A 144,179-nucleotide genomic window follows, 5' to 3' on the forward strand; every position below is an offset into this window, starting at 1 on the left:
TTCTTCTTTTAAAGCTGAACTCATGTTTTAAATTATTTGTCTTGAAACGAGCCAATTTTGCGAAAATCCATTTAAACCAATTATATAAGACTGCTGACAAAAAATCAGATCGTAGATTTTTAAATTTAAGTTCAAAAATTGATGTTTTATGCATTTTTCTTAAACCGTTAGAAACGGTTTAAGCCATTAAACATTAATTTTCGAGCGGAAATATGAAAATCTACGATCTGAATTTTTGTCAGCAATCTTTTATCATTGGTTTGCAGATATTTACGCAAAAAGTTGCTCTTTCCAAGACAAAAATTAAAAAAAAAAGTTGTTCAAATGGTCAATCTGTGAGAGTTGCAGCTTTTAAAGTATGCTAGATTTCATAGTGAAACATTGAGTAGTTAACGTCAAAGTTTATGAACAACTTGAAATCTATAGTGTTGAAATTACCACAGATCTAACCACCGCCTGTATTTTGCAACAATGTCTAGATAAACATTTTGAAATGCACTTTAATGATGATATTTATGATGATGAATTCAGAACATGTTAGGCTGTGAAGATTATATTTGAAAGTTATCTATCAAAGTAATCGACTTACCCTGTTTTTATCACAAAAGCGAATAGGTTATGAGGGTACGTGTTAAAACGAAGTGAGGGTCCGTTAAAACCTGATTGCGATTTGACACCTCTACCCCTTCCTTGCTAAAATGACTATCATAATTATCAGTTACTCTACATGGCGGTAAACTAATTAATTACAAGTGATACTGAAACAGCAACAGAAACTAGAAGGACACATTAAGTTGTCAAACATTTCAAGGGACTCGCTTGTTTTTTGTCCATTTTTTCCACGAATATGCACCTATAAAAACACTAATTTTGAAATTATTTTCCTCTTTGAAACCGAAATTGTCGTAAAAACAGTTGAAGCATCAATAAATATTTGGTTTAAAACTCACGCCGGTACAGTTAATGAAAAATTAGAAAGCTGTAGACCAAACCTCTCGCCAAAAAGGACTTATACACAAACATCAAACGGATCAATTAACCTTTCAACCTTTCGTTGAATCTTGTTACTCACGCTTTTCAAAGTCGTGGACTGCAAAGATAATATTTGAGCATATATATCGAAATTTGTAAATGGTCCCAGCTGTCAGTATCATAGTTTTAACACTTCTAATGATTTGCCACACTTGATTTCGTAATCCAAAAAGTGTATTTTACAAAAAAAGGTTTGCACCCTTTCCTCAGAACCGAAATGGATTTGGTTTAAAATCTTTCCAGGGGGTTAGGCTACTCATCTTAGAAAATTGTATCAATTTCCAGTCCGAAATGGTGCCTACTGGGTGTATTTTATTACTTCTTTCTTCTATATTTTAATAAAAAGTAAACTTGGACAATCTAAGGGGGCGATTCGCTAGTGCAGACAGACTTCACATGCATTAACACAGGTTTTTCAATAACCTTCGGGGCTACCACTTTAGAACGGTCTGACAACCAGGAGTTTTATTTTAGAATATAAATGCAATTAGAGAAGCCGGTCGGCTTCATTATAAGGAAAAAACCTTTTATAATATGTTAAAAGTGTTAAACTATTTTAAACCAAGATTTTTAACATGTTTGACTATAATAGATATCGCATTGTCCCTGTATTATCCCAATGTGATAACGTTAACATATCGTCACCTTAGTGCAATAACTCAATATCTGCTTCTATTTCTATATGCAGTTACTGAGTTATTACACTAAGGTGACGATATAGTACTTGCATTAATAGTACATACTCATGGCCTATATTTGAAATATTGGACGACCAGGTCAATACTCAATAGGTCAACGCTCGTTGACCCTTCGTTTTATCAAGTCAAGTCAAGTCAAGTCAAGTCAATATTTGTTTATTGTCGGATTCAATATATAATTCGCCAACAGACCCTATTTCGCCAATAAAACAAATAAAACTAACTTAAAATACATCTTTTCTTGCCCTTACCATTTTGTGCACTTTATTTAAACAAACACCAAACCACGTTTAAAGCAGAAATATGATAGGGTTTTTAGTACTGCGTTTAGATCCGGGAGGTTGTATTCGACTTGTGCCTCGTGAAATCCGAATCTGCAAAAATCAACGAGAGTCGAATACGACATTCTGAATCAAAACGCAGTACTAATAACCCTTTTATAATATACATTACTGGTTAGATCACTTAAAAGCCACATGTTTTCATTATAAATGTTATTTAAGGACGCACTATTTTGTTTTATGACGTCATTTTAACATTGCGCAATGATAAAGGTTATGACGTGACGTCACAAGAGTGGAATATGGCAGTATTGCACTGGAGTGGAATACGGACTACCGTATTTTGCGATATGTATTGCGTGTTGATTTATGATAGGCATATAATAAAGCTTATTATGCGTTACTTTCATTTGCTTGATTCATTTTATGTTCTTCGAAAGTTTTTATGCACTATGAAATCAACTAAATCTTAAATAACGATATATCTTACTGATACTGCCACCTCACTTGAAAAAAACCTCACACCATAAGGTAATAAGTTCTAAACAAAACTATGGAAATAATATCTTTAAATTAGAAGGTTTCTGTTGTTCAAACTTTCGATAATTCATTGTCAGTGTATAATGTTTAATTCAACATTTTAGACATTTTTTTTTATTTATATGAAGACTTTTGAATTATATGGCTCATGATATCATCGAAAATAAACCTTATGTTATCATGATATCATCGAAAATAAACCTTATGTTATGTGATATCTCCACTGTCTCAAAATGAATGTGTATAATGTATAGTGTATAATTACAACTTTGAGCAGGCGCGAGTAAATGCTTAAATCCTATTGGATAAGACAACCCATGTGATATTCATTCATTTCTCCATGAAGCATTCGTGTAAACAAATCAGCTTATTAATATTCATAACCGGGCTACTTTCTATTTACAACCCATGACGTCAAGTAATAGTAGGAAGTTGTTTACATGTGTATTTTCCTTCTTAAAAAATTGGGTTAAAAAAAGCAACAATTGAACAAAAACCTTTTAAAATTGTTGATCTTGTATTGTATTTTTTTATTATAAATGATAATAACTTGATTGCGGAGAACTGGAAGCTGAAAGTTCGTCTGCAGCAGAGAGTAAACATGGCGGATGATATGTCAGATTTCGACTTGTTTAAAGATCTTTTTGTTAGTTTCGAGTTGTTTTTGCCGAAATTGAGTGAGAAAACTGCTACTGTTTTGATTTCTCACGAAATTGAAGAACTGATGAACATTTTATTAGATGATTTGTCTGAAGTTACAAATAAAAATGAAAGAGAAGATGAAAGTTAAGATCTAGGTCATAATGAAACTAATGACATGCCGACAATTCATGAATATAAACAACAGGGCAGTAAAAGATATTGTCTTAGGCAAGGAAAAATGGAAGATACATTTCAGAGTTTAAACAAGTCACCTTTATGTAAATATCTTACGTGAAAAGAACTGTTAATGCAAATTTGGTGCAATTTCTCCGACACTTCATACAAAACGCACAAAAAAATGCTCAATTCTTAAATACATACTGTAACATGTTTTGTTTTGACTATACTTAGGTCATTTGATAATGCCTTTATTATGAATAAATCTTGAATCTCGATAGTGATCAAAGGGGACTAAATGTCGCAGAACATTTGAAAATAATTATCTACTGTAGTGCCTTCCCTTTAATATTTAAATAACAATGAAACGCAGAGGTATACATTTTGTAAAGGTTAAATCCTACCATTATAAGTGCCTATACATTTCTAAAAATGAAATAAAAAGTTGTTAAAATAAACATCTTTGACCAAAATTTAATATAATTCCGAGCGAAAGAAGACTATGACAGCCATACATATTCTTAAAATACAACATGTCATTTGAAGCCAATACAGGGGTTATTCCTAAGAAAAATATCTCCAGTTGAAAAATAAAACTTTAAAATCCACATTGTCCGACTTGAAAAGCTATCCGAATTAAAACAACTTGAGCAGCAGTCAATGTTTTCATCTCCACGGGTTCACAAAGGGATGTAGCAAGGATACAAAGTTCAGGAATACTTCTCACAATTTAAAAAAAAAAATGACATTATCTTATCCCCAGTGTAACAATATATCAATATTTGTTACCATCAGCATTTCATATAGAGATATGGTAATGATGACGTCATTACTTAAGGGCCTTCCACATTGCAAAAGTGGGTGGGGAAGGCCATAAATTTAATGAAAAGTTCATGTTTTACCAAGTTTTGAGGAAACATCTTTTTTCATGTGTTACAGTATAATAAACTTTTGCAAAATATTTCGGGGTAATATGGAATTGAGCAATTTTTACGAAAGAAGCTTTTATCAGTTTTTGGTTCAAAAAGCATTTGCATATTTTCGGAAAAGTCTGCCGGCAATATAAAAATATTATTGTGTGAAAATGCTCCAAACTACCAAATTAACCATGTCTTGCGGATTCTTGATGATAACGGTTCAATAAGAAAGATATTCAAGAAAATAATACAGAACCGTGGATTAAATTCATGTCCAGGTCACAAAAAGGCAACAATCTTACTCAAAACACTTACAATCACATCAAAGCCGCAATACATTCTTGATGTGGTAGTCCTGACGATTCTGAAACAGACATAATAATTTGGTGTAAAGACATTTCCGTAAAAATGTAAATGCAAATCCTAATGTAAATCTGATAAAATCTCATTCAATTAAAGTTGCCCAACTCCTTATTACACCTACCCATGTTGCACGGATGTTTGCAAAAGACTGAAATTCAAAACTTAATATATTTTATTTTATTTTTTAAATATTTCTGTTGTGGTCAGTCAACTCACTTTTACACTATTGAAGGCCTTTAAACTACTAATTTAGTAACCAAGTCATCTTAATTTGGATGTTTTTTGTATTAGAGGTATGAAAAATATGAATGTTAAATGCGGCTAATTATCAGTAAAAACTTTTTTCAGGACCACTTACAGGGTATATGCTGTAAAATTAAAAGTGTGTGTGTTTCAAATACTGTATAACCAAGCATGTTGTTGATAAAATGCTGCAATGTTTTGTTGTTGTTGTTTGTTTGTTTTTTCATCTTTTTTTATTTTGTTATAAAAATACGACCATAAAAAAGCACACACAAAAACAATAACAACATTTATACCTTGGATAGGTATTGCACTGTCAAAATTTCACTTAAAACTCTTTCATTGGAAATGTGATGAGTACCAAAAGTGAGATTCAAAAATACCAATATCCTCTATATTTGTATGCGAAGTCAAAGAAATATTCAAAAACCTTATTTTTGCTGTAGGCAAAACACACAATAAGTCGTTTTGTTGTTACAGGGTCATCACGGCCACCACCCTCCCCACCATGGACACCACCCGCCCCAGCATGGGTCGGGAAATATTGGGGCAGCTTTCGGAAAGTTTGTAGGAGGAGTTCTTAATGAAATGGCCCATGCTGGCCAGAACAATGTATGTTATAAGTGACCGCTGTCAACGAGTTGGCACATTTATCCCGACTATCGACACCTCACATGTCAATAACAATTTCTGCTAATACATTTGCATTACCAAGACTGTTGCACGTATAAAATATTTATGTAGCTATCCCTCCTGACATTTTCCAATCAACGTAGCCTTTCCATTGGGTCATCTCTGACGCTTCATGTCCTCCTACAAACTTTACTTTATATACACTCTTCGCACTATTTTTGTTCATTTAGCACAAATGATATGGAAACAAGCTAAAGGCTGTCAAACAGACCTTCTTGTAAACTATAGAAAGCATAGGCATTATTTTGGCTAATACAAGGATATAGAACGTAGGGTCATATTCAGAAAAAAAGAAGTCTTAAAACGCCTTTTCAGAAAGTGTTCAATGTTAAAAAATACAATGAAATATTAATGGTGTAGATGGTTGTATTTAATTTTTCCATTGGGCCTTTATATTTTTGTGTTGTTCTTCTGTCAACTAATAACAGCAATGCTAGATCGGTCATGCACAACTCAAACATATGAAATCTAATCAGTTTTGAGAATTTGACAATAATTCTTATTCTTACATTTCGCAAATATACTATTTTTTTAACAATATATTGGCTCAAAAAGTATAAACATATGAAAAGAAGTACGGATCTGAACAAAAAGTTTTAAACAATTAAAAACTAGGTAAGAGAAGTCCGCTTGACAGCCTAAAGCAACCATGTATGGAATTTGTATATAAACTATATTTAAAATGTTTCAGCTTCAGTTTTTACCATGTGTTAACCTTGTGTTAACAACGTGACATACTTGTTGCAAAGTTATAACAATATTTTCATTTAATTGTTCACATCAATATACGGTCTTTTTCAGACTCCCTCCTTCCCTGGGTCGGGACCAATTTACAACCCGGTATGTGAACTAATTTGTTATAATGCATATAAAACCATTACATAACGGTCAACTTTTCACTCTCTATCATCACCAGTGACCTACGATGTATGTAGTGCTTGACTCAAGGTCACAGACTGTCACATTGCACTCTCTACCACTGCCAGTGACCTACATTGTATGTAGTGCTTGACTCAAGGTCACGGATAGTCGCATTGCATTACTTTACGTGTTCACGATGACACAGAAAATAACTATGTGCAGCCTGAGTAAAGTCATGAAAATGTTATGTCACCTTTTTCACTCACATTTGTTGAGACACGTGATTTTCCTTGACTTATATTTACTGAAATACGTGAATTGACTTGACCTTCAGTTAATGCGACAACTAGTCATTGCACACGTACGTCTTTCATACATTTATCAATCATAAAAATGCATGATTTTAACACGAGTCACTGTATTTAAACTAAAGAATCCGATACAGATATTAAATTATTTGATACGAATTATATAGTTTAAATACAGTGACTCATATTAAAATCGTGCATTTTTATGATTGATAAAAAAATCTACATTGCATCGTCTTTAATATTTACCTCATTTTTTCCATCTTGTACATGACTATGAGAGAATAGGCGTGTAGATTTTCACGAGTAGTTATTACATTTTTGATTATTTATTTGTCTGTGACAGCCTGTTCCGTTTGTCCACCACCTTGGCGGCCTCTACCCGAACAAGATGATCGTCATCAGCGGCATTCCCCACCCCGGTGCAAGCAGGTATGCACATAGAGTTAATGGAGTTGATTTTGGTAACTTATTATTTTTTTATTTTGAAATGTGAACATATGTGAATGAAGCATTTAAAGTCGGATTTTTCTTGTGGCAATTAATGTTATTTTCTAATTGTTTTGAATGCTACACTAGTAATACAATATTAAAAACAAACTCGGAGGAGACTTATATTTTAAAGTTTGTCATAATAGATAAGTGCTGGGACAAGGGTGAAATTAGGCCCACACAAACATAGTTTGAGCCCCCAGTAGACTCATATTCAAGTGAGATATTTAGATGCGTGTGTTGCCTGGTGTTTGTATTTGTGTCTGTGGTGTTTATACGTTCATGTCTTTGGTTCATTTAGGATCTTGACGTGTGCATCTTAACAAGGCTTATTTTTTAGTTCTTGACTGCTGGGCTTGTCTTGTATTTTTATGGTAAATAACTTATTATCGATTCTGGAAGGATGTTAATGAAGCAATTGAAAGTAAGTTTGTTCTTGTGGTAATACATACAATATTATAATTTTCTGATTTTCTGTGAAATTCAAAAGGTAAATCGAATTATTCAAAAACTTAAGATGGAGAAAAAAGTGAATTTGATGCACTTCTTACATGCAATAATACAATTAAAAATACGGCGACAAGCCAAGTAGTCGAAAAATGAAAAATAAAATAGTTAAGGGACACAATGTAAGATCCATAATGTCAATGAACTAAAGACACAAACATACTTACATCATATTCACAAATCCAAACATCAAAAACAAACTAACACCACATACCCAAACACATTAAATCCTCTAATGTAAGTTCAAACGTATTAGCAGCGACATTCTTTCTCTTATGCCAGGAACAAAATAAACGACTCAAATGGTATTGACATAGAACAATGTTTACTGTTAGAAATCTGTTAGGAGTGAGTTTTGCATGAAGTCTCAAATATAAAAACAATACGTTTTAAACGGGTAAATAATGTTAATAGTGTTTATCTAGGTTCAGTGTTAACTTTCAAAATGGCTCCGACATCGCCTTTCACCTCGACGTCAGGTTTAATTTCGGCAATTCGCACAACGTTGTCGTACGGAACCATATGAGCCATCATTGTTGGGGCTCAGAAGAAAGGGACCTTGCATGGTTCCCGTTTAGCCCTGACGCGTGGTTTGAAATGATGATTATGGTCGAAATGTCATCGTACAAGGTACTCCACAGCACGGCCGTATTCTAGATTTGTGGTGTAAATAAAAGACCAGATAGAAGGCGAAAATGGCACGCCTTCTGATATTTATTGTCTTTGTGTAAATAATACCTTACGCTACCCTAACCCTAACCAACCCTAACCCAAGTGGCATGTATGATTAACTTCGCCTACGTCAGCTACTTGATATTATTTTGATTTTACGCCTCTAGCTTACTTAGTTAGACTAACAGTCTGCGCAACTCGCAAGCAATGTTAGCATGTAATGTGTGTTAGACTTGTAGAATATAACTAAAACCTTCGATATAATCAAACCTTCAATTATTTATTAAATATATTGTTATGAAATTTCGCATACATATTCCTTATCTGAATGCGAGCATCTTGCGCTTGTTTTTGTACCATTGTTCAATATGAACGAACAAAAACTAAACACTAGGATGTCCGTTTAATAAAAGTCCGAAGTATCCATCAAAGTCAAAGCTTTTACAAACGGCGCCTTGTAGCAAGTGGCATATAAAACTGGACTATATGGTTGCCACTGTCATCTTAACGTATTGATGTCGATACAATTAAGACGACCAGGGCACAAAAAGGTATGCTTTGTTTCAGGAAAAAGGGCACTTACTTTAAAGGTGTAATATAAACTTATGACTTTATTGCTCGCAAAGTGGAGCAACCGCAATAACCTTTGGTGTGACAGCATTTTATAGCTGCAATTTCCAAAACAGCAAACGTCAAATCCTTAAACGCCCTCCGCGTGCTCCGTGACATCTGATATTCAAACACAATATATTGTTAATCATCAATGTCATACGTCGTCCTAGGTTTACAGTGTATATCCAACAAGGGAGCCACCACGAGCCGCACGAGATTGCTATGTGCGTTGATGCTCGCTTCTGGTTTAACAACGAGAGCAATTCTGTCGTGCGTAACCATAAGCAGGGTGGATGGGGATCAGAGGAGAGGACTATTCCATTTTTCCCGTTTGCTCAGAATGCCCCATTTGAAATGATTATCTTGGTTGAGCACCATCAGTTTAAGGTACAGAGAAGGTTTGGTTCACCAAGACCCTAGAACCAGGCACTGCTAGATTAATAGCTTCTTGGTGTCTATAGCACACAATGTATCTCCTTGTACACACAATGTATCTCCTCTTACATATTCAAATAAAGAAAACGGTTAAAGTATGTAATAATAAGGTATTTAACTGCATTTTTTTTAAATGCAACTTCTATCCACTGCCCAGTCCCCAATCTCTATCAAAACCCAGCACACACACACACACAAGTGTTTTTGAACCTTAACCTGATTGAGCTATAAAGCACCTACAATTTTTGTAAAAACCAAGTATTTTGCAAATTACTTAGGATGGACACAGGTAAAATTTTAAAGAAATAGCGCCAAATTTTGGTAATAAATATTTAAGACGATAAAACAAGTATATTTAGGACAGAAAATATGGTTTAGTCACTGTTAAAAGATAGCTGAGATATTTGAGCATACGGGCATTTTAACTGTAGGTGAACCTGGCTGTTCAATGTAACACCATTTTGCAATGTCAACTGGAAACAGATTTTATGATTTTCTCCGCTGTGGCACATGGAAGAAACATGAACCTAAGTTGTAAAGCTTCAGTTCCAGGCAGGAATATTACTATTGTGTCGTAGCCAGTAACACTGGCCATTTAATTGGCAATGGAGAATGAGCAATTATGTTTCTATAAAAATGGTTTGAGCAGAGTATCTTGTTCGTAAATATGTGTGTCATGATGCATACAATTAAAATTGAAATCTGAGTGAAAAAATGTAAGATTTGTCTTAAGGAACCACTTTCCCGGGGAAATTTGAAAAGAGCTGATTTTATGGAAAAGAACACTTCGACATTGCAAAATATTCGAAGTATAATGTAAAATGGCATGGATGCTCTTCAATATCTGTTTGTTAGAATAGTATTTTATTTTGCATGCAAATCAAAAATGAATTATATACACTTTAGACAATTGGCTCAACATATCTCAATTGTGGACATCAATTTGAATATTGAAAAGTTTACGTCTAGAGAGGTTTTTTTTAAAAAACCCGCTGAGATATGATATAAGAGTTTATAGGCTATTCATATTTTTCTTTGAAGTTTAGATTTTTTTCATGGAAGGATAAAACGTTTATAGAAGTATTCATACTTATTCCGCTGTCATTTTGTACATTTAAGTAACATGAGATTATCTTTTCATGCTATGTGTTTTTGAAAAAGAATAATTTATACAAAAGGCCATTCTAATACCAAAATTTATAGGCAGTAGAAATAGTTATTAAGGCATGTCAAAACTGGTTACCCTGCACACTATATACAGTATCCATCACACCAAAACATGCTGACATTTGCTTTATATATCTGCATATGTAGACCATATATCCTGCAACTGCATGTCCAACAGTCTGCTTAACAAACTCAACGTAAATTAACCCAGGGGTCGTATTCAATATCGTTCTTATCCTTGTCCTTCGACACACCCCAATGATTCCATTGGTCAGTTATTTATACAGTCCAATCAAAACGCTCAGATTCTACTCTAAAGTTCAAGTCAACTCAAAGTAGGATATTGAATACGGACCCTATTGAACATATACAAGAAAAAAGAAACAGCATTCACAATAATAACGTTTCTGAAATATCAATAGAATTATATGTTTTAAAGGTAAAATCATTCTGAAAATTGTCTCGTTATTGTGAGGAAGTACCTCTTTGTATCACAGTATATAATTATTGTATGGCAGCATGTGTGACATTGATATTGTAAGCCCGAGAGCAGAATGTCATCCGAGGCGTTAGCATTCTCTTTCGAGGGTTGACAATATCAATGTCACACATGCTGCCATATGATATTTATTTTATTATACCGAACAAAATTAAGTTCATAAAAAGTTTTTAATTCATTTAACTTAACAAGGGAAACAAAATATAAAATAATAAAATGATTATATCTAGAACAAAATTCCACCGTTAATTATTCTAAAATTCCTTCAAAATCTGACAGTTCCTGTCGTCTGATGTTTTTGTGTATACTTTGAATAGTGACGTCACTGCTGTATGTGTATAAGGGAGGCAATCACGTCATGATTTAGCTAAAATATTATAGCAGTTATTTGCCCTTATATGACATTCAAAATGTCACTGCGGTCACATGACCTGACAGTGAATTTTCGCTTGGTCACGTGTCAAAAAGGTTGAAAATGTTTCTTATCGTCAAAATATCTCTTTTTAATTAATGAGATTTTACCATTGTAGACAAAAGTGGGGTATAATAATAACGTTTATGTATCAAACTACTGAGGTAAAGAGCACGAAATCATCGAAATACTTGACGTTGTTTTCGATGCATGGCGTGTTATGCGCAGTTTCTTTTTTCCGGTAGTACAGATTGCAAAATATCCTTTGTTGTACTCTTTTTAAAACAAACTTTGGTTATGCATCTAAACATTCGACACAATTATGGTCAATTATAATGACGACCACTTCTTAGCTTTGCATAACACGCAGAAAAGCATTTATTAATAGCTTCAACTTCGAAAATTCAGAGGTCCTCGGACATTTTTATCGAAAACAACCTCTGATGTATATGGACGGTCTACGATATCAGAAATCGGTACACTTTAAATACACTGCAAGTAGATCGCGTAGTAATTTCAATTTAGCAGTTAAACCTTATGACTTATCTCTTGGGAATCTTAATTATGTTTGCAATAATACACTTTATTGGCAATCAGTTTAAACTTAGATATTTATACAAATACAATCCAAAACACTACATTTGATTAATAATATAATAAATAAAACACAACCAACTACTTATACTGATATACCGGCATACATCCGAGATTGTTTTCAATAAGATGGCCGAGGTACTCCAAATGCCACTATCATAACTTTCTTGTTGTAGCGTTGTATTGTTCAAGCTCTTAGTACCTAAAGTCAATCAGTAACTTTATTTTAGCATTGTTTAATGAAACTTTAAGCTTAAACTTAATCAAATTTTCAAGGTTTTCAGACAGTATAAATATTATTATTTATATAATAATATCCAAGTTTTACATTTTAAAAGCTTTGATGTATAATTTTGTTTATAGATTATAAACTGTTATTTCAAGTCAAGAAAAACTGTGGTATTCTGTTATATTAAAGTATTCTCTAACTATAATATATACATTACATTGCATAGAATCTCCATGGAATGAGATCAGATGCTGTCGAAATCCGTTGGCTCGAATTCCTCGTTGGCTCGAACTAGATGTTAAGGACCGATTTCATATATATTAAAGGTGAACAATCCCGCTTGGGTTTAATTTACCGAGGCTCGAGGTATTTTCGCCGGTCCCTGGGAGTTCGAGCAAACGGGGTTCCACTGTACCTAAATGTTGTTGGTCGCATGTCCATTGACTCTGTACCTCGTTAACAACCATGGTATTTTTCGTTCATTGTCTTACTGCTTCACAAGGTTGCTGTGAACAACCAGCATTTGATGGAGTTCCGCCATCGTATCCAGCCATTGGGCCGCTTCGACACCCTCCGTATTGACGGAGACCTTCGCCTGACACAGGTCCGTTTCCAGGGATAAACAGTTCCTGTTGGTGTGACGTTAACATCGATATAAATGACTTCAATCAACGGGTGTGACGTCATTTTAAATACAAGATAAGAATTTATGTGAGGACACATACAAAGACATTGTTTTCATAATATATTTGATGTATTTTGTTTTCCATATAATCACATTGATTGTTTGCACACCTACTGATTTGACATAGTATGAAACCACCATTACAGAGCTTAGTATAAGTAAACAACTTGTTTGTTTTGTTTATGCCTCTTTTGAAAAGTAATTGGCACTTCGTGTTTAGTTTTAATTGGAGATAATTATAGTTGTTTGTGTTAATTTCATTCTTTAACTGACTTTATAATGTTTTGAATATGGCAAGAATTGTATAAACAACAAAAAAGAGTTTTCAAAACTGTAACTTGTAAGGTAATTTATTTGGCTGTATATAAACATAAGTCATTGCATGTATGTGAAATATGTCAAACACTGGTTTATTCCAAATAAAAGCGTTATCTATAGTGAACTCTTTCTTTTTTGTTGAATGCTGTATATGTGTAACATAACATATGTAGTACACACTGTAAGAAAAATCTTAATATGTTTATAAATATTACTTTAAAACAATCATACGATGCATTACGTGTTTGGCAATGAAATCAAACGATGCATTACGTGTTTGGCAATGAAATCAAACGATGCATTACGTGTTTGGCAATGAAATCAAACGATGCAATACGTGTTTTTTAATGAAACCACACGATACATTTCGTGTTTTGCAATGAAATCAAACGATGCAATACGTGTTTTTTAATGAAACCACACGATACATTTCGTGTTTTGCAATGAAATCAAACGACGCATTTCGTGTTCAGCAATGAAATCACACGATGTATTACGTTTTTCGCAATAAAATCACACGATGTATTACGTCATTCGCAATGAAATCGGACGAAGTATTACGTGTTTCGCAATGAAATCTCACGATGCATTACGTGTTAAGCAATAATATCCCACGATGTATTACGTGTTTCGCAATGAAATTTCACGATGTATAACGTGTTTCGCAATGAAATCACACGATGTATTACGTGTTTAGTAATGAAATCTCACGATGCATTACGTGTTAAGCAATAAAATCACACGATGCATTACGTGTTCAGCAATGAAATCTCACGATACATTACGTGTTAAGCAATAAAATCACACGATGCATTACGTGTTCAGCAATGAAATCACACGATGCATTACGTGTTAAGCAATAAAATCACACGATGTATTACGTGTTTAGTAATGAAATCTCACCATGCATTACGTGTTCAGCAATGAAATCTCACGATGCATTACGTGTTCAGTAATGAAATCACACGATGTATTACGTGTTAAGCAATAAAATCACACGATGTATTACGTGTTCAGCAATGAAATCACACGATGCATTACGTGTTAAGCAATAAAATCACACGATGCATTACGTGTTAAGCAATAAAATCACACGATGCATTACGTGTTTAGTAATAAAATCTCACGATGCATTACGTGTTCAGCAATTAAATCACACGATGTATTACGTGTTAAGCAATAAAATCTCACGATGCATTACGTGTTCAGCAATGAAATCTCACAATGCATTATGTGTTAAGCAATAAAATCTCACGATGCATTACGTGTTCAGCAATGAAATCACACGATGCATTACGTGTTTAGTAATGAAATCACACGATGCATTACGTGTTAAGTAATAAAATCTCACCATGAATTACGCGTTTTGCAATGAAATCACACGATGCATTACGTGTTTAGCAATAAAATCTCACGATGTATTACGTGCTTGGCAATGAAATCTCACGATGCATTACGTGTTTAGTAATGAAATCACACGATGAATTACGTGCTTGGCAATGAAGTCCAACGATGCATTACGTGTTTAGTAATGAAATCACACGATGAAATACGTGCTTGGCAATGAAATCCCACGATGTATTACGTGTTTCGCAATGAAATCCAACGATGTAATACGTGTTTCACAATGAAATCACATGATGCAATACGTGTTTCGCAATGAAATCCAACGATGCATTACGTGTTCTGCAATGAAATCTCACGATGTATGACGTGTTGAGGAAAGAAATCCCACGATGTATGACGTGTTGAGGAAAGAAATCCCACGATGTATGACGTGTTGAGCAAAGAAATCCCTCGATGTATTACGTGTTTAGCAATTAAATCTCACGATGTATGACGTGTTTAGCAATGAAATCACACGATGTATTACGTGTTTTGCAATGAAATCTCACGTTGCATTACGTGTTTCGCAATGAAATCTCACGATGTATTACGTGTTTGGCCATAAAATCACACGATGTATTACGTGTTTAGAAATAAAATCCCACGATGTATTACGTGTTTGGCCATAAAATCACACGATGTATAACGTGATTCGCAATGAAACCACACGATGCATTATGTATTAAATGCAATTAAACGATGTATTACGTGTTTTGCAATGAAATCCCACGATGTATTACGTGTTAGGCAATGATATCACAATATGTATTACGTGTTTGGCAAGGAAATCTCACGATGTATTACGTGTTTGGCAATGCAGGAATTTGGCTTGTCCACTGCATCGAACTCATCGTCACCTTAGTGCAAAAACTCAATATCTGCTTCTATATCTATATGCAGTTAATGAGTTATTTCACTTAGGTCACGATATTTAAAATACATTCTGGAATGCCCTCTACTCTAAAAAAATTGTCAAATATTAAACTCGAGTTTCAAGAAGAAGTGTGATTCGAGTATAGGTTTTAAAATGCCTATTAAATGCGTGTAAATGCGAAAGGAGCAGCAGAAAAACCACACTACTTAGACGTTCTGACTGAGCGAACGTAAATGTTCGTCTGTTTCTTGTGTGTTGTTGTTTTTCAGTAGAACATGTTGCATTCAAAATAATAATTAAAACAACGGTCTTGCGTGTTGCTAAACGTGTGCGTATTGTCTCTTGCAACATCGGTACCAAGTTTTAAAGTTTTGGACGACGCCGATACCACCGCCGACGACACCAAGTCTAACACAATAACCCGACCTTTTCAATTCAAATGACATACTTTTAATTATGGGATGATTAAAACAAGAACAGTTAAAGATGACTTGAAAGTAACTTTATTTTGCATCAAGTGAAAATTAAAGTTTACAAATTATGTGAGTTATGACAAAAAGTGTAGAAAAGAGAACACATTTCTCAAGCAATATGATTTTTGGATTGTTACTTACTTTCTTGCCTTCGTAAAGAAGAAACATTCGACATACAAAATGAAAGTGCAACAATCAACCATTTACAACCAGATAATAACAAAAGATCAAGTATTCCAATGGCGATGTATCGCCCTAAGTAAATTTTCATATGGGAACAAAATGTAAAAAAATTGACAGGATTGTTAGGTCCACAATATACATGTATCTCGGTACGAAATAACGTGATACGAACTGTCCATGTTTTGTGTAGTTATACATTCTACTTATATACTCAAAGTCTCGAAAACATTGTAGTTCTATTTAATTGTTAAGCTCAAAATCAAACTCAATGTAAAGTTTTTTTGTCCATTTTCATTACATTTCCATACATTTTAGTAATGTAAACAAACTCATGTGTAATATTCTTGTCCGTTGGATTGACCTCCTTTATCAGCGACGGAGAAAGGCGGCGTTCAAAAATGTAGTCTGCCTACATTACATTCACTGCAAGAATGGTAGAGATCCCTTTAAATTTTATACAGTATCACAATAAATATTTAAACTGCTACATAATTTCTGAAAATGTGTTGAAACACTGAGGACTACAGTCCGACAGAACGATGTGTATCCAAGAAGTCGCATAAATGAAAGGGGCTGTACTCCGTATGATAAAACAGCGGGAAAAAAGAAAATTGTCGGAAACTGACATAAACTTCGCATCGATGTGCACGATGCATTAAAACTTACTAAATGAAGAACCACATAGTTTACAATTAATTTTAGTTTAGCAGTTATTTCGTATTTTTCCATTAAAAAAAAGATTACTGGGTATGTCTACCAGGTAGAATTCATTCCTTATGCGTGATTGGCTAGTCGGTGTTATCACGTGATATTACCGAGGTAGGTGTATAGCTTAATTATGTCACCCGATTAGAGTTAGCCGTCGTAGCTCAATGGATACGACGCTGGACTGCAATTTTGCGACACGGGTTCGTACCCGGTCTCCGCCCAAATTTCTTTTTAAAATTTTGGTACTTTTTTACATTTATGATATCAAAGCGTAATACATTCTATTAGATAATTGTCCTGAGATTTGTTACAGAAAAAACTTTTTTTTTGCCAATCTGGTGTACAGTCCCTTTAAGCTTCAAAATTTACTTGCCGTTGAATTGTTCTCCTTTATCAATGACGGAGTCAGGAAGCCTTCAAAAATGTTTGCCTATTACGTGCACTGCAAGAATGGTACATATCCTTTTTATTGCATAAACATTTGAACTGATACATGATTTCTGAACATGTGTTTTAACACGTAGGCCTACCGTCCTACAAAACAATGTGTATCCAAGAAGTTAAATTTATAAACCTACACAACGTGTAGAATTTTATAAGAGACGATTTTCAGAATAGAAGTATTTCAAAAATGTCACTACACTTGACTCATTTTCGGCAATGGCGTCATATATATTTGAACGATTTCGATAAAAAAGAAGAGTGAAATTACAGCATAATTCCATATAATTTTATTCTGGTATAACCATTCTATACATTATAATGATAATATGAATTAAATAATGTGCTCTATAAAGTCAGTCATCATCAAACACATTAAAGGGGCTGTACTCCGTATGATGAAATAGCTAAAAAAAGAAAATTGTCGAAAACTGATATAAACTTGGTATCGATGTGTACAATGCATCGAAACTTACTAACTGAAGTACCACATAGTTTACAATTAATTTATTGTTCGCAGTTATTTCGTATTTTTCCATTAAAAAAGATTACTAGGTATGTCTACCTAGTAGAATTCATTATTTTTTTCATGGTCATACATGTATCGAATTTATATCTTATCATGAAAAAGAGGGAGACAGTTATTTTAAATATCTTTACAAAATATGAGGGATAAAAGGGATATTCAATATAGTGCCAGATTTCAAAGTCTGTGCCTTGGACAAGCATATCGTAAAAATAAATTACAAACGATTTTGGGGAACTCAGTATAATCAATTTAATTTAACAAAAAACCTAGAGAAATTCCACTGGCTGACATGCGTTGCGTATTAAATGTTTCACAAATAGTCGTACGTGAGAACATTCATGTCTTCATATTGAAGGTTATCAAAAAGTTTTCAAACAAGTGTTTTGAAATGATATAACAGAAATGTTTTGTTATGACATATGTACAGAAAATTGTACATTGTTACATTTAAAACTAAATGATATTGCAACTTCCAATTAAATGGTATTTGACTGTGTTGGAAATTTGTTAATTTCTGGTCCCCACTTAGTATTATCTACAAGTCCAGAGACAAGATCTCCGAACCTTTACGATTAAGTGTAACATTTTAGGGTCCACCGCTGCAGGTATCTTCAAGGTTATTGGGTCCACCCTTTAAATACAAAAAAATCATATGAACTGGTAAGGTAATATCAAATACTCAACGACCGGATCGGCCTTCAAATGAATTAATAAAGCCCAAACTCGCAACAAAATAAGAGATGATAAGATAAAAGTATTACCGAATGCCATTAGCTTCAGTTTGTTCAGGGTTACAAGGGTACGAAAACGAAACGAAATTTTTTTTACAGATAATCTTCATAAACCAAACGCCAGATTGGGCTCGCCGTTCCAGTTTTGTAATGCAATCTCCTCTTGTTGGAGGTCTTTATCCATGTGTCATTGACCCAGATTATAGCAATGTTTTGCGGTAAGGGCTGATAAGTCTGTGTCTGTTTCATTACATTTCATTAAAAAATCTTAGTGGTTGCTTCAGTAATCATAAATTTGTAAACACGGCACAATTGGCTACACGTTTTTTTTATTTTCCCAAATTCTGTAAATATCTAATAATGGCTTAAGATCAGTTTACACAAATATGTAGCAAGATAACGAAATTTTGACATTGCCATAAAGTAAATTGTAAAACGATAATCCGCTCCGGATTAAAAGAAGAAATTGCAAGAAGCGCGGATAATTCAATCTAAAGTAAAGCTAACAAGTTTTGCTTTCCCTTGATGATAATTCAATTTTATCAAAATTTGTTAAATTACCGATCTTTATAGAAACGGGCAGCATAAATTTAACTTAGGGGGCGCAACTTTTGACATGCGCACTTGCTTAAGATCCGAAATAAGTTTAGTTGAAATGTGGGTGGGGGCATTCAATAAAAAAAAACATTTTTACAATATTTATTCTGGAATGGTGTATCTTGGTAACTTTTATCTACTTATCTATTTATTTCTCCGATATTGACAGACCAAGTAAATTTGTCCCTGTACCCCTTTTATTCCGCTAGTCATATGCATATTATACTGCAATCTTTGACTGTTTGACATATATAGTATTACATGATAACATTTTCAGGCTACTCCGTACGTGGCCCCGATTCCAGGCGGTGTCCACGACGGATTGGTTATACATGTTAAAGGAATAGCCGAAAAGGACAAGAATAGGTTAGTATGAGTTTCCATCAGGCTTGTAGTAGGGTAATAATACTTGATCTGTATAATACAGAGGATGATTTCTCATATTTACAGTCATATGAACATACACGTATATAATTGATTTTTTAAAATTTGTAATGCGGATGGAATTTTTAATACTTAGATTTTTTTTGAATTACGTACAATTTTTAATATCTGGCTTTTGTGCATTGTCTTGCTTCTGGATTGTGCAACTCATTAACAATATGAGGTTGTTATAACTTTCTTTTATATGTTTGTCCAGGTTCTCGATAGCGCTTCAGTGCGGTGACAAAAGAGCTTCAGTTCCATTCTATTTCAACCCAAGGTTCAATGAAAATCAGGTGCGAATGTTTGTTTGTCCGTACATATTCGATTAAAATGAAAAGATGCTCATTAAAACATAGAGTAGAAAAAAATGTGTGCGTATATGTAATTAAGTTATTCATATTTTTCTCAAATATATATTTAACACAAAATTAATTTCACTTAAAAAACACACATGAAAATAGCAGTATGGGCAGTAATGTACCTGTTCATATAACTTAGCACTGATATTTTAATGGTTCCAAAGTTAGAAGTGTTTACGCATAAACTTAGTTCCGCACTTAAAATCAAAACGAATCATTATTAACAGATGAGTCCATGCAAACTTGTTATCGTCTTTTACCCTTTTCCCTGTGTTTACAAATGCAGGTGATTAGGAACACGCTGGAAAAAGACTCGTGGGGTACGGAGGAGCGGCAAGGTGGATTCCCCTTTACCGAGGGATCTTCCTTCGACATCGAAATCCACGTCAATCCCCAATACTACTCGGTTAGTAATGACGTTAAAATAATAAAAGACAAATACTGAATAAAGATATAAATTATGTATGTTGCTTTTACCAGGCTCCAATATCACAATCATTACGTCATTTTTTGTTTTCAGTCTCACCTCAATTCACATATAAGTAAGGTGTGATTCAAAATTATAAATGCTTAGATCTTTTTAAAAGAGCATTCTGGTATGTATTGTGTTGACAAGCTTTAATGCTCAATATATTTGAGGATAATAATTTTAAAGTATAATATGTACTTGCTTAATAACTCAAAATTAATAAAATGATCTTAAATACTTTTTTTGCTCTACGATGATTTTTTTCGTTGAATATTGGGCTATTTTTTATCAACATAATCTATAAAATATATTAGGGAATGCACTTGTAAAAAGTGTTTTATAATGTTATGTGGTAAAATGAGTTGAAATTAAGAATTAAGTATCTTTGGTATGTTGGGGCCTGGACTGTGCCTGAAAGTGCTTAGGGCTAAGCATTTTTTATGAATATTTCTTAAATAAGCAACACTTCACACCTTCCTTTAGCAACGTTATTGAACGTTTTACCATAGTCGTATAAATCAACTTTAAAAACAACTCTACTCATACAGACATAAACAGTTGACACATGGCCCAACTTCAGACGCGAAATGTCACCGGCTCAGAAAAAAATGCGGCCTGTCCGGAGATCGAACCCGGGATCCATGCTTGCAAGATAGAGGCTCTACAAAGTAACCGGTCCGAATAACACACATTTCTTCTGACCTGTTGAAGTCAATACCGTCACACGTATAATATTTACCAAACTATTACATCCCAGGTACACGTGAACGGCAACCATTTCTGTGACTACAGTCACCGGTTGCCGAAGGAATCCGTGACGCACATCTCGTGTGAGCAAGGCATCAGCATTAAGGAATTTCGGTTCGAGGGAGGATACCTACAGCCGGTGAGTTATGCATGATTTAAGAAAGCATACACATAGCCTATTGCATATACGTGTTTGCGACTTAAAGCTGCACTCTCACAGATATACCGTTTTTACAGCTTTTTTTTGTCTTGGAAAGAGCAAATTTTTGCGTTAATATCTGCAAACCTGATAAAAGATTGCTGACAAAAGATCAGATCGCAGATTTGCATATTTCCGTTCGAAAATTAATGTTTTATGGCTTAAACCGTTACTCACGGTTTAAGAAAAATGAATAAAACATTAAAATTTGAACTTAGATATATAAATATGCGATCTATTTTTTGTCAGCCGTCTCATATAATTAATTTACATGAATTTTCGCAAAAATTGGCTCGTTCCAAGACAAAACATAAAAAAGTTGTAAAAACGGTATATCTGTGAGAGTGCAGCTTTAAGGTTTGCTTTGATTATTTAAATGCATGGCTTTTCATGACCTAAGAAAATCACACAGAGACATAATTATAAACTCTGATGTAAGCAAAAGTTATTGAATTGGATTTCTTTATAAATTGAATGTGATTTAACAAAATTTTCCCAATTCTTCTGTTATCCCTTGGACCATGATTACGAACAAACTCATGTCTGAGTTCAGAGCCAAGTGGCAAAACTACAGACCTTCATTTCATTGTAATTTTCCTTCTTGGTGCATATCGATTAAGGAATTTAGTAAACAATATCACTTTTTTTAACTGACATTTATTTTTTGTGAAACGAATGGATTGAAGATGATTTCATTGTAATTTAAGTGCTTTTCTGTGTCTGAGTCTAGACTCGGACTTGAGACTGTTCGTTATCATGGCCCCAGCAGAAAACAAAAACCTTTTTCTTAACATGCGGTTACCTTTTTGAAAGGTTCGGTCACTGCTCAGTCTTTAAAGGGACTTGCAATACTTTTGCCCTTCAGATTAATTGAAATTCGTCCACTATTTAATTTTATTAGACGACTTTTTTCTCCTCCGACACAGCCATTTCCTTAGCAAAATTTATTTTTTAAACTATGTTTTTGTGCTTAATAAAACCACCAGGCCAGTAGCTTAGAATTAAAAAAGCTCGGTTTATTGGAATAAAGATCATGGCCTACAACCACCATACTAATTCTCCAGAATATGCATGGTTCATTATGCGTTACTTTCATTTGATAACGTTTGTTATGTTTTTTCGAAAGTTTTTATGTACTTCCGAATACCTTCAGATAAGATTTTATGCTGATCCGCTCTTTCGATACATTTGCTTTTTTGGGCAAAATCGGTGAAACAAAAAAAAGTAAAAAGATAGCGGCTGTACTTGAGATTGAAAAAAATAAATAAATATAACTCTGACATACGGTGTCTAGCAAGATAAACTAGACGTCTCGACCGAATGCAACACTTCCTCCATGTAGACATCTGTCGGTGAAATTGTTAGTGGCAGTATCGATCAGGGCTGGTTGGAAAGTAGTTGTATATACTTTATCTTTGTATATACTCACATACATAATTAGCGGTCATTAGTTGTATCTTATAACATTTCTCACCATTTACAACGGTCAAAGTTGAAGTAAAATTGAAGTATCCCGGTACACAGATCTAGTTGTATATTGATCTACATGACCAAGATTAGGAGCAAAACACGTAGGTGTCCGTATTAGTCCGAGCTGGTGAAATATTTATTTTATGTAATTATATATAACTATATAAAAGAATATTACAATCTCTGACTGATACTGCCAACTATGGCAAAAACTCACACCGTTAGGCAATTCAATTTTGAAAAACCTGTTAAATTCAATCTCATATATTGCAAAATATGGAATAGGACTGTTTATTGACTGTCATCAAAGGGAACATAATGTCGCAGAACTTCAGTAAATGCACATCTTCTGCAGGGCCTTTTATAGCAGCTTTTTTATTAACCAGGTTTTCAATGAAAACCAGGTTATTAGAATGGGAGGAGTGTAGGGGGGCTGATTTGAAGCTAGCTTGGAATTGATTTTCCGGGGGATGGAGTCAAGGTCAAGGTACCTGTTACTGGTTTCCTACCTATAACTTTAGTTGGAATTGATTTATAGTAATGGCAGTTGGTATGTAGGTAGCCTATCTGAAGAGCTAGCTTGGGATTGCTTTTGAGGGGGATGTGGTCAAGGTCATGGTCATTGTTACTTAACTACAAAATGGTTTCCGTCCAACATGTAAGGTTAGAATTGATGGATAATGATGAAAGTTGGTGTATAAGTAGCTTATGTGAAGAGCTAGTTTGGGATTGCTTTTGAGGGGGATGTGGTCAAGGTCATGGTCACTGTAAATAAAATACAAAATGGTTCCGTCCAACATGTGAGGTTAGAATTGATGGATAATGATGAAAGTTGGTGTGTAAGTAGTTCATGTAAAGAGCTAGCTTGGGATTGCTTTTGAAGGGGTGGGGTCAAGGTCACTGTAACTAAATATACTAGAAAAATGGTTTGCGACTAATTTCTTAAGGCTGCTACTTTTTCTCAAATCATACAAGAAATTATTTTGCTTTAATTTCTAAAACCTGTTTTCGTCGCATTGCGGCTTTTTTTAGTTAATAAAGTTTTACATCAGTTATAATAAAAAATCAGAAACACACAAAAACAATGGTGAAGGTAAAAAGCTTCCATTAACATTCTATGTTAAAATAAAAAAATCAGACCAAAATTAAATAATTTTTTGAGAGATTGAATGAACCATACTTAATATTTGAATACAATATCATACCTTTATTAGAAGCCAGCACAAGAAAACGAGTGGGGGAGGGGGGGGGGGTCATGTAACACCTCAGAAGAATCTCTCCATTTGATTTGAAAAATAAACTAAATCATTCACATTGCCCGACATGAATTTCGATCTGAAATGACCACCACTTTGGGAGCAGTAATTGTTTTAATATACAAAGGTTTACATAGATATGCAGCAAGAATATAATGTCTAGGGATACTTCTTTTAGAAATAAAGACATTCTTAAATTCACAGCGTATATATTTGACACCATAAATGTTTTATATGGTAATGGTCACGTCATTCCTTAAAATGTATAAATTTACAATTACTTTGAATTTGATTGATTTTGTTTCTGCAGCTCTGATCAATTTGAATTTTAAAAGATGGCTTATCAGCTGGCATGATCACTTAAAGGTGTTATGCTGTAAAATATACTACTGAGTGTTTCACAAACAGTAAAACAAAGTTTTTGGTAAGTATATTTTGTTGATTTAAATCAGACCTGGTCGACCAAATTTTTTAAATGTGCCGGCTATCTTGCCTAGGATATTACCAATAAGTTCATGCACTTTTATAAAAACAAAAATCAAATTTTCGAAAATTCAAATATTGCATAGGAATAGCACAGTCAAAATTAAGTTTAGTTGAATCTCTTAATTTCGAAATGTATTGAGTACTAATAGTGCGATTCAAAAGCACCAATTCTTTTATTTTTCATTGAGAAGTAATGATAAATAAAGGAAATTGTCCAAGGTACATTAATTATACAGTATGTAAAACACACAATTAATATTGTTTTTGATACAAGGCAAGCCCCACTCTGGCAACGGCCACGGCCACCAACCTCCCCAACATGGAAAAAAACTCGCCCAGGTTGGACAATATAGGGGCGGCCTTCAAGAGTTCGTAGGTGTAGTGCTTAATGAAAAGGCCCATGCTGGCCTACATTGTACTCGTGTAGGCGCATGTATCTCAACCTACGACACCTCCCATTTTCACAACGATCTTTGCTTATTCATTTGGTTTACCATGTCTGTTGTTAATATAAAATAATTTAGCTATCCCTCCTGATATGTACCAATAACCATAACCATTTTAACATTGGATCATCTCTTACATGCCATACCCCCCTGCAAACGTAACTTTATAAACACTCCTCACACTAAGTTATTTGTTCAGTACCATTCAATTCGACAAGAGCCACATCTTCTTATAACCTAAAAACACATAGGAATCATTTTGGGCAATAATATGGAAACAGTACGTAGGGTCATATTCAAAAAGAGTTGTTTTTTTTTCAGAATATTTTCATGTTCAAAACTACAAAAAAATACTGTACATGGCTGCATTCTATTCTACCGAGAGACCTTTATTTTGTTCTACTTCTGTAAAGTGAGAAAAGCAATCTTAGGTCGTTCATTCGCGTATCAAAAACTTGAACACTAATCAGTGTTACCATTTTTACATTCATTTTAATTATTATATTTCCCAAATATACTTAGAAATAGACTCAAAATATTGGCTAAAATGGTGAAAATGTATGAAAAGTACGAATTTGCACAAAAGAAATGGTAAACAATAATGAAACTAGGTAAACTCGATCCGATTGACAGGCTACAGCAACCATGTATGGACATTGTATATGAACTATAATAAAAATGTTTCAGTTTCAGTTTTCAATATTTACCATGTGTTAATAACATGACATATTTTGTGCAAGCTTATAAAAAGTAATTTTATTTAATTGCCGACATTTTATTATTTTTCAGACTTATACCTACCCTGGGTCGGGACCAATCTTTAACCCGGTACGTGAATTATTATGTTATCATGTTTTTAAGACCTTTACATAACTTCCCGATTGTATTAAAACAAAATAAATGAATATTACGATGAAACTGTGTTTGTCTGTGACAGCCTGTTCCATTTGTCCACAACCTTGGCGGCTTGTATCCCAACAAGATGGTCGTCATCAGTGGCATTCCCCTACCGAAAGCTAGCAGGTATTTACATAGTGTTAGAAAAGTTGTTTTGGATACTTAGTTTTAAATATTTTAATGTGTACAAAAACATAAAAGGATGTAACCGAAGAAATTGAAAGGTAGTTTTTTTTCTAGTGGCAATACATATAATTTAATAACTGTTTTGAATGTTATATATTATACGTTTGTGTATCTAGTACGTTTGGACACTTGAAAGGTGCCTCCAAACTGGGTTTATCTTATTTAATTTTCGACAACTGGGATTGTCCCTGAAGTTATCATTGTACTATTTGAATAATAAAATGGATACTATAGGGACAAGCCCAATAGCCAAGCATTTAACAAATAGCAATGGCTAATGCCTGACAGACACAAACACTGACCGAAATATACAACAACGCAGATAGAAAAGATACATTGGAAGACACATTGGTTTTTAATATACTTCGTATGCATTGAGTAGTTTAATGTTGAATATTGTAATCTGTAAATATCTTAATATTAATTAATATGAAAGGATTGAAATGAGGAAATTAAAAAAAAAAGATTGTTCTTGTGGTGATAAAATATATCAATAACTTTCTGGATTTCAGTGTGAATCATAATGTAAATACATATTTTCAAACATTGTCGTGGAGAAATAGTTGTTTTTAATATACTTTTTATAAGCAGCAGTTAAGGCCTCATATATAAGTCTAAAAGTTTTGGAAGCGACTGTCTTTCTCAAATGCCAGAAACAAAATAAACATCGACATAATGCCATTAGAATTCTAAGTTACCTTGAATATAGCTAGAGATCTTAATGATTCATTTTAAAACAAGACAATGCTTGCAATGTTGTTTGTCTAGGTTCACGATTAACTTTGAAAATGGTCCCGACATCGCGTTCCACTTGGACGTCAGGATTGATTACGGCGATTGTAAGAACGTTGTCGTACGGAACAGCAAAACAGCTCAAGGCTACCAACAAGAAGAAAGGGACCTTGCATGGTTTCCATTTAGCCCTGACGCTTGGTTTCAAATGATGATAATGGTCGAAATGTCAGCATTTAAGGTATTCCATAGCACAGCCGTGTTCTAGCTCAAGGTCTATGCAACTCTCAAGCAATGCCAGCATGTTATGTATTTTAACCATGTACACTATAACATAACCCGTCCTATATAACCAATTCCCTTCAATAATTTACTTAACAAACAGTTTGTTACGAAAGTTTGCTTTCGTATCCCTTATGGCATGCGGTCATCCTGCGCTTATTTATGTAGCATTGTTCAATTTTGACGGAAAACGATAATTAAATCCACTGATGGCCGGATGATAAAAGTCCGAAATACCCTTCGCGATTCAAACTGGTGTACATGGGACGCTTGATTCAAGTGGCAAAAAACACCATGGACTATATGCCTGTCACTATCCTATTAACATACTGATGTTTAAACAATAAATAAGATGATGGCCCAAACGTTTAAGTGTGGTATAGGACTATATGAACTATGGGAATAGGTGAAGGGCACATAAATAAAAGTTTAAAATGTGCCGAGAGCGCTTGTGCCCACACTGGGCGAGGAAACAAACATGTACCTATATCTTTATGGCGTCTTGTGTCATTTTGTTTTTGTAAATGTCACTTCGTAATCCCCTATCCCAATGCATTTAGTGGTACAATGCATGCCCCATTTCAAGCGTTTCTTAAGGTCTTTTGTTGCTTTGATTAGATACCATACGATAGGAAAATACATATATATATCATTTCCTTTTATTAACATACACGTTTTGTTTAGGGAAAATCGTTTTTTTCCAGACAATTTCAGCAATAATTCTATTCAAAATACACGGCTTATCACTTCAGTCGACGTATCCCCATGTATTTGAAGTTACAGTAAATGCTCTTTTTAATCGCGTCTAAAGGTTTTTCGGTGTTTTGATTAGATAGCATACGTTAGACAAGCTTTATGAACTTACACGTTTTAATTCTTTAAGGAAAATGATTCTATTTTTACGAGCAACTTTAGCAATAGATGGTCGTTTTCCCGCGGTGAGGACAAACATGTGGTCAGTTAATGTATGTAGAAACTATGTTTAGAATACCGGTCAGTTAATGTAGTTTAATCTATTTTTAGATTATCGGAACTTGTCTGTTTAATGAATGAGAATATGATTGTGCTTTTTAAAGTTTATTGAAAAATTTAATGTTATTAATGTTTTATGTAAGTACCTGTGTAGAAATAGTATAAGTGCTGTTAAGAATGCTTCGTACTCTTTGGATGTTAAACAGGTTTAAACCGAACTACTTTGCTTCACCAAACGTATGCATGACTCACTGTCGTATCAGGGCATACATGTGTGCTTATATAAATTGAAAGCCTAATGTCTAAAACTATGCCAAGAATACACTGGAACGAAGCTTTTATGCAAAAAAATGAAAACATCTCATTAGAAATATAAACGCCTAAAATCATAGAATGAATAGTATCTTGTTATTGTGTTGCAGGTAAATTACAATGTATAGTATTTGAAGCATTAGCAATGCGAAACCTGAAATACAACTATTTTAAACTTAGACAATTATTTTTGTTTCTTATCTCATAAAAGTCAAATAAAAAAGCACCATCATTTCTGAAACATCATGGGCTAAACTCAGAGTGAATATCAATATGTTATCTTCCTACCAGAGCCTCCTATCTTGACCCTCATTAATCTGATAAATATAACGGGATACATATTTACAGCGCGAAAATAGCCGAACAACAAAAAACTCATACTCGGACTGCAACACAACCAATCTATTTTTATGGTTTCTGCTAAACATAAAGCGCATTGAGACAAAAAAATGGGTTAAAACGACATGAATAGAAGTAGTTCTTTGGAGTTTGTGGTCTTAAGACTACCTGCGCGCATGCGCAGATAGTCTAAAAACTGCTTGCAAATAAAACAGTTAATAAATAAATCTAGAAAAGCAACTTTTAAAGATGAACTAATTTTTAAAATTGTCTCTTTTTTTGCGAAGAAGTACCTTTCTGTATTACATGTACGTTTATGTAAATTGAAAATTATCCCCTTTTTGTGAGGAAGTACAGCTACGTTCATGTTCGAATAACTGAGAACAACATGTAACCCTTTAACGACTTGACGTCCTATTCAACCCATGTCGTGTTATGCGTAGTTTCTTTTCCCGCTCGAATAGACTACAGTACAGGTGCAAATTTATGCACTTTATCATAGTGCCCTCTTAATGTACGGTTTTAATACAAACTTTCGGTATGCGTCCAAAGGCTCGTCACAGAGATGGTCAACAAATTATATTGACGACCGCTTCTTATCTATGCCTAATCAGCAATATTTACAGCTACCACTTCAGAGCTTTTGTTTTACTTCTTTTTTAAATCTTTGCTATATTAAAGCTGCATGCTCACAGATTTACCATTTTTACAACATTTTTTATTTTTTGTCTTGGAAAGAGCATTTTTTTGCGTAAATATCTGCAAACCATGATATAAGATTGCTGACAAAAAATCAGATCGTAGATTTTCATATCTCCGTTCGAAAATTAACGTTTTATGGCCTAAACCCTTACTAACGGTTTAAGAAAAATGCATAAAACATCAATTATTTAACTTAAGTACAAAAATCTGTGATCTAAGTTTTTGTCAGCAGTCTTATTTGACTGGTTTCCATGGATTTTCGCAAAAACTGGCTCGTTCCAAGACAAAAAATAAAAAAGTTGTCAAAACGTTCAATCTGTGAGATTGCAGCTTTAAGTCAAACAATGCTTAATCAAACTTCATTTGCAGGTGATAAAGGCATTCCTGTTTAATCATGTTGATGAATGATGAACAGTGTTTAAGTCCAAATAAACTTTTTATATTCTAGTATTTTCTTTTCATGATCTACACATAGCTTTCCATAGCAACGCCATTAAATGAGATGAGATACACACATGTTGTTGGTGAACATGTCCATTTTCTGTAATTGTACAACCATAGTAAATTTTGTGCATTGTCTTGACTTTATAAGGTTGCTGTGAACAACCAGCATTTGTTGGAGTACCGCCACCGTCTTCAGCCATTGGGTCGCTTCGACACCCTCGGAATCACTGGAGACCTTCGTCTGACAGAGTTCCGTTTCCAAGGCTAAACGCAAACCGTTCCTGCCATTGATGTGACGTCACAGTCGATTTGAATTACTTCAATCAATGAATGTGACGTCCGTTTGCCATTGCAGAGCTTTGTAAAAGTGAACAATATGGTGTGTTTTTTAATGTTTTTAATGAAAAGTAATTGGCATTTCGTCTTCAGTTTTATTTGTGATCATGTTTGTTCTTTGTGTTAATTTCATACTTAAACTTACTTTAAAATTGTTTGTAGAAGACAAGATTTGTATAAAAAACGACAAAATGGTGAAACATGCTTTAATATGTATTTTTTTTGTCAGAAGGACAATAATTGCATGTATGTGTGAAATATAACTATCACTGAATATTGTCAAAAAAACCTTAAAGGATATTGTGCTCTTACTTACATTGAATGTAAAAAGGTGGTGTGTTTCAAATGTATGACATAACACATGTTTCATACTTTGCTTAAAAGAAATCATACACGTGTGTACACAAAATAACAACACACGATGTATTACGTGTTTCGCAAAGCAGAAGTTCCTTCAGCTTGTTCACTGCATCGAACAAATACATATTTGAAATAAACTCAGAAATTCCCTCTGCTCACACCTTTCCTTATACTATCAAACTCTATTGTCAAGAAGTGTTGAGGATCTCTCTGGGAGTTTCCGAGGTTTAAAAATGCCTGTTAAATGCGAGGAAAAAGGAAAGAAAACGCCGCACAACCACACTAGTTCGACGTTCAGACTTAGCGAACGTAAAGGTTTGTCTGTTCTTGTGTAATTATTCAGTAGAACATGTTGCATTCAAAATTATTATTAAAGCAACGGTCATGCGTATTGCTGTACATGTGCGTACCGTCTCGGGCACAATGTGTGCCAAGTTCAAATTTGTTGACGAGGCCGATGCTGCCGCCAACGACACAAAGGCTAACATAATAACCCGACATTTTCAATTCGAAAGATATATTTTTAATTATGGGATAATTTAAATCAACAACAATAAAGATGACTTGAAAGTTACTATAGTTTGCGTCAGGTAAACATTATAGTTTACAAAATGCGTGAGCTATGACTAAAAGTGTACCAACGAGAACGCATTTCTTAAGCAATACGATTTTGAGATTGTTATTTACTTTCTTGCCTTTGTAAAGAAAAAAACATTCGACACACCAAATAAGAGTGCAACAACCAAGCATTTACAACCAGATAGTAAGGAAAACTTAAGGTGTTCTTATTGGTACAACATATAAAAACTTTATGTCAGTGATTGGTACGAAACTTCCACAATGTACATGTACGTATTACGGAACGAAATTACATTATACGAACTGTCCATGTATTGCGAAGCTATAGATTCTACTTTTATACTCCAAGTCTCGAAAACATCATATTTTATTTAATTTTAATGCTGAAAGCAAACTCAATGTAAAGCAACTGTTTTTGTCCATTTCCAAACTATTTCTAAATATCATCACAATGTAAACATTTCAATGTGAAATTTACTTGTCCGTGGAATTGAACTCCCTTATCAGCGACGGAGGCATGCGGCGGTTTTAAATTGTAGTTTGCATTCACTGCAAGATTGGTAAATATCCCTTAAGCTTCGTTTAATTGAACACTTTATCACGTTAAATATTTGAACTGCTTCACGATTTTCGAAATGTGTTATAACACTGAGGACCACCATCAGACAGATCGATGTGTATCCAAAAAGTCAAATTTATAAAGCTACAAAATGTGCAAAATTTGATAAGATTCTATTTTCCGAAAATCAGCGAATTGTATAAATAGATTCACCCAGGGTAATATATTACGGTGGTAACTGTTCTGGTAAACTGGCGGTAAGCAATTGTATAAAATAAAATCAAGATTTTACCGACCTTTTTACCGCGGCAATTTTTACCCTCCTCCATGAGGTGGGTTAATTGATAGACCTTCTCATTAACCGGAATCTAGAAGGCCGACCAGACATAAACTCTCGATTCCTCATTTCGTCGATTTTGAAGACAAATTGATACAACGTGAATAACAAACTGTTCCTATTTATTCATATCCTTACAAGTTAAAAAAAATCCTTACAGATGTATGAAAACACCGATAACCAGTGTGTCACCATGCATTAAAACTATTCAACGGAACTAATTCTATGTACAAAAACAGTGACGCAAAAGGAAACTGCAGTCTTAGAATGTATTTACCCTGTTTCGCGTTAAAATTATTCTAAAATCTTTAAAAATTCAATGCACTGGTTCGAGACCAACACTTAATTGTAGGTCTCGACCTTACTGTATACAAATATATCCCACTTCGGACATGTTTTGCGTATTTACAATCAAATTTAAACGCCTGTATATTTAACAATAAATGAGGGCAAAGACGTCATTTTCAATTCAAAATTCCTCAGTCTATAGTATATTTCCACTATTTTCTTTTTATATAGAGGCACCCATTAGGGTGATTGCTTACCAGATACTGAACAGTGCCTTGATAATATGAAAATATATATTTGATAAAACAACAACTTTTGTATGACCTCAGATCTCAAACAAAAAAATGCTATCCAGCAACTATTGTAATGAAGTTAAATTAAACACTACGAAAACATGTTTAAAAGATATGATCTAAGTATTGTACACTGCTAGTACAAGACCCGGGCACAGGGGACATTATGTTTTCCTAACCTATATATCCTCACTGTGATGTCAAGTATATATATATATTGGCTAGAAAACATAAAAACAGTTTTCTTCTGTCCTATGTGGTAAATACAATACTGCAGTTTCTGTTTAAACGTTCAGAGTAATTATTGGAAAACAACATACCAAGTATGATTTTTTGTGTTCTATATAATTCATTTACATAATATTTCATGTAAAGGTCATGTTTATATTTAATTGTACACAACCATTCCGTAATTGTGACAATGAATATAAATTATCAGTTTTAGGCTTTTCACCAGCAGAGCCATTGTGATGTTAGCACATATTCCTGGCACCAGATTAACGACACCAAAAGCAGTGAGGCCAACACGGTTTTCTTCTTCCGTACAAAGCAGTATAGTGTCATTTGAGCGAAAGCAAACTATTTATTATTGGTTTGTTTATCGTGAACTCCGTCTTCGCTCTTGTTTACTTACCATTATAATTTAAAGAAATATTGGCTCTTACGGTACACCGACATCCCCCCTCCTCAAAAATATTCAATTTGCTGATTTTAATATCCTCACCCAATGGCCATTAATTAGCAATTAAGATATGAAATAATGTGCTGAATTTCACATAAAACATATACTTGTAATAAATGTTAATTTTACCTTTCTTTTGATTGCTACCAGTGGAGGGCTAAGGTTATATGACAAACGTGTGGTCAAAGAAACATCACTAAATAAATTTCCTGGAGCCGCTTGCATGTTTCATGATGTTTAACATAGCTGGTTATTGGTGTCTATATATAATTGTTTTTGATTTTGATTTTAATTCCATTGATAGTTGAATGAAAATAGTGAATAAAAGTTAAACTCCATGTATATTGACTTTATGCTCCTGTTAAATGGAAATATAATGATTATATGAGTAAGTACTTCCAACACTTAAATTTGACATCGACAATGGGATAGCTGAGCTTTAACATAGTACAACATCATGTATTAAGTAGTAAGTGGGTGCTTACACTAAATGAAGAGATCATGTTTCTATTTTAAACAGAAACAATGATGACATAAATAAGCAGAAACTAAAATTAATGTCATTAAGTTAATTATGCATGATTGTATTTTCAGAAACTGCAAGCATAGGAGTAAGAACAGAATCGAACAAACAAATATGTTTCCAATAAGGCAAGGTAAAAGATTTTGAAAGATCATTTGGTCATTATTAATCACATTACTGATAAATTATACAAATGTTGCATGCAATTTAATAATCTTATGAATTAGCAAAATGGTTGGATGCTGCATCTAATAAATGACAAACTTTTTAAGGCATGACATTTCAAACAGGAGATAAAGAAAACATTAAGAACACTTATGATATGTATGTATTGATACTAAAAGAATAAGTGGTGTTTGCTTACATATATTTTCAATTCAGCAATAATTGAGTTAAAGGTTTAACAATGGACTTCCATCTTTAATTAGCAAATACATGGAATACTAAGACAATGGTACATATTTGATTAAAAACATAAATTATTGATCACTTTAATTAGTATAAATTCTATGAAACTCAGTGCATCATTTCTATGACATGATTGCCTCATAAACAAATATAACTCACAGTTCACAATAAAAAGTGTTATCATTTTTTGTAACACTTTAATTATTTACATAACAATAAAATCCTGAACGATTTCGAAAAGATAAAAAGTTAATTATAGCCAAACTCCATATGAATCTATGTTGGTGAAAACATACTATATCTCGCCTCCAACATGAATGACGCAACGCCATTGGTTCAGGAATGGTCACGTTGTGACCCCATATTATTCCATATTGGGTCACCAAATTTATATCGTACCCAAAATGGCGTCTATTTTCCAATTCCGATGAATAAATGAAACATTTAAACATTTAAACTGGTTGTCGACGTCATATATACGTTACGGTGTTAATAGGTGACGCTATATGGGATATACGGGGCGCAGGAAACAATATTCGAGTTCGAGCTTCGCTCTCACCCGATATGGTTTCCTTTGCCCCATATATCGGGTCACCCACTAACCCCGTAACTTATAATACATTTTAATGTTAATATGAATGTATTATTGTGCTCTACCAAGCCAGTCCTCTTACAAACACAGTAAATTCACATTAATCTCAAATTATTTTACAAATTGAAAATATGAATCATCCACAACGCAATAATCTTTCATTTCTAACACCCTTTCCGGTCTAGAATTGTCACTTACACATTTATCTTATAGTTTGTTTTAATTAAAAGCAATTGTATTAAATTTATTATATTGAAAACCTTTTTACAATAATACAAAAGAACACTACAGGGACAAACACATTAGTCAAATCAAATATAAACCTTGTTTAAAAAGGCAAAATAAAGAATACCGGATACAGTCTCTTTAACATAATAGGAACATAAAACAAACTACAAATGCATATAATACATATTAACATGTTACGACACTGGCATTATACATTTTAACAACATAAGTCTTTATAAAAAATATTTTTATACCAACGTTTTCTCAGTAATTTAAAAATGAATTTCACCCATGGTTTTCTACATGTATAGCTGTCTCGTGTCATTCGTTTGAAAACACGCAGCGATGTGTTTCTGTCTTTATACAGAGAAATAATTTCTGTTGAAATGTCCTTTTGGATATAGTTGCTGTAATAAACCAGTTTTTCCTGGTAAATCGTTGTTGAACGCAGTTCATTAAGAAAATTACTTGGCCTCGTCAGGAAATGCTTATAATAATCGAAATCATTGTCGTAGAACTTTTGAGTGTATTTCCACAAACGTGCATGCTGTTGCATGCATAACCTCTTTTCTTCCTCTGGTGAACCAGGACAGCTCCATGTGGTACCGCTTTTCATAAGTGAATAGCTTATGTACAACAGCGAGAAAATTTCTTCTAAAGACCGCAAAGCTAACACAGTAAAACGTTTCATAGCACTCTCAAAAACGTCAACAAGTAACTTCGAAGCGTGTGGATGATACGTCTTCAAAATGTTAGTCTTTGCTAGTCTGTTTTCAAATTTTCTAGTCATTAGTTTCAAGACAGAAGCTTTCAGTAAACGTACTTTAAAAGGCAATTCATATTTGTTCCAACTAAATAATTTCTTCAATGCTTGCTTTAAGGAATTGATTCTATCATTTGTCAGTGCTGTATAACGATACTTGTTTTCGACTTTTAAACTTGCTACTATAAACCTTTCATTAACATCCTGTAGTAATGTTCGATATTGGATGTAATATGACAACACATGAATGAATTGTAATTCTTTGACGAGTCGATAGTCAATGTTAAACACATTTTGTAGACATGCGAATCGGCGTCTCATGTACAAATTGTTGAACAAGTTTGGGTTTTTTCTGGTCAAAAGAAGACAAAAAAGTGGATGGGCAACGTCTATATGCGGAAATCCTTGTAATACACTGAACACCAACATGTCTTCTGTTTCTTTGTCTACATAAGGCATATCAATAAATGTCATCTCTGTATCTATAAGGCCGATAGCAGCTGCATTAGCAAAAGAAGAAGCAATGTACCGAGGTGTTATATTATGTTTTGTAGAACATTTAAAGATTCTCTTTCCCAGATGCTTAGAAAGCTTTTCAAGAGTTCGCACCATTCCATTCAATGCCAAATAGTGTACAAGAGACAACGTGTTTGAATCATTTTTACAGACGTCTTCCGGTTGTAAACAACCTAATTTACCGTCAAGAAAATTGGAAAGAAATGAATCTATGCACGAAGTAGAATGTTTTAATTCACAACTTGCCGTGAAAGCATTGCTGGGTTTGCGGAATTGTAAAAGTTTTATTATGCGCACGATCTGATCTGTTTTTAAAATGCGTGTTCTATAAACGGTACTCTCCTGTAAAATGTATCTTACAATATCTGGGTTTCCACTTAGTAAACTATAGTCGTACACCGTGAGACCATTTATGTCTTCACATTGAAGGTTGTTGAAATCTATTTCTTCAAATGTTGGAAGAAGAAAATCCTCAGCGCCTTGACGACATAGAAACGAAAACACGTTCAAAGGAGATGTATCATATGTCTTGTTGCATCCAAGAATAACATCGGGTCTTACTACAAAAGCACTTAACATTGATAATCCTAGGGCCTTTGAGGATGACCTAAATTTGGTTTTCATATACGCTTGGATGCTAGAAACAATTTGTTTCTCAGCCTGTTCGCGGGCATCACTGCAATAAGACGTTTTCAAGTACACAGTAAAAATAAAAGAAGACTTCGTAAACATATCTGACAATATATAATTTTCTTCGATCCTTTTCATGTCGCGGACAGCCAGATCTGTTGTGCTTAGCACTTCATATACACATATTTCCCAAGGTGCGTAGTGATAGAACACACGTTCATCGAAAAATCGTTTGTATTCAGGTGTACGTAAGAAAAGAAAGTCATATGGCTCTTTTCTGTTTCTATAAAACGTTTTCGTCTGCCCATGTTTTAATGCGTATTGAACTGGTGATAGTTGATCGACGTCTTGATTCCCAAATAAATCTAACAGAGAGGTCGTACTTTCAGTTTGCAATATATATTGAAGAGCTTCGGAATAACCGTTGAGCAGGATGTAATGTATGATATTTCTTTTATTTATGTCTGTTTTATGCAGCTCAGCAGAAAATTCTTTCAGCATTTGTGTTTCAAAATTGCTTATTTGAACTCGATGGTGATTGAAATGTGGATACTCCGAAGTATTGGGTGTCGAAAAGGTGTAATGCAATATCGTTTTACGATAATTATCAATTAACATTCTAGGTTTGGAAATGTTTAAAAGTGCTCTCATCGACCATTCGTTTTTATGAAGACCTGCCAAATGATACACCGTTGACCCATTCTCTGTTCTCGTAGTTAACAGACTTATCTGCAAAACTTCATGGCTATTTATGAATGATACAAATCCATTCTTAGCTGCATAATGTACTGGATATATTCCAGTGTTATCAGGATTGTTCCATGACAAGTTGTGGAAGTGATCGTACAAATATTGAAGCCTTTCCAATCTGGCATTGATAACTCCTACATGAGCAAAGTTTCCACCCGCAGGACATGAGTTACTGTCAACGAAATCTTGAAGTGCGCTTGGAAATGCCCGAAAGGGGGAAAATGATGTAAGCATATTATTTATGTAATCTGAGTTACAGCCACACACATCAGTTTTAACATTTTTAATAACTGTTTCAAAAACTTCCTTCCTATTTTGTCTTAAACTTAGCAATGCTGGAGTATATCCATAATAATCTGTGCATTTCAGCATTTCAGGCATATAGGCAATAATCAATTGAACACTTTCGACGTCGTTCCGCTTGACAGCCGTATGCAGTGGTGTCTCCATGAATATAAACCACAAACTATCTGATGCTTGGCATCCATTTGAATGATATGAACAATTGTTATGAGACCTGAATACATGTAAATGGTCTTTGGACATATTCACTGAAATGCACGTTTCCGATTGGGATGTTTTAAGTACTTTTCTACGATTTCCCTGTGTCCATTAGCGACAGAGTAGTGTAAGCAGGAGTACGTTGAATGTATTGTATGTAAAGGTAGAGAAGCAATATCAATAAAACCGTATTCACAAGCAATATCCAATGCGGTTTGACCGACAACTGTTTCTTGTTTTATTATTGTTTTCCCTTCCATAATGATAACAAGGTATTTAACAACGTTAGTTCTGTTGAAGTATGAAGCTACATGAAGCAGTCCATAAGATGAAAACGTTTCTTCCTTTATTCTTCGCAGTTCAGCCGGCAAATCACCAATGCGCACCTGGCAAACCGAATAATTTTTGGTAAAATTCCAGTTAGCTCCAAGTTTGATCAAATACTGTAGTTGGTCTAGGTGACCTACTTTCGCGGCAACAAATGCTGCGGTTTCGTATGCTTCATCTAGATGTTCTAGATTTTTAACGTAATGTAAAATGAGCTTCATAGCCTTCAATGATGGCGTTTCTCTAATTAGTTCATGAATAATTGAATTGTCAGTATAAATCTCCAATGACTGGTATATCTCATACAACTGATCATTGTGTGAATGGACAACATGAATTGCTAGCTTGATTAATTTACTTTTATCAATATGTGTTGTATTTATTTCACTGAAAAGGTACTTTGAAATGAGCGTATGACCTCTGGATTGAGAAATCGAATACTGTGTGTTTGCCGCATTCACCATCCAATCATGCATTGATTTGTGAATAAACGTAAGACCATCTTCATTTTCGACAACGTAGTGTTCTATCTTCTTAAGTTTACTGTTGAACTCATCTGTAGTTGTAATATTGTTGAAATAAAGGATTTTCAGTATGTTTTTACTTTTCATTGGAACAAGCGCCGCACAAATAATTTCAAATACTGGTTTTAGTTCTTCGAAATCGTCGTTTTCTGCGAATTGTCTGTCGAAGTAAATGTCGTATATTTCTTCTAGAGAAGACGGAATTTTTGATTCCATGTCCATGTTGCCGGTTTCTATCATATAATCAAGAGCATGAACCATGTACAGAAAGTTCCCTTCGCTTATGTCTGTCAGTCTATCAATATTTGGTCCCGCGTCTGGAAATTTACTTAAAATGAGCATTTTCATGTCTTCTATATTTCTTAAGTCGTCAGTTGAAAGGTGAAATAAATGCATGTATTGTCGTATGCGAGTTTCCACCGAAAAGTTTCTGGAAGTCAGAAGCAATTTGGTCCATTTTGGCATTTGTTTTATTCTTGAAAACAATATATCCTTTAGCGGGTTACGTCCTAATGAATTGTCATAACACTCATCTAGAGCATCGACGACTATAATCCAGTCATTTAAACCTGTTTTGTTTATTTCAATCTCTTTCAGAGGGTTAAGTATAGCTGCATCAAAACAAGCTTCTATCTCTCTTTCACAGGCATACATATCAAATATGATAGAAGATGTCGGTAGCATAGATATGATGCTGCCATATTCTGGACTTCTCGTTGCAAAGAAACCGATCATTCGTCTGATGAATCTGGCAGGGTTTCTTGTGCTTTTTACATCAAATTTGCATATATGAAATGCAACCATTTTGTCTCGAATGTGTCGCCCTTTTCATTCCGCTTTGCACACAGCAAATGAGAAATCAATGCTGATTTTCCATAGCCCATTTGAGCCAAGAGTAAAACTCCTCGAGGTTTAGTTTGTTCTAAGCTATCCTGTATTTTAGCAAACAGCCATTCTCGTCCAATCAGAGGTTTATGTGTTTTGAAATATCCAATCAAAGGAAGATCCTGTTGAAACGGGTACTCATAGTTTTCTTGAAAACACCCTGTAATGATAACAAACTCATGACTAATATGTACTTGATATACTGTGTCACATATCTTATTAAAAATATTTCTCATAAAAACAACAATGTCCCATTTGTATTTTAGAGGTTTGGTGAGTATGTGCTTATCATTTTTAATTGCTAGAATTATCATTGAGTTGCCAAACGCTTCCGCTGTATTGTTTTTACGAGAATACTCATGAAATCACCCTCACATTAAAGGAACGTTATCGAGCTGAGAGAGTTCATTGGTTCATATCTAGGAATATAAAACAAGTAAATAACTTGTTCAAAAATGATAGCCAAAACCTATCCACAAACAAAATTAAAGTATGTTTCAACCAATTACCCCTATTAAACATTGAAATGTTGACAATCTTTAATTTAATGACAAATTCTGCCATAATTGTAATTTTTATTCATATCTTCCATACAACTCATCCTGAGCATCTGTCTACCCTGGGGTAATGGATATGGTGACCGACTGCAGACCTAGATTACACTTTTCCGATTTCTTTTTTCTTCTTCTTTTTCCTTTTAATTGTTATATTTATAGAACTAATTACATATCTAGACTAACCACCTTGATAAGTTTTCCAAAATTTCAAAAAGAAAAATCATGTTCAATTACATTTAGATAAACATTTAATGGCGGCAATATATATGGCAACAAAAAACAGTTTGTATCAATGCAATAACCTTATCGTATTGATACTTGTGTACAGGAAACCACATATGAACGAAGTGAAAAAAGTTTGAAATAATTTGTGGCAATGCAGAGTAATGAATCGATTGTACTGAGAAACAAAATGAATTACACGGGTAAAGCGTATTCCAATTATACAATGGACACTCCTGGGACTAATGCAATAACCTAAACCTATCCAGGTTCCCGTTTAACGACCAAACAGACACTAAACGAGATACATTGAACGACGCAAGACAACAAACACAATTACATAAAAATTTCGATAAAAAGTTAATGTTGTGGTTCTCTTCGTAGTACGGTCAGTGAAAACAACTGGGGACACGTACAACACTTACACTTTAAAAATGCCTTACCTTTGTCATAATCTGAATGTTGGAGTGTTGGAAAAAGCCACCAAATAACAAGAGCTACTATTAAGCCCTGGATACATCGAGATACATGCCGCTCTGAATATTTCAAAATGCGCCTTTGTTTTGTTTGATTTTGTACTGGAATTTCATCTAAATCTTTTAATTTAGCTTTCGCTTCTTCCAACGTTTTAGAACACGTTTTTATAAAATGTGTCAATGCTGTAGGAGCTTGGTTCTTAATCAGAAGAAGATGTTGTGTAAGGTTCTTGGCATCGATATGAGGAATTACATCTCTGTCTTTGAAAACACTTTCGACTGCATCAAACACTCTGGCAGTTTCATCATCACTTAGTTTTCCATCCGAGCTGTGGGCAATAAGTTCATTTCTAACCGTCTGAAGCTCTTGTAGAACGTTTTCGTTTATCTTAAAAGCTGTGCAATTTTTCCAAATATTGGTGCAGTATGAGACGTCGGAAATGGTAGGAACACTTGACCATTTCTGTGGAACACATAAGCTTGCAATTTCTTTGTATGAGTTTTGCCACTTCCAAGATTCAGAATATGTCATATTCAATCGCAGTATATGTTGCTGAAGCTCGTTTCTCCATCTAACGCACGTGGGACACCACCTGAAATAAAACATGTTCACCTTGACAACAAGCAGAACATCAATGAAAACAACGAGCAGGAATGGGCCTATTATGTTGGTTTAAACAATATTTATTTCGATATATTATTTACAATTAGTTAAGTTAATCAAATTTGACCATAATCAAAATTAACAAAGACTAAATATATAATGCATTAAAACAAGGAGCATGTAAGTTATGCACAAAGCAATAGTGTAAACGTAATTGAGAAGAAAGCCTTGAGGCTAATACAATAGGCCGAATTCAGAACAATTACTCTCAATCACACTCAATGAGTTAATCCTCTGTAATCACATAACGGTCGAGATATTTTAGAGTGAAAGTTATATCATTATTCTCAGGTGTGATTGGTGTATTGTGTATTGTGCTAGGCCACATGAACCGCCCTTGAGGATTGGTTTTTAATACGAATTGAATGAGTGTGAGTGATAAAAGTACATGACAAGTAGAACATATGAAATACGTCAGATATTTGGAACGAATAAGGGACATCCTCGTTCCCAGAAAATATTTAAGAGACCGGGATAATCCACCGAAGTAAATATACTTCCATAACGTGGCCATCCATAAAAAATCAAATGTTTAAAAGGATGCGCCAATCATATATTTGTTTTGTTTCGTTATAATCTCGAAAGCCCAGCAAAGTTGGTGGTTGGAATTCATCGATGATTATTATTATTATTATTATTATTATTATTATTATTATGAACGTGAAGTTAGCGGACCAGCGGCGTGAAGTAAGCGGCCTAGCGGCCTAGCGGCCTAGCTTCCTAGCGGTTTAAAATTGTTTTCTATTTCAAAGCATTTTATATGCGTTCTTTTCTAAAACAGTGATAAATCAAATGTTTCTATTTACACAAAAGAACATTCTTAAGCGAATACCATCATTACCCACATTTTAAGGCTGCTGGATTGAGTTTTGGGGAATTTTAGGCCGCTAGGCCGACAGGCCACTAACTTCACACCGCCCGGCCGTCGGACTGCTTGATCGTCTTTTTTGAAAAAAAGTCCATTATCGCTCCAGATTGATAAATTTTGCATAAAAACAATTATTTAAGCATTTCTCTAGAAGAATACTGGTTTGAAATAGAAAACGATTTAACACCGCTATGTTAATGTGTGAATAAAACATTGATTTATCATTGTATTCCAATTAAAAGAGAAAAAACTTAGGCCGCTAGGCCGCTAATTCACGCCGCTAGGCCGCAATGCCGCTAGACGCTAACACAACGCCGCTAGGCTGCTAACTTCACACCACTAGGTCGCTAGGCCGCACTTTACGCCGCTAGATCGCTAACATCAGGTACATTTAGCTGCCAATTCTTGCAACCATCGATGAATTGCAACCATCAAGTTTGCTGGGCGGTAAAGATGGGCACGAAACAAAAATTATGTGATTGGCGCAACCTTTTAAAAAAAATTTTTTATGGAAGTCCACGATATTGAAGTACATGTATTTCAATGGATTATCGCGGTCTCTTTAATATTGTGTAAGAACAAGGATGTCCCTTATTTGTTTTAAATATCTGATTATTTCAATGTTTTTACATATCATGTACGTTTATCACTCAAACTCATTTAATTCGTATTCACAACCAATCCTCGAGGATGGTTCAAGTTGCCTAGCCGAGCACTCACAAACTTAATGGTAAATGCACGCAAAACACGTGAGTCCCATTTAAGTTATTTAAATCATTGAGTCATTTAAGTGAGTTACTATCTCGTTTTAACGGGAAAAGAACACATATGTCACCTCTAAGCAATCGTAATTTTACCCATGGAAAAACAGTTTAATCTATAATTTAGACAAAAAATCCAAGAATTTGTAGTGGCCAGGTCGTACAATATGTTTGTCCGACTTGTGTTTATCTACTTTTAGAGTATTGGCTGATAAGAAACAGCTCCCCCACAAAACAAAAAAAGTTGAATATACACCATTTGTTCGATACCGATTTCTTTTGACCGTTTTCACAAGTTAGGTTTCGATGTTTTCAATACACAATGTCAACAAGCTTTCTGTCGAAATACGTATAGGATAGACAACGAGTGCACGTATCTACGTATCTCGCTACGCTCGGGTATATATGTCATAGATACGTCCACGAGGTGTCTATCCGACTTAGACCACGTGAACTTAAGCGAATAGGTTTGGTTCTTGTTCTTCAATCTAAAGACTCATTAAATCCAATTTAACTTTGTATACCGCATACAATGCGTATATTGGTTTGGCCCAATCACGAATTTTCTATAGTTAGTGAATTAATGTTAACCGTACATTTTGAAGTCAATGATTTTTACCTATGTGTCATAACTGGAATTGCCATATCGGGAGTCCAAGGACGGAATGGTTTTGAAACGGGTGGTCGAAAAACTAAATTGAATATTATTTTCTGCATTAATATGATTGATATTGAGATCGACATGAAAAGCATCTGTACTTTTTCTTATACATCAAAAATGGTTCACGTTTTTATCTTACAAACGCTTTCAAAGATTTTCAAATGTTGGAATAAAGCTAACAGAAAAAGTAATTTGGTATGGCTTAACAAATAAATGCACTTTAAATTTGATTTGTTACTTGTAAGAAAAGATGTAATCATATTTCAGTATTATAACTGTTGTTTGGATGTACAATTATCACTTTTGAACTAGTTACCAACGCTAGTGTCTGCTAATAGAAATAATATAATATGACACAGTGGGCGGTGCAGTGGGAGGGGAGCCTTTTGTTGATAAAGTTGACTTAATATTTATATATCGGTGGATACACCACAGTCGGAGTTGAGAACGCCATCCTTTCTGTATGCCTAGACGTTGTACGCAATTATCAGATGTCTAAATATCCTATGAGTTCCAGCCAAACACACCATGGTCCGACCATACTTGAAGGGGCAAATTTCTTACTTAAATAGTAGTTTTGTCGTGAACGACTCGAATAAGGATTTTGATAACTTTATTTGTGTCATAATTCTTTTCATAATACACTTTTAGATGGAATTCACCACGATCATTTTAATAAATTTGCAACTGGCGTTGGATCGTTTCTCATTTTTTGACGGTATCATGCTACTTTTCGACAGGCAAGCATCATTTGGGCCCCGGCTTCATACCTCAAACAGAAGCGTCCAGGAACCAGTTTTGAACGGAAGTGCACGGCCAAATAAAATCGAGCTATTGTCCGCTATTCTTAAGTACGCGAGTCAAGTAGCGCCCCAAGGCGGCTGATTCATATTGTAAAATATATTCTTCGACTGTTACTCCACAATAATTAACTGTGCATCGATAAATAAAAACACAATGGTTACACATAATTTTAGAACTATCTTAGCAGGTGCGCGTTGTCTTGTGCTAAAAGGCTGACCAGAGAGCTGACCATATAAATGTAGAGGGAAAAGGCTGACCAGAAAAATGAAAATTGAATTATTTATGTTGAATTAATTTTAATGGGTTATTTTGATTTCCTTCTACTCGTTTATGTATTATAACTGATTTATTATAAATATTTGTATAATTAATAAGATCGTTTAGTTGAAGATGGATGGCTTTTTTATCATTTGTAGATATAGAAGTATCAATCTACATCCAGGCCACATCACGTACATTAAACATATTTTAAAACTCGGCAACCCATAACACTTAAAAAAAATATCAAAATATGTTCATTCATTTTTTTTCTTGGTCAGCCTTTTCCGGTCTAATCAGCCTTTCCATCTATATCTTTTGTTCAGCCCTTTGGTCAGCCTTTTAGTATCACTCCGTTCTCTTGCCATTCGATAATACTTAGCGCTGGGATCTGTCATTCTTGACTAGGAAAACAACAAGTGGGAAATGAACGCGGCTAGCGAGTCAAGATAATTTACTTTCATACATAATTCGCAAACAAGTTCCTAACTATGCGATTCAAGGAATTTGATTGATATGTTTTGAATGATGTATGAATACACATCGTTCCATGCTTTTTCCAATCATCGGCCGGTAAGTTTCGGTGAGTGACTACTTATAGTAGAATTTTCGAATGAATTTAGTTTGTTCTTTATTTTTTATTTCGCTGATTTTGGTATTTTGTTCTGATATTTTGAAAATGATATGTAGAAGCATATACAGTTGAAAAATTATTTCGGTCAGTTATCGAGCTATAAAAATCTTATTTTGTTGGGAAATAGAAATGTTTTTGCTGTTTTTTTTTCGTTCAGGTAAAATTATTCCTATTGATAGGAGTCCTACACGCTGTCAATGGTTCAATATAAATTCTTGCATGATACCTTTATAGATAACAAACGATGTTTGTTTGTTACAGTTCTTGCAAACTCATGTTTAAAACTGGCAATTTCTGTTGCCTTAATAATTGTACCCGTAATTATCGGCGGTATATCACAAAAGAAACAAACATTATACTGACAACCTTTAATTGGCAATCATAAAAGTGTGAAAACCCATTGTGCTGGCGCACTTTCACTGAACCTTTCAATTTAAACAGATGAAACGGAAAACAAACAAATATGACAATCCAAAGTCTATTTCAGAAAGCAATCGATCACCTATAAAAACATTAATACATATGTATTCACATTTACAAATATACATAAGTTGTATTATTGTGCATTAGCTTTGTATAGCCTGTCGGTCTGTATTTAACTGCACTGCAACAAGACTGTCGTGTTTTTTTTATTAACTTCCAAGTCTAAAAATAGACGTAGAAAGTAGGTTAAAACTAAGTACGGTTACTCAATTGACTACGTATTTACTACAGTTAATTTAGGCTCGATTTGTGTGTTTACTGTTTTTATTGCAAATGCTAAAAATTCATGGTGTTGTGTTGTTGTTGTTGTTGTTGTTATACTTAAAACTCACAGCTCTTTTTGTGAAAAAATATCGGGGGTTTCTAAATATTGGGTTAAGAACAGTCCAATTTTGAAGTTAAAATACATGGACTTATAAGCTGATCCATGTACACTTGTATAATTCGTTGATAACATAGGTAACATAATAGGTCTGGTGATTGGAACAAGATATTGTTAAATTGCTAAGTTTGCAACTAATAATTAGGATCAAAGCCGTGTCTATAAGAAAACTATCAATTTAATAAGAAGAAAGCCAAAATAAAAAGAAGGCCACAGTCCACATTTTCACATATCATTCTGGCGTACTTGGTTGACTGTTGATTTAATCAACCCTATTTTAAAGTCCATTTTTAATTAATCAAGCGCAAAAACAATTTGAATTTTCCATTTTGACAGTTGTTTTAATTGAGTACCTTGATAACGAAGACTAGTTATACATACTCTAAGTTGGATAAAACAGAGAAACGATCTCCACATCACAAGGTGTAGGTACAGAAATGTAGGGGCTTAGAAGCAGAAAGAATTTGTGCCTAATTTAGGTTCATGAGGTAGTGGATAAATTTGTATCTGCTTTTAAAACTGCAGATCGTTACACAAGCACATTGAAGATATAAAATTTAAACATAATTTGTTGCATGCAGATATGATAGGTTTTGTAGAAACGAGACTTCATAGTCTTTTGAGTGGCATATATGACTTGGAAGGTTTCCATATATATTGTTCCAGTGTTGATCAGTCATCTCACGGTATTGCCGTGTACCATAGGAACATTATCAGGCATTTTTCAGTCAATACATTTGCAGGTATTGAGTGTGCCATTACACAGCTCAGAAACAATTTATTCATTTGTTTTGTTTATTGCCTACCAAAGGTAGCAACAACTACAAATAATTCAGTTTTTTTCCAAGAACTAAAAAAAACAATCCTGGACAGATCAAGATCTCTGTATTGGGAGATTTCAATTATGATCAAAATGAAAGGGCTTCTATTGCACACTTATTTCATACCAGTTTCCATCTACGCCAATTAATAGATTCAGTTACAACTGATTATGGCTCATATTAATACCATATATACACAAACATGGATTCAACTTGTTTAAGATCTTGCGACACTATAGAATCATACTACTGACTCTGATCACAAACCATTGTACCTTGTCCTGAAAGTTGACTAATTTTAGTTAAATGCCATAATATGATTGACAGTTTTTTTTACAAACTATGCTTCTTTGAATGAAAATGTGCTCACAAAGGCAACAATGTGCCTGTCTGACTAATATAATAACCAGATGTTTTCAAAATACCATATTAAGAAGTCTGTATGAGTATTTTTCATCCCTGCCAGTATTCATATGCTCTTTGTTCTTCACAATGACATTGAAAGTTTCTCCTTTCAACATGACTAATGAATAGAGTAATATTTTCTTCTTATCAAAATGGATAAAAACAGAGTTAGAGGTTATTGAGTATCAATGACTAGGTAAAGCTCAGGGGCCGTATTCAATAAGCAACTTCGATTGAACTTTAAGATTAGAAACTAAGTGTTTTGATTTGACTGTACATTTCGCTGACGAATAGGCTTAATGGAATTACTGATGCATGACTTAGGATAAGGCTAAGATCAATATTGAATACTGGCCCTGGTCTCAACATTAATCAATGTTTAGCAACACTATCAATTCAACCGTTATTTTGAATTATCGATAGGAGTTGTTTTAAAGTTTTGCCAGCATCTGTAGCACAGTATTGACGCACTACAAATGAACCTCGGATTCTTCAATTTCCATATAAAAAACCATTAAGCTGATCAATTGATAAAATAGACTTCGTCATTTAAAATGAAACACATGTATTTGCAGATGAATTCCATCAATGAAGCCTTTGAAAAAAGCGGGCCATACCCCAGTCTTTGCCTGTAGGAATGTGTTGTACCACAGGAGCTCAGATGGCATTCCATGATGGCAATAACATCTCTTACCAAATTCAGCAAGTCAAAAGTGCTCTTTACCATCCACAGACAGTATTCGGCAGACTAGGGACAAGAAATTACACTTTATGTAACAGCGGTTTGGTTGTGCATGAACAGCAAATGCATCCAGTGCAGGTTTGTTAACATGCAGTGGCTGCCACTGTCTTCCTTCAGGATGCTCTACAGTCACTTTAAAAAACAAGGGTGTCAGTTACCAGCAAAATAATCCAGGTATGGAATCTTTTTATATATCATACATTTTTCAAAATGCATTTTACCTTCAAAATATAAATTTAACTACTGAACAAGAGCTGTCACAGTATGTGACGAATGCCCCCGAATGTGACATTGACCTACGAACAAGGTCAGTACATGAAAAGTTGATCTTGCCTTTACGTGTCAAATACATATAGCAAGTTATTTTAAATTGCCTCTGAACATAAAAAAATACCACCCATACTTGACAACCTACACTGTTATGTCCTTATATTCAGAATTCCCTTGTGAATAAACACTTAGTGTATCTTTCACCTAAGAGGTAGGGACATGGGTCTTGCACACGACACGTTGTCTTCGTATGTGGAACACATGTAGCAAGTGATGTCCTTATATGCAGCACTCCATTGTGAATAAACACTAAGTGTGACCTTGACCTTTGAGGTAGGGACACGGGTCTTGCACGCGACACGTCGTCTTGGTATGTGGAACACATGTGTCAAGTTTTGTTTTTTTTAAATCTGTCCATACAAGGGAAAGTTACAGCCCGGACACGACAACCTATACTCTATGTCCTTATATGCAGCACTCCATTGTGAATAAACACTATGTGTGACCTTGACCTTTGAGGCAGGGACACGGGTCTTGCACACGACACGTCGTCTTGGTATGTGGAACACATGTGGCAAGTTATTTTAAAATCTGTCCATACAAGAGAAAGTTACAGCCCGGACACGACAACCTATACTCTATGTCCTTATATGCAGCACTCCATTGTGAATAAACACTAAGTGTGACCTTGACCTTTGAGGTAGGGACACGGGTCTTGCACGCGACACATCGTCTTGGTATGTGGAACACATGTGGCAAGTTATTTTAAAATCTGTCCATACAAGGGAAAGTTACAGCCCGGACACGACAACCTATACTCTATGTCGTTATATGCAGCACTCCATTGTAAATAAACTCTAAGTGTGACCTTGACCTTTGAGGTAGGGACACGGGTTTTGCACGCGACACGTCGTCTTGGTATGTGGAACACATTTGGCAAGTTATTTTAAAATCTGTCCATACAAGGGAAAGTTACAGCCCGAACACGACAACCTATACTCTATGTCCTTATATGCAGCACTCCATTGTAAATAAACACTAAGTGTGACCTTGACCTTTGAGGTAGGGACACGGGTCTTGCACGCGACACGTCGTCTTGGTATGTGGAACACATGTGGCAAGTTATTTTAAAATATGTCCATACAAGAGAAAGTTACAGCCCGGACACGACAACCTATACTCTATGTCCTTATATGCAGCACTTTATTGTGAATAAACACTAAGTGTGACCTTGACCTTTGAGGTAGGGACACAGGTCTTGCACGCGACACGTCGTCTTGGTATGTGGAACACATGTGGCAAGTTATTTTAAAATCTGTCCATACAAGGGAAAGTTACAGCCCGGACACGACAACCTGTACTCTATGTCCTTATATGCAGCACTCCATTGTGAATAAACACTAAGTGTGACCTTGACCTTTGAGGTAGGGACACGGGCCTTGCATGCGACACGTCGTCTTGGTATGTGGAACACATTTGGCAAGTTATTTTAAAATCTGTCCATACAAGGGAAAGTTACAGAGCCGGACGGACGGACGGACGGTGCGATTTTAATATGCCCACCTTCGGGGGCATAAAAATATCTAACTATCAACTTGTTGATATCTAAATACTAAGGTTGCCCTTATCCCTTTCAAACAGCCACCAGTTACATGCATTTAACTTTTTCATAGTGCTAGTACATATTTTTTGTGTTTCTCTGTAAATGTAAATCACTGAGTTTATTTAGCATTTTCTTCTTGTCTTCTAATGCAGGAAGAAGCACAGGTCTTACTGTTAAGGTACGCAATGAGGTTGTGACAGTTAGGCTTAATGCTGTGTAGAAAGATGTCTGGCCGGGAGACATACTGATGTTCTGCTTTACTGATGTTGTTGCAAACACCTACAAACCATTCTCTATAACTACCACAACAAACAATATACTTATAATGCAGGTGAATAAAATTTTAGCATAACCATCAGACATCTAGAAAATTTAAGCTGAGTGTCATTCATTTGGTCCAAAAGCCTTAGAGCTTTTGTCAGATCATACTTAAAACGACAAGCATCAATGCTGTTTGCAAACTTTTTTCATTTTTGTTTCATTCAACTAAAAATTTGTGTATGTCTAGATGATACATCATAACAAATGCCCATAATTTAAGAAAAAACACACTCATTGCCAAATGCAATACATTCTTTAATTTGTCTCTAATTTCAGATGTATTTCTTATTGACTGTTTAAAATATGTTAGTTGATAGGTATTTTGAAGTATTCAAGGTTTGATTTTGTTATAAGCGTGTGTGAACATTTGCAGAAAATCTGAGCTACCTTTGTGAAAGAGGCCAATAGAGGATTTGGATGGTGGAGTTTCCGATGACACAATGCTGACTATTTCCACAGAGCTGATTTTGCTTCCTACTGGCAGCAGAAGGAAGTCTTCACTTTTATTTGAAACAATTCGGTTCCAATGCCACCAATTTGTCAAGATATCATGTAACTGAACAGATGGAAATGCCACCAACTTTCTTCATTAACACAAACTATCTGTGTACCTGGACCATCAGCTTGAACAGTATACTTCTACTACCATTTTCTCATATTCAAACATAACTAGAAAGGTCTGAAAGGCAATCATGCTATCTTCAGTGATAGTGGAAGAATGATAAACTCCTGTGTTATGAATTCTGCTGTAACTTGATATCACCAGTATGTACAAACAGTGCCAAATTTATTACATTTCTTACTTGTGTCTTATCAGTGCTCTATGCATATATATTGTACTTGATGTCAACAATGACTTTATTAAGATGCAACTTTCATCTCTGTATTGGTGTTTACATACTTCCATTTATGTTGCCATACCAGTGTCAATTGAATAACAGATAATCGAGATGAATTTGTTTTTATTTAATTCTACCACTGTTGTCTATGATCATTTACATATCACTTGGTTAGTACACTTCATTATATACCAGGCAGTCATTGTCTTATTTCCTCTTATTTCCTTATAACAACTCAGCAATAAGCCTGTTGACATTTCTGCTTTCAATTGTCTATATATTTTGCATTCACATTTCTTTTTTAAGTTTGAAATCTGATCACTGTTAAAAAACAGGCTCTTCTCCATGGCTGCCTAAAATTGTCTTCCTTATTGATAATTAATTAAAATAACAATAACCTAATGCCCTATTGTTTTGTCAACTTTCGAAAACATATTCAAAACATTTCTCAACGGCTATGAAATTATTTTTGGACACACCTTTTTGCAGTTTACAGCCTTAAAAAATAAATAATAATAAACATATGGGATTCAACCAAATGCACTGCTTAACCTATAAGTAAATGATAGTTTTCTTATATAACATAACTTCTGCAAACTAAAAATAATCACATTTCAATGGAACTTGCTGTACAAATTCTAGTAAATATACTTACAAATTAGTTCAACAAAAATGTTAGTGTTTGTATGCACTGCTTTGTATGAGACACATAGATTTTTGACATATTGTAACCATTTTCACTCATTGCATGTTTTTCTGCTACGGTGTTATAGCGTTTTCATGTGTATCATTTAGATTCATTGTTTTCACAGTATTACTTCACTCATTATTCAGTGCTGATCTCATTTCATGTAAATTTCTTCTTGTTGAATTGTAAATTATGACAAATGCTGCTCACAAGAGTGTGATTATGGATATACTCTTCCTGTCATTCATGTTATTTGATAATTGTCAGCTGTGTCATCTTCCGTGAATTGCATTACTTTGCCTCAGATTTAATAGTATGTGAAATGGTTTTATGTTGTCGCTATTAGAACAGGGGTCATTTTAATAAGCCCAAAATCCTGTACATTAATCATTTTGCCAAAGTAGTTCCTTATAGATACATATGACACTACAGACTGGTTAATTGTAATGGTAAACTATTTTTCAGTTCTTTTAAAAGAAATCCATCCTTTGATATAGCCTTCATATTGCACCATTGTTTCCTCAAGCTTTACCTTGCATTTTTGTGATTCAGGCATGGTTGAAATACATTTCAAGGGACTAGACACCAGATGATACCATTGCAAGATGAAAAAAACAACTGTCCAAAACTTTAATGGAATTTATATCTTAGTGTATATTTTAACTGTGTTTTTGGACCGAGTAAATCCCAGTTATTTAAAAAAATGGCTTCTGAGTGTGTTCCTGTAAAAATCATTTTCGTTTTTCATTTAAAATATTGCATTTTTGACCTCATACTAGCCCTATTTGATAAGTTTAGACTTGTTTTGAGGAAAAATTGATTTTGCTGATTTTGGTACCATCTGGTGTCTCTAGTCCCTTGAACGTATTACGTTTGGTTCATCTACAATTGATCTAATAAACCCTGGTATAATATTGATGATTATGGAGCAATAAAAACGTGTTTTATTTGAAAAGTTAATTGGGCTCAGTTTCAGACCTATTCGGATTATGAAATAAAATACTGGATTATAACTTTTAAGATAGACCAGCTATAAAAACGCACAAAAGAGAACGTTAAGATAGACCTAAAAAGCAGAAGGCAGTGACCTGCTTCCCTTTTCCGACTCCTTGCTGCTGTATTACTATTTCCCACTGTGCCCTTTTGTTTGACAGAGCTTCCATCAATAATTATGAACTATATTTGATATTCAAAATGTCAATTCAAAAAAAGTTTAAAAATCATACAGATACATAATTGTGATACTTATTCGTGATAAAAGCTTCCCTTTACATTTGTATTGGTAATGAGAGTAGTTACAACACATGCACAATATCTTTTCAACGTTGACCCTTGCAAATACCCCATCAGGGCTCTTTCAATGCGCATCAAAAGATCACTGTCTGACCTAGCACCCTGCCCTTTTTAAATCATAGCTCGGGACCTGAATTCCCACATAAGAAACTTTCTTCTACAAAAAACAGACTAGTATAGTTGTACGGTCCGGTTCAATCTCCTCTTGCCACACATCTGACATTTATACAACCAGTTGTAACTCTCCTGCTGCCAGCTTTAAGCAGTACCGTCCCTCAGCACTTTCAGTGCTTTGATTCTTTATCTAATGCACCCGCTGTTTACAATATTAAAGCTGCATTGGGACGAAACAGAAACCTACTGATAAAAGGTCAAACCATAAAACTTGTTCACTGTCTAAAGTTTTCATTATCAGCATATAAATAATTTGATACAATTGAGGAATGTGACTTGTACGAACTATAATGTAAATCATGATAATGGTATATAGTTTTGAACCTTGTTTGAATATGCTACTAAACCCCAAGAGTCAACAAACTATTTGTTAGCGAAATACACAGTAGGAATGACCAACTAAAATAATGTTTAGCTACTCTGGTTCCACTGAATTCGCTTCTTTATATCTCATTTAAGCTTTTGTTCCAGTATGAAATAGTGTTTCCAGTTTGCTTTTAAAGTATATACAATGATTATTATTAGACCATGATAGAAGTTTTAAAAATGGGTGCCTGATAAATTACAGATTATTTTTCTTGGCCTATTAATACAGTTTTGTCAAATGTGATCCATTTTACCTCGAGGTAATCGTGTTTTAGGAGTTGTATATATACTTTTGTTGGTACAACTTGTATATGAGAAATGGAGCAATGAAATAGCGAATGCCGATTGGTTGGATTTGAGTGAGCGTGGTCTTAATTATTAAGATAATGCTTCACTTCACATTTAATATGTTATGTCAACAAATGCCAAGTAACTGACTTAGTTTTAGGTAAAACAAACTGTTCTTTATGATATGTATTATACTGTAAGGGGCTGTACGACTAAGATTTTATTGTTTTTTTTTAAGTTTTGTTTATTCTCACGATAGTCAGTTTGATTACAAAAAAATCAGGCTACACACCACTAAGAATTGAATCGATTAAACAACACAAGTAGGTACATATAGACTCTCATCAGAACACAAACCAATATTAAAACGAGTAACATATCCACATGTTAACTATTGAAGTGTCAGATTATAAAAAATAACACAAGCATAAGACACTCATAGTTTGTAGAACAGTTTACTTCCCATACTCCGTGGTATACCACAGTCTTAATAGATACTTTTCATATATTGTTTTATAAAGTTTGGCACGTTTATGTATTAAATAATAAATGCAAGTTCAAATTCAAAGTTTATTAAAGAATTTGATATTCTTAAAGCTGCACTCTCACAGATTTATCGGTTCGACAACTTTTTATTTTTATGAAGAAGAGGGGTATATTGCTTTGCACAGGCATGTCGGTATGTCGGTCGGTCGGTCGGTCGGTCCGTCGGTAGACCAAAGCTTGTCCGAGTGATAACTCAACAATTCCTAGACGTATGGTCATCAAACTTCACATGAAGGTTGGGCCTGACCAGTAGATGACCCCTATTGATTTTGGGGGTCATCAGGTCAAAGGTCAAGGTCACAGTGACCTTTAATGGTAAAATAATTTTAAAGCTTGTCCGAGTGATAACTCAACAATGCCTGCACCCATGGCCCTCAAACTTGACATGGAGGTTGGGCCTGACCAGGAGATGACCCCTATTGTTTTTGGGGGTCATCAGACCAAAGGTCAAGGTCACAGTGACCTTGAATGGTAAAAGGTTGTCCGAGTGATAACTCGACAATGCCTGCACCCATGGCCCTCAAACTTGACATGGATGTTGGGCCTGACCAGTAGATGGCCCCTATTGATTTTAGGGGTCAAAGGTCAAGGTCACAGTGACCTTGAAAGCAAACTCGACAATTCTTGGACCTATGGTCATCAAACTTGACATGAAGGTTGGGCCTGCCCAGTAGATGACCCCAATTGACTTTGGGGGTCATCAGGCCAAGGTCAATGTCACAGTAACCTTTAACGCAAAAGAGTTAACAAATCTTCCCCCACTGATATCTCAACAATGCCTGAACCTATGATCATTAAACTTGACATGGATGTTAAGCCTGACCAGTAGATCACCCTTATTGATTTAGGATTCATAGAGCCAAAGGTCAAGGTCACAGTGATCTTGAATGGTAAAAGGTTGTCGGAGTGATAACTCAACAATGCCTGAACCCATGGCCTTCAAACTTAACTTGGAGTTGCATCTGACTTGTAGATGACCCCTTATGATTTAAGTGGTCATCGGGTCAAAGGTCAAGGTCACAGTGACCTTGAACGAAAAAAACTTGTCTTGTGATAACTTGACAATGCCTGCACCCATGGCCCTCAAACTTGACATTTAGGTTTCTGGTGACCAGCTGATGACTCTGGATTTTGAGTTCATAGAGTCAAAGGTCATGACGGTCATAACACACTTTATCCTCACACTTTAATGGTGCTTAAAACAGCAACAAATCAGCTGTCATTTCGGTCCATGCATATTTCATTCAATTGTCCATATAATCCTGAAAACATGGCGCTCAGGGGGGGGGGCATAATGTTTGACAAACATCTCTTGTTTGTTTTGAAATGAGCCGATTGTTTGCGTAACTGTCTAAAACCCAGTGCTAAATGACTGCTGGCAAAAGAGCAGATTGCAGTTTTTCATATTTTTGTTCGAAAATGGGTGTTTTATAGTTAACAGCGTTACTAACGCTTTATGAAAAATGAGTTTTTCGGCAGTTTTCCAAACAACTTTGATAAGTTCTTTGTGAATTATCTTAAATGACTGCATGGAGGGCGTTAGGGTAAACTCAGCTGATTCTGAGATAAAAAGAAAAGAAAAATCAAAACTGTCAATCTTTGAGAGTGCAGCTTTAAGAGACAATATTTGTGATTGTGTAATGTTATCGCTTTACTCTATCCATAATTTCTTTTTCTTCTTTCTTCTTTATTGTTTTATTGAAAAGCGCGCATTCTAAATAATTTCTTCAATGAAAATGTTCATGTCCATTATATGTTTATGCTTTGGGTTCAAAAGTGTAATGATATATATATATATATATATATATATATATACGTATGCATTTAAATAAGTTGTAAATAGTAACACACTGAATGGAAAAGGAGTCCATTTTTTCAATTATTGTCTAAATGGTCTAAAGTAAACTCACAATTGTGGAAATTTGCGAAACTGCAAGTTCTTACTGCATTTCTGTGTACATGCTGGCTCACCAGCCAACTTGGTGTACACCTGTTGGTGAACATCGCTTAAGCCTTGTATCGTATACACTTCCAGTTCATTCCCCGCGAAAAGAAGTGCTTCATACGCACATAAAAAGTTGTGATGAACTTTTTTACTCCAGTCTATTTTCGACATTCTTACTTTGTAAAACTAATAAATAACCTGCCTTATTTGATGTTAAAAGCTGTTATCATTAGACCGTTTCGGTGCGTAATGTACATTACATACGGACAGTCTTTATAGATAACGAGATTTTTCTGAAGATAATTTAAGACGAAAGCAGGTGATCATAGCAGAGGTAGAAGTTAAAGTAGAATTGTAAGCAAAGACAGAAGAAGCAGAAGTACTAACAACAGTATTAAAATAAACAGCAGCAGCGTGAAGATTACTGTCAGCATAAAATTTACGTTATTTGTTTAAAACGGGCATGCATTTATAGATCAGTCCTTTCTCGCAGTGATCTCCCCTGATATCATCAATTTAAATACCTCAATGTGTATTGAGGTTAAAATACAAAGAAATTAAAGTTCAAGATAATTTACAGCATTTGCAGCCCTTATGTGTGTTTTCTGTCACTGTACATGTATTGTATTGATCATGATAGTGAACGCCTTCCACAAGAAAACATCAGATGTGATAATGCTTATGATGCGTTATAATGGTAGGTTGTTTGAAAAGGCCTTTCTATTGTTTTAGTGTAAAACTAAAAACGCCGCAATGAGACAAAAATCAAGTTTTCAACATTTGTGCAAATTAAGGTTTGGGCCAATCACTTAAGTGATGAATAGGTAAACAGATAGAATCCCCCGATTCATGACGAGTTAAAAACCTTGATTAGCCATAATACATGGTATTTTGACGAATGATTGTTTAGTTTGACCATGATGTTGTCAAGGATAACATTTGTGCCAAACTATTTACAATCTCTCTTTGCATGGCAGTTACTGTCTGAACACGACTACAAGGCATTTTGATCTATGACCTTTGAGTCTGACCTTGACCTTTCATGTACAGCACTGGGTCTTGTACGCGGCATACCGTCTTGGCATAGAGAGAAACTATTCCTTGTGATTTTAGAATTCCTATATGCATGGCGAAATTACAGCCCTGTTTAGGACGTCCGGTCGCCAGCACACCGATCTACGCAAGTCTAATGCCCTAGGTTTTGCTTTGGAAATCATGGATGAAAGGCTATTTTTTAAATATTTATTAATTAAACAAAAAATAAATAAGCGTCTTTACATCATCTGAAACCATTCGATTAGTATCATAAATGGTTTAAATGTTAACGGCAATATTATTGTATTACCAATGAAAGTGACTCGCTCATGTGTGTGTTGTATCTAATTCATCAATATATTATATAATATATTCAATCAAACTCACATTTTTGTTTATAATTGTTATTGTTCTGCCGTAGTGCAGACAGATAAACCTATCTCAGTACAACGTTCAAGGGGAGTCCAAACACGTTGAAAACTGTTCCATTTTCCATTTTTATTGTACTGAGAATTTGGTAAATTGCTGTGAAAGAAACAAAAAACAACGATGTATTACTAGTATAATAACTATCCGTCATTTCAGAGGCGTGATCATTCTTAGCCAGTGAAGAAAAATGCCAAAAGCCCACCATAAGATGCTGCAGTCATATAGGTGTTATTTGTACCAAATGAATGCAGCATATTATAAGTAAATCGAGAGAATATTTAGATCTATATATTTCTGATTTATAAAGAATAATCACGCCACTAAAATGCATTAAACATCAACGACTAGAACATTATGACAGTGATAGTTTAGTTAATATCCAATTAAATCAATTTCTTATTAAATTCCGAAACAATCAAAGGGTTAAACCCTTGTACACGGAACAGTATAGTTCCAGACCTTATGAACAGTAGAAACAAGGGAAATAAATCATAGATGCACAGAAGCTAAATAAATCAACGGTTACTTCCTTTGTACTTTGCATTAACATCGCTCTCAATAGAAGTCTAAAAATAGATACGTTATTCAAAAACAATAAACAGTAAGCATCCTAACGTTCTCTGTGACTAGAGGTACGGATCACTGAATACGTTGACATAAGAAATCATGAAAACATATAGAAATGACTAGATCAGATTTCGATTAACGACGTAAATGTGAGAAAACAGCATTAAACTGACCTTAAAACATGCAGTGCTTACTCGCTACACAGTTGTACAGAATGCACATTGTTATCATTGTTTCGTAATAATGGCATAGTGTAAACATGAAGATCATAGTTTAACAAATATCAAGGTACATATAGATCAACAAAATAATAAAGCAAGTATGCTTACATCGTGATTTTCGATGGGACCAGAGTTATGCTGTTGTTTACGTAAAAGGTTAAGCGCCAAAACGAGAATGCTTCCCCCAGCCTCGTTTCCATACACTAACTTTCGGTTTAGACGGAAGTGCGAAGTTGGACAACACATGAATAAACAGTGAGCTATAAATAGAAACCGTGAAAACGGAACACTCCCCGTCTGAAATTACTAAATTTCACTAAAACATTAACATTATTGTATTAACATTATTAACATAATTGTCTAAGGCCACATGACTTGTCCATCTTCAATCTTAACAAAATACACTTAAAATATTTACTAAATTTCAAAATATTATGCATTAAACATTATGCATCAGTAAAACAACCAGCAATTTAAGGGACTCAAAATTGCTGCAAAACCTTTCAACTATAGAACCTGTCTTTTGCAGCTACATTCTAGAGTAAATATGTATTACAGAGTAATTAAAAATTTTCAATGAGTATTGTTCTTCGATATAATCAATTTGTACAGACAAAATGCATCCGAAAAACATGTAATCAGCCAATGCAGTTCAGATGCATAAAATATGTCCAGCAATGACAGGTTCTACTCTATAATGACAATATACAATGTATATGCATGAAGTTACTTTGACAAAAGAAAGACTAACTCTGAGACAGGCCGAGTGTAGACTTTCCTGTCTTTCCCAAGCCTTACATCAACAGAGCGCACTCTGCCGTCCTCGCTAACATTGGTGCTGACGATTACACCAATTGGCCATTCATTTCTGTGAACGGAGTTGTCTCGAAGAAGAACGACATCTCCATTTGTCACATTCTTTCCATCGTCTTGCCACTTACGTCTGGTTTGAAGTGTTGGCAAATATTCGTTTTTCCAACGGGACCAGAAGGTGTCCGCAAGATGCTGAACACGTCTCCATTCCGTCTTGTAAAGATCCTTGCCATTGAAGTCTTCCAGTTTGAATGATTCTACAACATGATTTGTTTTCATGGTGAGTAAGGTCGCTGGCGTAAGCGGAAAGGGAACCTCTGGATCCGTCGACACTGGGGTAAGTGGTCTGGCGTTCATGATGGAACTCACTTCAGCCATAAGAGTGTGAAGGACCTCGTGGGTAAGTTGTTTCACATTCAAGAGCATGGCATCCAAGATTTTCCTTGCAACCCCAATCATCCTCTCCCAGACGCCGCCAAAGTGAGAAGAATGCGGAGGGTTAAAAACCCAGTTGATTCCGGAATCAACTAGATAGTCCTTCAGTGGTTTGTTTTCCACATTTATCACGTTTGCTTCCAAGTCTGCGGTTGAACCAAATAAGTTTGTGCCACAATCTGACCGGATCATCTTCACCTCGCCTCGCAGGGCACAAAATCGTCTCAAAGCATTGATGAAGCATGATGAGGTCATCTCCTCCAGCAGCTCATTGTGTACAGCTCGTACAACTAAGCAGGTGAACATGAGGGCCCAGCGTTTTGAATTTGCCTGCCCTCCTCTAGTTCTTCTGGTCATGATCTGCCATGGTCCAAAGACGTCAATGCCAACGTTGGTAAATGGTGGTGTTGGGTTCAGCCTATCAGACGGAAGGTCAGCCATTCTTGGAGTTTCAAGCTTAGTCCGAGAGCGTCTGCACTGCAGACAGTTGTGTATGCACGAAGCTACTTGTCGCTTGCTGCCCAAAATCCAAAAACCTCCATTGCGAACAGCACCTTCAGTTAGTTGCCGGCCTTGATGACACGTTTTCTCGTGAAAGTGATGAACAAGCAGCATACTGAGATGATGTCGAGGGATTATGATGGGGTTTTTAACTGTAGAGTTCAGCTGCGAATTATTCAGACGTCCCCCGACTCGAAGGATGCCATCCTTGTCCAGGTATGGTGAGAGATTGCGTATTTGACTGTTCTTTGCAAGCTGGCGGTTGTTTGTCAAAGCCCTGATTTCCTCTGCAAAGATTTCGTGTTGTAAAGCCTGTATGACCGCGAGTTGTGCAAGATCCCGAATATAAACAGAATCACGGAGAGTCTGTTCTGCTGAAAGAGTTCTGAGTCGATTCTGAATCAGGCTAATGGCCCTGACCACCGCGGTCCATGATGAAAACCTCTTAAACCTTTCACAACCAAGAAAACACCTCTTATTGAAATCTGTTTTGAGAGTTCTCACTTCTTTGTCTTCTTCTGGTAGCACAAGTGGGAACTTAGAGATGTCCCTGCTAGTGTCGCTGTCCTTCAGTGCATGGCGAGTTCCCTTCAGCCATTTGCTCTCCGGTAAATCTTCGGAAGTCACTCCCCGTGTTGCATCGTCAGCTGGGTTCAGAGATGAGGGAACATAACGCCATTGATCTGGTCTAGTGGAAGTCCTGATGCGGTCTATCCGGTTTCCAACGTATATGTGAAATCTACGTGTTTCATTGTAGATGTATCCAAGGACCACTTTGCTGTCTGTGAAGAAGTGTGCTTGGTGTATGTCAAGATCAAGCTCCTGTTGGCAGATGTCATAGGTTTCAACGGCCAAAACGGCGGCACATAGCTCCAGTCGTGGAATCGTTTGACCATGCTTAGGTGCAACCTTTGCCTTTCCGAGGACAAATCCTAGATGCTTGTCGCCGTTCTTGTCCACTGACAGCAAGTAGGCCACTGCTGCTACTGCCTTCTCCGACGCATCTGAATACACATACAGGTCTCTCTGTTGTATGTCGTCGTTTGACTTGGGGCAGTACATTCTTGGGATCTGCACTTTCTTCAACGCATCTAGTGATTGCTTCCAATGAGACCATCTTTCCAACAGCCGATGAGGTAAGGGCTCATCCCAGCCCAGGGTTTCGGTGAGACTTTCTCGCAGTAGAAGTTTCCCTGTGATTGTAAATGCTGCAGCTAGACCTATGGGGTCATAGAGGCCGTTGATTGTGGATAGAACACCCCTTCTGGTGAAGGCGTTGTCATCTAGGGTGACGCGGAAGGTAAATGTATCTTGCTGGACATTCCAACATACCCCAAGACTTCTCTGCAGTGGAAACTCGTTTTCCAGATCTAGATCTTTCAGATCCTTTGCAAGGTCGTCCTTGTCGAACGCCGCCAAAACTTGACGAGAGTTAGAGCATAGCTTGTGAAGCCGGATGTTTCCGAATTCTTGTAGAGCATACTGGGTTCTCTTCAAAAGATCAATGGCTTCCTCACTAGAGTCGTGGGAGGTAAGGGCGTCATCTACATAAAAGTCCCGTTTCACAAGTTTTTCGACATCTTTACCTACAGTAGACGCTGCCATCTCTGCTGCCTTGTGAAGACCATAAGTTGCCACAGCAGGCGATGGTCTATTTCCAAACACGTGGACATTCATTTGGTAATCCAATAAGTTGTTGCTGAGGTCGTTGTCCTCTGGCCATACGAATCTCAGGTATCTCCTGTGGTCTTGTCTTACAAGGAAACTGTAAAACATCTGCTGTATGTCTGCCATGACAGCAACAGCGCCCTTACGAAATCTCATAAGGACGCCAAGAAGGTTGTTGGTCAGGTTTGGACCGGTCATCAGAACATCATTCAGAGATAATCCGTTGTATTTGGCTGAAGAGTCAAAAACTATCCTGATACGATCTTTCTTCTTTGGGTGGTATACGCCAAACAGTGGTAGATACCACGCTTCTTCTTTCGGATCAAGTGGTGGTGCCTACTCTGCATGTCCCTTTTCAAAGAGGTCCTCCATGAAGTCCAGGGTGTGTTCTTTCTTAACATGATCCTTTTGAAGAGACGAAACGAAGCTGGCAGTTCTTCTGACCGCATTTGGTCTGTTGTTTGGCAAGATGTTTCTTGGCTCTTTGAATGGTAATGGTGCCACCCAATTCCCTTCTTCATTTCTCTTCATGTTTGTGGACATCAAGCTACAAAACTTTTTGTCTTCTTGTGATGGGCCAGTCCTATTGTCGTCTCTGGAGGTTGCAAATAATGCCTCCTTTTCGGATGCGTTTTCGCAAGGCTCCATGAGAGTTGGGCGGCCATTTCTGTTTATGAAGGTCTTCATGCTGTTCAGGTCCTGTGGCACATGGTTGCCATCCAAGCAACATTCCCCTATGATCACCCATCCTAATCTCAGCTTCTGCGCAAAGGGCTGATTTTCACAGCCCAGCCTTTGGTCTAAGATGTAGTGGGCTGGCATAAGATCTCTTCCTATGAGCAGTAGAATTTCAGCCTCATTGTCCAGTGGTGGGATGGACTCGGCGATACATCTCAGATGGGTGTGGTTGGCAGCAACTTCAGGTGTTGGAATTTCTCTTCTGTTGTCCGGGATTAGGTCGCATTCGGTGAGAATAGGGAGTTCAAGCCGCTCGGAACCATCTATCGATCGTACCTCAAAACCATTTGCTTGCCTGCCTGTCAAGGTCACTCGGCCGCCACAGCTTTTCAAGGAATATGGGGACGCCGGACTTTTCACATCAAATTGGTTGAACAATTCCGCTTTCGCAAGTGAGTGATTGCTTTGATCATCTATGATGGCATATGTTCGTAAAGGCGGCCTTTTGCTGTCGTTGTGCATGATGTCTACTAAAACAATTTTGGCACATGATTTTCCTGGTTTATTTCCGCAAACCTCGGTACACTTCGAATCAACCTTCATGTCAGGCCTTGAACTCTCTTCCGCATGCTTGGGGCCTCTCTCCCCGCCGTGATCTCTAGCTGCTCTGAATACGTGCATCGGGGTCGAGTGGTTTGTTGAACTACACTCAATGCACCGGACAGCTTCAACACAGTCCCTGCAGGCCTGCACAGCACCTAAAACAAATACCGTTCTGTTTCAGGAGTTGTCGTCGTTCTTCCAGGCTCTTGTGCTTGAAAGTTCTACATTCGGTGAGCTTGTGTCGGTCTCTGTGCAGAGGGCAGGTGATCAGGTCGTTTTCCGCGTTCTGTAATGTCTTGTTGACCGTCACTGAAGTCGGGCGTTGTTGGCGTTGTCTTGTGTCGCTTGTACCCTGCGAAACCTGTGAAACATCGAAATCAAAGCTAGGGTCATTGTATGCAACAGCCATATCATTGACAAATTGACAAAAATAAGTGAAAGGTGGGAATAAGACATTATGTGATCTTTTGTTAAACAGTGCCTTGTCACGCCATTTGTTCTGGAATGGTACTGGCAGTTTGTTAATAGTGGGATTAACACCGGCCGCAGTGTCCAAGTAGCTAAGAAGAGCTGAGTATTTCGGTTTGCTTTTTATAGCAGAAATTTCGGCCAACACATCAGATAAGTCAAAAAGTTTCATTTTGTCCTTAAATGTGATCCTTGGTATATTGTTAAGTTTGGTTCTGAGGGCCAATTTTACTCTTTCAGGTGAGCCATACTGTGTGTCTAATCTATCCCATGCACGGAACAATCCGAGTTGGGGATTGTCCGAGTTGGCAGACTTTATGCTGCTAATCTGCCTTGAGCCTGTACCTGCCCAGCGCAACAACATGTCAAGTTCTTCCGCTGGACTGGCACCAACCTCAAGCATAACACATGTGAATGTGTCCTTCCATGACAAGTAGTGTTCGCATTTGCCACTAAAAGAGTAGAGTCTGCCCTTCAGAACATCCTTTCGGCTCAAGTACTGAGCAATGGTGTGTCCAGCATTGTCAACAGTTTTTAAGTCACTATACATGTTTGCTCCTGTCGTCGCAAGTCTAGATACCGGTTGAGATGGTTGGGCATGTGTCGTTGTCTGTTCCTGGAACGTGATATGGGGCTCGGAAACTGCACTTTTCGATGTCGTTCTCAGTGGAGGAGTCCAATCGGAATGTGGCACGTATGGTTGCCACACTGACGTCTGTTGTGCATTGGGGCCAACAGTTCCATGGTGTTGGTCTGCTCCCCCTGTCTTTGGGCTCTCCATATTAGAAAACAGTCTATCGTCCTGTAACACGCTTTCGAGCTCGTCCAACACTTTTTCTTTCGCCTCACTCACTTTGATTTCAGTGTCTAACTCTAACGCCTCTTCTTTCATTTTCGTTTTTAGCTTTTCTTCTTCTATCTTCTGTCTTTCCTGAAAGGCAGCTTTTCTCGCCAAAAGTTCTGCCTTCCTTTGGCTCTCCTTAATTCTTTCGATAGAAATCCTGCTCGAGGCGTTGCTTTTTACACTTTTTTGCGAGATTGTCATTTCACTTCGTTGTGTTGGTCTCATCAACTTCTCCTCAGCACGACGTTTAATGTCAGTGAACCCCTCAGCCTTTGATTCAAAGGAATCTTCTTTGATTTCTGCAGATGTGAGGAGCTGTTGATAGTCCTCATTTACGTAAAGGAGGGTCTCATACAGTGTCATCCACTTCGAATATCCACCTCTTATTACGCCATGATCGTCTGTTTCATCTAGAATACTGATAAGTATGTCAGATTCACTAGTCAAATTTTTTAGAGCACTGTCTCTTTCTGTCCGTTTGATGTGTTTTTTGTACTCTAAACCTTTCTCTGTCATAGTTCGTGTTCTTTCTTCCAAAACGGGGATGTCCTTTTCGTCCGCCATCTTCCAGGCACAGTTCCAGTCGAAGGATCAATTTACTGTTCTGCTGTAGTGCAGACAGATAAACCTATCTCAGTACAACGTTCAAGGGGAGTCCAAACACGTTGAAAACTGTTCCATTTTCCATTTTTATTGTCCTGAGAATTTGGTAAATTGCTGTGAAAGAAACAAAAAACAACGATGTATTACCAGTATAATAATGATCACGCCTCTGAAATGACGGATAATTATTATACTGGTAATACATCGTTGTTTTTTGTTTCTTTCACAGCAATTTACCAAATTCTCAGGACAATAAAAATGGAAAATGGAACAGTTTTCAACGTGTTTGGACTCCCCTTGAACGTTGTACTGAGATAGGTTTATCTGTCTGCACTACGGCAGAACAGTTATTTTATTTTAAACAATTAAGAATTCAGTTATCTGAGTCTCAAACTTAGACTCCAGACGTTAGTGAATACGGTCGCAGGTCGCGTTCTGTTCATAATAATTTGTTCAGACCACCAAACACTACAGAGAACGAGATATCAGCAACAACAAAATAACAAAAACACAATTTACAGATGTACATCCTTCCTTTCCAAGAAGAGTGTGTAAGTTTTGATGTGTGCCGGCGTAAGAACTATACATCACAGTTCTAATTAAATGTAAATGAGATGCTAGCAGATATCAAAGTATAAACAAGTCCGTATCGGGCGAAAAGCTCTTGGTACAACTGTTCGTACAGCGGAATCGCAGCCAACCTGTAATAAAGGTATTGTTACACGGTACCACATTCTCCGAATTTTGAAATATATCCATGTAATAAACAATTCAGATGAAATATAAATCATACCAACGTATGAACGAACAAACAGCAGACACAGCTTCACCAAGGAAGGGTATACAGCTCATTTTCTTTGCAGCACCGATTTTTGGTGAACTGGTGTTTTGTAGGCTTTTAATTTGCTGATGTGGGATTCTTGAATTAATTCATTCATCAGAAATAAAAAAATCGAGTAAAACATTCTTGTTATGCAACAGATACAGATTTGGACTAAATAAATACACAATTATAAAACACAAGATTGTGTTAAATATTATGTTTCAATACAATAAATTGACAACACGTTGATGGTTATACATATTTCATATTTGGACAGTGTGTGCATTTTACAAGCTATTATGAAAATATCATGACGTTGTGGACTGTTTTTCTAAAGTTCATTCACTGTTCAATGGAATAATTCCTCATCAACCGACACTATAATGTGTTTGTCTTGCCCACCAAATTCAGGCATGTATGTGAAACGAAAATGCAATAAAACCTCAAAAAACACACACAAAAACTAATTTGCATATAATATCTAGATGACGAGAATTCATTCTCAAATACACATATTATTAGGGTAAGATCAGCTGTATGATAAGACGGAGATAATTGTAACTCCCAGATGGAGTTAAACCCTGGCACTGTTACCACCGCTTTCATTCAACAACTAATTGTTGAGAGAACCTTTGCACAAGAAACATCATTATAAGTATATGTTATGCACCAGTCATTGGTAACCACGCCCCCCCCCCCAGGTCCGGGGAGTAGCGGGAACTTTGACTTTAGGTCCAGCCAAGCCCGGGCAAAGTCTCCGCCCTGCGGGGACAATCTGCTGGTAAAACCCCCGCCAAATGCCCCCGCACCCAAGGGACCATAGATAAGGCCAATTTCCCGCTAAATTTGGCGTGAAGACAAAACCACCGCAGTCACCCGGCACTGTGGTTACAATTGACTGGTGCATTACCGCAAAAACTTTAACAGAAGCAGCCGCTGTGTACATTTTTAAGACCTACCAGGTTTTTAACGCGATACACATAGCAGAAAGTAATGACGTAGTTAGAAATCCCTCCTTTACGAACTTTACGGAATAAATACAATTAACCGATAACCTAAATTACCCCGCCACACTTCATGTCAACAACGAAGCGAAACCTTGGAAACGACCAGTCTAAACGTGAAAAATGCTGATCTTTTATAGTGAACGTGCATTAATATCCATGTATCATGACGACAAGTTTCATACAACAAACTCTTCCATTTGACAACAATTTGACGTCAGTATTTCCATTCTTCCATTTTATTATCGTTATCAATTATTGTCCTAGTGTCAATTTTTTTGTAGCAAGACCAAAACAGAAAAAAAAAATCAAAACAAAGCTTTAAAAATTGTTGTTAATGATTTCTTCTCTGCTTATGAAAATATTCTTCAAAAAGATCAATTGCCAACATTACATCTGAGCAAGGTAAGATGTACAGCTAAAAACTAGCTGATGTTATAATTGTATACAGTGATCTAATCCATATTGCTTTTTGTAAATGTCTGCATGAATATAACAAGACTGATTTTGATTCAAAGCATTAAAGACGTCGCGAATGTTTTTGAAACATGACTTGAAGGAAGCAAATGCATTACATCTGGATGTAAGGTACATAGATAAAATCATTATTCAGTTATTGAACGAGATCAAGTTTTCAGCTTAAGGTCACTACGACCTTAACCTTTGACCAACTGACATAACAAAAGTTAGGGTACTGGTCATGTTTGAAGGATCTCTACCGAATTCGAGGTCTCTAGTCCTAAGCGTTTTCCATATATTGACCGGAAACCGATTTTTCAGCTGAAGGTAATCTAAAGGTTACAACGACATTGACCAAGAAGGTCATGTAGATTATACCTTATTATCCAGGAGAAGTCCCAGACCATATTGATATGAAATGCCTACTTCGTCAATTTTAGGAGGGGGATGAGCGAGCCCCCATTGGATTGTATTTTTATAATAAAGAGTTAAACCACAAATGTTGTTAATATTTTTACTCCAATGTGTGAGTACTTTACTAAACTCAGATTTACACACATGTGTGCATTCATATCAGTACATCTATTATTGAGTAAATATCACTTCAAATGAACTTGATATACCTTCAATCTGATCACAAATATGCAAGATACAAGATAGGATTTTGTGAAACGTGCCAGACCGCGGATGAAGAATTCGTTGAGTTGATGTCTTCAAACTATATTTACTATAACTGTCCCCGATCATCGAAAGGCACACGCGTTTCAGGGGGAGTAAATGCATTTGTTAAGAAGCAACTTTGTGACACTGGGGCTATTAAACGAATTTACAATGAGTTCAAAGAATGTTCTTTGCCTTGATAAACAGTTTACGAGATTGCCTCAACATATTGTTCTATATTTCACGTATATTTCACCAGACCACTCTCCAATATATAAAGACAGCTCAAATAACGGTATTGAAAATTTGTCTGAGAAACTTACTTGTATTTTCTCGGATTTAAATGATATATATCTCTTATAGTGACGGGAGAGGTAAATGCAAGGACATGAAACATGCAAGGACTTCATACCAGACGACAAGCTAGATCACGTGTACAAAAACGACGTCGATTATCATGGTGACAACTTCGACCAAAAAACTGTGACTTACAAGGCATTAGGCCGAATTCAAAACATCCACTCTCACTCCAACCACATTCCCGTAAGGGACACTCAAGTGATCACTTGAGTGAAATAAGGGGAGTGACACTCAAGTGATCTCTTCGTATTCACATGCCTCGCTAACACTCCACTTCATCAAGTGACCAATACAGTTTATATACATGTATGTTAACATGATCATATCGGATTATCTGTTTGACTATGGTGATGTTTACATTATACAATGTGGAAATTACACCTCGGAGTAAAACACAAATACTACTACTACTACTACTACTACTACTACTACTACTACTACTACTACTACTACTACTACTACTACTACTACTACTAATAATAATAATAATAATAATAAACATGATGATGATGATGATGATGATGATGATGATGATGATGATGATGATGATGATGATATGGTGGTGGTGGTGGTGGTGGTGGTGGTGCTGATGATGATACTACTCCCTGACCAAAATGTTTCCTATTCCAAAGCATTTTTTATGCGTTCTTTTCTAAAACAATGATAAATTAAATGTTTCTATTCATAAATCAACATCCTTAAGCGAATATCAGCATTTCCTCTTTTTTATGGGCTGCTGGATTGAGTTTTGGGGAATTTTAGGCCGCTAGGCCACCAGGCCGCTAACTTCACGCCGCTAGGCCACTGGACTGCTTGATCGACTTATAGATAAAAAATCGCTAAGGCCGCTATGTTAATGTACGAGTAAAAAACAGTGATCAATCACTCACGCAAAACACTTGAGTCTCACTCACACCTGAAAATACGGATATACTTTTTACTCGAAAATATCTGGACCTTTATGTGATAACAGAGGATTAACTCATTGAGTGTGAGTGAGAGTGGTTGTTCTGAATTCGGCCCAATAAATACGACCAGTCTCTTATTGAACTATGCTGCACAATAAATCAACACATTCTAAACGACCGCTTTTTGAGAGATATAGGACCGAATTCAAAACATCCACTCTCACTCTCACTCCAACCACATTCCCGTAAGGGACACTCAAGTGATCACTTGAGTGGAATAAGGGGAGTGACACTCAAGTGATCTGTTCGTATTCACACGCCTTGCTAACACTCCACTTCATCAAGTGACCTATACAGTACAAATACATGTACGAGTATGTTGACGGATTATCTGTTTGACTATGGTGATTTTTACAGTAAACATATGGGTTTTTTTGCGATTTGAGTACATTATTAGTAAATATGGCGACAAACAAATGACAATAATTGTTATTCTGAAACTTAACATTTTAAACATTTGGTTAATAAAAATAAACGTTTTGGATTGTATAGTACTGTTGCAAACTGCGTTTAAATGCATGGTTTTTTTTGTTGTTTTAAATATGCAGCCGTTTTCCATTTTATCACATGATGTAAATATGTATTGGTATATAATCTTGCTTTTGTAGTCTACATAAAGCGGTCTAGGACGTTTGAAAATAAAATATGAAAGTTGAAAACACTAAATTTTAAACAGCAAATGAATCTACCTCTTATGGGGAAATTACACCTCGAAGAGAAAAAACAACTTAACAAATGTAAGGGAAATTGGATGACGATAATAATAATAATAAAAAAAATAATAATAATAATAGTAATAATGATGATGTTGGTGATGATGGAAGTGGTGGTGGTGTTGGTGGTGTTGGTGGTGGTGGAGGTGGTGGTGGTGGTATTTGTGGAGGTGGTGGTGATGATGATGATGCTGCTGCTGCTGATGATGTTGATGATGAATATAGGCTAGAAATTACATATCAATTCTCTGACCACGCTCTGAAATGAACATGGTCATTGCGTTAAACTGTGTACATAAAGTCTAGCGGCCAAGCGGCGTATAGCTAGCGGCCTGGCGGCCTAGCTGCTTAAGTGCCTAGCGGCCTTAAATTGTTTCCTGTTCCAAAGCATTTTATATGAGTTCTTTTCCAAAACAATGATAAATTAAAGGTTATACTAGTATTCATAAATCCACATCCTTTAGCGAATAACAGCATCACCCCCCTTTTGGTGGCTGCTTGATTGAGTTTTGGGGTATTTTAGGTCACTGCTTGATCGAACTTTTGAAGAAAAAAAATCGCTTTGTTTATGTACGAATAAAAACACATTGATTTATAATATTTCCCAATTAAACGCATGAACAATTACTTTGAAATAAAGAACAAATTTAGGCCGCTGGTCCACCAAGTTCACGCTGCTAGGCCGCTAGGCTGCTAACTTTGCGTACATTTAGCTGCATGTTCTTGCAGCCATCGATGAAACGCAACCATCAATTTTGCTGGGCGTTAAAGATCATTACGAAACAAAACAAATGTATGATTGGGGCATCCTTTCGAAAATTTGATTTTTTATATAAGGCAAAGTTATTGAAGCACACGTACTTCAATGGAATATCCCTGTCTCTTAAATATGTTCTGGGAACGAGGATGTCCCTTATTTGTTCCAAAATCTGATATATTTAACCTTTTCTACTTGTCATGTATATTTATCCCTCACACTCCTTCAATTCGTATTCACAACCAATCCTCGAGGGCTGTTCAAGTGGCCTAGCCGAGCACTCACAAATGTCCCACTCACGCAAAAGATTTGAGTCTCACTCACACCTGTGAATACGGATAAACCTTTCACTCGAACATATCTGGACTGTTATGTGATTACAGAGGCTTAACTCATTGAGTGTGAGTGAGAGTGGTTGTACTGAATTCGGCCCATATTTGGTATACGTGTATACAGTTCAACTTCACCCCAGCAGTCCGTTTTGTTTTGCCACATGTGCTGTTCATGTAATTGTCACTCGTTTAGTCCATGTAATTTTCATGTTTGTATAATGTTCTGTATGGTGTGATGTCTTAAACAGGTTTTATATATTTAATGTACAATTTCATTGGTCGATATTTATATTATCACCGCACCAGACCAAGTTTTTATTTTCCTCTAACCATTCTTTACCTGGACGTCATCCTGCAAAGTTTGACAGAACATTTAGTGCTTGCTCTACATTTCAGCCAATCAGGGGCGCTAGATTTTTATAATGTTCAGTTGTTGTTTTTATTTGTTAAGAATCGCTACTCATTGCTGAAGAAAACTTTTTATGAATAAGTAAATTACTATAAGTGCGCATACGCATATAGTCACGCCTATTGTTTGCATATTTAATGACGTCACACTATCTGGCAGTGATTGACAGGTCTTTTTGACAGGCGAACGGATTAATTTTAAAGCTGATGCAATTTTGGAGGGGCTATCACTTCGCTGCGCTCCGCTTCCCTAGGTTACTTATCCACGATGACATTACTTAATGAACTCTAGCCTATACTTAGAATCAATTTACAATTTGTTAAACATTCAGTTTTTAATATAACTGTTTGAAATATTATATCGTCTCATATCCTAGTGAGTTGTTTTTATGTTATAGGTTACTATTAGTCATTGTATTGAATAATATCTAAATAATTAAACCCATTTGTATTTCGTTCTATTTTGTTCCAATACATGGTCGTGACTATTGTATTGTATCCTCTATTATGTCTTTTTAACATTTGTTTTGTGTTGTTTTAAAATATGTTATGTTTATAGGTTTCACCATACTAGTAATATGAACTGAAGAACCCCAAGAAATGTTGTAATATATTTCACCATCTACAAATTGGCTCCCCGATACAAGTTCCCAGTGGGCCAGGATATTTAAATTCACCCACCCTGCCTAGCTCCATTTCGCCAATTTTATAATTTGATTCCCCATATCCCCTTTCCCTATTTTAAAAAAAATATTTTAATAACCCCGTCGCTCTATCTGTGGCTATTAACATTGACTGAGTCTGTGTTAACAGAAATCAGCTGTTCCTGTGTGATTACCAGTTGGATTCTTCGCTGAAGGATTTTTTTTTGTAAAATGTGCTATTTGTGTTAGTTTAAATTGTAATTTGTATACAAAAAATGAAATTTGGATTGGACTGCTGTAAGTACATTTTTCTATTTCATTATATTTGATAGATGTTTGCTGTGTTAATTGCGCACTACTTTTTTACACTGCCAGTTTAAAAGTAGAACGTGTCGGTATTTAGATTTTTTGTTACACATGTTTGAAATTGTTTGGAGTTAAATTTCAATTAAGAACGTAAGGTTTTTGGTTGAATCATTCAATTTCATAGTGATCTTTACAAATTAAAAGTATCAAATCTCGTTAACATTGTCTATTTTTCATTTGTAGCATAATGATATTATTCACGTTATTTTTATGATATAATACGCTTTTAATTAAATGGATATTTGTCTTCATACTGAATGTTTAGTAATTATTGTAGGGTATATTTGATTGTCAATGAATGCGGAAGTGGTTGACAGCCGACTTGGTTCAAATGCGCTTTGGGTTGTTAATCTGTCACATGTGCCTCATATTCATAGTATTTAAGTTTGATCATTTTCTATGTGAAGCAGAGAGGGCCGGGGTCCTTTTTGGACTTGAGTAAGGTTTTGGGATGAGATTAGAACGTTACATTGTATTTAGAACTTTATAATCATATTTGAAAATAACGTTTTAAAATAAAGAATGAACATTGAAGCCATTGTTGGTTGATAACTTAAAGAGTTCTAACAAGTTTAAGTGGACACTTAGAGAGTTCTCCGTAGTGTTACGCTACACACCTTATTGGCGAATCATTCATTTTTTCATACATGTTTATGACCTACTTTCAACTTTCGTTTTTGAGGGGTTTTTTTCAGTAGAGCGCATATACAATTGGTCCTCTAACTGTCAGTTTAATCTTTTGAGGTTCAAGTCCATAGAGATGTATATATTGTTTTAGCCATAGGGTGACTCTCTGATATGTCTTAAATATTGCATCATCAGAGTTTGTTTACAATAATACTATACATGTTAATTTATTGAGTCTTTGACAATACAATTCATTCAAAATATTTTTCTTACTTGTGACATTTACATATTGCTAGATATTAAGACAGCTTGGTCTATCTCAGATGTTTTTTTTAGTAAATTAAGTCAATGAAATAGTGTTTATTGGAAATTTTGCTTTAGTTTTATAGCGTTTATTAGAGATAAGATCATACTCTATCGTAGCTATATTTTTTGACAAAATAGTGTGAAGTATAAAAAAAATATTTAATCGCATCTGTTCTTATTCCTACAATCCCTTTTGCATGTAAAATTCTCTACGTATATTTCAATAACATTGCATTTCCTTTGAACTGCATTTATTCAGGTGATTTAGAGAAAACTTGAGCGAGAAATATACACGTATATGTCTGTTTATTTGTGTATGTGTTCATTTTATGTTTTTGCGTTTATCTGTCAAATCGCATAGTTTTATAAGTACATGTCTCGAGAACCTATAGGTAGATATAAATTGTCCGTGTTAACACATATGTATGTAGCTAATTGTGTATACATAACCATACATTGATGGTTATTGTTTTCACGTGATCCTTGATTTATTTATTGTTCTGCTTGACATTTTTGTATAGGCAGTGTTACATTTCTTACATGGATATTTGCTCATTCCGGCTAATTGACATTAACCTCATCATTTTAATTACAGTTTTGAAGCAGCACATTTGTGTACATCTTAAAGATACATGTATATGTAATAAAACACATAATATTTCAGCTGTTTTCTAATAATACATTTTTTTCCAGATCATTCATATTCCCTGTGCTTTTGTATTGCATATTTTGTACATAAACATATTTAGGTTGAGGACATTGTGTACTTGATCAATACAAACTAGATTTAGTGGCCTACTTAGTTGACACTACTTCATCAGCTGTTTAATTTTATCGACCTGTTTACATATGTTTTTAATAGAACGAACACTTTAAATCTCTGATAAATAATTTCGTGAGATGGGGTAGGGGAGGGTTGGGCTCATACTGCATTGTGAGTGAGAAAATTGTGGGGGAATGGAAGCCGGACGAGGAAGGAGGTGCTTTAAAAATGCCCAAAATGCTTCACATCAATTTGTGCAAGAGGATGGGGCTGTCACTGGAGGGCCTGAGGGTAAACTAGTATCAAGTTTGAGGGTTGGGGGCTTCGGTTCGGAAGCCAGAGGGGAGTGCTATAGAAGGATCTTAAATACTACTTCAACTAATAGAAAACACTTATATGGTCCCTACCAAATACATTATTTTGTGGGCGGGGGATAGTGGAGGCTGAGGCTGATAGTGTATAGGGAGGGTATGCTGTGTGTGGGTGGGGAGGCGGCGGAAGAGCGTTGGGAAGCCGGGTCGGGGTGTAGAGGGAGGTGCTAGAATAAGTCTTAAATACAACTTAAATTACAGCAAAACACTTCAGTTTTCCCTATCACGTACACCATTTTGTGCGAAGGCTTGAGCTGTTATTTTTTCTCGCGATGGAGAAATTCCCTTTCACTCACCTTATTTCGTTTGAGACGTGGAGATGGGTGATATGGGGCCCATTCTAATGTGTGAGTAGGGTATGAAGGGTGTTATGGGGGTCGAGGAGGATTATCGCGTTTATAGCAAGTAGGTATGTAATTTCAGCAGGAGTTTAGTCTACCTTGTTTTTTAATAATATACTTTTACAGAGATCGGAAATTGTCAGAAAGTTGGATGTTAAAGCGGCACGCCCTAAATGTTTTGACACCAGTAGTTGAAGACTGCTGACAAAAGATCAAATTGCAGGTTATCATATCAATGTTAAATTTGTAATGCCATTTAAAAAATATTTCTTAAAGCATTTGAATGCTTTTAGGCATAAAACATCAATTTACAAGCGCAAATAAGAAAATAATTGGTTTCCAGATATTTACGTAAAACAAACTGATTCTAAAACAAAATAATAAACTTGTCACAACAGTCAATCTACGAGAGTGCAGTTTTAAGTCACATTTTGAAGTTTAAACAATATCTGGATATGTTTGAGAGATTTTTAAATATTTTTAGAGAGTTGTAGTTTGGGTGGGGGTGGTACCAGGGGGTCTAAAAGACGCACCGGACACCTGTGGATACTAGAAAACCAGTATCGATTGATATGTCATATTTGAGTCATTCATGTTTTGAAAGTTGACCTATTTTAAGCAAAATAATAAATTCAATCAACATAATTGTGTACAAACTATATAGCAAGTGAGTGTAAGCAAATTCAATTAAGTAAAAATCGCCTCATATCTACGAATATTCATCGCATGCAGTGACGAATCTTGAATATTTCACGGCCATTACACGATGATCATTGACCCCGTCTGCGAATGTGCAGTATTGTAAGTATGACACTTTTCACGGGTCTTCAAGTCACAATGCCGGCTCAAAAACTAATGGCCGTCTACGTTATCAAAAAAACATTTACACATAGGGCTTTTGTAGCCAGAATATGCATACACAGGAAATAACAAATAAAACGGAATCACAACCTGCCTACCAACTCCACAACTGGGGGCAGGTAACCGCAGACATTTGTGGTCTAGATAAAATTATTTCGAGAAGTTAAGATTAGATCGTCTCGTATTACAAATCAGGTTTAAGCTGGTCTAAATAAAATGATTTCGAAATGTTTTGAAAAGCACGTCTTGTTTTACAAATCACATGAGAAGAAAGGTACGAGTCACTTGAGTTTCGTTTCTTTTTGCATGTGGTAAAGGCAATTATTACCAGTAAGATGTGCGATCTTTTAGCACTTTGGCGAAGGTTTGTAATGCGTTTTAGATGGAATTCTGCTGCAATCTTCGTCCTAGAAATGTACATTGTCATAAATAATATATATAGTAAAGCATAAGTCTAAAGAACATGTAGCTTTAATGATATCAACCTTCAACTGCTATAATTTGATCGCTTTTCACTCGTCTGTTTAAACCAATAATATATTGTGGAGGGGCTGCATGCAATTAAAGCAATTTATTTTGACAATGATCTAAGTTAAGTGCTGATTTCTTCAAAGTTAAGACTGCCGCGCAGATGACATGCAAGTCAATTGTACCGATTATTGACTTAAATATTGTTATACCATATTAAGTGAGGCATTGCCGGCGTTGAAAATGTAATCTTTGATTGGAATAATCTTTCCATCGGCTAATTGCTCTAGGTTGAAATAAGCCTTATTTCAAGTGCATGCTATTCATAAAAATATTTTTATATTATTTAAACATCAACACAAACTACTACAACTGCAACTGCAACTGCTACTGCTACTGCTACTGCTACTGCTACTGCTACTGCTGCTGCTGCTGCTGCTGCCGCTGCTACTGCTACTGCTACTGCTTCTGCTGCTGCTGCTGCTGCTGCTGCTGCTGCTACTACTACTACTACTACTACTACTACTACTACTACTACTACTGCTACTGCTACTGCTACTGCTGCTGCTGCTGCTGCTGCTGCTGCTGCTTCTGCTGCTGCTGCTTCTGCTGCTGCTGCTGCTGCTGCTACAACTACTACTACTTCTACTACTACTACTACTACTACTACTACTACTACTACTACTACTACTACTACTACTACTACTACTACTACTACTACTACTACTACCTACTACTACTACTACTACTACTACTACTACTACTACTACTACTACTACTACTACTACTACTACTAGAAGTAGCTATAAATAAAGAATGCATTAGAGATGATACGAAAGAAAACAATCGCAATGGAAATAATAAATAAGGAAGAAATAACTGCCTTTACAAGGTTTGATATATATTCTGGTAATCTGATTTTTGAGCACTTTGGATTTTGTAAATTCAAAAACAAGTTTTTCTTTATATGCAAACATAACATTGCAATATAGTAATTTTATGCCTCATGTTGTAACATAATGCGTTTGTATTCAACAGCTCAAACCTTTGATTAACTCAATATCTCCTTTCATGATACAGCGCGTATCTTTGCTTTAAAGACACTAAATACTGAAATATGCTTCACATAGGCCAAGGACAGTTTCATGCTTAGCACGAACGATCACAAGGGTTGTTCCAAAATCATTGACTTATGATGACTTTTTATTTCAAACACAAATCGATCTACAGGTCCGAAAAAAAATCCTATTCAAAGGGGACAAACAAACGCTGTATATTTATAATACCATACTCATAAAACGATAACGAGATTTCAAAAAGAACAGGTTACTATAGTTTGTCTTCGGTAAGTTCAAACACAAATAGTATCATTGTTCGAATGCAAAAGATCTCAATGATTATTCACAACACATTAGACTATATAGCTATATATTCACTCCAAAGCTCAGAAAACGCCAACATGATTTACTTAAAGTAATTATTTTCAAAATATGTCTATGTCATCTTAATGTATTACCGACTATTGTGTGGTGCCATTTTAGGACTACGTGTCATTCGTTCGTTGTCAAATACTGACATGAAATTCATAATTTTCAAAATACAATCGACATATAACACCCTAAAACATCAAACATAGTTCACTATTCATCAATTGTAACACAAGTACTTTTTGTTGTTCAATCATGTTTTAATAACAACTATACTTTGATATACGAACGCTGCTTATTGCTCAGTAAGTTTGACATATTTGCGTCGGACTGTTACTATGGTACAGAATATTAAAGATATCAAAACTACGTACAGTCGAATCTCGTTTGCTCGAACTCCCAGGGACCGGCAGAAATACTTCGAGCCTCGAAAAACTTTTAAAGCAATGTTTTACTTAAATTATGTAATGATAGGTATTATGATTGCATACTGGTCTGTTGTCTTATGGCAAGCGCTTCATTTGATTTTATACATACATCATAGTGGCTTATACATGTCTGTGTTATATGCGAAAGGTGTTATAATGGATGGAAAGTATCTATTGCCCAGTAAACTAAATGACTGGAAAATGATGGAAACATGTATAAAAATGTATGAAAATCAAACATGTGAATAAGAATGGAATATTTTGATAAAATGAAATAGAATATAACCAAATGTTTACCAATTCACCTTCAAATTATTCTAATACTTAAAATATATTGGACAGCCCTCGTTAAATATTTGTTTCATAAACTTTCGACGCTAGATACTTATAAAGTATTTGCGTGGTTAACTGCTGTCCAATTTTGCAGAGGAATATAAAAAAAATGGCAAAGCCAACATTTCAGGTAATACTTTTAATAATATGTTTTAATAAGTGTGTTTTGAAATATATATATTGTATTATCATGAAAGGATATTTTGATGGTAAGTTAAATTAAATGTACATGTTTATATATCATCACCAACATGAAATATACAAATTAATATGCCAAAAACTGCAAGTAATGCGCTGTACAAATCTTCATATCGCTTTCTGTTAGTGTTTAAAGCGTCCTTTAAATCCTTCAAGAAGTGTCTGATTTAAACATCTGCAGCCAATCGAAGTATTATTAACTTCAATGCACAGTTTACTGTTTTACCTTGTTTTTCCTTTGATTACGTAAGACATTATTGAACCGAAAGTGTGCTATGACACATAAATAAAACTCAATTCCTTATGTATTTATTGAAGTTAACTTGTTAGCAATAATGTTGCAATAAAATTATGTAAAATAATAAGATTGACTTTGAGAAGTATTTTGCCGGTTTGATTTAAAAATGTTCGTTACAGTTTCATAATTCAGCAACATTTTTCTGCATTAAGATAAAAAGGAAAAATAAACCTCTATATTTATGTAGTACTCGTAGTATTTGGATGATTCAAACATTATTATATTGTTAGGTTTGACATTTCCTTATCAAAAACAAGTGTCCTAATCAAATATTAAGAAACAATAAACAATACATGCAGCGAATTGAATTATTTGCTATCTTGTCCCATCGCACTTTGCTCAGGCGGTTCTGTTCACCTCATAAGTTAATGTCAAACTGATTGCACATAGTGTGGTTGGCATTGATTTAGTTCATGCCCAAATCCTATTCAAATCACACTTAGTATTGTCATTCATTACCATTTCGCCGGTATCGGGTATCAATCGGATCTTTGTCTAGCCGTTGAACAAGACCTCATAACTGATCATTTTTTACTTTCCTTACCAGGTTTGAATTGAATAACCTTCAATAATTGCATAATTCGGTACTTTAAAGCTGCACTCTCACAGATTGAAAGTTTTGACAACTTTTTTCTTTTTTGGCTTGGAACGAGCCATATTTTGCGAAACTCCATGGAAACCAGTTATTAAGTTCAAAAATTGATGTTTTATGCATTTTTCCTAAACCGTTAGTTAAGCCATAAACATTTTCGAACAGAAATATGAAAACTACGATCTGATTTTTGTCAGGAATGTTATATTATTGGATTGAAGATATATTAGCAAAAAATTGCTCATTCCATGACAAAAAATTTAAAAAAAAGTTGTAAATATCGTATATCTGTGAGAGTGCAGCTTTAAACGCGTATCAAATAACTAGGATAATGATAAACTCTAGATTTCTAAATCAAATGTGTACGCAAAAGGCTACATTCTTAAATCGTATTCGCCCTTTCTAATGAATGTTTTAAAGTAATTATTTAACTATCCAACTTTCTTGCTAAATTAGTTCACTTTTACTTTGATAATTTAAGCAAATATTTCCTGAAACATAACTCGATACATACGGAGGATTTAAATGAAATATTTCACATCGATTTACAACTATTGTCAGTTGTGCACAGCGGATGCATTGTAATACAAAGGCACTTCTTGAAAAGTTATCTCCCCTGGTAATTTGGTTTTCCTCAAACACATTTTATCCAAAGCCCAACTCGGAAACTACGGAAAGCTCATACCGACAAAAATTGATCATCTTGGATCCAATGCTTTGAACTTAAATACATTGCTGTCTTTATTATAATACTCTGAAAATTGCTCAATAATCCCTAGAAAGACAGGTATAAGTGTAATGTTCATGGAATCATGTAGTTCTGAGCCCGGAAAAAATATTTCTGATTTAGTGAAATTTATAAAGTATTTGTTTTTACGAGTTCCGCTTTCATCGCTATAACTTCTTAAGAATGATTTTGAGTATTTATTATTTAATATTTTTTATTAAGTCATGGTTTTAGTTTAAATATCTAAACTTAGTTGTTAAATCATAAATTGATACAATTAATAGTTATATTCTTAATGGTTTTCTACTGTTTCTAAAGATTAATAAACTTGACCCCTAAATGTAAGTTATATATATGCAAAAGAGTTGTTAAAATGGATCATTCCGGTTTGGCCACGTGGTGTTACTATACATAAGCAGCGAAATGATAGATGTAGTTAGTTTGTGTCTCAACGCCGATGAGAGAACGTCACGTTAATATAATTATAGGGAAGCTTTGAAGTATCTTTTTGTACTGTTTACGGCGGGTTCTTAACTACTGGAGACTAGGAGAATAAAAGTGAAGCATTGTATTTTTGGGGGCATCTTAGTAAGCCTGGATCATTGCGATACAGACGGAACAAGGTCAATGGTTTGATTCCCCTTACAAGCTATACAATTAGGACTGTGGGTTTCACTGATATTGTGGGATTGGTTTGTAAAACGTTCGTACGATGGTCCTATTTGAAGATAAAGCATAGGTGTTGAAGCGTTAAACCTTGAATCTTTAACAATACTAATTATTTCCTATCATTTGGTTTTGTAAGGAATCTTTGCCAATCGCGTGTATATATTACTAATTTCATATTAGATTTTTGGGACAATGCAGTCCGAGAATAGGTTTGTAGTTTAATTTAAGGTAGCGTGGCCGAGCTAGCTAGGAAAGAAACGTTACATTACAACAAATTCGTTTTTTCACTTCCATTTTCCAATTGGTGAAGACCCTTATATTTGAAAGGAACAAACGCAACATATATCATTATTAGAGCTATAGTTAAATATGTGACAATCAAACGTGCGTACTGGTTGTACGTCAAATTGCCAATTAAAATTTAATTACGCGACGATGAAAACTTAATATTACTTGGCGTGGGGTTTATTGCCGTGTCTATATATTCGATATGACGTTAACAAGCCCACGCCATGACCACTATCGTTTAATAAGTATATATTATGATTCCTCATTTTAATGTATCAGTGTTTTCTAGGGTTTAATATCCTTTACAGAATTGCGGGTTTTAAGTACATTTTATGATCAACTGACAAACATGATATTCCTTTTGAATTTAGGATGTACCATTTTGATAAAATCATACGATTAGCTACAGTTCAAGTAAATTATCACATGAAATCGCAATAATCTTAGCTACTTATCGTTTAGAATCCAAATCATATATCTTTAAAGTATTGAAGGCCGGGAGGACAGGTTAAAACGCACTCCGTATTCTATATAGATCTGCAATCTTGAAATGAGAGGATTTTCATAACAGCTCGGGCGTTACGCTAAAAGATTTCTAACAGACGACCTGACGATCTTTAAAACCGTCTCGTGCAGTGCTTTAAATTCCAATGTTTTCAAATAAGATCGGTTTAATTTCGATTTACACCATTGTTCAATAAATCAGGTATCTACTTATAGTACCACGTATCTTTTATGAGGAAGCCATTCAATTTATCCAAATTAGGAATTACCATCGAGGTATCCTAGCGCAGACCTATTTATAAGTTGGAAATTTGACGGGTCTTTATAGAAATCAGATACTAGGTTCATGAATTGAAATGCTTAATTAATCAATATGTGTATATATTTACAAATTCGTTTGAAATATTGGCTCAAAATGTAAAATTGGATGAAAAGTACAAATTTACGTATATAATAGTAAATAATTAAGAATGGAGGTACATCCTGAAAACACATTGTATGGGCATTGCATATGAACAATATCTAAACTGTTTAAGTTTCAATTTTCAGTTTTTATTATGTTATAACAGCGTGACATTTTTGTGCAAGGCTAATAAAAGTAATTTCATTTAATTTTTGACATACGTTCTTTTTCAGACTCCATACGACTCTAATCCAATTTTCAACCCGGTATGTGAACTAGTATGTTATAATACATCATTACATGAAGGTAAACATTTAACTCTCTACCATCGCCAGTGAACAACATTGTATGCTCAGTACAGTGTTTGGTCTGTCACATTGTTTGACTAACTGTTTTCGTTGTGACACAGAAAAGAAACGAAGTGCGATTTGAGCAATTTAAACATTTAAACAAATATTAACTTAATAATAATTTGATATTTAACTTCTTGACCTACATTTAATGAGACACGTGACTTTAGCACGTGAACCTAGAAATGCCTAAAGGGTCTAAAGGTAATAGCTGTTTAATAGATGATGAATACTGCTCTTGTGAATGTTTATACAAAAAAAGGTTTTTAATTTTATATTTTATATATGGTAAAATGTCAATATCGTTGTTTTCTATACTTTATTTGAGCCTCTACATAGCAAATATTTTAAGTCTTTATTATATACCTCAATATTTTTCAGTCGTACATGATTTGAGAGAATACACGTGTTGACATTTTACCTTTTGCGTTTTATCTTTATTAAGGATTGTTGGAATAAGAGTGAGGTTTGTGCACATAAACTTGTTTAAACCCCCAGTAAATTTACTCTTTACTGACCGTTCCAAGGCGGTACCTAACAATTCTTGATAAACATACCTAGTTATATATATATATATATATATATATATATATATATATATATATATATATATATATATATATATATATATATATATATATATATATAGTATGTATACACTGTGCTGTTTGTGGAGTTTTGTGCTGTTCTTCCATGTTTCTTGTTTGTGATTTTATGTTCTGTGTCTTTGGCGTTTACCCTGTGCCATTAAACCGGGTCTATGTTTAAACTTTTTGCTACTGAGCTTGTTTCTGTAGCTTTTCGCATAAATATTGTTATTCACGAGTAATAATGATTGATTATTTCTTTGTCTGTGACAGCCTATGCCGTTTGTGCAAAACTTTGGCGGCCTGTACCCCAACAAGATGATCGTCATAAGCGGCATACCCATTTCGTCGATATTAAGGAGCAGCAGGTATCCTGGCACTTTGTCAAATACTGCATGAAGGAATTGTTTAAAACTTGGAACAGTGATAGAAAGTGATGTGAGGCTGTGAATCATGCAAGAATTATAACTCTGAGGCACTTTTATGCCGATCTATATTCCCATGTTTATTTGCTGTCATGCAACTTTTTTACAGACACTAACTCTGTTTATTTATATACATTGACATAAAACCATGTTTACTTTTAGAAGTCAAGTCAAGCCAAGTCAACAGTTTATTGAGTAATTAAAGGTCACTGGCCCAAAATACATAACATACAAGAAAGGCATGAGTTTTGTCAGGGTAATTAATCGATACAAGCAAAGTGTAATTAAAATCATGATTACTTCCCCTTAACCATTAATGTTTAGAAGGAGATGGTATACATAATAAGCTAGTTTTCGTAAATCTTCATATTCATTGTGTTTAATAACCAATAAAAATCTTCTAATTCAGTACCATTAGAATACCAATTAAATAAATATTGCGTTCGTATATCATTATATCTACAACATATAAAGAATGCATGGTATTCACAGTCTAAAACAAAAATGTTAATATTATCTAGACAAAACCGACAAACGCGTTCTTCTCTTGGGATATTATTATGCCTACCTGTTTCAATTAACTGGAATCCCTTGCAGATGATTTGAACATCTAAATTTGCTAAAAGCTCATTTGTGTTTGTAAGGTATGTCTAAAGATAAATAACGTTCCTCTTTAAGCAAAGTTTCGTATTCTTTATAATGAAAACACCGACTGGAACTGTTATTAGAATCGTGCCAGTTTTGGTTGAAACAATCAATAATTCTCCGTTTAAAAACACTGATAAATATAGATATATCGCCAACATCTTGAGATATCCAGATATAACCGAAGCCATACATAAAAAGCATATTCTTAATATACAGCAATATAATTAAAATAATTTAAACATAAAGGCAATCTTCCACATTCACCAAGAATCATACATGTATTAGTGCTTTTATTTACACCAATATGCTTCCTACAGAAATCGTTTTGTACATATTCAATCTTGGGACAGAATGTATAGCCCCAAATCTGGGACCCATAACATAGAATAGGTTTAATCATAGTGTCAAACATTTTAAACAGTTCTTTTGTTGGAAAATAACCAAAAGGTTTCTGGTAACGTTTAATAGCAAAAATAGAGCTGCTAGTTTGTCTTGTGCTGGCGTCCATGACAACTGTGGGCTAAACAATATACCCATGTATTTATAAACAGATGTTGTTTTTATATTTACGCCACGAAAGAACCATTTCTCATTATTTCGTAAAGGGCCACCATTTCTAAAAACAATTATTTCAGTCTAATCAAGATTGACCACCATACCGGTATTAAAACAAAAAACTATCTATTACGTTTAATTGTTGTTGCAATTTAAAAACCGTTTCCGCACAATTAGCTTCGTCATCTGCAAACATTAGGCAAATAATATCTGGCATGTCATTAGTAATGAAAATTCACAATTTTCTCGTAAAAGGGCTGATAACTCATTAATGAATAGGACAAAAATTGTCGAACTTGACTTGTCTCATTGTACCGACATTCCATGGAAACAAGCTTGTTGCACCATCTGGTGTTTGAACACATGAATTTAAATCGTGATACATAGCTTTAAGAACTCTTAAAAAATACCATGTATACCTATATTTTGGAGTGATTGCAACAGATTAACGTGGTTTATTTTGTCAAAAGCCTTACGAATGTCTACGTATAAACAGTAGAAGCACCCTCCCTTTTTTGATAGATATTTTTGCACCATGGCTTGCAAACAGAATAGGTTATCGACTGTGGAGTAATTACGACGAAACCCAGCTTGACATTCATCAATTTTATGGTTGTCTTCAGCCCAATTATATAGACTTCTATTAATGGCACCTGAAAATATTTTGTACATTATATAAGTTATAGATATCCACCGGTAGTTCCCCGGTACATTATTGGGTCCAGATTTGTACAAAGGGCATATGATACTTTGCCCCCAAGACTCAGGAAAAATGCCAGTCGACAGAATGCTATTAAATAAGTGTAATAAAGAGGTCCTATATCAGAACAAGTGTATTTATAAAACTCGGAAGGGATTCCATCTAATCCACAGCTTCTAATATTAACAAGATTAGAAGTAACAAGTTCTATCTCTTTTAAGGTAAACGGATCGTTAAGTTGGCTAGCACTATGATTAGTTAAATTGTGAATATTTTCAGTATTGGGATCAACTAACAACGCGTTATCGTCATATAGTAAGCTTTTAAAATAATCAAACCACTCATTTGGAGAGATACTACACACAGTCTTTGGTTTCTTTATACCAAGTTTCAGTTGTTTCCAAAAAGATTTGGGATTAGGACGTTTTACAAGGTTCAATCTGTTTCTACGTTGATAGTCGTACTGTTTTTCACACATCAACAGGTCTTAAACGCATTGCGTTTATCTTTGTATATTCTTAAGTCATACATATTATTCGAACAGCGAAATGAGCGTAATGCAGAATTTTTGTGTTGTTTTAAGGTGTAACACTCGTCATCCCACCACGGAGGTTGATCAGACACGTATTTTGCTCTAAATTTCATACATTTCCAGATTCATAATATAGTGTTGCTAACTTGTTTTATATATGGGTTAACATCCTCATTCAAAGACTGTAATATTTCATGTGCGTGCAATTGTAGTAAATGCCAGACATTGGTAGCAAAAATATCCTTAAACGAACTCCGCCAACAGTATGTTTCTGTTTTCGTTATACTACTACTACTTATATCATCTAGCAGTTCTCTTCTTTGTAACATATCTTTCGCCTTAAATTTCAATTTACATGAGATAGGAAAATGATCAGATTCGTAATAATTCAAGACTGAACAATCCGTAACATGTTGGAAAAAAACAGAAGAGGCTATCATATAATCAACGGAAGTGTAAGTAACTTTGAATATTGCCAGCCCCTCAAATATCAAATGATACGTCTTAAATCAAGTAGATAATTGTAATTGTGTTTTTCTAGGTTCACTATAAACTTTGAGCATGGTGATGACATCGCGTTCCACTTCGACGTCAGGTTTGATGGCAACGTTATCGTACGGAACACCCAGCAGAGAGGTATCGGTTGGGGCAGAGAGGAAAGGGACAGTGAATGGTTTCCATTTAGCCATGACGTTTGGTTTGAAATGATGATAAAGGTCGAAACGTCAAGCTTTAAGGTACTTCACAACAAAGCCATGTTCTAGCTCACATCTCGCAAGCAATGAAAGCTTGTTATGTATGTTTACCTTGTAGACTATAACAGAGTTGGTCCGATGTAATCAATCCCCTTCAATTATGTACTCAACAGTTTGTTATGAAACGTTGTGTTCGTATTCCTAGCACGCGGTTAACATTCGCTTGTTTGTGTAGCATTTTTCAATTTTGACGATACACGACAATTAATGATACTGTTGCGCGGATGATAAATGTCCGAAATACCAATCACAATTAACTGGTTTACATATGGCACCTTAAATCAGGTGGACAATGTACAATATCCCTGTCATTAACATCTTAATATACTGATGATAAGACAATTATTATAAGAAATACAGAGCGCGAACGATTCATGCGTGGTAAAAGAGAAAAGAGCGTATTTTCATACACAATGATTTTAGAGGTGTCACGGGATTGATGTAATGTCATACATCGCGTTACTACAAAAGGACACATGTGAAACCATGTAAAAATATCTCTGATTTAAGGGATAATTGATGATAAAAATAATATATTTATTACGACTGGAAACATTATTTAGTCATTGTCGACGACAACTAAGTTGTTTAATGAGATAAAGATGTTCATTTAAGCTGTATATAAACATGACTGTTTCCTATAACAATAATCTTTGCAATGACAACTCGGGATTTTTTCTTTATAGTTTAATACTATGGGTGCAAGAAAGAAGCATGAGCCTAGATTTCAAAGCTTCAACTCCAAGCGTGCTTATTAATCTAGTACCCTGGCCAGAAAACGTGTTAAATTGGCAGTTCTGGTTTTAAAAACAAACCGGTTTACTTGTGTGAAAACAAGCAGCCATGATGGATCGTAATCGCTGACCTGAGTGGAAGTTTTAAACTTTGATACTGCCTGACAATGTTACCCACCAAATATCTTAGCTCTAGGCCTTTGAGTGTCAGACAAGAAGAGTCTTTGTGCTTTCCTTTACTTCTGAAATTAACACAGGTGACCTCGGGACGGGGCCAATTTTGAACCCAGGGGCATAATTTGCACAATCTTCGTAGAGGGCAATTTTACAATCCTACGCAACATATATTGATATTTGCTTTCAAAACTTTACACATGATCCAAATTCCATTGTTGTAGCTTCAAAAGTAAGAAAGTAGCTCAAAAAGTCAAACTTAAGGTGATCCAATGAAAACATTGCAATTATTTTTCAAAACTGTACACATGGTTCGAAATGCATTGCTGTAACTTCAAAATTAAGAAAGTAGGTCAAAAGGGATAAGGCCAGCTTTGACCCTTAGGGCATACTTTGAGCAAACTTGGTAGAGAACAACTGTATTATACGACTTACAAAATACGAATAAAGGGTCTGTGTCTAGCGATTTTAGACAAAAATATTTACAAATGTTTCTTATATCAGTCTATAGGAAACTGTTATCCCCTGGGATGGGGCCAGCTTTGAACACAGGGGCATAATTTGAACAAACATGATACAAAAATAAATGATGCTACATACAAAATATCAAGGGTCTGAGCCAGGCAGTTTCAGACATGATTTTTTTTAGATTTCCCTATTTAAGTTTATTGAAAACGTGTGGCCCCCGGGGCGTGGTTAGCTTCGACCCAAGCGATATGTTTTGATTTTTTTAGAGGGCCATCATATGATACTACATACAAAATATAAAAGGTCCAGGGCTTGTTGTTTTTGACAGAAATATTTTCAAAATGTTTTTTCCATAATTATTCAGGAAATTTGTGACCCCCGCGGTGTTGCCAGCTATGAGCCCAGAGAAATAATTTGAACAAACTTGGTAGAGGACAACTATATATATATATATATATATATATATGGTGCTACATACAAATATCAAGGGTCTGGGGTAGCGGTTTCAAGCAATTATGGTGTTGAAGATTTCCTTATGTAAGTCTAAAATTTGGGAATCTCGAGGCGGGGCCAGTTTTGACACCAAGGGCATAAATTGAGCACACTTAGTAGAGGACTACGTATATTATATTCCCTATGTTAACTACCGCTATTAAAGACTACAGTAGAGGTCATAACTATCGCAACAACTGTCTCAAAGATTGTGATTTCGTAAACTTTGTGAATAATTTTGATAGTATATTTTGTAGCAAAACTTGGCAGAGTAAAAACAATGAATTTAATAGGTTATAAATGTGAATGTGTGTACCTAGAACTGAAAGTATGTCTGTAAAACGTAAGAGTCAAAGAGGTCATGGTGGTATATGAATGTTTATCAAAGAAAATGTGTTAAAAGGTATTAATGTATTAGAAAAAGATGAATAAATATAGAAAAAAAACTATTATAATCTAGACACTGACATGTGTATCTGTAACATAGCAGTTTTTCCGGATATTCCCATGTGCCAAAACAGATAAATTATAAGATTATGTTAATTCATTATAAGGAAAATACTGACCCAGTTATAATATATAAGTTAGTATGGGATATTATGAAAGCTGAACATTTTAATGAAACATTTTTAAATGAAGAAAACCATCAAAATGAAATTTTCTCCTGTATTGTGTCATCTAATGTTGATATAAATAATGGTATAAATACTGTTTCACAGGTACTGTATGCAAGTGCATTTGGTGTATTTGGTGTAACAAAGCGCATTGTAAACACAACTCTTAATCCCCCCTAGGAGAAAGCATATATGTCCGTGGTATACGGATGAGTGCGAACAAGCAAAAAAGGCGAAGTCAGCATTGCAGGTTTAAATTCCAAGTAAAAGAACTTCAGAAGAAAAAGAAAATTCAGAAGTAAACAAAAAAAATATTCGCGGCGAAATAGTATGTGCGGGCGCAAAAAAAAAGTTTTTTTTTTTTCGATTTTCGAATTCTAGGTGCGGTAAATCCGACGAAAAAATGATCAATTTCTTGTGTACTAACAAAGTAATACAACATTAACGAAGAAAGCTTTATTGCGCATTCATAAACTTTCGATCTACGGTTGAAGCTTCTCAACAATAATGTTTCATCAAAATTTGTTTAAAATGTTACAAAAATCTATGTATAAGTTGTAAAAATATGTGTTTTTCCCTTTAAAATGTATTTATGTTAATGATTGCTTAACAGTGTTTATGTCCAAATAAACTGTTTTATGTTACGTACATGTTGTTGTTGACATGTCCATTTCTTCTGTAACTGTACAACGATAGTAACTTATGTTCATTTCTCTGTCATCATAAGGTTGCAGTTAACAATCAGCATCTGTTGGAGTACTGCCACCGTCTTCAGCCATTGGGGCGCTTCGACTCCCTCCGAATCACCGGAGACCTTCGTCTGACACAGGTCCGTTTCCATGGATAAACAGTTCCTGTTATTAATGTCAGTTCACCATCGGTGTAAAAGAATGTGACGTCATTTTAAACAAAAGTGGTTAGAATTTGTGATGACATTTTTTCATGTTTCTGTTGAAAGTAATTGGCATTTCGTCTTAAGTTTAATTCGAGATACGTTTTGTTACTTTTTGTTCTTTTGCATAAAATACATTATCATCTTTCTAGTGTGGGATAAAAAAGAAAGTGGTGCATAATATGTTTCACATAATCATACTCATTGTACAGCAAGTATTGATTGTCCATTTGCATTACATTTCCGTACAATTTAGAAATGTTAACATTTCAATGTGTTATTTCCTTGCCCGTTGGATTGCCCTCCTTTATGAGCGACGGAGTCAGGCGGAGCTCAAAATTAAAGTTTGCCTATTACATTCATTTGTAAATATCCCTTAAATGTAATACAGTATCACAATAAATATTTGAACTGCTACATGGTTTCTAAAAATGTGTTTTAATACTGAGGACTATTGTCCTACAGAAGGATGTGTATACAAGAAGACAAATTTGTAAGCTAAAAAACGTGAAGAATTAGATATGATCAGCCTTTGAACGCTTTTGAAAAGAAGAATAGTTAGATTACAACAAAACTCCATATGTATTTATTATTGTTAGAACATACTCATTATAAATAAACTATTACGTATTTGAAGCGACACGGGGATAATTATGGTACTAATAGCAGACAATTGCTGACAATTTATGCCAAAACTCGGCCAATATCGACCAAACTCGGCTAATATGAGTTTCCACCGTTTTGATTGGCTTCAAAACTCGGCAAATACAGGATTGGAGAAATGGACCATTTTCATTGGCTGTCAAAATCGCCTTTTATGAGAAATGTGATGGAATCTTTTTTAAAAGGTAGCGATTTTGTTTTCCGTTTTTCCGTATGAATTCTTAGTGAATTTCACGAATGGTTTTTACATGTATATAAGCTGTCTCGCGTCATTCGTTCGAAAACACGCTGCGATGTGTTTCTGTTTTTATACAGAGAAATAATTTCCGTAGAAATGTCCTTTTGGATAAAATGGCTGTAATGGTCTAGTTTTTCTTGGTAAAATGTTGTTGAACGCAGTTCATTAAGAAAATTAATTGGCCTCGTCAGCAAGTGCTAATAAAAGTCGAAGTCATTATCGTAGAAGTTTTGAGCGTGTTACCTCACGCGGTTATACTGTTACAAGCTTAACCTGCTATCATCATTTGGTGAACCAGGACAGCTCCATGTGGTACCGCTTTCATAAGAGAATATCGTATATACAACACAGAAAAAAATCACCTGAAGAACGCACAGCTAACACAGTTAAACGTTTCATAGCACTCTCAAAAACGTCAACAAGTAACTTTGAAGCGTGTTCATAATACGTCTTCAAAATCTTAGTCTTAATTAGTGTTTCTAAATTTTTTAGTCATAAATTTTAAGACAACAGCCTTCCGCAAACATACTTTGAAAGGCAATTAATATGTGTTCAAACGAAATAATTTTTTTCAATGTTTGCTCTAAGTGATTGATTCCATCATGTTACAGTGCTGCTTTAATTTACATGTTTTTGACTTTTGAACTTTCTAGTATTAATCGTCCATTAACATCTTGCAGTAATGTTCGATATTGGATGTAATATGACAACAAATTAATGAACTGTGAGTCCTTGACGAGTCCGTAGTTAATGTTATACACGTTGTGTAGACAGGCGAATCGGTGTCTCATGAAGAAATAGGTTTTTTTCTGGTCGAAAGAAGACAGAAAAGCGGATGAGCAACGTCATCCTCTATATACGGCATATCAATGAACGTCATCTCTGTATCTATAAGGTCGATAGCAGCTACATTAGCAAAGACAGACGCTATGTACCGAGGTGTTATATTGTGTTCTGTAGTACACCTGAATAGTCATTTAATAGCATTTAGTCTACAAGCAACAAATCATTTAAATGCTAATTACAGGAGTCGTCCTTTTGTACACCAACCAATTTACCGTTAAGAGAATTGGAAATGAAATGTATCTATGCACGAAGTAGATTATTAAACATGACAACTTTCCGTGAACGCATCGCTGGGTTTGCGAAATTGTAATATTCTAATTATGCGAAGGATCTGATCCGTTTTTAAGAAAAATGTCCTATAAATGTTACTCTTTTGTAAAATGTTTGTAATAGGGTTTCCACCAAGTAAACTATAGTCGTACGCCGTGAGATTCTTTATATCTTTAAATTGAATGTTTTTGGAATTAAAAGCTTAAAGGTTTGAAAAAGAATATCCTCAGTGTCATGATGACTTAGCAAAGAAAATGCACGGAAGGTGTATCTATCAAATATCTTATTGTATCCAAGTACAACATCGGCTTAAACTACAAACGCGCTTTACATTGATAGTCCGTGCCCCATTGAGAATGACCTAATTCTCTAAAAGATGTTTTAATTTTAGAAACCCATTTGTTTCTTAGCTTGTTTGCGAGCAACGCTGCAATAAGAAGTTTTGAAGACATTTTAAACGTATCATAGGTTCATAATAATAGAGTACTGTTTCTTGAAAAAAAATATCTCTTTCTGTCTGTAGCAAACATGTTTGCATGTCCATTTTTAATGAGTATTAAACCGGTTTAGTTGATAAACGTCCCCATACACACTCGCACGCACGCACGCACGCACGCACTCTCACACACACCCACACGCACACAAACACACACACACACTTACGATCAAACGAACACAGACATACTTACGATCACACACACACACACACACACACGCACGCACACACGCACACACACACACACGCACACACACACACACACGCGCGCACACACACGCACACAACTACTCACACACACAGAATGGAGTTAATGCCAGGTTCCAAGCGATATATACTTAAAAGGTGTCGGTACCAGCTGACATAAACAACACGAAAATGAATTTACTCACACTGCATTGCCCTACTCTACAACTGTAGGCCTCTAGGCCTACATACTCTTTAACGGTAAAACGAAAACTATCATCGTTAAATCGACATTACTAACACCGACTGTATAAATGCGCGAACCGGCGTATTACCACCGGCGCTGTTAGAACAGAACGCCGGTGGTTTACTACCTCCTTAACATTACCATTCTGCTCTGATAGATACGGAGCCGTGTTGTGCATGAGTAGCTGATAAAGTAGTGCTGTAATTAATGTTCATAAGATGTTTTGCGGTTAGGTAATAGTGAAATGTGAAAAAAAACCTGCTTGTTCGCTATCTTGTTATGCAATAAATATACAGTCGAAACTCGATATGTCGACTTTGTCGGGACCAAGGGGAAAAGTCCACATAACGAACATTCGACACATCCGAATTTCATAAAAAATATCACCAATTCCAACACATTTCAGTCTGAAATTGAACGGTCTTGTTATCGTCGTAAAAACGGCAAACATACTATTGAATAAGGTGGCAAAAACACGAATTATTTGTGTCAAATTTATTTAATTCACGTTTATGGATTACACAAATATATATTAAAGCACAATTACATTCACTTGTACACTGTAAGAAAACAGTACAGCACACATGACAACAACTTAAAATAGCACATTCGTTATGCCTGTTTGTTTTCTACATGCAGTAAAGTTTCTTTCAATGTTGTCGAATTTTCCGAAGATGTCATCGGCGCCCTTGTGCGTTTCGATGAATAGCTTGAGAAATAAATATCTCTTCAACTAAAAATATAAACAAACAACTTTAATTATTCACACTTTAATCAACTTCAATTTACCTCCACTTATGACAGTTTGTTATTTTGACATGCACGGTAATTTTGCGACAAGACGCAAACGTCGTATTTTCGCACCTTCAACTCGATCTACAGTTCGACATGAGAAACAAGGAAAATGTGTGAAGTACACAGGGACTAAAATAGGAGGTGGACAAAGCGGAAATATCTAGATAAAAAATAGGCACAAGCATATTTATTTTTATATAGAATAAGAAGTAATAAATTCGGGACCGGAGAAAAAAACCGAAAAGTCGAGATATCCTACGTCGACAAAGCGATTTTGGTATGTATAATTAATGAGTTATGAAGACATTTCACAAATAAAGTGTTCGTCGATATTCTTGCGCGATGGATTTATTCAAAAAGCACTGCCAGAAAAAAACATTTAGGCCTTTTTTAGTATCTTGATACTGACCGTAGAAATATACTTTCAAAACATAAGTCGTATATAATATTCTATTCCCGCCAAACCAGATGCATCAAACTTAATGCATTGGACATATTTATCAAGTTAATTTTTAAGGTAGCAATCTATAATGAAATTATCATCGCGCTAGATTCCTCCGGATCGAATTACTCTCGCTCTAATTAGTCCCTATCTATGCGCCATATTAATTTAACATGCATATATATATATATATATAAATATATATATATATATATATATATATATATATATATATATATATATATATATATATATATATATCTCAGTCATGCTGTTGCATACATTGTAACCTGAATTAGTAAATAAAACGAGTGTTGAGTTGAGTTGAGTTGAAAATTGAGATAGTGCACTTGAATCAGATGTTCGTGCATTATAATCTCTTCATGTGCAAAACCCAATTAGGCCACACCAAATTAATGTTTCGTTTTTTGCACACTCAAAAACTGGACCGAGCGAGCAAAAAAAAAAATACAATTTTCTCAGTTTTCATAAAACCCGAAGCGAGCGATGGGCGAACATTTTGTTCCTTATAATCAATTTAAGAAACATTGTTCAGTATAATTGCCCTTAAACCCATTTCAATGCAATCTTGAACTGAACCTCTAATGGACATTAGGAAAATGTCTAAACATATATTATTCATCATCTGTGTTTAGTACACACATTATATGGATAAATCAAATTTCTAATATAATTAAAACATATTTCAAGTATGACGATCATTCATAATAAAAAATAATCCTGCGTTAAGAAAAAAGCTTGAAACGACTTATATAAATCTAAAACTGAATCACTTTAACATCATTTGCAACTGTATTTAAACATTAATTAGGATTTATTTTGGATGTTTGAAAAAAGATGTTTTACACTGGCATCATCAAAGACCTGACTCCATATACACTTAAGTTTCTTAACTGAATTTCGTTTTTGTTTTTATTATTACAGTAAATGCAATGGCATGTGCTTATCGAAATAAAAACAACAACATGGGTATGTTCAGAGTACGTTTATGGTCAGTTAGTTAATTTTATAATCCCGGATTATGCTGCAAAAGAAATCAGAATTTAAGGTGATAAATTTAGAGGCTTGCCTATTTTTCGTCTATCCGGACCAGTGTTTATATTGCTATTTCTGGAAAGATATTTGTTCGATACTGTCGGTTTGCCAGAATTTGAATGTCATGATTTTGATACATCAATTTGGGCCAAACAATGAACCATGTCCCTATTAAGTTAAGCGGTCATCTTCAGCATTGATATCAGAAGGTAAACTTCTTGTCACTTGTGTTATGACTTGTATCACATAGTACATAGTTGAGTCATTGTTCATTATGCCGATTTCTATTCAGAAAGAAACACTAACAACGCAATAATATAACTAACAGTATCAGATACACATGTTTTATTGCATAATTAATCATTGATTCAATTAATGCTATTTTAGTGCATGAGACGATGAACAATGACTTCAAGCATGGTCAAAACACAGTTATTGTAAAAATTATTTCCAAAATTCGAGCCAAAGTGTTTATACCGTCATTTGGATTGCATTTATTGAAACCAATGTTAATCCGATCGATATACAGTATAAAACACCACGCATCGGTTGCGTAGAAAAATTATAATTGATTATTTTCCAGCCTGCTTTGTGATCAAAATATAGGTGCGGGCAAACCTTATTTTTTTTACATTTTCAAAAAAATAGGAGTGGTAAATCTGCGGAACGAAACATCAGTTTAGTGTGGCATTACATATAGATAAAATAGATACCTATAGATAAAATGTTTCACCGTTCAACAAATAACATAAATTGTTGTACGTGATAACAAACGCATTTTCGAGTTGGCGGTAAGCTAAGAAGTTATATTACTTTACCGAAAGGAGAATAAACCAGCTTTGATTTAAGAAAATCACCAACTATGGAAAAAGTGGATCCAAACCCGGTAAGTTGAATATTTGTTATGATCTCTTGATGTTGTTGTTGTTGATGGTGGTTGTTGTGGTGGTGGTTGTGGTGGTGGTTGTGGTGGTGTAAATGATTATAGCAGTAATGGTAAAGTTGATCGTAAGCTAGATCTGTATAGGATACACTTGTGATAACCCTAAAAACAAGAAAGTTAAATAACAGCAAAGGTACGGGTTTATTTTGGTACAAACATCCTATACATCATAAAGCTAATATGACTAATTTAATGTGCTCTACCAAACCAAACCTCTACAAACACAGCCAATGCACAGTAAACTCGATATATTAATCTCTAATAAACTGAGCATTATTTCGGATACAGTCATCTTTAATTGTTAATATCACTTCCGGTCCAGTTTTGACACTTACACATTATCCCATTGCAGTAACAAACTGCAGGGATAAGTACAGTAATCAAAATTTGAATTCTAAACTCTGTTGGGAGCAAAATGAAGACTACCGGTCACATTCCATGAAAGGCTTTGAATTATACAACATGAAACCTAACTTAAAACACGTTCAATTCATATTTACATATACTGTCATACATTGGTTCCACCGAACGGTTTCAATTTTTCGTTTAAGTGATTGATTTCATTAGCTTTAGTGCTGCATCACGAAACCTGTTTTCGACTTTTGAATTTGCGACTATTTATATTTCATTAACACCCTAAAGCAAATACGAAATTGGATGAAATATGACAACAAAATAATGAATTGTGAATTATTCACGAATCTATAGTTAATGTTATACATATTTTGTTGACAGTGCCTCATGTGCAAATTGATGAGCAAATTCTATTTTTTTCTGGTCGAAAGTAGGCAGTTTAGTGGGTGATCAACGTCTATTTGTGAAAATCCATCTAATACATAACATCAACATGTTTTGACGGCCGTTTCAATGTACAACGTTATATTTTCTTGTGATTAAATTATGTGCCCTGTATTTTTCTACAGCTGCTAGTTCATTGTTATTAAATTGGGAAGTATCTATATGAAACAAATAGTCAACATAATTGTGGTTTCATGCCATATGCATAACGCATATACATTGGGCAAAGACGACTTTCGTGCGAGGAAACAGCACTCTGCATCAAGTTCTTGTTTTAAGAAATAATGCGCACTCTGCAACACTTGCGGTGAAGGCAATATTGTCTCTCGTTGATAATGATGTTAAAACAGCGTTGCCCAAGACTTCTTTGTGTATCCAGTTCCTACGTTTTATGCATATCCAACGGGTGTTGGATATTAAAAGTGACAAGGAATTCAACTATTAATGATAAATATAATTTTGTTCTATGAAGTCGGAGGTGATGATACAATTTCTGAAAAAAATCAATCTTCTTTTGCATTTTGACAGTGAAAACACACACGAAAAACTTTTTTGGTCAAATAATAATGCATGAATTATAAAATGAAAACTACAGGGGCAAGCCAAGTAGTCAAATATTAAAAATACTGCTTAGAGGCACAAGGAAATGCAAAACCTAATAATCAAGAGTTGCAAACGTATAATTACCACTAATACAATTCACTAAAACAGCCTGATCGATAATGATGAGATGAACGCCTTATATAGGTCAGTGAAACACGAGTTCTCCGGAACACGAGTCTACTTGGGGCTTAAACTAGGTAATATGACCATAACTTCATAAGTGACCCAACATCCATCCTTACATTTTAAAATATAAGCCTCATCAGAGCAAACATCAACTTGAAAAAAAATACGAATATAGTAAGAAATAACATAAAAACCGGTAAGGTAATCTCAGGTACTCAACGACCAGATACAAACATCACCTGCAAGTGAATAAATCAGGCAAAACTCGCAATATGATGAGAAAACCAGTTAAAAGTATTAACTCAAGGTTATCTCTCCGCATGCGGAAGAAAGGACAGATGATCCTCACAAATTAAACGACAATTATCAATAAATGGTTATGCGATTGTACATTAGTATGTCGAACTAACTATCGACTATGTCTTAAGCTGCTCATAAACTGATAATATTACACATTAAAAGAAAACACAATGGTGTGAGTTTGCGTGAATAAATAAATATAATTATTCATTAACTGATTACAAATAGGAAGAAACGACAACGACGAGACTGCGCGTGAATAAATGCACATACTTATATATACGTTAAGCGTTATGCAAACAAGACAATGGCGAGATTGCGCGTGAATAAATGCTCATACCCATACATACATTACACGTATGCAAAAAAGACAATGGCGAGATTGCGCGTGAATAAATGCACATACCCATACATACATTACAAGTATGCAAAAAAGACAATGGCGAGATTGCGCGTGAATAAATGCTCATACCCATACATACATTACAAGTATGCAAAAAAGACAATGGCGAGATTGCGCGTGAATAAATGTACGTACATATACATACATTACACGTATGCAAAAAAGACAATGGCGATATTGCGCGTGAATAAATGCTCATACCCATACATACATTACATGTATGCAAAAAAGACAATGGCGAGATTGCGCGTGAATAAATGTACGTACATATACATACATTACACGTATGCAAAAAAGACAATGGCGATATTGCGCGTGAATAAATGCTCATACCCATACATACATTACACGTATGCAAAAAAGACAATGGCGAGATTGCGCGTGAATACATGCACATTCCCATACATACATTACACGTATGCAAAAAAGACAATGGCGAGATTGCGCGTGAATAAATGCACATTCCCATACATACATTACACGTATGCAAAAAGACAATGGCGAGATTGCGCGTGAATAAATGCACATTCCCATACATACATTACACGTATGAAAAAATGACAATGGCGAGATTGCGCGTGAATAAATGCACATTCCCATACATACATTACACGTATGAAAAAATGACAATGGCGAGATTGCGCGTGAATAAATGCACATACCCATACATACATTACACGTATGCAAAAAAGACAATGGCGAGATTGCGCGTGAATAAATGCACATACCCATACATACAATACACGTATGCAAAAAAGACAATGGCGAGATTGCGCGTGAATAAATGATCATACCCATACATACATTACACGTATGCAAAAAAGACAATGGCGAGATTGCGCGTGAATAAATGCACATACCCATACATACATTACACGTATGCAAAAAAGACAATGGCGAGATTGCGCGTGAATAAATGCTCATACCCATACATACATTACACGTATGCAAAAAAGACAATGGCGAGATTGCGCGTGAATAAATGCACATACCCATACATACATTACACGTATGCAAAAAAGACAATGGCGAGATTGCGCGTGAATAAATGCACATACCCATACATACATTACACGTATGCAAAAAAGACAATGGCGAGATTGCGCGTGAATAAATGCACATTCCCATACATACATTACACGTATGCAAAAAAGACAATGGCGAGATTGCGCGTGAATAAATGCACATTCCCATACATACATTACACGTATGAAAAAAAGACAATGGCGAGATTGCGCGTGAAAAAATGCTCATACCCATACATACATTACACGTATGCAAAAAAGACAATGGCGAGATTGCGCGTGAATAAATGCACATACCCATACATACATTACACGTATGCAAAAAAGACAATGGCGAGATTGCGCGTGAATAAATGCACATACCAATACATACATTACACGTATGCAAAAAAGACAATGGCGAGATTGCGCGTGAATAAATGCACATACCCATACATACATTACACGTATGAAAAAAAGACAATGGCGAGATTGCGCGTGAATAAATGCACATACCCATACATACATAACACGTATGCAAAAAAGACAATGGCGAGATTGCGCGTGAATAAATGCACATTCCCATACATACATTACACGTATGCAAAAAAGACAATGGCGAGATTGCGCGTGAATAAATGCACATTCCCATACATACATTACACGTATGCAAAAAAGGCAATGGCGAGATTGCGCGTGAATAAATGCACATTCCCATACATACATTACACGTATGCAAAAAAGACAATGGCGAGATTGCGCGTGAATAAATGCTCATACCCATACATACATTAAACGTATGCAAAAAAGACAATGGCGAGATTGCGCGTGAATAAATGCACATACCCATACATACATTACACGTTTGAAAAAAAGACAATGGCGAGATTGTGCGTGAATAAATGCTCATACCCATTCATACATTACAAGTATGCAAAAAAGACAATGGCGAGATTGCGCGTGAATAAATGCACATACCCATACATACATTACACGTATGCAAAAAAGACAATGGCGAGATTGCGCGTGAATAAATGCACATACCCATACATACATTACACGTATGCAAAAAAGACAATGGCGAGATTGCGCGTGAATAAATGCACATTCCCATACATACATTACACGTATGCAAAAAAGACAATGACGATATTGTGCGTGAATAAATGTACGTACATATAGATACATTACACGTATGCAAAAAAGACAATGGCGAGATTGCGCGTGAATAAATGCACATACCCATACATACATTACACGTATGCAAAAAAGACAATGGCGAGATTGCGCGTGAATAAATGCACATACCCATACATACATCACACGTATGCAAAAAAGACAATGGCGAGATTGCGCGTGAATAAATGCTCATACCCATACATACATTACACGTATGCAAAAAAGACAATGGCGAGATTGCGCGTGAATAAATGCACATACCCATACATACATTACACGTATGCAAAAAAGACAATGGCGAGATTGCGCGTGAATAAATGCTCATACCCATACATACATTACACGTATGCAAAAAAGACAATGGCGAGATTGCGCGTGAATAAATGCACATTCCCATACATACATTACACGTATGCAAAAAAGACAATGGCGAGATTGCGCGTGAATAAATGCTCATACCCATACATACATTACACGTATGCAAAAAAGACAATGGCGAGATTGCGCGTGAATAAATGCACATTCCCATACATACACTACACGTATGCAAAAAAAGACAATGGCGAGATTGCGCGTGAATAAATGCACATTCCCATACATACATTACACGTATTAAAAAAATGACAATGGCGAGATTGCGCGTGAATAAATGCACATACCCATACATACATTAAACGTATGCAAAAAAGACAATGGCGAGATTGCGCGTGAATAAATTCTCATACCCATGCATACATTACACGTATGCAAAAAAGACAATGGCGAGATTGCGCGTGAATAAATTCTCATACCCCTACATACATTACACGTATGCAAAAAAGACAATGGCGAGATTGCGCGTGAATAAATGCACATACCCATACATACATTAAACGTATGCAAAAAAGACAATGGCGAGATTGCGCGTGAATAAATTCTCATACCCCTACATACATTACACGTATGCAAAAAAGACAATGGCGAGATTGCGCGTGAATAAATGCAATACCCATACATACATTACACGTATGCAAAAAAGACAATGGCGAGATTGTGCGTGAATAAATGCACATACCCATACATACATTAAACGTATGCAAAAAAGACAATGGCGAGATTGCGCGTGAATAAATTCTCATACCCCTACATACATTACACGTATGCAAAAAAGACAATGGCGAGATTGCGCGTGAATAAATGCAATACCCATACATACATTACACGTATGCAAAAAAGACAATGGCGAGATTGCGCGTGAATAAATGCTCATACCCATACATACATTACACGTATGCAAAAAAGACAATGGCGAGATTGCGCGTGAATAAATGCACATTCCCATACATACATTACACGTATGCAAAAAAGACAATGGCGAGATTGCGCGTGAATAAATGCACATACCCATACATACATTACACGTATGCAAAAAAGACAATGGCGAGATTGCGCGTGAATAAATGCTCATACCCATACATACATTACACGTATGCAAAAAAGACAATGGCGAGATTGCGCGTGAATAAATGCACATACCCATACATACATTACACGTATGCAAAAAAGACAATGGCGAGATTGCGCGTGAATAAATGCACATACCCATACATACATTACACGTATGCAAAAAAGACAATGGCGAGATTGCGCGTGAATAAATGCACATTCCCATACATACATTACACGTATGCAAAAAAGACAATGGCGAGATTGCGCGTGAATAAATGCACATTCCCATACATACATTACACGTATGAAAAAAAGACAATGGCGAGATTGCGCGTGAAAAAATGCTCATACCCATACATACATTACACGTATGCAAAAAAGACAATGGCGAGATTGCGCGTGAATAAATGCACATACCCATACATACATTACACGTATGCAAAAAAGACAATGGCGAGATAGCGCGTGAATAAATGCACATACCAATACATACATTACACGTATGCAAAAAAGACAATGGCGAGATTGCGCGTGAATAAATGCACATACCCATACATACATTACACGTATGAAAAAAAGACAATGGCGAGATTGCGCGTGAATAAATGCACATACCCATACATACATTACACGTATGCAAAAAAGACAATGGCGAGATTGCGCGTGAATAAATGCACATTCCCATACATACATTACACGTATGCAAAAAAGACAATGGCGAGATTGCGCGTGAATAAATGCACATTCCCATACATACATTACACGTATGCAAAAAAGGCAATGGCGAGATTGCGCGTGAATAAATGCACATTCCCATACATACATTACACGTATGCAAAAAAGACAATGGCGAGATTGCGCGTGAATAAATGCTCATACCCATACATACATTAAACGTATGCAAAAAAGACAATGGCGAGATTGCGCGTGAATAAATGCACATACCCATACATACATTACACGTTTGAAAAAAAGACAATGGCGAGATTGTGCGTGAATAAATGCTCATACCCATTCATACATTACAAGTATGCAAAAAAGACAATGGCGAGATTGCTCGTGAATAAATGCACATACCCATACATACATTACACGTATGCAAAAAAGACAATGGCGAGATTGCGCGTGAATAAATGCACATACCCATACATACATTACACGTATGCAAAAAAGACAATGGCGAGATTGCGCGTGAATAAATGCACATTCCCATACATACATTACACGTATGCAAAAAAGACAATGACGATATTGTGCGTGAATAAATGTACGTACATATAGATACATTACACGTATGCAAAAAAGACAATGGCGAGATTGCGCGTGAATAAATGCTCATACCCATACATACATTACACGTATGCAAAAAAGACAATGGCGAGATTGCGCGTGAATAAATGCACATACCCATACATACATCACACGTATGCAAAAAAGACAATGGCGAGATTGCGCGTGAATAAATGCTCATACCCATACATACATTACACGTATGCAAAAAAGACAATGGCGAGATTGCGCGTGAATAAATGCACATACCCATACATACATTACACGTATGCAAAAAAGACAATGGCGAGATTGCGCGTGAATAAATGCTCATACCCATACATACATTACACGTATGCAAAAAAGACAATGGCGAGATTGCGCGTGAATAAATGCACATTCCCATACATACATTACACGTATGCAAAAAAGACAATGGCGAGATTGCGCGTGAATAAATGCTCATACCCATACATACATTACACGTATGCAAAAAAGACAATGGCGAGATTGCGCGTGAATAAATGCACATTCCCATACATACACTACACGTATGCAAAAAAAGACAATGGCGAGATTGCGCGTGAATAAATGCACATTCCCATACATACATTACACGTATTAAAAAAATGACAATGGCGAGATTGCGCGTGAATAAATGCACATACCCATACATACATTAAACGTATGCAAAAAAGACAATGGCGAGATTGCGCGTGAATAAATTCTCATACCCATGCATACATTACACGTATGCAAAAAAGACAATGGCGAGATTGCGCGTGAATAAATTCTCATACCCCTACATACATTACACGTATGCAAAAAAGACAATGGCGAGATTGCGCGTGAATAAATGCACATACCCATACATACATTAAACGTATGCAAAAAAGACAATGGCGAGATTGCGCGTGAATAAATTCTCATACCCCTACATACATTACACGTATGCAAAAAAGACAATGGCGAGATTGCGCGTGAATAAATGCAATACCCATACATACATTACACGTATGCAAAAAAGACAATGGCGAGATTGTGCGTGAATAAATGCACATACCCATACATACATTAAACGTATGCAAAAAAGACAATGGCGAGATTGCGCGTGAATAAATTCTCATACCCCTACATACATTACACGTATGCAAAAAAGACAATGGCGAGATTGCGCGTGAATAAATGCAATACCCATACATACATTACACGTATGCAAAAAAGACAATGGCGAGATTGCGCGTGAATAAATGCTCATACCCATACATACATTACACGTATGCAAAAAAGACAATGGCGAGATTGCGCGTGAATAAATGCACATTCCCATACATACATTACACGTATGCAAAAAAGACAATGGCGAGATTGCGCGTGAATAAATGCACATACCCATACATACATTACACGTATGCAAAAAAGACAATGGCGAAATTGCGCGTGAATAAATGCACATACCCATACATACATTACACGTATGCAAAAAAGACAATGGCGAGATTGCGCGTGAATAAATGCACATTCCCATACATACATTACACGTTTGAAAAAATGACAATGGCGAGATTGCGCGTGAATAAATGCTCATACCTAAACATACATTACACGTATGCAAAAAAGACAATGGCGAGATTGCGCGTGAATAAATGCACATACCCATACATACATTACACGTATGCAAAAAAGACAATGGCGAGATTGCGCGTGAATAAATGCACATACCCATACATACATTACACGTATGCAAAAAAGACAATGGCGAGATTGCGCATGAATAAATGCACATACCCATACATACATTACACGTATGCAAAAAAGACAATGGCGAGATTGCGCGTGAATAAATGCACATTCCCATACATACATTACACGTATGAAAAAAAGACAATGGCGAGATTGCGCGTGAATAAATGCTCATACCCATACATACATTACACGTATGCAAAAAAGACAATGGCGAGATTGCGCGTGAATTAATGCACATTCCCATACATACATTACACGTATGCAAAAAAGACAATGGCGAGATTGCGCGTGAATAAATGCACATACCCATACATACATTACACGTATGCAAAACATACAATGGCGAGATTGCGCGTGAATAAATGCACATTCCCATACATACATTACACGTATGCAAAAAAGACAATGGCGAGATTGCGCGTGAATAAATGCTCATACCCATACATACATTACACGTATGCAAAAAAGACAATGGCGAGATTGCGCGTGAATAAATGCACATTTCCATACATATATTACACGTATGCAAAAAAGACAATGGCGAGATTGCGCGTGAATAAATGCACATACCCATACATACATTACACGTATGAAAAAAAGACAATGGCGAGATTGCGCGTGAATAAATGCTCATACCCATACATACATTACACGTATGCAAAAAAAGAAAATGGCGTGATTGCGCGTAAATAAATGCACATTTCCATACATATATTACACGTATGCAAAAAAGACAATGGCGAGATTGCGCGTGAATAAATGCACATACCCATACATACATTACACGTATGCAAAAAAGACAATGGCGAGATTGCGCGTGAATAAATGCTCATACCCATACATACATTACACGTATGCAAAAAAGACAATGGCGAGATTGCGCGTGAATAAATGCACATTCCCATACATACATTACACGTATGCAAAAAAGACAATGGCGAGATTGCGCGTGAATAAATGCACATAACCATACATACATTAAACGTATGCAAAAAAGACAATGGCGAGATTGCGCGTGAATAAATGCTCATACCCATACATACGTTACACGTATGCAAAAAAGACAATGGCGAGATTACGCGTGAATAAATGCTAATACCCATACATACGTTACACGTAAGCAAAAAAGACAATGGCGAGATTACGCGTGAATAAATGCTCATACCCATACATACATTACACGTATGCAAAAAAGACAATGGCGAGATTGCGCGTGAATAAATGCACATACCCATACATACATTACACGTATGCAAAAAAGACAATGGCGAGATTGCGCGTGAATAAATTCTCATACCCCTACATACATTACACGTATGCAAAAAAGACAATGGCGAGATTGCGCGTGAATAAATGCAATACCCATACATACATTACACGTATGCAAAAAAGACAATGGCGAGATTGTGCGTGAATAAATGCACATACCCATACATACATTAAACGTATGCAAAAAAGACAATGGCGAGATTGCGCTTGAATAAATTCTCATACCCCTACATACATTACACGTATGCAAAAAAGACAATGGCGAGATTGCGCGTGAATAAATGCAATACCCATACATACATTACACGTATGCAAAAAAGACAATGGCGAGATTGCGCGTGAATAAATGCTCATACCCATACATACATTACACGTATGCAAAAAAGACAATGGCGAGATTGCGCGTGAATAAATGCACATACCCATACATACATTACACGTATGCAAAAAAGACAATGTCGAGATTGCGCGTGAATAAATGCACATTCCCATACATACATTACACGTTTGAAAAAATGACAATGGCGAGATTGCGCGTGAATAAATGCTCATACCCATACATACATTACACGTATGCAAAAAAGACAATGGCGAGATTGCGCGTGAATAAATGCACATACCCATACATACATTACACGTATGCAAAAAAGACAATGGCGAGATTGCGCGTGAATAAATGCACATACCCATACATACATTACACGTTATGCAGAAAAGACAATGGCGAGATTGCGCGTGAATAAATGCACATACCCATACATACATTACACGTATGCAAAAAAGACAATGGCGAGATTGCGCGTGAATAAATGCACATTCCCATACATACATTACACGTATGAAAAAAAGACAATGGCGAGATTGCACGTGAATAAATGCACATACCCATACATACATTACACGTATGCAAAAAAGACAATGGCGAGATTGCGCGTGAATTAATGCACATTCCCATACATACATTACACGTATGCAAAAAAGACAATGGCGAGATTGCGCGTGAATAAATGCACATACCCATACATACATTACACGTATGCAAAACATACAATGGCGAGATTGCGCGTGAATAAATGCACATTCCCATACATACATTACACGTATGCAAAAAAGACAATGGCGAGATTGCGCGTGAATAAATGCTCATACCCATACATACATTACACGTATGCAAAAAAGACAATGGCGAGATTGCGCGTGAATAAATGCACATTTCCATACATATATTACACGTATGCAAAAAAGACAATGGCGAGATTGCGCGTGAATAAATGCACATACCCATACATACATTACACGTATGAAAAAAAAGACAATGGCGAGATTGTGCGTGAATAAATGCTCATACCCATACATACATTACACGTATGCAAAAAAAGACAATGGCGTGATTGCGCGTAAATAAATGCACATTTCCATACATATATTACACGTATGCAAAAAAGACAATGGCGAGATTGCGCGTGAATAAATGCACATACCCATACATACATTACACGTATGCAAAAAAGACAATGGCGAGATTGCGCGTGAATAAATGCACATACCCATACATACATTACACGTATGCAAAAAAGACAATGGCGAGATTGCGCGTGAATAAATGCACATTCCCATACATACATTACACGTATGCAAAAAAGACAATGGCGAGATTGCGCGTGAATAAATGCACATAACCATACATACATTAAACGTATGCAAAAAAGACAATGGCGAGATTGCGCGTGAATAAATGCTCATACCCATACATACGTTACACGTATGCAAAAAAGACAATGGCGAGATTACGCGTGAATAAATGCTAATACCCATACATACGTTACACGTAAGCAAAAAAGACAATGGCGAGATTACGCGTGAATAAATGCTCATACCCATACATACATTACACGTATGCAAAAAAGACAATGGCGAGATTGCGCGTGAATAAATGCACATACCCATACATACATTACATGTATGCAAAAAAGACAATGGCGAGATTGCGCGTGAATAAATGCACATACCCATACATACATTACATGTATGCAAAAAAGACAATGGCGAGATTGCGCGTGAATAAATGCTCATACCCATACATACATTACACGTATGCAAAAAAGACAATGGCGAGATTGCGCGTGAATAAATGCTCATACCCATACATACATTTCACGTATGCAAAAAAGACAATGGCGAGATTGCGCGTGAATAAATGCACATACCCATACATACATTACACGTATGCAAAAAAGACAATGGCGAGATTGCGCGTGAATAAATGCACATACCCATACATACATTACACGTATGCAAAAAAGACAATGGCGAGATTGCGCGTGAATAAATGCTCATACCCATACATACATTACACGTATGCAAAAAAGACAATGGCGAGATTGCGCGTGAATAAATGCACATTCCCATACATACATTACACGTATGCAAAAAAGACAATGGCGAGATTGCGCGTGAATAAATGCTCATACCCATACATACATTACACGTATGCAAAAAAGACAATGGCGAGATTGCGCGTGAATAAATGCACATACCCATACATACATTACACGTATGCAAAAAAAGACAATGGCGAGATTGCGCGTGAATAAATGCACATACCCATACATACATTACACGTATGCAAAAAAGACAATGGCGAGATTACGCGTGAATAAATGCTCATACCCATACATACATTACACGTATGCAAAAAAGACAATGGCGAGATTGCGCGTGAATAAATGCACATTCCCATACATACATTACACGTATGCAAAAAAGACAATGGCGAGATTGCGCGTGAATAAATGCTCATACCCATACATACATTACACGTATGCAAAAAAGACAATGGCGAGATTGCGCGTGAATAAATGCACATACCCATACATACATTACACGTATGCAAAAAAGACAATGGCGAGATTGCGCGTGAATAAATGCTCATACCCATACATACATTACACGTATGCAAAAAAGACAATGGCGAGATTGCGCGTGAATAAATGCTCATACCCATACATACATTACAAGTATGCAAAAAAGACAATGGCGAGATTGCGCGTGAATAAATGCTCATACCCATACATACATTACACGTATGCAAAAAAGACAATGGCGAGATTGCGCGTGAATAAATGCACATACCCATACATACATTACACGTATGCAAAAAAGACAATGGCGAGATTGCGCGTGAATAAATGCACATTCCCATACATACATTACACGTATGCAAAAAAGACAATGGCGAGATTACGCGTAAATAAATGCTCATACCCATACATACATTACACGTATGCAAAAAAGACAATGGCGAGATTACGCGTGAATAAATGCTAATACCCATACATACATTACACGTATGCAAAAAAGACAATGGCGAGATTGCGCGTGAATAAATGCTAATACCCATACATACATTACACGTATGCAAAAAAGACAATGGCGAGATTGCGCGTGAATAAATGCACATACCCATACATACATTACACGTATGCAAAAAAGACAATGGCGAGATTGCGCGTGAATAAATGCACATACCCATACATACATTACACGTATGCAAAAAAGACAATGGCGAGATTGCGCGTGAATAAATGCACATACCCCTACATACATTACACGTATGCAAAAAAGACAATGGCGAGATTGCGCGTGAATAAATGCTCATACCCCTACATACATTACACGTATGCAAAAAAGACAATGGCGAGATTGCGCGTGAATAAATGCACATACCCCTACATACATTACACGTATGCAAAAAAGACAATGGCGAGATTGCGCGTGAATAAATGCACATACCCATACATACATTACATGTATGCAAAAAAGACAATGGCGAGATTGCGCGTGAATAAATGCACATACCCATACATACATTACACGTATGCAAAAAAGACAATGGCGAGATTGCGCGTGAATAAATGCTCATACCCATACATACATTACACGTATGCAAAAAAGACAATGGCGAGATTGCGCGTGAATAAATGCACATACCCATACATACATTACACGTATGCAAAAAAGACAATGGCGAGATTGCGCGTGAATAAATGCTCATACCCATACATACATTACACGTATGCAAAAAAGACAATGGCGAGATTACGCGTAAATAAATGCACATACCCATACATACATTACACGTATGCAAAAAAGACAATGGCGAGATTACGCGTGAATAAATGCTCATACCCATACATACATTACACGTATGCAAAAAAAGACAATGGCGAGATTGCGCGTGAATAAATGCTCATACCCATACATACATTACACGTATGCAAAAAAGACAATGGCGAGATTGCGCGTGAATAAATGCACATACCCATACATACATTACACGTATGCAAAAAAGACAATGGCGAGATTGCGCGTGAATAAATGCTCATACCCATACATACATTACACGTATGCAAAAAAGACAATGGCGAGATTGCGCGTGAATAAATGCACATACCCATACATTCATTACAAGTACGCAGAAAGGACAGTGTCGATATATAAAAAATATGTTTTAAGAAGTGGAAGTGGTGCCCATACAAAAAGGGTAGACATTTTGATTGAGGGTCAAGAAGTTAAAACATGTAAAATCAACATTACATATTTTTTTCAACCAAAAAAAACAACAACGAAAAGGTGGAGACTAAGAAACACTGTACAAGGGGGTGTTGCTAAATGTAATTCCTCTTTTAATACATGCCATTTTTGCTCGGGACCGTTGATTTGTCATATATACATTAAATTTCAATAATAAAGTTTATAATCTATTTGATAACACAATCAAGACATTATTGAGAGGTCTTTATTTTTATTTTTGAAGAAATCCAAAACTTATCGAAGATATAGACGTATGGGGATATCCATTGACAATAATAGATTATTTAAAGTGTTCCACAATTTTTGTATCATTCTGCGTTCAAAGAAAAGGTGTTTCATTTTCTCTAAATATTCAGAAACAACTTCCTAGATTATATCCGATCCTCGGCTTTCCCTAGTAACTATAGTTGGAAGAAAATCGGTAATTTTAACCTAAAATCGTTTTAAACCATATAATTATGCCGGGAAAGGTAAATCTCAAAGATCTTACGCGATTTCTTGATATTCATGATAGCTTTGAAATTATTAGAAAAGTACGAATTAACGCAAATAATAGTAAACAATTAAGAATGCAGGTAAAGAATGTCCGTTTGAATTCCTGAAAACACATTGATTGGACATTGCATATGAACAATATCTGAAGTGTTTAAGTTTCAATTTTTAGTTTTAATTATGTTCTAACAATGTGAAATTTGTTGTGAAAGGTAATAAAAAGTAATTTCATTTCATTGTTGACATATGTTCTTTTTCAGACTCCATTCGACTCTGAATCAATTTTCAACCCGGTATGTGACTTATTTAAGGAATGAATTGCGGGGTTGATGTCATTATCGGGGTATGAACGCAATTGGGTTGGTCAATGTGTGTGGAGTCCGAAGGGCTAGCAGCAGGTATTAACATAGGGTTAATATGGTTGTTTTTGTTAACTTTTTCTCCTAATTTATTATTATTATTATTATTATTATTATTATTATTATTATTATTATTATTATTATTATTATTATTATTATTCAACCGAATTTTGTCCAGATCAGTCTCAAAGGGTACCGAAAGAAATCTAATGAAATTTAGAACACAAATAGATAAGAATTAAAATTTGGGGGCACTATATTGCAGAGTTATCGCCCTTAAATGCATAATTTTCCAGGCACATTTTCAAAATCTGCTTATAGAAATTGATTGAAACGTGGATAAGACGGAAATTAATGTGAAGTTGTGCACCCTGCTTGAATTTATAATTCTCGGGCAATTTATATTACTGAAATCTTCCCTTTTTTATTTTTATAATGTTAGTTTTGTCCTGGCACTTAATCAAAAACTACTTCGTTGAAGGAATTGTTTGAAACTTGGCACAATGATAGATAGTGATGTGGGGCTGTGAATCATGCAAGAATTATCACTCTGGGGATCTTTTAATGCCATCTATAATTCCTTTTTTATTTGCTACAATGCAACTTTTGTTCACATACTAATTCTGCTAATTAATACACTAGACATAACGATAAAGGTCGAAACGTCAATGTTTAAGGTAATGTACTGATGATGTGCAAATATTTTACCTTTTCCTTCAATGGCTCATTTACGTGCACATCTAACTGCTGAAGTAGGTGCGTTGTGTGACTGGGCAGTCCTAGTAAAACTACCTGATTGGCCCTCTTGGACTCAATCAGGGGCAGGCTCACGTGGCTGTTATGGTTGTCCATAACCAGCACCACTGGCCGCGCTCTTTCGCAGTTTGGCAAAATGCAGCGTTCGAACCATTTACAGAATATGTCAGTGTTCATATAGCCGGTGATGCTCGTCGCAAATAGCCATTACCCTGAACAGGTACAACACATTGCAGTGCATTCGTTACGAATAAACAACTAAACAGTAAATTGTATACAGTTTATGTGGGTTTGCAATATTGTAAATCAAATGCTTAAACACAAACCTGGAACTCCGTCCCTATTTGTGCGATGAGGAAAGCTGTCCTTGAATATTATACATGGGGTAGTACTTTCCCGTCGGCAGGTATGCACAGATAGGCGGTGACATGGTCGGCGGTCAATAAACGTCTTCTTCCTTACCGCACCATCCCATTTAATCGCAGTTATATATATAATATAAGATATGTGCATGTATAAATTTAAAAAGAAATACCTAAATATATATCTGCAACACCGTAATAGTGTGTAATGGCTATTGCAACTGTACAAGCAAGTCAAATTGAAAGTTTATAAATAAATAAATTTGACGATGATTTGGTCTACAAGTTTATATCACGATAAGCATCCGAAATATGTTTAAAAAATAAATTGGGTATTCTGGTTTAGAACTGCAACCTTCATGATATTCTTATTTAGTAAAATACATTTAAGATTTGATAAGAAGACAAAACGGGGCAGGCTTGTCGTGAACGCCGTGTGTTGTCAGCTGACAGTTCCAAAATCTAAAGAAATCGTCAATGACATTCACATTCGACAATCTGGTTCTCAAACTGTCCTCTGTTCTTGCTGTTTGGAATCTAACCTCTGGGTATTCTATCTCCAGCTTTCTGAACCATTCATCGCTCGGCCCTGATTACGAAAATAAAGTTTGACGTCCTGCAATATGAAAACGAGGTTTATGTTTATATCGCTTTCATAATTCGACGTAAATACAATTAATATCTATTTAATAATTTCCATTTTGATATTTTCAGGCAGACATTCATATAATTATCTACATGTATCGCCAATACAATAACAAGTTAATATATTGTCCATGGTTATTAGTTATACATCTTCTTTTACAGATGCTTTAGGTCTGACGTAAAAACTAATAATTATATGGTTATTGTATCAAAGTAAGTGCAAAACTGATTGCCAGAACGTTTTGCTATGAGTTGGACATAACCGCGGGCCTGGTCCCTCGTTAGGGGGAAGCGCTGGCCGGCGCAATACAGAGCAAAATTAACCAATCCGGTTCTTTCTGGCTCCGTTAGCTGCTTATTTGGTCCTTTTTTGTGGCTAACCCAGGGTCCTTAATATTGGCATGTATTGTAGACCGAGGAACGCTAAACTCCCGTGCTGCCTTTGAAAAGCTCATAATTCCTCGGCGCACACTGGACATGGCCAGTTTCAGATCTTCGCACGTGTATTTCATTGCCCTATCGTTGAGTAAAATAAAAAGACACATATACGGTACTATGGGTTTCTGTGTATGTAATACTGCATTCATTGAAAATAACCACGTAACTGTAGTTAATCACGACATAAGATAATTACTTATCCAAAATTAAGAAATGAAACTATACAATTATACTGCAGGTAACTTATGATCATCAATATCAATTTTCCTTATGGAAAATGTTTTATCAACATCTGGACTTTGAAGATATCAGGCTCGATTTAAATTGATAATATTACATGTAATTCGTAATACTGTCAAAGTTATAATAGGCATGATTTCATAGTACACCCAATGTTCAATTAATATTGACATCATCACGTTCATCAATTATTTTACATACGTTCATCAATAGTTTTCAGTAAAATATATGAAAATCTACATTATTTTGCATTCACTTTTTATCATTGTCCATTGGAAATTTTATCCAACATAGAATGAATGCATTGTCGACTTTTGAAGGGGTTATTTACGGCTTATTAAGTTTAATTTCCCCATGGAGTGCCTCTATTGAACAGGGAATCAAGCATTTACAGCGCTGGAGTAGTCCCTCATTAACAACGCGTCTAAAATCATACCATGGCAATATGAAATTTTAAATATGTCTCATTATTGTTGGAAAGCGATTGACGGCAAAAAATAAAAAAAAATATCATTTCAACAGGCTTTTTTTTATAAAAAAACATGTTGCTGTGATTTATCGACTAATAATTGTTCATAACCAAAACTTGACTGTCGGTAAATGGCAGTGCTATAATCAGATATACAAATCTATTCAATTGCGCATGCGCAGTTACATTCACGTGACTATCCCTAACCAGAAAGTTGGCGAGCTTTTTGACATTTCCAATACTTTTTGTGAATAAAATGGTAAAACTTACGCTTTGTGTTGAATTCGATGCAAATGGTGTTGCTTGGATACGGTTCTTTTTTACCATTCTCACCTTCTTTAAGAAAATTTAAAAAACACGAATAAAAAGCGCTTGAGTGCTTTCCGCCGGCTACTGCTCTCCAACCAGTAAGCTCGTCATGTATGTTTACCTGTAGACTATAACAGTGTCCCTCCGATGTTATCAATCCTCTTCAATCATTTCTTCAACAGTTTGTTATGAAACTCCACATTCGAATTCCTAATGGCACGAGGTGCGCTACGCTTGTTTATGTAGCATTTTTTTCAATTTAGACGAAAAGCAACAATTGATGATACCGTTGTCCGCATGATACATGTCCGAAATACCAATCACAATTAAAACTGGTTTACATATGTCGCCATGAATAAGGTCGATCAGGTCGATCGAATATATATAATGTGCTGTATCCCTGTAACTTAAATCCTAACATACTGCTGTTTAAACAATTAAAAAAACAAGGTCCAAAAGGTTCATGCTTGGTAAAAGGGAAAAGGGCGAATTTTTGTACACAATCCTTTTAGAGGTGTTGCAGAAAGTCATAACATTTTGCTCGCAAAGTAAAAATACCCATTAACCTCATTGATTTAGCGTGACAGCATTTTCTAGTACCAAACACTTATCAAAAGTCAGATTACCAAACGTCAAATCCTTGCATGCCCTTCGCATGTTTCGTTGTAATCACACTATATTTGTAATCAGCGTTCGCAAAGTCATACATCGCGTTAAATCGAATAGACTCATGTGAAAATGTGTCAAAATATTCCTGATTTAAGACATAATTGATAATATAACTATTAAATATATTTATTACGATTAAAAACATTATAAAGTCACTGTCGGCGACAACTGAGTTATTCTTTTTGATAAAAATGTTCATTTAAGCTGTATATATATAAACATGACTGTTTCCTATAACACATGTTTGCAATGGTTTTCTACACTAGTTGCATGAAAGAAGCATGAGCCTAGATTTCAAAGCTTCAACTCCAAGCGTGATAATTTATCTTGTACCCTAGCCAGGAAACGTGTAAAATTGGCAATTCTGGTTTTAAAAATATACCGGTTTACTTGTGTGGAAACTAGAGGCCATGATGGATCGTTCTCGCTCACCTGAGTGGAAGTTTTAAACTTTGATTCCGCCTGACAATGTCACCCACCAAATATATTCGATCTAGGCCTTTGAGTAGCATTTTGTTTAGCATTATTTCTACTTTTACATTGTACAACATTTGAAGGATTTTCCAATTGCGTCATTAAAACCAGGAAAGTCGCTGATAGCCGTCAACTGAAAACGCTTCTTGCATTTAAGACATAGCCAAGTGCGCGGTCAAGGTCAAAATTGCAAGAGTGTCATTCGAAGTGAAAGTAGAAATACCGCAACAAAAAAACGTTCGATTCGGATAAATACCATCTTACTCAACGAGTTCACAACGATAGGGATGATATTTCAAGCTACTCGCATACGCAAATGTTGCATGTCAGTCTGTATTCAACGTGTTCGTAGTTTTTGAACAACGTCATAGTTTCGTAATTGTCGTTTTTAGTGTTGAGTCTGCGCATTTCGTCTGATTATGTTAGAAGAACTGACATAAAAGTAACATTTTTCTTGTAGCGTAGTCTTTTACTTTACCGGCAGTGTAAATATTATAGCATTTTGTCGAATAATGTAGGAAATATTTGACATTGGTCAGGGCAACTATGGTTATGGGGATTTCTTGACATGGGAACATGAATATATATATATATATATATATATATATATATATATATATGATGATATTTTTTCTAGTTATTCTCTTGGAAATTTATGCAAATAAGCAATACCGTAGACTTAAAGCAATTGAATGCGTTAATTTGATTATTGGTAAGCGTCATATGTTTCGATAGGCAAAGCGTCGCGCTAAATTTAAGTCAACGTGAAATGCTGCATAATACAGCAAGGAGTAACCCTGGGACGCAGTTCTGGGATCTTATTTGCAAATATAAGAATAATTAAAATGAATAATTATAGCAATGACTCTTTACAGAAATTTTATGACCATTTCAAAAAATATCTGATTCTGAATCTGTCATTGATAATGATGTCGGAAACGTTATAATTAATGACACTTTTGGTGATCAAGTATTAGATCAGCTTGACTGTGATTTTAATGTTGATGTTAATTAGGCTTGAAATAGACTTAAGAGGGGAAAACGTCCCGGTTGTGATCTGTTATCCCCCGATATAATTATTGAGTCAAAAAATATTTTAGCACCGTTAATGTGTGAACTTTTTACTTATATATACAATACAAGTTCTCACCCTGAATCATGGACGAAAGACATTTTGATACCTGTTCCTGAACAGGTTGATAAAGTTAATTACAGGAATAATGCTTAGTAGTATGTGCTCACAATATTTTCACTTATGTCAGATACTCGGTTAAGAAAATGGGCGGAAGATAACGATATACTAACGCAATATCAATTTGGTAAAATAAAGGTACAGTTGATTGCATTTTTGTATTACAATTTATTATTAACAAAGTAATACAACATTAACGGCGAAAGCTTTATTGCGCATTCATAGACTTTAAAAAGGCGTTTGATCTAGATAACATTAACGGTATATGGTTGAATCTTCTCAGCAATATTGTTTCTTCAAAATTTGTTTGAAATGTTACAATCTATGTATATGTTTGTCAAAATATGTTTTTCAATTTAAAAATGTATTTCTGTGTATTCATGTTAACAAATGCTTAACAATGTTTATGTCCAAATAAACTTTTTGTTTATGTTATGTCATATTCTAGTATTCTCTTTAAATTATATACACAAAGCATTTCATAGCAGATCCATGGAATGAGATAAGATACGTGCATGTTGTTGTTTGCATGTCCATTTTCTCTGTAACTGTACAACGATAGTAACTTACGTTCATTTTCTTGCCCTCATAAGGTTGCGGTTAACAACCAGCATTTTACAGAGTACAACCACCGTCTTCAGCCATTGGAGCGCTTCGACTCCCTCAGAATCACCGGAGACCTTCGTCTGACACAGGTCCGTTTCCAGGGATAAACACAAAAGTTCCTGTTATTGATGTCAGTTCAGCATCTGTGTGAATGACTTAAATCAACGGATGTGACGTCATAAACAAACGTGTTTGACACATAAAAAACATTATTTCATTAAATATTTCTAGTGGCTTGATTTCGATTGTTCGACACAACAACTGGTTTGATATAGTATCATACCACCATTGTACAGCTTTGTAAAAGTGAACAATCTGTATGTCAATTTTCGTGTTTCTGTTGAAAAGTAACTGGCATTTCGTCTTAAGTTTAATTTGAGATACTTTTTTTTGCATAAAGGTGTTATATATCAAGATGTTTTCCGAATAAAAGCGTCATCAATGTAGACCTTTTCTTGTGTGGGATAAAACATTTCATTACATTTCCGTACAAATTAGCAATGTTAACATTTTAATTTGTCATTTGCTTGTCTGTTGGATTGCCCTCCTTTATAAGCGACGGAGTCAGGCGGCGTTCAAAAATGAAGTTTCCCTATAGCATTCATTTGTAAGTATCCATTTAAATCTAATACAGTATCACAATACATATATGAACTGCTACATGATTTCTGAAAATGTGTTTTACTACTGAGGACTTCCGTCCTACAAACGATGTGTATCCAAGAAGACAATATTATAAAGCTACAAAACGTGTAGAAATGAATACGTAGAGGATAATCAAAAGGCGTTCTCGATGATGGAGTCATAATCAAATATAGATTGCTGTTCGAAATAAAAAAAAATGTTATTATTATTATAGTTATTTACTCAAAGGTAAACCTTTGAACGATTTCGAAAAAAAGAGTTAAATCATAACAAAACTCCATATGATTTTATTCTGGTGAAAACATTCAATGCATTATAATGCTAATATGAATTTTATAATGTGCTCTAACAAGCCAGTCCTCTTACAAACACAGTAAATTCGCATCAATCTCAAATTATCTTATAAATTGGATATCTGAACACAATTATCTTTAGTTTTTAACCTCACTTCCAGTCTACCTTTGTCACTAACACATGTATCACATTGTGTGTTTTAATGAAAAAGCAATTGTATTTAAATAATGCTATTGAGAAACATTTCCAACAATACAAAAGAACAATACATAGACAAGCAGAGTAGACAAAAAAAAAATCAAATATAACCCTTGTTTAGAGGGAAAATAAAGAATACCGGACAAAGCCTCTTTAACATAATAGCAAAATAAACCAAACTACAAACGCATCTAATACATATTTACATGCTATGACACTGGCATTTTACATGTTAACAACATCTGTCTTTAAATATATATATATATATATAACACCGAGAAAATTTCTTCTAAAGAATGCACAGCTAACACAATTAAACGTTTCATAGCGCTCTCAAAAACGGCAACAAATAATTCCGAAGCGTGTTGATGATAGGTCTTCAAAATATTTGTCTTTGCTAGTCTGGTTTCAAAGATTTAAGTCATTAGATTCAAGACCGAGGTCGTACGCAAATGTATTTTAAAAGGCAATTCATAGTAGTTCCAACGAAATAATTTCCTCAATGTTTGCTTTACATGATTGATTCTTTCATTTTTCAGTGCAGCTTTACTAAACCGGTTTTCGACTTTTGAACTTATTACTATAAATCCTTCATTAACATTCTGAAGTAATGTTCGATATTGGATGTGATATGACAATACATGGATAAATTGTGAGTCTTTGACGAGTCTGTCGCTAAAGTTATACACGTTTTGTAGACAGGCAAATTGGCGTCTTATGTACAAATTGTTAAACACATTTGGCTTTTAGTGGATTAGCAACGTCTATCTATGAACTTCCATGTAATACAATGAAATCAACATGTCTTCTGTTTCTTCATCTTCATAAGGCATACCATTGAACGTCGTCTCAGTACCAATAAGGTCGAAAGCAGCTCATTAACAAATGCAGAAGCAATGTACCGAGGTGTTATGTTGTGTTTAGTAGCACACCTGAAAAGTCCCTTTCCCAGATACTGAGATAACTTTTCAAGAGTTCAAACCAATCCATTTAATGTCAAATAGTGTACAAGAGACAAAAAAAAATGAATCATTTTTACAGAAGTCAGATTACGATCTGATCTGTTTTTAAAATGCGTGCTCTATAAAAGTAACTCTCCTGTAAAATGTCTCTTACAATCTTTGGTTATCTACTTAGTAAAATAGATTCGTACACCTTGAGACTATTTATATTTTCACTTTGAAGGTTATTTGAATAGATTTCTTCAAATGTTGGAAGAAGAAAATCCTCAGCGCCTTGTCGACTTAACAAAGAAAACACGTTCAAAGGATATGTATCAAATGTCATTTTGCATTCAACAATAACATCGGCGATTCTTATTATAAAACCATTTTTTTCTCAGCTTGTTTACGGGCATCACCGCAACAAGACGTTGTTAAGTACACAGTAAAAATAAAAGGAGACTTTGTAAACATATCTAACAATCTATAATTTTCTTCGATCTTTTCCATGTTGCGGACAGCCAGATCTCTTGTGCATAGCACTTCATATACACTATTCGCCAAGGGCCGTTGTGAATTAACACGCTTTTTTCTCGTTTTTTTCTGTTTGTATAAAACGTGTTCGTCCGCCCATGTTTCAATGCGTAATGAACTGGTGATAGTTGATCAACGTCTTGATACCCAAATGAATCTAACAGAGAGGTCGTAATTCCATTTTCAATATATATATATATATATATATATATATATATATATATATATATATATATATTGAAGAGCTTCGGAATAACCGTTGAGCAGAATGTAATGTAGATATTTCTTTTATTTATGTCTCTTCCATGCAGCTCAGCAGAAAATTCATCCATAATTTCTGTTTCAAAGCTTATTTTAATTCGATGTTGATTAAAATGTTGATACTTATTTCATCAAATATTAGTTTAGGTTTGAGAATGTTCAAGGGGGCTCTCATCGACCATTCGTCTTTATGAAGGCCTGACAAATGATACACTGTTAACCCATTCTCAGTTTTCGTAGTTAATAATTTTATCTGCAAAACTTCATGGTTATTTATGATTGCTACAAATCTGTTTTTCATAATGTACTGGATATATTCCAGTGTTATCAGGATTGTTCCATGACAAGTTGAGGAAGTGATCGTACAGATATTGAAGCCTTTCCAATCTGGCATTGATAACTACCACAAAAACAAAGTTTCCACCCTCAGGACATGAATAACTGTTAATGAAATCTTTAAATGCACTTGGAAATCCCCGAAAGGAAGAAAATGATGTAAGTATATTATTTATGTAATCTGAGTTACAGCCAAACACATCAGTTTTAACATTTTCAATAACTGTTTCAAAAACTTCCTTCATATTTTGACTTAAATTTAGCAATGCTGGAGTATATCCATAATAATCTGTGCATTTTAGCATTTCAGGCATGTAGGTAATAATCAGTCCAACACTTTCCACGTCGTTCCGCTTGACAGCCGTATGCAATGGTGTCTCCATGAATATTAACCACAAACTATCTAATGCTTGGCATCCATTTGAATAATATGAACAATTGTTATGAGACCTGAATGCATGTAAACGGTCTTTGGACATATTCACTGAAATGCACGTTTCCGATTGGAATGTTTTAAAAACTGTTTCGGCGATTTCCCTGTGTCCATTAGCGACAGAGTAGTGTAAACAGGAGTACGTGGAATAAATTTGATGTAAAAGTAGAGTAGCAATATCAAAAAAACCGTATTCACAAGCAATATCCAATGCCGTTTGACCGACAACTGTTTCTTGTTTTATTATTGTTTTCCCTTCCATAATGATAACAAGGTATTAAACAACGTTAGTTCTGTTGAAGTATGATGCTGCATGAAGCAGTCCATAAGATGAAAACGTTTCTTTCTTTATTTTTCGCAGTTCAGCCGGCAAATCACCAATGCGCACCAGGCAAATCGAATACTTTTTGGTAAAATTCCAGTTAGCTCCAAGTTTGATCAAAACTGTAGTTGGTCTAGATGACCTACTTTCGCGGCAACAAATGCTGCGGTTTCGTCTGCTTCATCTAGATGTTCGAGATTTTCAACGTAATGTAAAATGAGCTTCATAGCCTGCAATGATGGCGTTTCTCTAATTAGTTCATGAAGAATTGAATTGTCAGTATTAATATCCAATGACTGGTATGCTTCATACAACTGACCATTGTATGAATGGACAACATGAATTGTAAACTAGCTTGATTAATTTGCTTTTATCAATATGTGTTTTATTTGTTTCACTGAAAACGTACTTTGAAATGAGCGTATGACCTCTGGATTTAGAAATGGAATACTGTGTGTTTGCCTCACTCACCATCCAATCATGCATTGATTTGTGAACAAACGTAAGACCGTCTTCATTTTCCACAACATAGTCTTCTATCTTCTTAAGTTTACTATTGAACTCATCTGTAGTTGTAATGTTGTTGAAATAAAGGATTTTCAGTTTTCTTTTACTTTTCATTGGAACAAACGCCGCAGAAATAATTTCAAATACTGGTTTTAGTTCTTCAAAATCGTCGTTTTCTGCGAAAAGTCTGTCGAAGTAAATGTCGTATATTTCTTCAAGAGAAGGCGGAATTTTTGATTCCATATCCATGTTGCCGGTTTTCATCATATAATCAAGAGCATGTACCATATACAGAAAGTTCCCTTCGCTTTTGTTTGTCAGTCTATCAATATTTGCTTCTGGAATTTTACTTGAGCATTTTCACGTCTTCTATATTTCTTCTGTCGTCAGTTGAAAGGTGAAATAAATGCATGTATTGTCGTATGCGAGTTTCAATCAAAAACTTTCTGGATGTCAAAAGCAATGTGGTCCATGTTGGCATTTGTTTTAGTCTTGAAAATAATATATCCTTTAGCGGATTACGTCCGAATGGATGGTCGTAACACTCATCTAGAGCATCGACGACTATAATCCAGTCATTTAAACCTGTTTTGTTTATTTCAATCTCTTTCAGAGGGTTAAGTATAGCTGCATCAAAACAAGCTTCTATCTCTTGTTCACATGCATACATATCAAATATAATAGACGATGTTGGTAGCATAGATATGATGCTGCCATATTCTGGACTTTTCGTTGCAAAGAAACCGATCATTCGTCTGATGAATCTGGCAGGGTTTCTTGTGCTTTTTACGTCAAATTTGCATATATAAAATGCAACAATGTTGTCTCCAATGTGTCGACCCTTTTCATTCCGCTTTGCACACAGCAAATGAGAAATCAGTGCTGATTTTCCATAGCCCAATTGAGCCAAGAGTAAAACTCCTCGAGGTTTAGTTTGTTCTATGAGTTCCTGTAATTCAGGAAACAGCCATTCTCGTCCAATCAAAGGTTTATGTGTTTTGAAATATACAATCAAAGGAAGATCTTGTTGAAACGGGTACTCATAGTTTTCTGGAAAACACCCTGTAATGATAACAAACTCATGACTAATATGTACTTGATATACTGTGTCACATGTCTGATTAAAAATATTTCTCATCAAAACAACAATATTCACATTTGTATTTTAAAGGTTTGGTGAGTATGTGCTTATCATTTTTAATTGCTAGAATTATAACTGAGTTGCCAAACGCTTCCGCTGTATTGTTTTTACGAGACGATTCATGAAATCACCCTCACTTTAAAGGAACGTTATCGGGTTGGGAGAGTTCATTGGTTCATATCTAAAATATAAAACAAATAAATATATTGTTCAATAAGGCCCCATAAAAGCTTCACGCAACCTACTTCTTGATAGCCAAAACCTATTCACAAACAAAATTATGTTTCAACCAATTACCCCTATTAAACATTTAATTGTTGACAACTTTTATTTTAATGATAAACAATGGACACACCTGGGACTAATGCAATAACCTAAACCTACCCAGGTTCCCGTGTAACGACCAAACAGACACTAAACGAGATTCATTGGCCGACGCAAGACAACAAACACAATTACATAAAATATAAAATGTTGATAAAAAGTTAATGCTGTGGTACTCTTGGTAGTACGGTCAGTGAAAACAACTGGGGACACGTACAACACTAACACTTTAAAAATGTGTTACCTTCGTCATTATCTGAATGTTGAAGTGTTGGAAAAAGCCACCAAATGACAAGAGCTACAATTAAGCCGTTGATACATCGAGATATATGCCGTTCTGGATATGTAAAAATGCGCCCTTGTTTCATTTGATTGTGCATTGGAACTAAATCTAAATATTTTAATTTAGCTTTCGCTTCTTCCAAAGTTTCTGAACAAGTTTTTATAATATGTGTCAAGGTTGTAGAAGTCTGGTCCTTAATCGAAGCAGTTGGTGGGTGAGGCGTTCGGCATCGATATGAGGACTGACATCTCCGTCTTTGAAAACACTTTCGACTGCGTCAAATACTCTGGTAGTTTCCTCTTCACTTAGTTTTCCATCCGAGTTGTGGGCAATAAGTTCATTTCTAACCGTCTGAAGCTCTTGTAGAACGGTATAGTTGATCTTTAACGCTGTGCAATTCTTCCAAATATTAGTGCAGTATGAGATATCGGAAATGTCGGGACCACACTTGACCATTTCTTTGGAACACAAAGACTTGCAATTTCTTTGTATGAGTTTGTCCATTTCTGAGATTCAGAATGTGGCATGTTCATTTCACATATATTTTGTTGAAGCTCGTTTCTCCATCTAAAGCACGTGGGACACAACCTGAAATGACAAAAATAAATCTTAAAAAAAACATCAGAAAATGTAAATAAAACAATAGAAAAACAGGTATGAGCACATTAGACTAATATGTTAACAGATAGTCTGATAAAAGTGAGTTTGAGGACTTTTAAATCATTATGTAAATGATACATAATATTAATCGGTTTGGATCGCCTTTCACTAATAAAGTTGGTCTTATAATCACAATAGGCAATCTGACTTAAAACAATGTTTTCAATATTCTACTTTTTTATCAACTTTGTTACCTTAAACTACTCTTTTCTTTCATGCTTTACGATGACATATGGGGTTTTAACAGTGAAATAACAACAGTGAAAATATCAATTTGATATTTTCACTGCAAAATAAGGAGTGAAAATATCAATTTTCAGAACTACTTTTAAAATCCTTTGTTGTTACATGTACTTGCCTTGGTCAAAACAGAACACTGGACTTCAGTAAATTATGTCAAAAAGGTTAAAAAAAATAAAGAAATATTTTATAAATGTAAATAAATATATAATTTGAAATTAACAACTTACCGTTTATTACCGGTTATCCCGTTTATCAAACATTTTACTGATCTTTGAAGCTGAATGTTCGAACATTTGCTTTCATTCCAAACAAATTACAGACAAAAACAACTGTTCGAACATAAATAAAATTTCATAGCATCGATCAAATGTATTTTGAAGTGTTAACCGTTGTAGTACGTAAAATGAGCTTCCTGGAGAATTCACACAACAATTTACAGATAGATCCGATATTTTTTACCCCACCCACATCTCAAAATGTGTCAACAAACTAGCGTGGCATTTACTCTTCTGGAAAACAAACATTTTAAAGCGAAACAGACTGGTCTCTGACAGTAAGATGACTGTATATTAACTTACTATAAAAACACGCGTATATGCAGTCTTAAACTAAGAAGAATGGTTAAAATCCAATGAGTATCCACATTTGTTTTGCTAACACATTTGACCTTCCAAATGTTCATTCTATAAATAGCGGCGTAGTAATTTGGTTAAAATAAAAAGTGTTTTCATTATTTTTTGGAACATTTGTGCACTAATAATACTTCATTTTTTACTGTTCATAAAGCTTTGCAATAAAAAACGAGCGAATATTAAGCTATAAGAATGAATAGCAGAGAACTATTTCTCAGCAAACCGAAAGTAAAAAAGTTGACAGCTATAATTATGCATGAGGGGGCCCCACGGGTAGCGGCGTAAAGCCCACCCTTTTCAAAAAAGGGTGTAATTCAGAAATAAATAAAAAAACAAATAAAACTCCGAAAATAACCATAAAAGAAACAGAAAATTAGTTTATTTCAGTGTAAGATCGTATTTAATTTCACTCGTGATCATAAAAAAACTACATTTTCGCCACTCGTGAAAATATGTTTTTCTATGACACTCGTGAAATAAAATACGATCTTACACTGAAATAAACAAATATCCTCTATATATATCTTATATTTTTAATTATTTTTCTAGTCCACATCTTTTAAAAATACCATGTATAGCATTCAAAATATTTGTCAAAACTTGATATTTAATATCAGGGGCGGACCCAGGAATCAACGTTAGAGGGGGCGTAGCTTAGGGGCGCAACCTTTTGACATGCACCCCTCCCTCTGAACCGAAAGTGTATGGCATAAACTGTTTGCATATGGATTGGGGGTTAAGCAATCAAGAGAAATTAACAATTTGTAGTTGGAAATGATGCATTATGGGCGTATTTTATTATTTTTTATATCCTAAATTGACATAAAAAGTAAACTTTGACGATTTTAGAGGGGGCGCGCGCCGGATGCGCCCCCTCTAAATCCGCTAGTGAATATAAAAGTGTTTGTAGTCTTCTACGTTATTACAATAAATACATAAAGGACGATCCTTTAACTTCTCTGTAAATCAATTTAAGTTCGTTGCTCTAAGATTATACCATAACTGTATTTTAAACTGTTTGCATTATTATACACGATGGACCTATGATAAATATAGTACCAAGCGTTCCAGGAAATAACCATGAATGTAATCGTGTCTTTGAAAGGTTTGTTTTGGAGACTAATTAGTAATTTTGTATTGACGTTTGAATTTTTAGATCGGATTTAAGAGTATCTTTCCAACTGTTAAGAATTGCTTGTTTTAAAATAGTTATTTCTGCAATCCATCAAATTCTTTTTCAGCTTATTAAGAAAACAAATTGCGTCTAAGATGCCCGAATTTGATAGGATATCGTTTATGTAAAGTATGTTGAATTCCGTCCTGTGCTTAAATACCTTTTTGCACGTGTATACCTTTATAACTTTCACACTTTCTGAACTAGGTTGATAAGATTTCGACTTCTGTGATAAAAAAAAAACAAAGCAGAAGGGGGACAACCTTGCCATATACCACGATGTATTTTAAATGAGATTTTGATCCATCCATTGTTTGCAATTTTTGACGTTTTTTTTTACAATACAACGTTCTCACCCCATTAAGAAAGGAGGGTTTAAACCCATATTTATTTGAAATGTTGAACAAATTGAACTCAATTGTATCAAAAAGTGTGTGTTTTTTTAATCTAAAAATAGAATAACCTCGTTAAAATCGATTAAATCCGTAAAATAAATTTTATTATATAGTTGCTTGATGTTAAAAAATATTTTCCTATTGCTTTATATATCCTTGTTGGTCTTGACTTATGATGCTTGGTACTACAGATTGTAGTCATTTTGCTAAAACCATTGCTGCTTCAATACCTTAAAAGAGAAAAAGGTCGCCAGTTTTCAAAAGATTCTGGGTCTCCTTTTTATATAATAGCGAAAAGACACTTGCTTTTAAGTAAAGAGAAGTCGTTTTTTTTTTATTTTAGAGCTAAACTAACTAGGTCTCCAATGAAATGCCAAATTGTTTGATAACACTCTACTGTTAGACCTTTGATATTTATATAAAACTACAGAAACAAGTACAGTTGTCAATAATTTAAACAGTAACCCCGTTTAATGGCACAGGGTCAACGCCAAAGAAATAGAACACACACCTCCAAAGTATTTTATAGATATCTATAGTATCTTGTAAAAAAGGATTCTATTTGAATGCGTTCAATAAACAAATACGTACATCATGTTCACACGCTGTATTGTTGTACGAAAATAAATTTGTTAATATCAATAATAATTTCACATGTGAATGCGTCAAGCGCCACATTAGTGTATGCTATCGTTTGAATAATGTTCATTTAATTCGTTTGGCAACGGACAAGTACATGTTAGATATTCCATATTAAATAATGCTTCTTAAAGCTCTATATGTTTAGCAGATTTCTTCTTACTGGTGGTTCGTTTCCCAAACAATTCAACTACGAGAATGAACACAAGTTGGATGTCCTACAGTTGACCGAAAGAGCTGTCCGACTTTTGGTAGCCCACACTATTGATTTTGTCCAATATTGTGTTTGTATCCGCCATTATGCAATATTGACCATTCGTAACTAGTTCATGTCGAAATGTAGATGAAACAGTAACTTGTATCGTAATACCTATGTAATCCTATATTCATTCACAAATGTATTCATTTTATATTTGCACACAAAATAACAACCTTTGTCATTCAAATACTGCTTTAACTGATGATATTCGCTAGACCGTAAGAACACAGCCATAGCAAATGCCGCCTAAGTTCCCCAATCTTCTTTTGATTCAATATCATTGTATAACGTCGTCATTTAAACTTTAATCTCAATGCAAACTGGTAAAAATAAATATAAGTAGTCTATACACGCAGTTTTATGTTACTGCAGATGTTGAGATTAAAACGTCAAAATTTACAAAATTTTACTCGCTTTGGGTGAAATGCTAAATTATATATAACTTCGAATACAAAGTTGTTTGCTGATATCTGAGTGTATGTGTATGCGCACAAAGAAGGTTTTGTCTGTTACGTAAAGCATGACAAGTCACTGTAAGGATGGGTAGTGGGTTAGTCATGCTCGCTGTTTAACAAAACGCTCGAGTGACATTGAAAGTAAAAATGTATAAAGAACAAACTTAGTTTATAAAATGTTTATGGGATCTTTTCTCACAAAAAATACACCAATTCTTCCGGTTTGTGTTCTTTTTCAAACAAAAGGTTAGTTGAATGCAGGTTGAGCAATCAGTTTACGGTGTCGCAACTTTTCCAGTGTACAACAAAATGTAATTAATCGAACTGTTTACATAAACAATTAAGCCCTCAATGTGCTAAGCCAGTAATGAGTTATTGTTATAAATACATAAAACATATATTTAAATAACATGCAATTTTAAGTCTCACTGTGAAAAATAAACCTTAAACCTTTCCCTTTTAAAAATTTGTACGATACGATACGATAAGTTTATTGCGTAAAACATTATACAATGTTCATAGCATATAACATAAAATACAATGAATGGAGAAAGTACAGAAGTACAATTTTCCGGAGCAATTTCACATGGATGAGATAACATCCTATAGCTGTTCGAGTGTGGTTATAAAAATAGAAACATAGCTAAATTTGTTAGTATAATTACATTAAATAACAGCAGTTCAGGTATAAAAGGCAATTCGAGCCTAGTTATGTAAAACCTCCCTCAGCTGGTTAGCAAACTAGATATATTTTGCTAGTCTATATATGTTATTCTTTATGTTACAACTTAACATGGATTCGAATTTATTTAACGTTGGCCAGTGGCAAAAATAAGGCTTAAAAATGTGTTTCTTAATTCCGTATATTTTGGGCACACAAGTAAAAAATGATATTCAGATTATACCTGATTCAGATTGCATGATACACATATTCTTTCATTTACGGGTATGTACCTGTCAAACACAAATTAATTCTTCCTGGCCTTAATCATGTAAGCAGTATCTGAAACCGAACACATCTTTCTTTACACATCAGACATGTTTTGCTAAACAAAATGAACATATTATGGGGACTATTGATTTTTGTAATGATTCGTGAGCAATTAGAGATCCCTTTTTTCAATAGAGCTAATATCTTGTTGGCAACATTCCGTATTTTCAGCACAGCAAAACTTCTTTATAAGATTTGTACATGTATATAAAATTTAGTTTTTAAATTGTTTATAACACAAATTCTTCTATTTCTATCACAGAGTTTTTTTCCACAAACAAATAGTTGAAAATACATCATTTGTTTAATATTGATTTCTTTTGATCGTTATCTCAAATTAAGTATCGATGTGTATATGTCATGAATTCAACATTCACTATCAATAAGCTATCTGTGAGAATGCATCAATGCGTTCTCAAAATACAACTTATATGGTATCAAAAACTTAATTCAAAACAATAATACAATAAAAAGGGTAAGCCCTGTTATCAAACCTCAGAAACAACATCCGTTTAGAAGCCAAAGGTCACAGCCCAAAACTACACTGAACGATATACAAAAAGAACAAACACCAACTGCACACGTACAAACATCACAAACATGCAACAATTCCATTCTTTCACTCAGTGTTGAAAATAATATTAATAGTCTAAAGTATACTTACAGTGCTGGAATGTTACGAATGCCACGTTTTTATTGCAGTTATTTGTACATGCTGGGTAACCAGCCAACTTCGTGTACACGTGTTTGTGTATATCTTTTAAACCTTTTACTGTATAAACTTCAAGTTGTTTCCCTGCGAAAATCAGTGCTTCATAGGCACATAAATAATTGTTATGATCCTTAATACTCCAGTTTGCATATCGTCTGCGGTAAAACGCGGTCTGATTTGAAAATGAAAATATCTGTACGTTCTTTATTTTCCTATTAATATAAACGAAACATAACGCAGTCTTATAGGATAAGTATGCTATACAATCGGTTTTAAGATATGTTGTGCATTTAAAAAGCTCAGAATGCATAAAAAGTGTTTGTTATCATAAATAGCACACCATTTTTAAGTACAAATAGCAATCACATCAAACAATGCTTAGATTAAACATATTTTATTTAACATTTCTATCAAACATTACATTGGAGCATTGTATGTCATACTATTATATACATGATATATATTGAAGCGGATTAAAAAGAAAGCAGAGCTTATAATGTTTCCCTTGGTGTTTGCATATCAAACGTAAGTTCGAAAGAGAGTTTGTATACACAGGGTAAAATAGTTAGATTTGGCGATACTTGGCTTACATAGCCAGGGCCAGATGCCCTTTTGTTATGTTTGAGATATATGACCAATATAGCCGGAGCTAAAGGTCCTTTAGGCCCTTGTGATATTTGGCATAGATAGCCTGAACTAAAGGCCCTTTTATGATTTTTGACTTCGATAACGTAGGCTAGAGGCCCATATGTGAACATTAGCTTAGATAACCATGGCTAGAGGCCCTTTTGCGATATTTGGCTTAGATAGCCAGGGCTAGATGCCCTTTTATTACGTTTGGCTTAGAACTTTTCACTTAAAGCCTTTGTGAAATTTGGCTCAGAAAGACTAGGCTATAGATCCTTTTGTGATATTTAACTTACGTAACCAGCGCTTGAGGCCATTGTGATATTTGGCTCAGATAGCCACGGCTTGATGCTCTTTTGTGGTATTTGGCTTAGATAGCCTGAACTAGACACCCTTACGTGATATTTGGCTTAGAAAGCCAGGGCTAGATACCGTTATGTGATTTTTGGCTTAGATAGCCAGTGCTAGATACCTTTATGTGAAATTTGGTTTAGAAAGCCAGGGCTAGATGCCCTTGTATGATATTTGTCTTAGAAAGCCATAGTTAGAGGTCCTTTGGTGATATTTTGCTAAGATAGCCACGGCTAGATACCCTTTTCTTATGTTTGACTTGAATATCCAGGGATAAGAGCCCTTTTGAAATTTGGTTTAAATAGCCTGAGCTAGAGGTCCTTTTTGTGGTTTTTAGCTTAGATAATTAGCACTGGATGCTCTTTTGTAAGATTTGGCATATATTACATTGTTTTTACTTTATAACATGTGTTTAATTTAAGTGCAGTTTGCCACTATACGTTGCTGAGTAATTCTGATTGTGTATGCTCTATGTATAACAAGTGATTTACGTAATATATTTTAGTTTTCTTTATTAAATATTTTTGAAATGCCACACTTTTCATTTTCACTAAATACAAAGACCATTTCCGAAACTGACTGTTTGAGCTGTTGTGTGATTTTGAGATAATGTGAATAATAGGTTTTTAAGAGGGATAACAAAATTAGTTACGTTTCGATAAATACAAGCTTCATGTTATTTTTTTTTTATATTCAGGGTGAAAAATCACGTGACTGGGTTTTCACGTAAGTCACCAAGGGTCGCAGCCGATGTTAAAAACGAGAGGGTGACATTTATTTCTAAATTACTTTTTAGACAGAAAAGAAATAAAAATGTACTTTAATGGTGAAATCCTTGGCCAAAATTTCAACTTGACGAAATTTTGTAGAACGATGCAAATTGGCCATGGATTTTATCATTAAAATACAAGCACATGAAAGACGGTGGTTTAAAGGTTTTTATTATATCATACTTGAGTCACACTGGTCCTTAAAACATCACACTTGAGTCCCACTGGTTCTTAAAACATCACACTCGAGTCCCACTGGTCCTTATAACATCATACTCGAGTCCCAAATTTTCTTGTAACATTATACTCGAGTCTGACGTTTTCTTATAACATCATACTCGAGTCCCACTGGTCTTTATTATATCATAAACGAGTCCCACTGGTCCTTATTACATTACACTCGAGTCCAACGTTTTCTTGTAACAGTATACTCGATATCATACTCGAGTCCCACTGGTCCTTATTATATCATATTTGAGTCCAACTGGTCCTTATAACTGCATGCCCGAGTCCCACCTTTTCTTATCATGTCATACCCGAGTCCCACTCGACTTTATAACATCATACTCGAGTCCCACTGGTCCTTATTACATTATACTCGAGTCCCACTGGTACTTTATAATATCATACGCGAGTCTCACTGGTTCTTTTCATGTCATACACGAGTCCCACTGGTGTTTATTACATCATATTAGAGCCCCACTGGTCCTTATAACATAATACTCGAGTCCAGCTTGCTCTTATAACATTATACTCGAGTCCCACTTTTACTTATTACATTATACTGGAGTCCAACTGGTCCTTATAATATCATACTCTAGTCCCACTGGTCCTTATAAAATCATACGCAAGTCCCACTAATCCTCATTACATCATACTCAAGTACTACTGGTCCTTATAACATCATACACAAGTCCCATTGGTCCTTAAAACATGCAGCTTGAGTCCCACTGGTCCTTATAACAGCATACTCCAGTCCCACTGGTCCGTATAACATCACACTCGAGTCCCACTGGTCCTTATAACAGCATACTCCAGTCCCACTTGTCCATATAACAACATACTCGAGTCCCACTTGTCCTTATAACATCATACACGAGTCCCTATGGTCCTTACAACATCATACTCGAGTCCAACTGATTCCTATAACATCATACTCGAGTCCCACTGGTCCTTATTACATCCTACTTGAGTCCCACTGGTCCTTTTAACAGCATATTAGAGTCCCACTGGTCCTTATAACATAATACACGAGTCCCACTGGTCCTTATAACATCATACTTGAGCCCCATTGGTCCTTATAACATCATACTCGAGACCCACTGGTCCTTATAACATCATACACGAGTCCCACTGGTCCTTATAACATCATACTCGAGTCCCACTGGTCCTTAAAACATCAAACTCGAGTCCCACTGGTCCTTATAACAGCATACTCGAGTCCCACTGGTCCTTATAACATCCTACTTCAGTCCCACTGGACCTAATAACAGCATACTCCATTCCACTGGTCCATATTACATTATGCACGAGTCCCACTTGCCCTTTTAACATCATATTCGAGTCCCTCAGGTCCTTATAACATCATACTCGAGTCCAACTAGTCCTTATAAAATCATACTCTAATTGCATCATACTCGAGTCCAACTGGTCCTAATAACATCATAATCGAGTCCCACTGGTTCTTATAGAATCATGCTTGAGCCCCACTGGTCCTTATAACATCATTCTCGAGTCCCACTGGTTCTTATAACATCATTCTCAAACCCACTGGTCCTAATTACATCATACTCGAGTCCCATTGGTCCTGAGAGCATCCTACTTGAGCCCAACCGATCCTTAAAACATCATACTTGAGTCCCACTGGTCCTTATAACATCATACTTGAGTCCCACTGATCCCCATAACATCATACTCGAGTCCCACTTTTCCTTATAACATCATAATCGAGTCCTACTGGTCCCCATAACATTATACTCGAGTCCCACTTTTCCTTATAACATCATAATCGAGTCCTACTGGTCCCCATAACATTATACTCGAGTCCCACTTTTCCTTATAATATCATACTCGAGTCCGACTAGTCCTTATAAAATCATTCTCGAGTCCCTATGGTCCTTATAACATCATACTCCAGTCCCACTGATCCTTATTACATCAGGCTCGAGTCCCGCTGGTACTTATAACATCATACTCGAGTCCCACTAGACCTTATAACATCATACTCGAGTCCCACTGGTTCTTATAACATCATACTCGAGTCCCACTGGTACTTATAACATCAGGCTCGAGTCCCACTGATCCTTATAACATCATACTCGAGTCCCACTAGACCTCATAACATCATACTCGAGTCCCACTGGTCCTTTTAACATCATACTCGAGTCCCACTGGTTCTTATAACATCATACTCGAGTCCCACTTTTCTTTACAATTTCATAATGGAGTCCCACTGTTCCTTATAAAATCATACTCGAGTCCCACTGGTCCTTATCACATCATACTCGAGTCCCACTGGTCCTTATCACATCATACTCGAGTCCCACTGGTTCTTATAACATTATATTCGAGTCCCACTAGACCTCATAAAATCATACTCGAGTCCCACGGGTTCCTATAACATTGTTCTCGTGTCCCACTGGTTCTTATAGCATCATACTCGAGTCCCACCTTTTCTTATAATATCATACTCTAGTCCCACTGGTCCTTATAACATCATACTCGAGTCCCACTGGTTCTTATAACATTGTTTTCGTGTCCCACTGGTCCTTTTAACATCATACTCGAGTCCCACTGGTTCTTAAAACATTGTTCTCGTGTCCCACTGGTCCTTATAACATCATACTCGAGTCCCACTTTTCCTTATAATATCATACTCGATTCCCACATTTCCTTCTAGCATCATGGTCGAGTCCCACGAGTTCTTAACACAGCATCCACGAGTACCACTTTCCTTATTACATCATGCACGAGTCCTACGTTTTCTAACTACATCTTGCACGGGTCCCAGGTTTCTAATTACATCATGCTCGAGTCCTAGGTTTTCTAATTACATCATGCACGAGTCCTACGTTTTCTAACTACATCATGCACGGGTCCCAGGTTTCTAATTACATCATGCTCGAGTCCCAGGTTTTCTAATTACATCATGCACGAGTCCCACGTTTTCTCATTACATCATGCACGAGTCCCACGTTTTCTAACTACATCATGCACGGGTCCAAGGTTTCTAATTACATCATGCACGAGTCCCACGTTTTCTTATTGCATCATGCACGAGTCCCACATTTTCTTATTACATCATGCACGAGTCCCACGTTTTCTTATTACATCATGCACGATGCCCACTTTTTCTTATTCCATCATGCACGAGTCCCACGTTTTCTTATTCCATCATGCACGAGTCCCACGTTTTCTCATTACATCATGCACGAGTCCCACGTTTTCTAACTACATCATGCACGAGTCCCACGTTTTCTAATTACATCATGCACGAGTCCCACGTTTTCTAACTACATCATGCACGAGTCCCACGTTTTCTAATTACATCATGCACGAGTCCCACGTTTTCTCATTACATCATGCACGAGTCCCACGTTTTCTAACTACATCATGCACGGGTCCCAGGTTTCTAATTACATCATGCACGAGTCCCACGTTTTCTTATTACATCATGCACGAGTCTCACGTTTTCTAACTACATCATGCACGGGTCCCAGGTTTCTAATTACATCATGCACGAGTCCCACGTTTTCTAATTACATCATGCACGAGTCCCACGTTTTCTCATTACATCATGCACGAGTCCCACGTTTTCTAACTACATCATGCACGGGTCCCAGGTTTCTAATTACATCATGCACGAGTCCCACGTTTTCTTATTACATCATGCACGAGTCCCACGTTTTCTTATTCCATCATGCATGAGTCCCACGTTTTCTTATTCCATCATGCACGAGTCCCACGTTTTCATATTACATCATGCACGAGTCCCACTTTTTCTTATTCCATCATGCACGAGTCCCACGTTTTCTTATTCCATCATGCACGAGTCCCACGTTTTCTTATTCCATCATGCACGAGTCCCACGTTTTCTTATTCCATCATGCACGAGTCCCACGTTTTCTTATTACATCATACTCGAGTCCCACGTTTTCTTATTCAATCATGCACGAGTCCCACGTTTTCTTATTCCATCATGCACCAGTCCCACGTTTTCTTATTACATCATGCACGAGTCCCACGTTTTCTTATTCCATCATGCACGAGTCCCACGTTTTATTATTACATCTTGCACGAGTCCCACGTTTTCTTATTCCATCATGCACGAGTCCAAGGTTTTCTTATTACATCATGCACGAGTCCTACGTTTTCTTATTCCATCATGCACGAGTCCCACGTTTTCTTATTACATCATGCACGAGTCCCACGTTTTCTTATTCCATCATACTCGAGTTTCGCTTTTTTTATGATACTTTTTAAGTCCCTAATATTACGGCCTCTAAACGCAAGCTCTACCACTAAACGGTGGTGCAAAGAATTGATTGAGCTGTGCCCTATGTTTACATGGACACACGTGAGTATTGTTTCTATTTTATTTGTACCGTATGATACCTTATGTCCATGTAGCTATGTTCATAAAATCCGCCTAGTGTTTCCCGGTCTAAATCAATACGCCGGTGTAAAAGAATCCAGGGACATGCTAACAATGTTCTTAATATTTCAGCGATGTTATAATGAAACCTATGCATATGCAGTTGGTATGATATCTATTCAAGTATTTTGTAGAATATATTTTGTAGCTTTTTAAAAAAAGAAAAAGCACGTAACATTGAGTTATTACAACCAAATTGCCGTTATGTGACTAAAAGTCTTTATCAATTTAGACAGACAGCTAATAATACCCAGTTGATATTGGATCTGAATTTCGTATTGATTTAAGCTCTAATTTCAAAACTCATATTGCAATAGACAATAGTAGACAAAGGCAGGTAGTTTCAACAAGGCAGAATGATGAAAATTAATTGGAGTAAAAAGAATCATCAGAATTATTTATGTGCTTATGAGGCACTGCTTTTTGCGGGAAATCAACTTGAAGTGTATACAGTACAAGGTTTGAAAGCTGTACACCAACAAGTGTACACCAAGTTGGCTGGTTACCCTAAATGTTCACAGCATTGCAGCAAGAACGTGCGCATTTGCAACATTCCAGCATTGTGAGTATACTTTTATTATCATAACAAACGTTGAATTGATATAAATGTAAGCATAACTTTGGCTTTCTTTCAAAATGTTATGAACAACACTCATTAGTCACACAAGATATCTAAGCATACTTTCTCGGTGGTTTTTCTTTGCTTAAAATTCAATAAACCTACACCAATAATGAAAATTATAATTTGCATTACTTTTTTGCGTGCAATCAAATATCTTCAAATGTCAACAAAATCAACTTTGCGTTCGAAGTTTCATGTTTATAATTATATCATAAGATATTATAATGAAATTTTAACAATTTAATCGCCACATCAACAATTATACACGAGCGAGTGTTATGTTTACTGGCATTAAACATTGTTTTAAATTAACAGATTACGTTTACGAATGTTGAGAATCATTGTTCTGATATTTTAAAGCGGCCACTCGAATGATGATAAGACCTTTAGGGATAATACGTTAGTAAACATTATTGCTAAAATATAGTCCACATTGTATTCAAGTAGATTTGCAAACTTGCCAAATAAACCAAACCATAATTGATAACCAATTTGAATTCCAAAAGGGTAAATCAATGATTCACGAAACGCATTTATGACACAAACATAAGAAAGCAATAAAAGGTGAATGTTGCACTTTTAGATTGGGAAATATATTTTGACAGTTTTAGTACAACACAATTAAGGCAAATATTATTGACGGAAAATGTAAACCCAAAAATAATGAACGCATTTAAGTCTATGCTATTAAGCTGTTGAATTTTGAAGAAGGACAAATCAAAGTAATTTTCTAGTTATACATTATTGATCAAATATGGACACGAAACAGGTAGATCCCTTAACCAGCCTACTAGTTAAGTAGAAAGAAACACGAAATGTACGCAAATAAAAGTTATGAGAAGTAAAACAGTTATACTAAAAAAACAAATTAAAATCATCAATGAGAAAATAAGGTACAAAGTGTAAGTACTGTAAATAACACACTGCGGGATATATTTGACACTTGTGGATGACCCTTTTCAGTGCAAATGAGCGGAACATATAATCACGCCTATTCACATATTGACATTTTGTTCCGTTCTTTACAATACACTCTTCGCCAAGAAAAGCACAGAACACAGTGCACGACATTCAAGAGTTATAACAATAACATCGCATACTCAAGCACGGCATTTGGCTTTCACATGAAACCGTATCAGCAAGATGTCTTATAATGCCATTTGCACATCCGCATGCACCAACGACTAGAGCTCTTCAGTTCTCAACTGCCCATGATCCGGAAGATCCAAGATCTGGTTGAAGCAGATTTACAGCGTTTTTTCAAACATAGAAAAGGGGCGATCACAAACATATCAGTGTCATCAGATATGATGCATCACCCAGGTTCGGACTGGCACTAAGACCACTTGCTGTGAAAAGACATTATGTTATGTGCGCATGTTGTCACCTCTTATCGTGCCTATCTGTAACATCTAGTTCGTGCAGTGTATTTGTCTATGGGAAAGACACATTAGTCGACACATTACAACATATTAGTGAACTCAGCTGCTTCTTCTTGTCTGGTAAAGTGACGATGGACTCCTTGGGAGGCAGTTGCTTAACAGTTGAAAAATGTATACTCGACAAGACGTCGTTTCTCATGATATTTGCGTTTCTCCTCTTGTACCGTAGGCCGGTATCTGTCAAATACGATGTTTACATTGTAGTGTAACAGTTTCATTTCAATGTTCCTTCTGCATTGGATAATGTAATCCATGGCAGCTCAATTTTGTGAGCCAGTGAGCTCTGTACAGAATTGCCCATCCGTCGATTAATACGCTTTATATCTGCTCTAAAGTTTGCCTTGCCGGCATTTCAACTTGCAAAGTATTTTGGATTTTGATATGCAAATCTTAGATCCCCTGACACAGTTAACAATGAATTTTGAACAGTCGACAATTCATTCGCCAACACATCTCTCAATACATTTTTCGTGAACTAGCTTGCAGATCTGCTATTCGGTTTCTATATCACCCTTGTGTTCACCTTATGCTTGTGGTCGGACTTCATCGCCAAGTGAGTGAGTCAGTGTAATTCTCTATCTGACTTCATTATTATGTACATACTGTTTCTAGCTTGAGTGTGATTCATATTATTCCACCGCTGAAATGCCCATACCTCATAAAGTAAATGGGATTTAGCTCCGTTTACCTTTTTAGCAATGAATAATCTTGAATGATACAGACATTATTGATGTACACCATAACAAATACTGGCACCATGATTTGTAAGCATGTTATTTATACATGTATGATCACAATTCTATATCTCCCCCACCACACAGTTCTTTGGTCTATTCATTAATAATGTAAACAGTAATGACTGAACTAAACGTGAAAACACTAAATACAATCGTCGTAGCGCACTAAATATTGTCTGTGTCAATGTTTGTAAACTTAAAATAATTACACTGTGTAATAATTTTACACAGCTATTGACATTATCGGAATTAATCATAAGTCTTATAGTCAGAATGCCAAATTGGCTACTTTAATCGACATCCGCAGCCGTGACAAATGGTGGCATGAATCCCCCTGGAGGATGGTCGTTTCCAAAGCCCTGCATTATCAACGTGAGAGCCTAATGCCGTGCTTGAGCATGCGATGTCAAGCGAGCCTGTGGTGTGCGAACGGGGTTGTATTGCCTCACGAACTTTCTATTACCTAAGGTGACTCGACCATAACCATTATCCCGGATTTCATATGTATTAAACTGCCTCACTTCTGTGACAATACCAGTCTGGTCCCACTGCAACCGATGGGAGCCCACTCGATACTGTATGCATGGACATGGTTTCCTACAGCTAGCGGATGGAGCCGTGCTGCCATAGTTTCCATCTATGTGTTATAATGTTTATATCTACCAGGAGGTATGGAGAAGAAGTCGCAGATAAGGTGGCGAAAACTGCACATAGGTGGAAAAAGTTTCGTGCCCTGTCAGGGATGTTTCTGCCACATGGAACGTTGAAATTCATAGGTATTGAGATTAACATCAATTCATGTGTACTGTTTAAATTGTTTACCTGGAAGTCATTTGTGTTGCTTCAACAGCATAACCCACTTCATCCCGGTCGGTTAATCGTCTCATCGTTGCCCCAAGGACCATAATGTCACCATACGTTGGTGTATGCATCTTCATTGTGACGGGTAAAACATCTGATTCCCTAAATCCAAGCCGATGTATAATCTTCAAGTCTGCGAGGCAGCTTAGACATCCTGAATCGGCAATAGCGGGAAGAGACGTTGTCATGGTATCTCTCACTAAATGGACGCCAAGGGCACCATAATCCTCCTAAGTGACCTTAGCCGTCACATTGACGAATGGCTCGGGTTAAGAGTGTTACTTGACACACGTGTTAGATAGTTTATGATCAACCTTGTAAAGCCTCAGGTATTCAACGCACAATGGAGATCAAGATGAGATGCACCGACTGAACATTAGCGTCAAAGACTGCGCTACCAGAGTGAACGTCATAGTTCTTGGTCTTTCGGTTATCCAGGCAAACATATCCCATGAGTTTCTCACAATTGCATAATGTGTACGTGACCATATGCTTTGCACTTTCGCTGGTTGGCGGGAGCCCATTTTCAATGGCCCTATTTAACCACAATACGATCATTTTTCAAACAGTGGATTGTCTTTTGTTTGTTGTTTGATTTATTTACTATTCCGATATGAACTGCTAGTAGCCTCTACATATTTTGTATCGAATAGTCTTGATGCAGAGCGTTTTCCAGCTTCTTTTGCAGTTTTTTTCTGTTTTAATGCACACGCCCTAACATTCCGATGGAACTTCTTCCATCCATCCTTTTTTGCAATTTCCCCAAATGAGGATTCCAATTTGCTCACTAAAATGCTGTCACAAACATATATTTGAATTGATAAATTACTCTTAAAGAAGTTCTTATTCGATTACGTGTGTATTCGTGCGTACCCTAGTCAACTTTCCCGTGAAATTATATATCGAAAAGAAACGATTATCATTTATTTCCGCCAGACGTTTGATTGTTACTTAAAATGATCAGCATGTAAGTGTTTGTCATGAAAAAGCCTGTCAAACAAAAAAAAGATTTATTACTAACATTACAATATACCAAGTGTCCATCTTGGACGACATCTTGAATTTCAAGAGTTACCAATTGATGACTTGGTGTCAGCATTCATTTTCTTTTTGTACAGTCGTGCCAATATGGAAATGCAAAAACATTAAGTATGGACGCTAATGCAAGGCCCAATGTAGGTTACGCCGGACTTTACAATGTGTATTGTTCTTATTGTTATCATAAACAATATCATACCAAATTTTAGAAATATACTTACTCTTGACTATTCACTATTGGTTGATCAACATTTTGGAAAACAGAGTATTAACAACGTCTCAATAACCTTACTACTCAACGAAGTATTGACATGTATAAACAAACTTGGTATGCCTAAAAGTATTCAATTTAACTGTAATCGTACTGCTTTTATAAACACGAGTTTAGATTGGCAAATTATTTTGATTACATTACTTAAAGACAAACGAATTCGCACTTCAAATCCGCACTTCATTTACCAGATCTAGATTGAGTGTTCACAAAACATTGAAACTGGAAGATAAAATAAAACAACTAGGAATCAATGACTGTATACAGTATAAAAGTTATATGTACGTATAAATGTTACTTTGATCGTTTTGAATATGTTTTTTTACTTACTGTTTGAATAAATGAAAATGTCCAAAAACAATGAAGGAATTGAATACCACTTTCTTCGCCTATGCCCTAAATAAACTGAATTAATACGAATGTACATCCATACATATTATTGCAACTGACCGAATCTACCAAAAAGTATGAATACTCATACAAGAAATTCCAAAAGTAAATCTCCCAATGCCGTTAATAACGCGATTGAACTTTAACATGTGCTAAACGGTCCAGTTGTTAGTATCTTTGTAAGTTTTAACACTCATATTGATTTGCCACACTTTATTTCGTTATAAAAAAGTGAATTTTACAATTCATGAGCGAGACCCATAAAATCAAATATTTGTGAATTTTTTGCATCCTTATTGATTGTTTTGTTATCATTTTTCTTCATCCATCATTGTTTGACCTTTTTACTTGTTTAATCGAAATGATGGCTTTCTAAATAATTGCCTCCAACTAATATGTTTGTGTACATTGTTTTTGTTGTTGTTGTTTTTGTATATGCTATAGGTACGATAACTAGTATCAGAATGCATTGTTGGAATAAACGGATAATCAGCGTCTGTTTTGGGTAATGTTTTAAGTGTTAATATATGTTAGGAACATTAACTCGTTATATGGTGACGAAAAACAAAAGTTTCTTGTGCCGTTTATAAGGATCTTGGTTAAAATATTAGGCGTATGGGCGTGTCCCTGTAGAAATGGTTGTTTAATTTATATTTACGGCCTGTTTTCAATGTGGCAATTTCATTTCAGGTGGTGTCCTACGTGCTCTAGATGGAGAAACGAGCTTCAGCAACACATATTTCGAATGAACATGACACATTCTGAATCTTGGAATTGGACAAATTCATACAAAGAAATCGCAAGTCTTTGTGTTCCAAAATGGTCAAGTGTTCCTGACATTTCCGATGTCTCATACTGCACTAATATTTGGAAAAATTGCACAGCGTTTAAGATAAACGAAAACGTACTACATGAGCTTCAGACGGTTAGAAATGAACTTATTGCCCACAACGCGGTTGGAAAACTGACTGACGATGAAACTACAAGAGTTTTTGATGCTATCAAACGTGTTTTCAAAGACAAAGACGTCAGTCCTCATATCAATGCACATGGCCTTATAAA

At 35.5% G+C, this 144,179-nt stretch overlaps 5 protein-coding genes across 8 annotated transcripts in view; 3 read left to right on the forward strand and 2 right to left on the reverse strand.

Annotated features, from left to right (window-relative positions):
* The window catches only part of LOC128208189 (galectin-4-like), a 20,357-nt gene extending 6,861 nt beyond the window's left edge, over window positions 1–13,496 (forward strand). Inside the window, exons 6-10 of one of the 4 annotated variants that reach the window (XM_052911623.1) lie at window positions 5,374–5,505; window positions 6,388–6,426; window positions 7,102–7,187; window positions 9,209–9,425; window positions 12,877–13,496. In XM_052911623.1, the coding sequence (XP_052767583.1) occupies window positions 5,374–5,505; window positions 6,388–6,426; window positions 7,102–7,187; window positions 9,209–9,425; window positions 12,877–12,996 (594 nt within the window). In that variant the 3' untranslated portion in view covers window positions 12,997–13,496. Of the gene's footprint in view, window positions 1–5,373; window positions 5,506–6,387; window positions 6,427–7,101; window positions 7,188–8,179; window positions 8,385–9,208; window positions 9,426–12,876 lie in introns of all 4 variants that reach the window. The other 3 variants (XM_052911624.1, XM_052911625.1, XM_052911626.1) reach the window with 3 other exon arrangements.
* Window positions 13,497–19,357: 5,861 nt separating this feature from the next.
* Window positions 19,358–30,419, forward strand: LOC128208693 (galectin-4-like). The gene is made up of 9 exons (XM_052912240.1): window positions 19,358–19,363; window positions 19,577–19,665; window positions 19,940–20,018; window positions 20,371–20,490; window positions 21,311–21,439; window positions 25,947–25,985; window positions 26,095–26,180; window positions 27,009–27,213; window positions 30,172–30,419. Exons 1-9 carry the CDS (start codon window positions 19,358–19,360, stop codon window positions 30,289–30,291), a joined length of 873 nt encoding a protein of 290 aa, XP_052768200.1. The 3' UTR covers window positions 30,292–30,419.
* An 8,124-nt stretch (window positions 30,420–38,543) lies between these two features.
* Window positions 38,544–59,609, reverse strand: LOC128207967 (uncharacterized). Its single transcript, XM_052911202.1, has 3 exons — window positions 59,536–59,609; window positions 41,327–41,952; window positions 38,544–40,264 (listed from the first exon to the last, which is right to left on the reverse strand). Coding segments are annotated over exons 1-3 (903 nt in total). The 5' UTR covers window positions 59,538–59,609; the 3' UTR covers window positions 38,544–39,989.
* A 544-nt stretch (window positions 59,610–60,153) lies between these two features.
* LOC128208694 (uncharacterized) lies at window positions 60,154–63,042 on the reverse strand. Its single transcript, XM_052912241.1, has one exon. It carries the CDS (start codon window positions 63,040–63,042, stop codon window positions 60,154–60,156), a length of 2,889 nt encoding a protein of 962 aa, XP_052768201.1.
* Window positions 63,043–79,473: 16,431 nt separating this feature from the next.
* On the forward strand, window positions 79,474–91,481 carry LOC128207968 (galectin-5-like). The gene is made up of 5 exons (XM_052911203.1): window positions 79,474–79,589; window positions 83,372–83,404; window positions 84,349–84,443; window positions 87,477–87,672; window positions 90,900–91,481. Exons 1-5 carry the CDS (start codon window positions 79,569–79,571, stop codon window positions 91,017–91,019), a joined length of 465 nt encoding a protein of 154 aa, XP_052767163.1. The 5' UTR covers window positions 79,474–79,568; the 3' UTR covers window positions 91,020–91,481.
* The last annotated feature ends 52,698 nt before the right edge of the window (window positions 91,482–144,179 follow it).

This window comes from Mya arenaria, chromosome 11 (assembly GCF_026914265.1).
Source record: "Mya arenaria isolate MELC-2E11 chromosome 11, ASM2691426v1".
NCBI classification, from domain to species: domain Eukaryota; kingdom Metazoa; phylum Mollusca; class Bivalvia; order Myida; family Myidae; genus Mya; species Mya arenaria.

What these genes read in the sequence shown, in the direction of transcription:
- LOC128208693 (XM_052912240.1), top strand. An exon ending in CCCCTACCGAAAGCTAGCAG is followed by an intron (nt 26,181 to 27,008) that starts GTATTTACATAG and finishes TTGTTTGTCTAG; the next exon opens with GTTCACGATTAACTTTGAAA. An exon ending in TCGAAATGTCAGCATTTAAG is followed by an intron (nt 27,214 to 30,171) that starts GTATTCCATAGC and finishes TGACTTTATAAG; the next exon opens with GTTGCTGTGAACAACCAGCA.
- LOC128207967 (XM_052911202.1), bottom strand. An exon ending in ACATTCAGATTATGACAAAG is followed by an intron (nt 40,265 to 41,326) that starts GTAAGGCATTTT and finishes TTATCATTACAG; the next exon opens with GGTGTTTTCAAGAAAACTAT.
- LOC128208694 (XM_052912241.1), bottom strand. Translation starts at nt 63,042, where the DNA reads ATGACCGGTCCAAACCTGACCAACAACCTTCTTGGCGTCCTTATGAGA.
- LOC128207968 (XM_052911203.1), top strand. Translation starts at nt 79,569, where the DNA reads ATGGCAAAGCCAACATTTCAG. An exon ending in TGGCAAAGCCAACATTTCAG is followed by an intron (nt 79,590 to 83,371) that starts GTAATACTTTTA and finishes GTTCTTTTTCAG; the next exon opens with ACTCCATACGACTCTAATCC. An exon ending in TCGATATTAAGGAGCAGCAG is followed by an intron (nt 84,444 to 87,476) that starts GTATCCTGGCAC and finishes GTGTTTTTCTAG; the next exon opens with GTTCACTATAAACTTTGAGC.